This window comes from Pristis pectinata, chromosome 4 (assembly GCF_009764475.1).
Source record: "Pristis pectinata isolate sPriPec2 chromosome 4, sPriPec2.1.pri, whole genome shotgun sequence".
NCBI lineage: Eukaryota > Metazoa > Chordata > Chondrichthyes > Rhinopristiformes > Pristidae > Pristis > Pristis pectinata.
Genome location: NC_067408.1, coordinates 20534356 through 20678534, shown reverse-complemented (window position 1 = coordinate 20678534; position 144179 = coordinate 20534356). Strand labels below are relative to the sequence as shown.

Genomic DNA, 144179 nt, shown 5'->3' with positions numbered 1-144179 from the left:
AGTGGCTGCCATTTGGAGTGAGTTCTGCACCTGGGATTTTCCAGTGCCTTATTGATAAGTTAGTGAAGGATATTCTTCACTCTGTGCTTACATTGATGATATTTTAGTAACCGGTACATCGGTGTCCCATTATATTGAGACATAAGGCAGAGTGCTTTCCTGTTTAGACGAAGGCAGCTTTACTCTAAAGAAGGAGAAATGCATGTTTTTGCCCAACTCAGTCGATTACCTGGGCTTCAAAGTCGACAACACAGGTCTCTATCCACAGGAGCACAAAACTGAAGCCTCGAAAGAGGCTCCGTGTCCACGAAACGTGACGCAGTTACGCACATTCCTGGGACTAGTCACGCATTACAACCAGTTTTTAAATCAATCAGCTACAGTGTTAAAGGCCCTATACCGACTACTCCAGAAGGACCAACACCGGGAATGAACAAGAATTGAGCAACAGGCATTGGAACAAATAAACACCACCCCCAGTTCTCCGTCCATATTGGTGCATTATGATCCTGAAAAGCCGATAGTCATGAAATGTGATGCCTCACCATGTGGGGTCGGGGCTGTCCTACACTGAATGCCTTGTGGAACAGAGATGTCTATTGCTTTCGCTTCAAGGACAATGCCTCAGGCAGAGACGAATTATTCACAGCTTGATCAAGAAGCCCTAGCTATTATGTTTGGCATCAAGCACTTCCATTTGTACGTATTTGGGTGGCCTCTCGAAATCCAAACAGATCATAAGCGTCTGCTAGGCTTAATGGGAGAGACACGAGGTATCTAACAAATGTCATCAATGGGAATGCAACGATGGGCATTGACCTTTTCCACTTACTCCTACACAATGAAGTATACACCCGGAAACGAAAATGTTGTTGATGACGCCTTAAGCAGCTTACCAGTTGTTGAAGGCACAGCATCCAGCACCCCTCCATTCGAGGTTGTTCACCTGTTACAAAGCCTAGATGAAACACCAATCAAAAGTCACCTCATTAGGCAGTGGACAGCCCGTGATCCACTCCTATCACAGGTAAAAAGAGCACGACAGGTTGGTTGGTCCCCCCAGCCCTTCACCTGAATTTCAACCATTTACAAATCGCCAACATGAACTGAGGCTACAGGATGGTGCAGATTATGGGGCAGTCAAGTAGTGGTTCCCCCTTAAGGCCACAAGCGCATCCTCCGCAATCTGCACAACACACGCCCTGGGTGGTCAGAATGAAGGCACTTGTGAGAAGCTAAGTGTGGTAGCCAAAAATTGACACCGATATTTAGAACATGGTGTACATCAGAAGACACAAAAAGCATCACCAAGACCCCCTTAAACCATGGGCCTGGCCCGATTCTCCATGGAAGCACATTCATGTCAACTATTTTGGATCATTCTGGGTTCACGGATTTCTGGTTATTGTGGATGCCCATTGGGAGTGGATGGAGGCGTTGCCTGCTTATACACCATGTTCCTCGACAACTACTGTAACTAAACTACCGTCTGTCTTTGCTACATTTGGTATTCCAGAAATGATCGTATCCAACAATGGCCTGGCTTCCACGAGTGCAGAACTTAAGGAGTTTGTAGAGAAGAATGGTATTAGACACCTGACAGCAGCCCCATATAACGCAGCTTCAAATGTCCTGGCTGAGCGAGCAGTGAAAACAGTGAAACGGGGCCTTTCTAAGGAAACACAGGGTGATTTGATGATGAAATGAAGCTGTTTCCTTTTCCATTACCGAATCACTACAAATGAACTAATGGGCACCTCCCCCACTGAATTAATGTTCAAACACACATTACGCACCAGATTGGATCTCCTGCTGCTGGCTGTCCAAGAACAAATTTATAGCAAACGGGAGGCCATAAGACAAAACTATGATACCCACACTAAGCCGCAAACATTTGGTGCCGATGACAAGGTCTACACTCGACTCACGCACGAAGAAAACTGGCAACCGGCCGTCGTCCAACAGAACTTGAACTGCCAGACAGACAAATTGTCAGGCGATATTTGGATCCCATACGCCAGCAAACCGACGGAGGACCCAGTGAAGCCACAGAAGTGTCCCCTGCCAATGAAGCTACCATTCAAGTAGATGAACCAGCGGACACTTCGTTAAGAGGGGAGGACCTTCACAGCCCATCGACCTCAGCATTGACACCAAGAGAGAAGCCATCCCCTGCGATGGCCCACGAGGGTATATTGGCTGGTCGACCAATACCAAGTAGAACAGTGGGGGAAAAACCTTCTCAATGTTTGCCTATGTTCACCTAACCAATTTTCTTCCACTGCAGTTCCCTCCTATGAGGGCAGGGGTGAACGGTACAAACTGTACGGAGAATGCGGCAAATGCGCATGTGCGCACCTGTGTGCATGCCGGTCAGTCGATCATCCAGCGGATCGATGGCACAAACGTGGCAGTACGCATGTGGCACTGGCCGGTTGATTGCTCGGCGGAGCAACGATGCCCTCTAACACATGCAACTTCACTTTTGGCGCGGGACTTCAGGAACTTGCAAGCTTTTGGGTCTCCACAGACCTTCTCGTGGATCTACAGCTGTAAGTTGCTCAGTTTCTATGTTTTTATTAATATGAATCAGTAAAGACATTTATTCTACTGCACCATTGTCATTCTTGCTCTGTGCATACATAACATATAGGAGGGCCTATTTTTACTTAGAGTAGTCAGGTAATTGGTTAGGCACTTGAAAGAATAACTTGCAGAGCTATAGGGAAAGAGCATGGTAATGGGGCTGACAGGATTGTTCTACTAGGATACAGCATAGACTAGATGGGTTGAATGGCCTCCTCTTTACTGTAACACTTATGTAATGCCATAATTTTGAGAGTTCTGGCATCTTGCTGAGAGCCCTTTCCTTCCTCCTTCCCTTCACTCGTCCTGCTCTGTATGCCCCCTGCTTATTTTCTAGTCATGCTACACCTCATAGGGAATCTCTACTAATTTTCTCATGTCTGGGAGCAACTGGTTTGTGCAGAAGCCTTGAAGACAGCAAAAACTCCTTCAGCAATTGGTGCACCACTGCTTATAGACATTAGCAATTTTAAATAATTCTGAAATGTACCAAACACATGTAAAATTGGAGTAACAACGACCAGAAATCAATAAGCAACTAACCTGTGAGGAGTTTAAAGCAACCTTTAAAAAACACTGCTGTGGGCCCTGCCTGTGCAAGATTAAGAGTCTGTCAGCTGGAGTATTGAGCTTCAAAATAGCAGTGTTACTGTTAACCCAGTGTTAATTGAGGTCATGGTCTGTCAGCTCCACATACTTCTGGCCAATGTTAGCTGCACACACAATGATGACCTCATCAGGGTGGCATCACTGTGCTTGGAAGCAGAAGTGACTTCTATAACACCAAAACAATGACTATGGAAGAATGCTGTACATGACTTCAATGTAGATATTCCCAATTAAAGAAGTTATACTTATTTGATTATTGAATTTACAATAATTTCTCTCAAAATTGAAATCAGCCATTTACTTATTTGTTTCCTTTCATGAGAATTATTTTTAGAAAGCCCAAACCCCAAAGCAATAATCAGCCTTCAATTTTAACCATACAGCACAAAACAGGCCCTTCGGCCCATTTTCCTTTTCTTTATCTATTTAGAAGCACTACTGATATAACTGAGATTATATACTTCATATCAATATCTGGGGCATATTTGAAGCTTAATCTTGTAGGATATATGAGTTTGAATTTCTTCATTTTAGCATTTGAGTTGCATTCAAAGTCCATTTGAACATAGATATACATCGATGAAGAAATGACACGTCTTTTAAATCTGAAAGAATTCAAATGATGGTTCAAGTTCTGTAGAGAATTTATTTTCCCTTGATAGATTTTATATCACAGGGAGAGATGTATATAAACAATAATTTAGATTTATACAGCACAATCCCAGTGCAAACATTGAAAGGAGCTGCACAGGTGATTCGAGAGGAGAATGTAGGGACTGAAAGTGAGAACTTGCAAGTGATATTTAAAGACTTAAAAGTGAATTGTTTGTTATGGCCCCTGAAAGAACTGGTAATGCTGTGTTCTAGGAGTGGACTTGCAGTGCTGGTGATCCTGTTATAAAATGTTAAATACAAATAGTGAAGAAGCGAAAATAGCCAGCCACAGTGAAATCAGAGTTGGTAGAATTAAAGTTGTATGGACTTGGAGAAGGTTCCACAAGGAGAAGTGAAGCAACAAAGTGACTGCAAAATGATGGCAAGGATATTAACATCGATGGATTATGGTACAAGAAGCTAACAGAAGCTAGTGAGGTCAGAATTGATAACTGTGCAGGACTTGATGAGGAAAGTATTAGAAATAACAGAATTGTAGGACCAGAGCTATTGTAGGGTGGAAGGATATGTCCCTTTAATTGGATTCAATGGTTTTGTGAGAATCCATGAACTCACATTTTATAGCAGTCCTGATTTGTTGCTGAGAAAATATTATTATACAATGAACATTTTTTCAATTTATATTCCACATTTAAAAGATTTTATCTTCTAGATATATAATATGCCTTCATTGACCCAGTCTGGTTCAAATCAAAATTCTGGTTGACAACCAAACCCTGAAATGCCAGTCTGGCATTAAGTACAATGAAGCAGATACAGAAATGATGTGTGAAGTCTTATTACGTTTTGTTAGAGCAAAGAGTGCAGTGAATTTTAATTTAAGATAAATCATCTTGCTCTGCTTCTTGCCCTTCCCCAGGGCATCAGTGTGTTCGCTTATAACATTAATTTATTCTGCAGCACCAGATGAAAGTCAGCAGATATTTATACAATTCATGTTAAATTCATTTCTGCTGTACCTTATTCCTCTTTCCCTGCAATGGTGCTGAATTAATGGAGAACAGACAAAAATCACATTCAACAGAAGTCCATTATAATTGGGGGCTGCAGGATGAAGCTTGTGCCCCCTCGTTTGCAATGATGTTAGTTTTAGTCAAGCAGGCCCGAGGCCTGTTCAGAATTTGTGTTGTGATGTCTTCTAAATAACCCAAGAAAGACTTCAGCAACCGTCGCACTTCCATGGGAAACTCATCCTTGTGTTGATTGGAATTTCAAGCTGATGACTTTGGTAGCACCCAGCACCGATCGTCCAGTAGATGTCAGGGGTAATGGGCGGAAAGTGGAATGAGGACCAATTACTGCAGAGCAACATCCTGCTGGAGGCAGGAGGGCAACCACTGCTCCTCCTGGCTCTGCACTGAAGAAGGACAACAGGATCAGACCTGACACATCCATAGTCATCATAGACTAGCAAAGGCAAGGAAGCCAAAAGCAGGTGTTAGACACCTTTACCACCCAGAGGGAAAAGCACAGCAGTTACACAGGAACACCATCACCTGCAGGTTTCCCTCCAAGGTGCCCAATATCTGAAGACACAAGAAACTGCAGGTGTTGAAATCTGGAGCAAAGACACAAACTGTTGGATGAACTCAGCAGGTCAAGCAGCACCTGTGGAGGCAAGGAATGGTCGACATTTTGGATCGAGGCCCTGTATCAGGACGGAGAGTGTAGAGAGAAGGTAGCCGGTGTAAAGAGGTGAGAGGAAGGGGATAAGGCTGGGACTGGTAGGTGATGGGTGGAACCAGATGATGGGCAGAACCAGATGATGGGCAGATAGAGCCTGGTGAGGGAGAGGGAGGGGGGAGTGTGGAGACAGTGGCTCGTGGGTAATAGATGGAAGCAGATTGGGGAACAAAAAATGGGCAGGTAGATCCATGTGGTGGTGGGGAGGGGAAGGTAGAGTCTATTTTCCTATTTCCAACTGCCCAGCACCCACACACCTGGGTTTATTTTCCCCCATCTGGTTCCAACTGCCCTTCATCCCTCCCTTATCTCTTTCTACCTATCACCTTCTAGCCCCTGTCTAACCCTTCCCTCTCACCTCCTTATTTCACCTCTGACCCAAAACATCGACCACCCCTTTGCTTCCACAATTGCTGCTAGGTCCACTGAGTTCCTCCAGTAGTTGTTTTCTTGCCCAATATCCTGATGTGGCACAACAGTTAAGTTACTACTCCAGTAATCCAGAGACCAGCATTAACAATTCAGCGAGCTGAGTTCAACTCCCACCATGACAGCTGTGGGACTTAAATTCAGTTAAAGATCTGGAACCACTGAACTGTCATAAAAAGAACACAAAAAACAGGAGCAGGCCAACTGACCCTTGAGCCTGCTCTGCAAATTAAAAAGATTATGGCTGATCCAACCTTGGCCTCAGGACCACTTCTCTGCTCTCGCCTCATCTCATTTGACTTCTTCACTGTTCAAAGTCAGTTAATCTCCAACTTGGATGTATTCAATGACTCTGTCTCCACAGCTCTCTAGGGTAAAACATTCCAAAAATGCTCTGATAGAAGAAATTCATCTCTGTCTAAAACAGACAACCTCTTAGTCTGTAACTATGACCCTTAGGATAGGTTGCTTTAAGTTCTTCCTTCTCTATATCTCCTTGTCTACTATTACTGCAATGTTTTAGTGCCTTCTACTATGATGACTGATCCAAAATAATTATTTAGGATCTCTTCCAGTCTCTATTTCCAAATTATTAAGTCCTGTTTCACCCTCTAAGGGACTAATATTTACTTTCATATTTTTTCAACCTTTGGAAGTTTTTACTATTTTATTTTATTTTACATGATTTGTTTGTTTACTTTCGATATTCCCCCTCGTGATAACTGTTTTAGTCATACTTTGCAGGTTTCTGAAGATTTCCCAAACCTCAAGCTGACCACCAATCTTCACAATATAATAGCTTTTCTTTCAACTTGATGCCATCCTGAACTTTTAACTTTGCCACGGATAGTGCATCCTTCTTACAGAGCTTTTCTTTATCACAAGAATATGCCTTTGCTGAAATATCTTTTTTTAAATGTCTGCCACAGCTGATCTACCTTTTAATCCTTCTCCCAGTCCAAAGCTACCTTCAGACCATTGTAAGTGCCTATATTTAAATTTATTAGAGGAGGAGGAAATCTGCTGTCCTTACCTACTCTAGTCTACTTGTAACACCAAATGCACAGCAATATGGTTGACTCCGAAGGGCCTAGCCCACCATCAGGGGCAATTAGGAATGAGAGAGTAATGCCATATCTTGAAGATCAATACATTTTAATAGAAAATATCTAGATTTCAGTCTATCCCAGCCAGTCGTGAACCAGAGGCATTCCTAAAGGAGCAATCATTACTCTCCTGCCCACCTCGATGTCCAGTCTGACCACTGAAGTCCCAATTCCTTCACCACTTATGCGCCCCACACACCCCCACCTTACAGCATTCTTTCTACTGTGAACTTCCACACCAATCACCACCTACTCCAATAAGACTCGTTCTGTGACCCATGACCAATGTAACCTCAGGTAGGTGTATTTATGTTCCTTGTTGAGCTATGGGTCTCCCTCAAACCCCCGACTCCATATTGTGGCCCATTCGTGACCCCAAACCCTCACTACTTAACTCTGTAACTATGTGGAAATATGAGACTCCCATGCAACATACGTGAAGGTGGAACTGCCAGTCTTCCACACAGCTGACCACTGCTGCCAATCTGACCACCTCCTCATGTGTTCAACTCCTCACTGAGCACTAACTATCACATTTTCCAGCAGCAATGGTGGGAAATCTGCCTGCTGAACCTGGCTGCGTCCTCAGCCCTCTACTCTACTCCCCATAAACTCATAACTGTGTGGCAAGATTCTGCTCTAACTCCATCTACAAGTTTGCAGATGATACCACCATTGTAGGCCGTATCTCAAACAGCAATGAGGCAGAGTACAGGAAGGAGATACAGAGCTTAGTGGAATGGTGTCATGACAACAACCTTTCCCTCAATGTCAACAAAACAAAAGAGCTGGTCATGGACTTCAGGAAAGGGGGCGGTGTACATGCACCTGTCTACATCAATGGTGCTGAGGTCGAGAGGGTTGGGAGCTTCAAGTTCCTGGGAGTGAACATCACCAACAGCCTGTCCTGGTCAAATCACGTAGATGCCACAGCCAAGAAAGCTCACCAGCACCTCTACTTCCTCAGGAGGCTAAAGAAATTTGGTTTGTCCCCTTTGATTCTCACCAACTTTTACCGATGCACCATAGAAAGCATCCTATCTGGATGTAGCATGGCTGGGTACGGCAACTGCTCTGCCCAGGACCGCAAGAAACAGTAGAGAGTTGTGGACACAGCCCAGCGCATCACGGACACCAGCCTCCCCTCCTTGGACTCTGTCTTCACCTCTCTTTGTCTTGGTGAAGCAGCCAGCATTATCAAAGACCCCACGCACCCAGGACATTCTCTCTTCTCTCCTCTTCCATCAAGTAGAAGATACAGGTGCCTGAGGGCATGTACCACCAGACTGAAGGACAGCTTCTACCCCACCATGATAAGACTATTGAATGGTTCCCTTATACAATAAGGTGGACTATGACTTCACAATCTACCTTGTTGTGACCTTGCACCTTATTGCACTGCACTTTCTCTGCAGCTGTGACACCTTACTCTGTACTGTTATTGTTTTTACCTGTACTGCATCAATGCACTCTGTACTAAATGTAACTGCACTGTGCAATGAATTGACCTGTATGATCGGTATGCAAGACAAGTTTTCCACTGTACCTCAGTACAAGTAACAATAATAAACCAATACCAATGTGCAGGTTCAGTTACTCCAATGGCTATGACACAGGAAAGTAGGTACATTTCTTCCAGTCTACTTGTTTTTAATCTAATTAAGTTATTGTATTTCTTTGTATGCATTTCTGGTGTTTAAAAAGCTTTTAATTATTTTCTATTTTAATACATCTAATATTTTTTTAAATAATGTTAATCTTAATGGGTGTTCAATATTTGTGAATGTCAACAACCTAAAGATTCGTGTGCACAAATCTTAACAAGTGGCACTGCAAGCCAATGAGGTTGTTTAGAAAAATATTGAGGTTTTATTAACAGAGGGAAAAAACAAAGGTGGAAACTAGGTAAAGTCTTTCTGAAATGGTAGATGAGCCTTGGCATTCAACCCTGGCCACCATAATCTACAACCAATGTCAAATATTATACTTAACAACAAAGATGGAGACCATTTTGCCCATTGGGTCCATGCCAAACACCAGAGGAACAATCGTTAGTCCCTTCCCCGCTCTCCTCATTTTCCTACGCCCCTGAAACTTATTTTCTCCCACACATACCCATCATCTGCTCTTCGATTGTTTTTCACTATTAGCCTACTTTAAAGGTTAATTTACAGTTGCCAATTAGCCTCCCCAGCACAGCTTTGAGATGTGGGAGGAAACCCAGAGCACAAGGTGGAAACCCACACAGTTACAGGGGGAATATGCAAACTCCACACCCAAGATCAGATGGAACCCGACTCCCTGGAGCTGTGAGGCAGCAGCACTAACTACCATCATGGGGAGGGACTGGAAATACCTCAGTTATTCTCTTTGATTTCAGGGGGCCAAGGGGAGATTTGATAGAGATGATCAAAATTGTCAATAGATTTGGTGAAGTAAATGTTAACTTCTTCCAGAGATGGAAAGGAATCAATTTACAGACGCCGTGAATTGATTGGCCAAAGAAACAGAGGAAAGGTGAGGACTTCTTCTTATGCGATGTATCTGGTGATCCGAAATGAGCCATCTGGAGGGCTGGTGGAAGCAGATGCAATGTCACCCACCAAGTAGCAATTGAAGGGAGCAAATCTGCAGGGTTAGATGAAAGGGCAACAGAATGAGATATTGAAGCACAAATGACCTCCTTCTGTGTAAGTTTATGTTGGTCAAGCCATACTAGGAGCACTGCGTACAATTCTGATTGCCACACTACAGGAAGGATGTGGTAGCATAAGAGTGCAGAAGAGATTCACAAGTTCACTGGTGAATGGAGGATTTTACTTACAAGGAGAGATCAGATAAGTTAGGTTTATTATCTCTGGAACATAGGAAGCTGCGGCTGAGAAGTGACCTTATGGAGGTTTATACAGTCAGAGACTTTTTCCCAGGGCAACAATGGCTAACACGAGGGGACATAATTTTAAGGTGACTGGAGGAAGGTATAAAGGGGATGTCAGGGGTAAGTTTTTTTTTCACAGAGAGGATGTATGGAATGCACTGCCGGCAGAGGTTGTGGGGGCAAATACATTAGGGACATTTAAGACACTCTTAGATAGACACATGAATTATAGAGAAATGGAGGGCGATGTGGGAGGGAAGGATTGGCTAGATCTTAGAGCAGGATAAAATGTTGGCACAACATTGTGGGCCGAAGGGCCTGTACTGTGCTGTAATGTTCTATGAGGGCATAGATAGGGTAGATAGTCTGAGTCTTTTTACAAGGGTAGGGGAGTCTAAAACTGGAGAGCATAGGTTTAAAGTAAGAGGCGAGAAATTTAAAGGAGATCTGAGGGGTATGTTTTCCATACAAGTGGTGAATACCTGGAACAAGCTGCCAGAGGAAGTAGTAGAGGCAGTTACAATTACGGCGTTTAAAAGATATTTGCTCAGGTACTTGAATAGGAAAAAAGAGTAAAGGGATGTGGGCCTAATGCAGGCAAATGGGATTAGTGCAGATAGGCATCTCAATTGGGATGGATGTTGGGCCGAAGAGCCTGTTTCCATGCTGTACAACTCTATGACTGTCTGATTCCCAAAGTGAGGATTGTGTCAGTACAAAAGGAGCAACCTAATAAGGATCAGTTTGAGACTTCTCCAAATTATTACAGGCAACAGGACAAGAGCCTTCAGTCTGGGCAACCACATTCTGATGACAGAGAGAAGACAATAATACAATCGATTGTGCCCTGGTGACCTCTTTTTAAAATCTTACTCGACATCATAAAAAAATACTTTAAGCCCCAGATGTATGTCAAGAAGTGCTCCAGTTCATAGTTTTGCTGTGAATTTTATTTTCTATTTGGATTCCCAGTCTCCAGCCCACAAGTGTGACCTCCTCCCACAAAACACTTGATACATGGCTGCATGCAATTGCAGTAATCTTCACACAGCACTTCAAATATCAAAGCGCCATAACAGAAGTAATAGTTATATTGGCCTCCCAACAGGCACAGCCATGTCCTGACATAACACTTTATCATCTAAGGAACTGCACACAGACCTTACATTGTGAAATTATTGCACAAAGGAATTGCCTTAACTAATTTTAAACACAGAAACCGTTGTTTAGGGGCAAGACAATTGTCTTTGTACAGTTCCTAAGGGAACTGGAGTTGCCATTGTCTGAGAATATTTTATGACTGCACACCTTTCAACTTGAACTGAGACTGTTATTTAACATTGCTGCAATTTGTTTCTACATATGGAAATTACTTTTGATGATCAAAGAATCAGTGAAACCTGCAGCACAAATTGAGACCATTTGCCTTCTCAGAGAGCCTGTGCATGATCCTTCACATCCACATCTGCCCATGTCAAATAAGATCCTTACAAAGAGTTTTTTATATCAGGATTCATTGAGTGTGGAAACAGGACCTTCAGCTCAGAGTCCAAGCCAACCATTTTTTCTCCCCCCAATTCCCATCATTTTAGGATTCCTGGTTTTCACCCACGCGGCCCAGGTTCGACTCCCGGTATGGGAATTGTAACTTTTAGGGCAGGCACGGTAGTGTAGCAGTTAGCATAACGCTTTACAGCGCAAGCGACCTGGGTTCAACTCCAGCCGCTGTCTGTAAGGAGTTTGTACGTTCTCCCCATGTCTGCGTGGGTTTCCTCCAGGTGGTTTCCTCCCACATTCCAAAGACGTACAGGTTAGGAAGTTGTGGGCATGCTATGTTGGCGCCAGAAGCATGGCGACACTTGCGGGCTACCCCCAGAACACTACACAAAAAGATGTATTTCACTGTATGTTTCGATGTATATGTGCCTAATAAAGGTATCTTATCTTATCTTCCCCTCCCCATGCCCTCCTCTGCTAGATTCTACCACTTACCTACACACTCAGGCAACTTACAGTGGGCAATTAACCTATCAACCCATGAGTATTTGGGATGTGGGAGGAAATTAAAGAGGAGATACAATTTTTCCCAGAGACCACATGTAAAGTCCACAAAGTCAGGGCCAAAGGCCAGGATTGAACCTGGATCACTGGAGATGTGAGGCAGCAGCTCTATTGTGCTACCAATATATTTTTTCTTTGTTTACTCCATTCTCTCCTTTTATTTCCTTTGCTCTCCTTCTGTTCTGTTTTTTTTTCTCCAGCTATTCCATCTCTTCCGTTCTTCCCCTCACTTTGAGTTTTTCCTCTCTCAATCTCTCTCTCTTTCCCCCCTTCTATTCTTTTCCCAGCCTTATCTTCAAGTACCCATTCAACATCCTTTCAAAAATGGAATTTGGAATCATCTTCAACCACTTTTTCGAGCAATGTTTTCCAGATCCCCACACATCTTTGAGTAGAAACTTTGCTGATTTTATATCTATGTCCTCACCCACGGGACAGCAAGTTAGCTTCATCAAAAAGGGAACGAAACAATGCAAATCTGCTGAAGCAAGAACCTTGTTTTCTTGTCAAATGGAAGCAAATGTTTTGTAATTTACAGTTTGCCTATTTTAACTTATTCAAAATTTCACACATTATTTTTAGATACAATCTTCCTGACATTTATATACATAGTACAACAAAGTTTACCCACTGTACCTTAACGGTCAGTGTAACGCTATTACAGCACCAGCGATCCGGGTTCAATTCCAGCCACTGTAAGGAGTTTGTACGTTCTCCTCGTGTCTGCGTGGGTTTCCTCCGGGTGCTCCGGTATCCTTCCATATTCCAAAGACGTACAGGTTAGGGCGTTGTGGGAATGCTATGTTGGCGCTGGAAGTGTGGCGACACTCGCGGGCTGCCCCCAGAACACTCTACGCAAAAGATGCATTTCACTGTGTGTTTTGATGTACATGACATAAAGAGATCTTATCTTATATTAACCTAAGCAATAATTTCCCCACTTCTCATCTCCAAGAGAAAATAGTTTTTAAAAAAATCACCTTGCTTTTCATGAATTTTCATGAACCCCTCTTTATAGCACTGTTATCCTTCTTGCCTGGCCTCTGGGTGCGTAATTAGGAAAGATTAGTAGGGGGTAGATTTATTGAAAAAGGGAACAGGGATAGGCCACTCAGCCTTTCCTGGCTGATCCTCTATCTCAATACCATATTCCTGTTTTCTCCCCATGCCCTATAATGCCTTTTTGTATCTAGAAATCTATTTACCCTCTTCTTAAATATATTCAGCATCTTGGCCTCCACTGACTTCAGTGGTAGAAAACTCCACAGGTTCACCACCTTCTGGTTGAAGAAATTTCTCACATTTCAAAATGTTTTACCCTGTATCCTCAGACCGTGGATTCTAGAACCTGCTGCCAGGAGAAACATGCTCTCTGCATCCAGAGTATCAGGCCCCCTCAGAATTTTGTAAGTGGTCCAAGAAAGACCCTCACCATCTCCATGTGGCAAAATGAAACAGTGTTAACTCAGTGTGCCTCCGCACTTTTCTCCTGCACCAGCCTCATCTCTTCCGGGATCATCTCAAGGACCTACTGAAGTGATGCCCCAGGCTTTGACCCAGGACAGGACTCAGGTCCCACTGATCTCCTTGGCCAAGAAATTCACATCATTCACAAGTTAGCACCATTCTCCCTTCTGTGGAGATGTGATTTCCCCAGTAATCTGCAATTTAACACCTCCCACAGTAAAGATGATGTCAAGTTTCTAAACCGGAGGTCACAACAATTCCACAAGTAATTTCCATTACAAGATTTTAACTTGGTGAACAACACTTTACCCTGAGGGGTTGCTCAAAATGTCTGATTTCCTTTGTCCAAGAAGTGATGAAGTGGAAGTTTTTGTATGAAAAAACAATTTCTAGATGGATTGCAGTGACCAGCATAACAAAGAAAATGTAATATTGCCTTCAGACAGACTGCACAAAGAGGCAACAAAATGTCTGATATTTGTCCTGGAGAAATAATATTTGAGTTAGAAATTTCTCAAACATCATGATCTCTGCAAAAGCTTTTAACTCCTGTTTAAACAATACTGTAGAAAAAGAAAAAGATTGAAATGTAATTAAGATTTGATTTATAAAAGAAACATTTATCTCAAACAGGAAAAACAAAAGATTCTGATAAGAAAATCCATCCAGCTCTACAACATGATACTGGATTTATTTTTTAATCAATATATAACAGATTGATCCACCATGGCATTAAATATCAAGTGCAGTATGTAAAGGATGGCCAATCCTAAAGAAACATTTATATCCCAACTTCTATTTACAAAGCACCTGGAAAAATTACTCAGTTCAGGAATGGTAGAAAAGAAATGGACATTGAACCAAGAAGAGGTGACCAAATACTTCGTCAATTAAATAGGTTTTGAAAGAAGGCGACCGTGACACAAAGGACTGCTCAGAGAGGGTGTTTTGGAGAGCAAGGCCCAAGCAGCTGAAGTCACACCTACTAAAAGTAGAACAAAGGAACAGAGGATGACCAAGCATCAGAGATCAGGGTGTGTGAGTAGGCAGGCTGTAGATCTGGTGCAGGTCGTGAAAGGACATTCGAGTTTTGAAACCAAGTGAAGGAGGTCCAAAAGGACAACAGTGATTTGACATGTTTATAGGAGTCTTGGTCAAGATGGAAGTTATTGTCGGTGAGTAATGGTATGAAAGGCTGTGAGAAAGTCTGACTGTGGGGCAGTATAGCAGTGCTGCTGCTGCAGAACAACAAAATCCCAGGTGCAATTCTGAAATCCCTGTTGCTGTCTGTGCAGGGTTTGCACATTCCCCTCGTGATCGCGTGGGTTACCCCTCGACCATGACCTTTCCTCCCACACCCCACAGGACCGTAAATCACCCCTAGTACAGGTGGGTAGCTCCAGAATCAAGTTGATGGATATGTGGGAGAGAATAGATTATAGAGAAATAAGTGGGAGAATGAGTCTGACAGGAATGTTCTGAGAGCTAGAATAGCCTCTGTGGACCAGAAGTCCTCCTCCTATGGCATAAAAGCATATGAAATATAAAATCAAAGACTTGGAGATGAAGATATAAAAATGTTGTTGAAGTGGGAGTGACCAGCCATTCTGATGAAGTAAATATAAGATCAGAAATGTATCTCTACATTGAACCCTGTTTTGGCCAGGATAATGGCATCCTGGAATGCATCTCACCTTAATACATCAGTCTCCACTTTAATTAGGAAAACCCATCAGAAACTGCACGAGGAAGTGGATGCTTTCCCTCCACAACTGTGTGGAAAAGCCATCATTTTGCAATAGCGCATCAGAATTAAAATTGGCCTGACCTTATGTTGATAATATCAGCAGGGGAAGTGGGGAGCTATGCCCTCCCTGTAAGATCAGAATCTTTATCAAACACTTATTATTCCAATTTGGGAGTAAAAGTGCATTAATAAAACTATTGGAACATCCATCTCCTTTATACCAATTGTTTGTGTTCCTTTTGAAGTTTATTTTAGTGTTACTATTTGAAAATTGAAGATTTGCAAAACTGGATAGCCAGTAAATCTGGACTCATTGCAAAGAATAATTCAGTCTATCCATTTATTCATCTTTGATGAAATTTATTGCAATCAAAACAAATCAATGGAAGAGAGAAAGGGGAAATCATAAATATTTCAGAGAGGGAGGTGGGGGAAATACAAGGAGCACCCTGGCCAATATCCAGCTGGCATCATTAATTTACTTTGCCTTCAGGTAAATGGAATAAAATCATTTTTAATCATGTTTGAGGTAAGAACTTCTTGGAACTAGAAAGTCCAAATTGCACTTCGTTTCAATATGACAAAAAAAAAAATTCCTAGAAAAGAATCTCCACTGTTATAAACACACTGAAGACTTCCTTTGTAATGCCCCAGTGACCATTTCAAGCATGGGCCCACCAAAGCAAACTTCAGTTGCTCCCAAGCCCTTGAGTACAACTGATCATATGTTGCATACCTTCCATAGTAGTCTATGGAGCATGTGAAGGAAAATGTAGTGAGTCCAGGTTCAGGGCTGGCTTGAGGTGGGGGAGAGAGAGCTGTTGGTCAGGACCCACCTGGAGTTTTGTGGTGGGAGATGACCATTGTAAAATGGTCCTGATAAGCCTTGTTGTGGGATCCTCTCAAAACTCACTTCCACAATTTATTTGCTTGCTATCAAGTTTTCTCTTTTGACTAACCAGTGTGATTTCCAGCTTCCTCAATATCTTCTACGTCCTGCATCTAATTCCCACCCTTTTCATTTTGACAGCTATTTTATAAACTAAGACTGAGTGTTAAAATACCCCAAGCTTCCAAATTAGGCCAGCATCAGCTTTGTTTAACTGGATCATATACACTCAAACCACTTGCAAAGTTTTTTTTTCTATATGACATCTTGAGAAAGCAGACATATTGTTAGAAGTACAGCAATCGAGTAAGTAAAATTAGAAAATGCTTTATGGGGATGTTCTTTGAATTGTTCCAATGTAATATTTTGCTTTGATGAATGATAATGGAATGTTCTAACTTTCTAACTAAACTTGCATATTATTATTGAAGCTCGTTTTAAGTCACTGGGAATGCATATATTTTAGCATTTGAACATCTTTGATCTTTTAACACCAATCTTTGAGCAATAGCCTTTCTAGATCAAACATTCTGCACAGTTATAAAGTCTAAATCATCTATTCAAGTTTCCAAAGCTTTTTGACATCTTAAACATTGTCTTTGATCACACTGACACTTAGGTCTGTACTTAGGAGTGAAAAGAATGTATAATTCAGCTGTTATTTTGCAAAAAATAAATGCATGAAAAATATTCCCTTAAAATGATGTGTCATTTTGATTTCAAAAAGTCAAGTGTATTTGCTTTCCATCATAATTTGAAGCAATGACCACAAATAATAGCACAAGGTTAGCTCAGCTGGTCATGGCATGACCATGTGGCTGGTTGGCTGGGATGACAATGTTCCCTGCCACCTGTGAAGTTCACTGTCTTTGTTGTTGGCAGGTAGCTGTCAGTTAGTTGTGTTATTATAGGATTAATCACTATGTTTAAGTATCTGCTCATGTCTGACAGGTCTTCTCACCTTTACGTGGTTTGCAGCCAAACTAGCCTCACCTTCATCTCTTCCAGCTCTATAAAAGTAGAGTGTATGGGACTTCAGGACAGAAAGGCAAGGAACAGGGTCTCAGAGTGAAGGGTCCTTGACCTAAAACATTTATTCTGTTTCTCTCCAGACTGATGCAGCTTGGACTGCAAAGTGCTTCCAGTATTTTCTGTTTCGTTTCAGATTTGCTGCATCTGCAGTTTTTTTTTGCTCCAGTTGGTAATCTTGTTTTCAGCCAATGGACTCTCCAGCCTATGCTAGTAATGGCTTTGGCTCCATGAACTCCCACAAAGGTGGAGTTTGGAAGAACCCCTTTTCTATGCCTTTCTGTACTGAGTTCCCCTAAACACTACATTTATAGTCCAGCAATCACCCTTTTTTTTAAAAAAGCAAACTCACAACAATGAGAAATAAAATCATCCTCTGAAAATTATTCCTAAAAATATTTGTCAAAATAAATCAAAGATGAGGAAAAAATTATGAACAGTTAATTTAAAAGATTTTAAAGCATTCACCCCTTCAAATTTCCATCCTAAATGAATCTTTTCTTGCATATGTACAGAATAAACTTGGAAGCAAAATTCATAACTGTATAGTAAAAAAAATTTGGTTAATCTTGACATGATTTGATGGCTGTCCCTTTAAATTAAGCCAAAAGGCAAAAAACATTCAAAGATAGGTGAAGTACAAAGCAAGTTTTGTTTTGAACTACAAAACAAAACAATGTTGCAAGGCTTATCAAACCAACTCTTGAACTGGAGACCTTTGGGAGCCAAGCCAGTTGTGATTGGTTCAGTTAAATATTTAAATACAGCCATTGGAAGGACCCAAGGGATCCATTCATGAAATAGGTCAGAAGAAGTGATGAAGCCATTTGAAATCATTGTACAAAAACTTAGGGAGACAAGTTTGGAGCTACAGTCTCAAAACATTACCAGGAAGGGAAAGTCAATGGCCATTTTCTCCTTCCCCCCCCCCCCCCCCCCCCAAGGTATCTGTTTCTCGTCAGCAGGATTTGTGGTAGAGGAGTAAAGGAACAAATTTGTACCCACACATATAAAGCTATTTATTAAATAATAGCTTATAATGGCATTCCAATTCCTCTATTGGGATTGTTCTTCCAGTTTGAGATGTCAGTGAATAGACATTCAATTATGAATAACAGTTATGTTATATTTAGATGAATTCATTGTTAATCATTTACTAAATTAATGTTAGATTTAAACTGAGTCCTAGAATAATAATTCCTGAAATTTCCAAGATCATTTCCAAAAACTGCTGGTAAAACCCAATGATAGCATAGGAGCCAACTACAGCAGCTTACAAGTTTGTTTTCCGCTTCATCATTTCAAGCTTGTTAGTTTACTGAGATCACAAGATCAAGGAAGGATTCATGAGAATGATCTAAATATGACAGTAGTTTAAATAAGGATAAATAAAGGTCCTGATTAAATAACTCCCAAGTCAAGCTCAGAAACTGCATTCATCATTTTCACAGCCAGATTCTTTCCCAATTCCCATTTTTGGTACCACTGTCCTCAAATTGTCTTATTGTTTCAAAGCAATCTTATTACACCAATATATTGGGATTAAAAGGCAAAGAATTTAACTATAAACAGCTACAACTGACCACATTATGTCAATACATGGTTTAACTAAATCTGCCTCACATTTATTTTTAAATACAAAGCAGCTTCAATTTACAGAACCATAGAGAGTCATTGGAGATTAATCACTCAGATGCCATTACAACAGTCCCCTGATTGACTTTTAATTTACTCTTTCAAGTGATGTTGGTGTTATTGGCAAAGGCAGTATTTATTGCCCATCCTTAATTGCTTTTGAACCAAGTGGTTTTTTGTGTTGATGTCATTTTGGATGGCAGTTAAGAACCTTAATACATGGGTCTAGAGTCACATCGAGGCAGCCAGGGAACAAACCAGATGGGCTCTTATCAATCCAGTAGTTTCACCATTACAATTATTGATTTTAGATTTTTAATTTATGTAAATAACTGAACCTAAAGTTCCCCACTGCCATGGTGGTGGTTAGATTTGAATATATCTCTGGTTTATTAGTCCAGGCCTCTGGATGCCCAGTCCAATAACTTAGGCACTCTGCCACCATAATTGCCTTAGTACATCAGGGTCAATCTACATTGCAGGTTAGGCCCAACTATATTGCATCCTTCTGATCAGAAAAGTGTATGGCACAAATGAGACCATTAAGCCCATCATGACCATGCCTGCCAAAGGAAGACATTAAGTTAATCCCATATCCCAAACACTCCTCCATTTTCTTATGGTTTATGGCTCTTCAAGTGTCTATTCAGGAACTTCTCCCAAATGGGAGAGTGTTTCTGTTCCCACCATCTTTCAGGCAGCTAGGTCCAGATTCCTGCCACTGCTGTGTGATATAGTTTTCCTTCAACTCCTTTCTATTCTTTCTAGAAGTTAATTAAATCTATAACAATTAGTTACCATCCTCTCTGCTCAAGGAAATAGATGCTTATGCTGCTGAGGCCTCTCAGTTTTACACACCTCAATTAAATCTCCTCCCAGTCTTTGTTCAAAGGCAAATAACCCCAGCCTAGACAGATAGCCTCTCCTTATAACTTTAAATCTCCAGCCCTGGCAAGGTCCTTAATTAAAAGGAAAAGTCACCAGAACATACACTCAAGACACATCCTTCCTCTAGTACAGTGGCCAGAACTTCACACTGTACTCTAGTTGCAGCCTGACCAACATTAAGTTGCAGCAATAACCTTCCTAGTCATATACTCTTTGCCTTGATCCAAGGACACAAGTATCCCACCTTATTTACCCATACTTCTGCCTTCAAATATTTATTGACACACACTCCATTCTCTCTGTTCTTCTATACTTATCAGTATCCTACCATGTATTATCTATTCTCTCACTTCAGTCTTCCATAATTCATTAGCTCATACTCCCCATCTTGAATCCTACTTGCCATTTTTGTGCCCACCAAATCAGTCCATTGATATCTTCCAGTAGCCTGAGACTTTCTTCTTCACTACCAACCAGACTGCTAAATTTGGTATGATCAGCAAATTTCTTAATTGCAACCCCCTACGTTTAAGTCCAAATTATTTATCTATGCCATGAATTTCCTTGCTTAGCCAATCACTTTTCTATGATCTATTTATGCTACATTAAGGCTCCTTGTTACTTCCTCAAAAAATTCAATTAAATTAATCAGTTACAATCTTCCCTTAACCAATCCATGCTGACTGTCCTTAAGTAATTGTGCTTCTTTAATTGCTAATTTATGCAGCCTCTCATTTTTGTTTCCAATGGTTTTCTCACTGCAGATGTCAGACTGACAGGCCTGTAGATACTCAGTCTCTCTTTTTTGTTCTGACCTCTCTCTATCTCCTCTGTGAATGTCTCCCACTGATTTGACATTGACTTACCTTCAATTATCTGCTTCCGATCCACTTTTGACAAATTGTAGTAAAATTTGACCCAATTTAGAACTTTTATTCCCTTTTCCATGACAGTTGTCAAGCATTTTATGAGGAAAGAAAAGGCTAATCAATACTGAGCAGGTATTTAGACATTTCACTGTTTAAAGGTGAACCTTTGGTTGAGTGAAATACCCATGTCTGATTCACTGTTGCAGTGATTGATCCACTCGAGACAAACTTGGCACACGGAAATGGAAGATCAGAGTTTCTGTTCTGAACTTCAGATTGATACCTTGCAAGGTTCCTGGCTCCCATTGGGTGTCACTAGTCTCTATCATCATATGAGTTGTGGGAACCGAGAAGTCTGCATCCACTCAGCACTGGACAATTCAGAATCGGAATTGGTTGGAATTAGTTTATTATTATCACTTGTACTGAGGTACAGTGAAGAACTTGTCTTTCATACCGTTCATACAGATCAATTCAATACACAGTGCATTGAGGCAGTATAAGCTACAGAATGCAGAGTCACAGCTACAGAGAAAGTGCAGTGCAGGTAGACATTAAGGTGCAAGGTCATAACGAGGTAGATTGTGAGGTCAAGAGTCCATCTTATTGTACTAGGGAACCATTCAATAGTCTTATAACAGCTGGATGGAAGCTTTCCTTGGCCTGGTGGTACATGCTTTCAGGCTTTTGTATCTTCTGACCAATGGGAGAGGAGAGAAGAGAGAATGTCCAGGGTGGGTGGGGCCTTTGATTATGCTGGCTACTTTATCAAGGCAGCAAGAGGTATAGACAGAGTCCATGGAGGGGAGGCTGGTTTCCATGATGTGCTGATCTGTGTTCACAACTCTCTGCAGTATCTTGCAGTCCGAGGCAGACCAGCTGCCATACCAAGCCATGATGCATCCAGATAGGATGCTTTCTATGATGCATCAATAAAAACTGGTGAGTGTCAAAGGGTCATGTAAAATTTGTTTAGCCTTCTGAGGAAGTAGAGGCGCTGGTGAGCTTTCTTGGCCGTGGCGTCTATGTGTTTGGACCAGGACAGGCTATTGGTAATGTTCACTCCGAGCAGCTTGAAGCTTTCAACCCTTTTGACCTCAGCACTGTTGATATAGACAGGAGCATGTGCACTGCCCTCCTTCATGAAGTCAATAACAAGTTCTTTTGTTTTGCTGACGTTGAGGGAAAGGTTGTTGTCATGACACCATGTCACTAAGCTCTCGATATCCTTCCTGTACTCCAACTCATCATCATTTGAGATACGGCCCACTACAGTGGTATTATCTGCAAACTTGTAGATGGAGTTAGAGCAGAATCTGGCCACACGATCATCAGTGTATAGGGAGTAAAGTAGAGGGTGGAGGATGCAGTCTTGTGGGGCACCAGTGTTGAGAATAATCATGCTGGAGATGCTGCTGCCTATCTTTACTGATTGCGGTCTGTTGGTCAGGAAGTCAAGGATCCACTTGCAAAGGGAGGTGTTGAGTCCCATGTCTTGGAGTTTGGTGATGAGTTTGCTTAGAATTATAGTATTAAAGGCGGAGCTGTAGTCAACAAACAATAGTCTAACGTAGGTGCCTTTACTGTCTAGATGCTCCAGAGATGAGTGTAGGCCCTGGGAGATGGCATGCACCGTAGACCTGTTTCGGTGGTAGGCAAATTGAAGTGTGTTGAGATTTTCTGGGAGGCTGGAATTAATGCGTGCCATGACCAGCCTTTCAAAGCACTTCATGATGGTGGATGTCAGAGCCACCGAGGGGGGGTGTAGTCATTAAGGCGTGTTACCTTGTTTTTCTTCAGTACTGGGATGATAGTGGTCTTCTATTTTTGGCTGGTATGATGATGGTAAAGCCATGAAAGAGCATTCACATCATGCCCTGTCAGGCTGATTATCAGCTTGCAAATCCTTCCACAAAATTTCACTATTTTTTTTACAAAGAGTTAAAGAAACAAAAGCAACAACCATTTAAGGATTGCCATTGCTTAGATGTTGGATTGTGCACAATCACTCCTCTTCCATTTCTCTTTGGGCCCCAACTGATCTCTCTCCTTCTCATTAGACACAATAACAGGCTCTGTCTCTGAAGAACCTGCATTTCTTTTAAAGCAAAAGAATCTTCTGTACAGATAAAAACAGAGGATTTATGGAATATATAATAAATTCCATTTTAATTGCCTTTAGTTTTACTTTTAAATATATTGCAATAAAATATTATTTTATACCTTTAATTTTACAATATTCTGTCCTATGAATGAAAGAGAACTGAAATCCTGCTCCTAGCAAAGGCTTCTTTTTATTGATGTACATTGGGAATACGGTCACAAACTCATTCCCAGGTTTAATTTTAATGGTTCGGAGATCGGAGAAAGACATTCACCTGTATCCCTCGCCTGTGCTCTGTCGATGAGGATCTAGGTCAGATGTTCAAGTTGCAAATTACCTGGAACATATTGAAGCAGGCCTTCTGGGCCATTGTTCAGTGAAAGTCATCTCTGAAGTTAATAGAGCCAAATATTAGTTGGGGAGGCAACAGAGAGAGTGGTAGAGAGAGGATATACAACTTGCGGCTTTTTTTGTAGCACTTATAGCACTGGTGACCATTGAATGTATAATTATATGTATAATTATACATATATACACACATATATCTGTGTGTGTGTGTGTGTGTCTTGATCTTTTATCCAGGGTCTTTATAGATTTCTTTATTTCCGTGGGCTTTTCTTCTCAGTTTAATTTGATGATTTAGTCTTTTCTATTTTTGTGCAGCATTTCTTATTTTGTATCTGTTTAGTTTAATATGGTTAACTTAGTCTCATCTGATTTTTTTTTTCTCTGTTGAAAGGCAACTTCAGAATGGGGAATGGGGGGATGGGAGCAGATAGGGAAGGCACAACAAGAGTCAAGAAACTAGGCAGAGCAGAGCAGAACTTTCCCAATACTGAGCATAGCAGGGCAGTTATAATTGGCACCCAGCAAGGATGAATGGAGAGAGCTGGTACTAGACAGTTTGAAGAAGTCAATGCAGAAAATAAATAAAAATTAGCATGGCATATGCAAAAGGGGAAAAATCAGATAAATCAGAATAACTAATATAAACAAAATCATAAAAGGAAGAGTAACAAAAGAGATCCAAATTGGGAAAAATATAAGTGCTCAAAGTACTTAACAAAAATGATTTTATTGACCTGTGCACAGAGGACTTAGAAGCATGTTAAACCGTGTTTGCTTCTATCTTGGGGAAGCAAATGCAATCATGAGTTTCTGAGAAAACTTTCAATCACCATTTCTTTAGTCTTCAGGTATTTTTATATTGCAGAAGTTTAAAATTTAATAGGGCAGAATTCTACACACATTTCATATTTATACATTAATTACTTTTTTTTTATTTTGATATAGTACCATCAGGGGTAAAATAATGGACTAACACCCATTGTCACAATTCACCCAAAGAAAACAGCCACTCAAGTGATAAAGGTGCCATCCATTCCCCGAAACTGTCCTTCAGTCTGAGTCAGTGACTCCAAGGGACTGAGAAAGAAAACTAAAGCAGAGTTAAGGAAAGAGCATGTGAGCAAATGACTGTGTGAGATCAAAGAAAATCCCTACCACCTTGATCTATAACAGATGTTGGACAGCCAGAAGGCTGGTTGGAGGTCTATCCTATGGAATCCATGCTGTGATAAATTGTACATGACACATGTACATCTTAAGGTCAACAGAACTGACCTGGACCTTTGTCTATGAGGGTGATCTAGATTTTCTGGTAATGGCAAGGTTGACAAATGCTCTTAATAAAATTACCTGTCTTGTGAACTGATCACGTGGATAACCTTTTCAAAATGTCCTTATTTCTAATTTCTGACCCCACAATCATTGCAGTTGATTTGGCAGAATAATATATCAAAGGGCTCGGGTAACAATCTAGAGACACCAGTTCAAATCTCATCAAAGAAGTAGTTTTGTAGTCATCATTACAAATGACCAGTTGCTTAAATTCCAGCTGCAGGTTATTTTTGATGGGATGGATGAGGCCATAGTGTAATGAACACATAAACCATACATCTATGCCGATTAAATAAGATAAGATATCTTTATTAGTCACATGTACATCAAAACACAGTGAAATGCATCTTTTGCATAGAGTGTTCTGGGGGCAGCCCGCAAGTGTCACCACACTTCCGGCGCCAACATAGCATGTCCACAACTTCCTAACCTGTACGTCTTTGGAATATGGGAGGAAACCGGAGCACCCGGAGGAAACCCACGCAGACACATGGAGAGAACGTACCAACTCCTTACAGACAGCGCGGGGAATAGAGGCATGGTCATGGCACTCACTGCTCATAACTCTACAATAATTACATTAAATCAGCAAACTTACATAAAGATGACTGGTGTGGGAAATGGAAATGTCACACAAGCACTTTTCTGAGCACTTCCCTGATGATGTTTGTTGAACCTTACTGCATAACCTACTCCAGATTTACTCCAATTTACATGTGATTTGTGCAAAGGAAATGACTGCTAATAAGTGTCTGACTGAGTGAATGTATGGGAACTTTTAAAGAATGACCTTTTCACTCAGTGCTTTCATATTTCCGTTCAGGATGAAGTAGCTACATGGATTGCCATTGAAAACCTATCTTGTTTATTAATGTTCTTCAAAGGAAGAAATCTGCCATCCTTACCTGGTCTGCCCTGCATGTGATTCCAGACCAATCAATGTAACTGACTCTAAATTTCCCTCAGAAGTGCTCTAGCAAACCATTCAGTTCATAACCGGTACTTTAAAGCAAAAAAAAAGGATAAAAGCAGGCTGATCACCAGGCATCAACCCAAGCAACAAATATGAACCTGTCCAATCAACCTCACAAGATCCTCTTCCTAAGTACCTTGGGGCTGGTATCCAAATAGAAAGAGCACTGACTAGTCAAGAAACAGGACAGACCAACCAGAGGAGGCAGTACAGTGGTGTACAGTTAGAAGGGAATAGCCTGGTAGTCCTCAAAGTTGATTCTAGAGCCCAAGAAACCTCAGAGCATCAGGTCAAACAAGGGCAAGGAATCATCCTTCTGATTACCGCCTCCTGTCCTCCATTAGCTGATGAATCATTGCTTCTCCACATGCTGGTAGAAGTCACAGATTTGTGAAGTCTGGTGGAGTACCCAAAACAGGTAGCTGGAGTGCTGTTTATCGATGGTCACACAGCAGCCTCTGTAAGTCAGTGGAGGAGAAATGAACATTCAGTTTGGTGAATTCAATGCCAGTCGTGTGGGCTGCTTTGTCTTCAATGGAAATACGAAACCACTGAGAGAGTAAAGCCCATTCCTTCCATTCACTCAGTCTGGATTCATTATTGCTTATAACTTATGCACATATTACATGTAAATTGATGTAAACCTGGAGTAGTATGCATAGTAAGAATCAGCTCACAGCAACAGGGAATTGCTCAGCACAGCATCAATGTGACACTTCCATTTCCCACACCTCCCATCCTTGTGTAAGTTGCCGATTTAATGTAATTATTATTGAATTATGAGCAGTTAGTGCTGTGAACAAGAATGCAGAACATGCCTCTGTTTAATCAGCATGGATATATGGTTCATGCTGTTCATTACACTATGTTCTTACCCATTCTATTTCTGCAGCAATTACTTAACTAACTGCATCTGTCACAAAACAGGGAGACTCAAAAAGGTCACAGTGTGCATAATGAAAATTACACACTGCAGTTGTGGGGGAGGGTTAAAGAGCTTTGCCAGGGCCAGTAGAAGCTCTAGCCTGTATCTAACCTCTGCTATGCCTTGTTTGTGGTGTTTGATGTCTTATTGGGTGTAAAATATTTATTCCCTAGCACTGAAGTCCCTCGTCCTGAAGGGGCATCGAAAGAAAATCACAAACACTTTTAAAAGGACATTCAAAAAATAACAGATGTTCAAAGGCTATTATCATTAACTTATGAATAAATTGTGCAAATGTTCTCTTATAAAGAGCTAAACAGGACAGTTAATTTTGAGCAGGTATATGCTGGGGATTGGATTTTCGGGACTGCATGATGAAGTAAAAATGCATCAGCATCCAATCAGGCATGAAGACGGGTGGTCGGGGTCAAAAAACTAGTCCATATATAAATATATAAACACATTAATTATCTGATAACAAGGTAATCATCACATTAGTTATGCATAATCATGGAATCTTTCATGCAATCAACGCCAAAGACACGATAAACGTCAGAGATTATGTCTGTATTGCAGATGGGCAGAGTGAATGTGTTTCACTGTTAATGAGTCAAGCTGTAAAGATTAAACAATCATGTTGCAATAGTGCCATCTACTGACAAACGAGAATGTTGCAATGACAGTTGAATCACAGAGAAAGCTGCCCAAAAATCAAATCCATTAGGCTCTCATTTTTTACGTGCAAATCACACATAGCAGTCATTTTACCTGGGTCATATCACCCTACTGATCATTCCCAGGTGATATATCTCCCGTTGGAAAATTGGCCAAGCATGTCTGTGTACATTTCACCTGAGGACATCTGATAGTTTCCCCTGTCAAGTGCACACCAGAATCAGAATCAGGTTTATTACCACTGACTTAAATGTTGTGAAATTTGTTGTTTTGCAGCAGCAGTACAGTGCAAAGACATGAAATTACTATAAATTACTAAATAAATAAATAGTGCTGTGGGGGAAGGAATAACAAACTAGTTTTCCTGGGTTCACGGACTGTTCAGAAATCTAATGCCACTTGTAGTTATACAAACAGACGTTTCAGAGTGCAGTGCTGTCACACTTCTTCTGGGAGGCATTTTCTCTGATGCGCTGCATTGTGCTGAGCCACAGTAGCCAAGGACAGCTCCTTAAAGTAATCCTCCAGCCTTTACTCCACTTCCACTCAGTCACAGTGCTTTAACCCATTACCCCCTCTGAACTCCTTCTACACCAACTTTCTCCCGTGAAGCATAATCCTCGAAACCCATCCCTTTCCCTGAAATCCCCACTTCCTAAATCATTTCCTAATCCACAAGCCTTGCGTGTCAGGAAAAGTGCCTCGCAGGTGAAGAACTCAGCAGCGCTGCACTCTTAGACATCTCTTCATATGTCCTTGGAGAGGGAGAGGGTGTGGCAAAGGAGGGTCCTGGCTGTGACTGCCACCCAATCAATGTGGTGATGTCATATCCAAATTTTATTGCCTCACAGTATTGAGTGACTAAAAATAAAAACTGACAAAGTGTCTTGTTTCTTTTGCACAAACTTTGTCCATCCCCACAATCTAATGTTGGCATTAGCATATAAATAATGGTGGTGGGTCACTCTGTCATCACCAATAAAATGGCTCAACATGAGAGAAAATTACCCCATTTGAATGCATCTCTGCTTATAACATGGGATTCAATGGGAAAAGGGGGTTCACGTTACAGGGAATCATAATCCAGATGGTTTTCTAGGAACACAGCCCCTCCAGAACATAGGTTGTCGGTATTTCACTATCTACCCTGCTCATAATTTCATATATCTGTCAGGTTCCCCCTCAGCCTCCTCTGCTCCAAGGACGCCACTACTTTTATGACCAGCCTGCAGTGGGACATCATCAGATGTCTTACTAAAATTCATGTACACTGCATCCAATCCACTGCCCTCACTGAGCCTCCTTGTTACCTCCTCAAAGAATTCAGTTAGTCAGCCATGGCTTTCCCTTAACAAACCCATGCTGACTGATCTGATTAATCCTTGCCTAGGAATGGATTCAAACATTTCTCTACCACTGAAGTTAAATCAACTGGCCTGTAATTACTTGGTACAATTCCTTTTTCCCTTTTTAATCAACAATACAACGTTAGCAGTCCTTCAATCTTCTGGAACTGCTCCTGTAGACAGAGCAGATTGAAAAACTGCAGACAGAGCCTCAGCAATTTCCTCCCTTGCTTCTTTTAACAGCCTAGGACATATTTCATTTAAGCCTGGAGATATATCTATTTTCAAAGATGATAAATCTTTTAATACTTTCTCTTTTATAGTTTATCCCATCCAAGGATGTGATTAAGCTAGAGGGGGTGCAGAAAAGTTTCACAAAAATGTTGCTGAGATTGGAGGGCTTGAGTTATGAGTTATTGGATAGATTGGGGCTGTTTCCCTGGAGCTCAGGAGGCTGAGGGATGACCTTAGAGGGATTTATAAAATCATGAGGGGCATAGATAAGGTGGATGGTCACAGACTTTTTCCCAGGGTAGTGGAGTCTAAGAGAGGACAGGTTTAAGATGAGAGGGGAAAGATTTTAAGAGGCAAGTTTTTCACACAGGGTGGTGCATATGTGGAATGAGCTGCCAGAGGAACTGTTCGAGGAAAGTACAATTACAATGTTTAAAAGACATTTGGACAGGTATATGGATAGGAAAAGTTTAGAGGGATATGAGCCAAATGCAGGCAAATGGGACTCGCTCAGGAAGGCATCTTGGTCAGCGTGAATGAGTTGGGCCAAAGGGCCATTTTCCATGCTGTATAACTCTATGACTCTAATATTTCAAACTTATTCAGCTTATTTATAATAGGCATCATCAAGCCACTCTTTTGCGAAGACAGTGGCAAAATATACCTTGAGAATCTTTTTCAAATCCTCCTTTGTTACCTATGCATTACATATTTTGACAGGCCTACTTTTTCCTTACATATTCAGTGACTCTTTACGTTTGTATAAATCATCATTAAATTTTCTTTAAATTTACTTGCCAGTGTTCTTTCACACTCTTCCTTTGCCTTCCTACTTTACCATTTATTTTCACGCCTAACATTCAAGGCCTGGTGTACAAGATGATAAGAGGCATTTATCGAGTGGACAGTCAGAGGGGGCATAATTTTAAGGTGATTGGGGGAAGAAATAGGGGGCACGTCAGAGGTAAGTTTTTTACACAGAGAGTGGTGGGTGCGTGGAACGCACTGCCGGCAGAGGTTGTGGGGGCAGATACATTAAGAACATTTAAGAGACTCTTAGATAGCCACATGAATGATAGAAAAATGGAGGGCTACGGATGAGGGAAAGGTTTGATAGATATAGAGCAGGGTAAAATATCGGCACAACATCATGGGCCGAAGGGCCTGTACTGTGCTGTAATGTTCTATGTCTATGTGGACCTAACCTTAGCTGGATCTAACCTTAGGGAATGTGGCCAGGCAAGTTGTTGAAGTATCATTGAGAGAGCATTTTGGAGATAGTAATTTTAACTTTGTAAGTTTCAAGGTAGTTAATGAAAGGGTTGGGTGTTGTGGATATTAAGGTCCCAAATTGAGGGAAGGTTGATTTTAATAGCATAACACAGAGTCTGGCAAATGTAGACTAGGGGCAGCTACTTGTAGGGTGGACTACATCGGACAAGAAACAGTCATTCAAAAGTAAGGTAATGAGAGTTCAGGGCCAGCATGTTCCCAAAAGAGTGAAAGGTATAGGCAGCAATTCCAAGGAACCCTGGATGTCAAGGGATGTTGAGGGACAGAGATGAGATCAAACTGCTTTTCCCGGGGAGTAGTGAATCTGTGGAATTTTCTGGCCAGGGAAGCAGTAGAGGCTACCTCATTAAATATATTTAAGACACATTTAGATAGATTTTTGCATAGGAGGAGAATTAAGAGTTATGGGGAAAAGGCAGGTAGGTGGATCTGAATCCACGGACAGATCAGCCATGATCTTATTGAATGGCGGAGCAGGCTTGACGGGCCAGATGGCCTAGTCCTGCTCCTGTTTCTTATGTTCTTATGATGGATTAACAAAAAGGAAGCATATTGCAGCTATAGAGAACTGAAAACAGGGAACGCCATCGGGTGTACAGCAAGTATCGGGAGGTACTTAATTAGAAGGGCAATGAGGGAGCACAAAATATCACTGGCGAACAAGATAAAGGAAAATGCTAAAGCACTGTATAAGTATACTGAGGACAAGCGGGTAACCAGAGAATAAGGCCCACTAGAGATCAAACAAGCAACTTGTGCATGGAGCCAAAGGACAGAGGTGAATCCCCAAATTCAGGGAGGCAAGTGACAAAATTCTAGAACATGCTATCGTTGAAAAAGGAAGGATTAATCAAAGCTGGCATGGTTTTGTCGTGGGAGATCAATTCGGACACATTTGCTGAATTTTTGAGGGGGTAACAAACCCTATTGATGAGGGCAATGCGGTTGATGTAGTGTACGTGGAACTCACTAAGGCCTATGATAATGTCTCACATGGGATACTGGTCCAACAGGTTACAAATAGATAAGATGATGAAGAAGACATATGGGATACTTACCTTCATTAGCGGGGACATAGAAGATAATAGCAGCTATGGTACAACTTCATAAAACATTGGTAAGGTCAAAGCTGGAGTATTGTGTACTGTTCTGGTTGAAAGCTATTACAGTTTTGTTTTTAAAATGCTTTATCTTACAATAAAATTGTGCTGATGTTTAGAAAATTAAATACACACTGGATATCAACTCAATTAACATGCGAATCAAATCAATATATTTTAGAACAAAAGCAAAATACAGCAAATGCAGAAAATCTAAAATAAAAATAAAAAGTATTCAGCTGGTCAGGAAGCATCTGTAGAGAGAGAAGCAGTTCTGTTTCAGGTCAATGACCTTTCATCAAAACTGGGAAAAACTAGAAATAAGATGAGTTTTAAATAAGACAAGTTTAAGTTGCCAAGAAAGAGGGGAGAGGCACAGAGAAGAGGTCTGTGACAGGGCAGAGACAAGAAGAGTCTGACATACACAGGTGCAGGCTAAGAGAGGGCTCATGAGTATCAGAAAGAATGTCTGGAAGAGGTGTTAATAAGAGGACATGAATGAAAACTAAAATACCAGAAGAGGAAAGAGAGAAAAGAGAACAAATAAATGTAGCACACGTGAGATACCTTCTTGATAATTCTAATCCTAATGAAAGTTAGAATGTACTGAATTACTTGCAGAGACTCCAGAGCATTTTTTTTAATTTCAAGACTTAAAAAATAAATAAATAAACATTTAAGCGGCATTTCAGTGAACTGAAAGTATGAAAGGACTACATAATAACCCTTTTCACTTTTATTTCTACGTAGTGACCTTCAGCCTCCCTCTGCTCCTTATTCTCCAGCTACTGATTGAATGTGCACTTGCACTAATTAAGCAGTTTCAGATATTCAGTCATTCCAATCTTGTGCCTCACATTCATAGCATTCATTGTTTTGCTCTCTCCTCTTCAGGTAATTTCAGATCTCATTCGCCTTTTTCAATTTGCATTTCTGCCCCAGGCGCACATTTTGTAATTCACTATCCTTTACCACTCTCTTTCAGCTGGCACCACCCCTACAAACTCTCCTGGTTTCCACCCTAACGTAGACCTTCTCTTTTGTTCTCTCTGCCTTCCCATCACCCCATCATTCCCCCATCCTCTCCCCAGTTTCCTGCAATTTCTAACATTTCCTAGTCCAATGAAAGATCATTGACCTGAAGTGGAATATCTGCAAAAGTCTGTGCTCAGGTTAAATGACTAGACTAAGTGAAGTGCAGATTGCAAACATGTTGGCAGTAAGGAAGGCAAGTGTCATATATGTTCTTGTGTTCCAGTTAGTATGGGTGTAGAGATAGAGATAGAATCCTTGGCAAGGATTGAACATGATGATGTAAGATTCTTGTTGGCTCGTTTAACCTCAAATTTCAATTTGCACTGCTGCTCCTCACATTTCTGAAGGAATATTCATCTGCATCATTGTATGAGGTTTTAGCCTCGATCTCACTTTTTACAGCATAGCAACAGGGACTGCAGTTCCAAGCAAAATATTTTGCAAATAGGATGCTACAAAAATGCAAAGGCTTACAATCATTTCAGTCTGTACTTCACTCCTGGTAATCCGCTCTTGAATATAACAAGGTAATAGTGATCAATAATTTAAGCTGAACTCCATTATGTCAAATGATTTCCTATTAACCGTTGATTCACAACTCTCTTTGCAAATTAATTAAATATTAATTAGGGATTAAATACCACAGTTTGATGACTTCAATAAAATACTAGAAAGTAGTTTTAGAACACAGAACATTGAACAATATAACACGGGAACAGGTTCTTCGGCCCATGATGTCTGTTCCGAACATGATGCCACATTAAACTAAAACCATTCTACCTGTACATGATCCATATCCCTCCATTCCCTGCGTATTCATGTGTCTACCTAACAGCCTCTTAAATGCCACAATCTTATCTGTTTCCACCACTACCCCTGGCAGGGCAGCCCATTCCAGGCACCTACCACTTCCTGTGTTAAAAAATTTCCCTGGACACCTCCTTTAAACCTTATCTCTCTCACTTTGAAGGCATGCCCTCTGCCACTTGACATTTCTACCCTGGGAAAAAGATTCTGACCATCCATTTTGTTTAAGGCTTTCATACCCTACCTGTTCCTAATGCTTATAATATAACCTACCTTGTTGTTCCTCTTTTGCACTATTTATTTATTTTTGTAACTTACAGTAATTTTTATGTCTTGCACTGTACTGCTGCCGCAAAACAACAAACTTCATGACATATGTCACTGATAATAAACCTGATTCTGATTCTGATTCATACCTACCAGAAAGCAAGGATAATATTTAGTCAGAACCAACAGAGTATTCATGACCACACCCTTAATATGCCAAAAAAGAACATGTAATAAACACACAACCGACACTAAAATTCACCAATCAACTTTATGCAATGCACATTGATTTTGTCACAGAATCCAAATTTATCTTATTTTAATTAAATATTTATCTTGAATATTTCAGTTTCCTAAATTATCCACTGTCAGGGGATAATAAATTTGATTCATGATTATTGTATAATTGTTACCACTGTATTTGCAAATCTATTTGTTATTCATCTACCTTCTGCTACCTTTTACATTTACCAACATTAGCTGCCTGTGTGTCATAAAACCTTTGTCTAAAATTGCTCTTTTAATCCAAATGAAGGCATCAATTATGGCATCATTTTATGGGTATGCAAGAGAGAAATATGTCTTTTCTCTTTTACATCTTCTTTCAAAGTAACTTTATTATTGTCCTTCACTATTACAATTGTCCTTACAATTCTAAAATGCTTTATTAGCTTCAGTGCTCTTTGGATCTCTTGAAGCCGTGTAAACTAGTTTATAAATATGAGTTTTCCTTTTCATCCTTTTTTTTGGCATCTGCAGAGGTAGAGTGCACTGTGCCACTGTGCTTCATGTCTTCCTTCATCCACTCAACGGCTTAATGATGTCTTCCACTTACAGCAGTGCATCTCTCAGTGCTGGCTTCAGTGAATCACAGCTGTTTGTTTATCTGTCCTGTTGACTTGGCTGGCTATTAGAACAGAGCCAAAGTGAATAAGGCAAGATTATTGCACTCACAACTGCATCTATATCACAGACATGAAATTATTCATAATAATGTAACCCATCTGTCTCCACTTCATCCCTGAGCACTGCCAGCATTCACCGTAGTGAATCCATTACCTGGACTTCTGTTCCAGCTGCTGTCTTGGAGACAACAATGAGAAAAGGAATGTGCAAGTACACTTAGTATTTGTTTTGTATATTCTTGCATATTTTTCCTTCCTCCAAAGTCTACTGTTCCTGTCCAGCCCTAGAGTTGACATGTTTTATTCTCCTGATGTATTTGCATGAACCGGAATCCCTCCTATTCCAGGACCACCTCTCAAATCTATAAAATGGACAAAAATATGAAATGCAATAACGTTTCTGAAGCCTGCAATTATATGTCATACTTGAGATATCAGGAACTCAATGGATCTTCAACACCCTGGAGTAGGGTTGTTGGGGGTGGGATTCAAATGTTTATAAGAACCTTAGAATAGCTCCATTGATGTATATGAGCAGACAAAGTTGACCAGATGTTGAGAGGAGCAGAGACTGCTACAGAACCATTTTGCTTCAGATTTTGTGAAGAAGCCAGTAACAATGTTTGTCCCATCAGAGTTTCTTGGTGGCAAAAGAAAAAAAGAAAAAGAGTTCTCTTGTTTCCCTTTCTCTTAAAGCATTTTCTTTAAAGAAAATATACAATTACATTCCATGTTCAGTTTCTATTGTGTCTGATAGATGTTCATTGCTTTTGGCACTGTGGGGTCACCACTTGTAGCAAGATACTAAGAACAGTATGGAATTATTAGTACTTAGTTTCAGTCATAACAGAAATACAACTAATGCACAATACACTGTAAAAAATGCAGTATTTCATTTCTTCCTTGTAAAAGATAACTGTGTTTATATCAGGAGAAAGAAAATCCTGATTAAAATTAGAACTATTGAAATCTATTGAAAATTTCAGACTCAATTTCATTCACTAACATTTTATTTGTTTCAGAGAGCAGAAGTCTGAAGTATGAAGTTTGCATTAATTGCACACAGTCACTACATAATTTTTAAGAGTAACATTTTTTACTTTTGCTCATGTTAATATAATGGCAATGGTAAATAATCAAATGTAAACATATTACCACCTCAAACATTTTAAATGCTGTAAAAAGAGATACTTTCCCCTTATGTATTTTCTGCATTGTTGTGTGCTGTTCTGGTTGCCGCATTACAGGAAGGAGGTGGAGGTTTGAAGAGGGTGTAGAAGAGGTTCACCAACATGTTGCCTGGATTAGACAGCATTGGCTATAAGGAGAGGTTGGACAAACTTGGATTGCTTACTCTGGAGCGTCGGAGGTTGAGGGGTGACCTGATAGAGGTTTATAAAATTATGAGAGGCATAGATAGGGTAGGTCAGAAGCATAGATAGGGTAGGTCAGAGTCTTTTACCCAGGGTGAAAATGTCAAATACTATAGGGCATAGCTTCAAAGTGAGTAGGTGCCTGGAACACACTGCCAGGGGAAGCAGATACGATCGTAACATTTAAAAGGCATTCAGACAAGCACATGAATAGGCAGGGAATGGAGGGATATGGAGCATCTGCAGACAGATCAGATTAGTTTAAAGTGGCATCATGTTCAGCACAGACACTGTGGGCCGAAGGGCTTGTTCCTGTGCTGTACTGTTCTATGTTCTATGTTATGAATGCATGTTCTAGGGAAGGTAAGCAAAAGAACAGGGGAATATAGAGTTTGGCTGATGTGTGTACAATCTGAATTTTGAACATGAACACCAAAATTTGCACAAACAGGCAGAAATGAAACTGTATTTGCACAGCACATTCAGATACTTAGATATGACCATTATAATCTTACACCAAATGTACATTTACTAATCTTGACAATATAATCATTGACACAAAGGCAATGTCATTTTCCTCAGGACCTTCCTTGCTCAGCAAAGCAGGCAAGATTCCCAAACAGAGCAAAGCAGGCACCTGATGCAGAAAACACCATTTGTTAGCAGTCTCCACTGCCAATTTTCTTTCAGAAGGATTGACAGAATCCCATTCAACTGCACCAATGCCGAGTTGTTTACTTTGATGGATCGATCCAATTGTACTCTTGCCGTGAACACAGCTCTATTGTATTGATAGGACATGAGTCTGCAGAGAAGTTTTAGTTTCTGAATTCTGTGGTGTTTACAAATTCAAGTCTACTTTTGAGTGGAAATTTTAAGTGGAAGATTCCAAACAAGTCAATCTCATCAAAGTCTTCAGCATTTGATTTTGATGGTTTTGGAGCAATATTGGAGGAGATCCCGAAACAGATTCCCCATTAACACATGGCTAGGGAAATGGAGATGTAGGACCACATGATGATTGTGCCAGGTCATATCAAAAGAGCTGATAATTTTTGGTTAAAGGCATTATTGGCTGTTAGTCTTGCTAACATCTCTTATTTATTCCTTCCATTCCTCTACTAGACCCTTGTTTCTCTGGTATTTCTAATAGTTTTTTTGTGTCTCCTTCCATCTGCTATACTGTTCTATGTTCTATGTTTAAGACAGATATAAAGCACTTGCTTAATTCCTCTGCTGTTTCCTTATTCCCTAGCCATTTCCTTATCTTCCAATATAATTCCTCCTGCCTCAGTCAGTAAGGGACCCACGTTTACCTTTGCCAGTCTTCTTTTTACATACCTATGGAAAGTCGTAGAGTCTGGGTTTTTTAATGCTTCTTGCCACTTTACTCTCAAATGTCATTTTACCTTTCTTTATCAATTAATTTGCCACACTGTGAGAATGCACCACTCATCACTACCACCCCGCTGTTTTCCCTCATCTCCATGGCAGCCTTGTACTACCGTACTGTGGCTGCCTAGAGAGCACATTTTAAGGCAATGACCCACTTTCCAACAGTAGGTGATGAACTGATGCGGCAGCTGCAAGCTCTGCATCTTATTGCTGTCAGGAAGTGTAAGGCAGCACATTAACAAAGTAAAAGGGGTGCAGACTTGCCTATGTTGTTTCAAACATAAATTTCACAAGTTTTGCTGGTTTTTGCAATTCGCCTAATTGGGCGTTAGAATTAAAGGCAGCATCCATTTAATGCACCAAAAAGGGGTGAAAAAGGTCTGCAGAGAGAAATACTCGTTAAAATAAGTGGGCAAGAAGGTGGCAGCTGAAGGACAAGGATGATGGGAGCATTAATTATATTGAAAGAACAGATACAGAATACCTTTTAAATGACAAGAAACAACTAACACTCCCTACCCCTCATAACCCATCAATCTTCATCCACCTCCCAGTCCCCCTCCACCTCTCACAACAGTGGTCAAATGGCAACCTTCGACACCAAATGAGTTGTGGGTGGAGCTTGTCATAGATGAAGATTGTAGAAGGCAAGACTTTGCATCATAGAAAATTTATCATACAGAAGGAGGACATTTGGCCCATCATGCTTGTGTTGGTCAACAAAGAGCTACCCAAACTATTCCCTTTGTCTGGCACTAACTATGTAGCTCTGCATGCCATGGCTCTTCAGGTACACATCCAATAATTTTTCAACGTTTTTGCCTTGACTACCCTTTCAGGTAGTGAGTTCCAGATCCCCACTACTCTCTGGATGAAAAATATTTCCTTATATTCCTTCTATCTTTCTGCCAATTACATCAAATGTATGTCCCCCTTGGCCAGGAAGATTCATCTCATTGATTCCTAGAATCACTTTGAAGCAATTAATATTTGAAGTCACTGATGAGCCAGCTCCCTTACTGAACACAAAATCTTGGGTCAATGTTTCTTTCCTGCACCAGGACTCAACTTGTGTAGGCTAGGTGCATGAGTGCAGAAAATCCAACAAGGAATATGATACCCTGCACTGATCTTGTAGAGGCCAATTTTCCATTTAACTATTGTATGTGCTGTTCAAAGGGGATCATTGGCAACTTCAGGTCACCACTTCCTGAACTAAATGAATATATGAATTAGGATCAAGAGTAGACCACTCAGGCCCTGAGCCTATTTCACAGATAAGACCTTGGCTGACCTAACCATAAGCCCAACTCCACATTCCTGCCAACCACCAGTAACCTTTCACTCCCTCACTCCTTTCTTTAACCCTCTGGTCATTTAATTTCTCCTGTTTTTCACCCAAGTACAGACCATCCCTCTTTGTCCTTCTCCTTCCCCCACCCTGCTTTCTCCTGATTTTAAAACCTGTTTAACTCCAACTTTTCCTGATTTTGATAAAAAGTCATTGACCTGATATGTTAACACTTCTTGCTCTACGAATGCTGTCTGACCCGTTGCCTAGTTCCAGAATTTTCTATTTTCCTTTCAGAGTTTGAGTTTCTGCAGTATTTTGTTTTTGTTTCTCCAATATATAACTCTACACAAAAGGTAATTTTCTATCAGTGTATATCTATCTTCAATCAGCCTCTGTAAAACTCTTCCTTAAGTTAGTTAGCATTATCACAAGTAAGTTTAGCTTTCAGAAAGATAATCAGCAGCATCTCCTGATACCTGAAAACTCCCAAATAACAGAAACTTTAATGAACACTTCAACTTGGAAATGGCACAAGCTATTGCCACGGTTGTCAAAAGATAACACTTAAATGTATTAGAAGCCCTGGGTAATATCATATTCTACTTAGCCAAGCACTAAGTTGAGACAGGAACTGGATATTTATCTACTTTCATACATTTTAAGACGTCCAACACCTCCTCTGCTGTAATGCGGACTATCCCCAAGACATCCCCATCATCTATCTCAAGTTCCGAAGTCTTCACATCTTTCTCCACAGTAAGAACAGAGGAGACTTGTTCATTGAGGACCTCACCCACCTCCTGTGGCCTCACGCATGTCCACTTTGGTCTTTGAGGTGTCCTGTTTTCTCCCTAGTTACTCTTTGGCCTTAATACTCTTATAAAATCTCTTTGGATTCTCCTCAATCTTCTCTGCCAAAGCTATCTCATGCCCCCTTTTTGTCTTTTTAATTTCCTTAAGAATACTCCTGCATCCCTTATACTCCTGCAGGGATTCACTTGATCCCAGCTGCCTGTACCTGACCCATACCTCCTTCTTTTTCCTGACCAGAGTCTCAATATCCCTATCATCCAGTATTCTCTACTGCTGCCAGCCTTGCCTTTCTCTCCAGCAGGAACATGCAAACCTTGAACTCTCTGTTATCTCACTTTTAAAAGCCTCCCTTTGTCCCTTTGTCCACAAGCAACCTATTCCAATCAACTTTTGCAATGCATTGAATCAAACACTGGCAGATTTTTTTTATGATTAAAGCATTAAGGTACTGATCTTTGGAGCACAATACACAGTTTCACCTTCCTGAACCTCATTTTATGGCTCATTGTAGTACTTTTCCTCATGTTATTCAAAGGAAGCTGAAGCTTGAACTGATTTTCAGGACAAGACTGCCATCTAGTGTTCAAGGCACATATTTCTGCAAACATGTTCAACTTGGTGTCGTAGTCATAGAGCACTGCAGCACAGAAACAGGCCCTTCGGCCCATCTAGTCCATGCTGCCTGATCTTCTGCCCAGTCCCATCTACCTGCACCCGGACCATAGCCCTCCAAACCCCTCCCATCCATCTACCTATCCAAACTTCTCTCAGATGTTACAATTGAACCAGCATCTACCACTTCTGCTGGCAGCTCGTTCCACACTCGCACCACCCTTTGAATGAAGAAGTTTCACCTTTCACCCTGAACCTATGTCCTCTAGTTCTAGTCTCACTCAACCTGAGGGGAAAAAGCCTGCATGCGTTCACCCCATCTATACTCCTCATAATTTTGTATAACTCGATAAGATCTCCCCTCATTCTCCTGCGCTCCAGGGAATAATGTCCTAATCTATTCAACATTTCCCTATAACTCAGGTCCTCAAGTCCCAGAAACATGTAAATTTTCTCTGCACTCTTATCAAGCTTATTGATATCTTTCCTGTAGGTAGGTGACCAGAACTGCACACAATACTCCAAATTTGGACTCACCAACGCCTTGTACAACTTCAACATAACATCCCAACTCCCGTACTCAGTGCCCTGATATATGAAGGCCAAAGTGCCAAAAGCTCTCTTTATGACCCTATCTACTTGTGATGCCACTTTCAGGGAACTATGGATCTGTATTCCAAGGTCCCTTTGTTCTACCACACACATCAGAGCCCTGCCATTCACTGTGTAAATCTTACCTTGGTTTGTCCTCCCAAAGTGCAACACTTCACACTTGTCTGCATTAAATTCCATCTGCCATTTTTCAGCCCATTTTCCATGCTGGTCAAGATCACGCTGCAAGCTTTGATAGCCTTCTTCACTGTCCACTATGCCCCCAATCTTGGATTCAGCCACAAATTTGCTGATCCAGTTTACAACGTTATTATCTAAATCATTAATATAGATGATAAACAACAACAGATCCAGCACCAATCCCTGCGGCACACCACTAGACACCGGCCTCCAGTCAGAGAGACAACCATCTACTACCACTCTCTGACTTCTCCCGCTAAGCCAGTGTTGAATCCAATTGACTACTTCATCCTGAATTCCAAGCGACTTAACTTTCTGGACCAGCCTCCCGTGCAGGATTTTGCCAAAGGCCTTGATAAAGTCCATGTGGACAACATCCACTGCCTTTTTCTCATCGACCTTCTTGGTAACCTCCTCAAAAAACTCTATGAGATTGGTTAGGCATGACCTACCATGCACAAAGCCATGTTGACTATATCTAATCAGGCCCTGTCTATCCAAATACTTACAGTATATATCCTGTCCCTTAGAATATCTTCCAATAGTTTACACAGGACTGATGTCAGGTTCACCAGCCTGTAATTTCCCTACTTATTCTTAGAACCTTTCTTGAACAATGGAACAACATTAGCTATCCTCCAGTCCTCTGGCACCTTGCCTGTGGCTAAAGACATTCTAAATATCTTTGCTAGGGCCCCTGCAATTTCTGCACTAGCCTCCCACAAGGTCCGAGGGGATACTTTGTCAGGCCCTGGAGATTTATGCACCTTAATGGAGAGTCTAGGACCAGAGAGCATAGCCTCAGAATAGAAGAGAGTCCCTTTAGAATAGAGATGAGGAGGAATTTCTTTAGCCAGAGGGTGGTGAATCTGTGGAATTCATTGCCACAGACGGCTGTGGAGGGCAAGTCATTGAGTATATTTAATGTAGAGGTTGATAGGTTGTTGATTAGTAAGGATGTTAAAGGTTATGGGGAGAAGGCAGGATAATGGTCTTGAGAGGGAAAATATAAATCAGCCATGACTGAATAGCGGAGCAGACTCGATGGGCCAAGTGGCCTAATTATGCTCCTATGTCTTATGGTCTTTTGATCTTAATTCACCTCAAGACAGCCACCACCTCCTCTTCTGTAAACCAGATACTGTCCTCACTACTCATTTGCCTCAGTTCCATAGTCTCTGTGTCTGTCTCCAGAGTAAATATGGATGTAGAAAATTCATTTAAGATCTCCTCCATCTCTTTTGGCTCCATGCATAGATGATTATGCTGATCTTCAAGAGGACCAATTTTGTCCCTCACTCCCCTTCTGCTGTTAATATAGCTATAGAAACTCTTGGGATTCTCTTTCACCTTGTCTGCCAGAGCAACCTCATGTCCTCTTTTTGCCCTCCTGATTTCTCTCTTAAGTGTTCTCTTGCATTTCTTATACTCCTCAAGTGCCTCATTTGATTCTAACTGCCTATACCTGATATGTGCCACCTTCTTTTTCTTTACCAGGGTCTCAATATTCCTCAATAACCAAGGTTCCCTAAACCTGTTAGCCTTGCCTTTTATTCTCACAGGAACATACAGATTCTGTACTCTCAATATTCCACTTTTGAAAGCTTCCCACTTACCAAGCATCTCTCTGCCAGAAAACAGCTTATCTGAAACCATGCCTGCCAGATCTCTTCTGATGCCATCAAAATTGACCATACTCGAATCTAGAATCTCAACCCGAGGACCGGTCCTATCCTTCTCCATAATTATTTTGAAACTAATGGAATTATGATCACTAGATCCAAAGTGTTCCCCTACACACACTTCCGTTACCTGCCCTGTCTCGTTCCCTAAGAGGAGATCCAGTATCGCGTTCTCTGTAGTTGGGACCTCTACATGTTGATTAAGGAAACTTCCCTGAACATATTTGACAAACTCTATCCCATCCAATCCCTTTACAGTATGGGAGTCCCAGTCAGTATGTGGAAAGTTAAAATCACCTACTATCACAACCTTATTTTTCTTGCAACTGTCTGCTATCTCTCTACAAATTTGTTGCTCTAAATCCCGCTGACTATTGGGAGGTCTATAATATAGTCCCAAACTTCTATACAAGCTGGAATTATTTATCCAAAAACACAAGAGACAGCAGATGCTGGAATCTGGAACAACAAACAATCTGCTGGAGGAACTCAGCAGGTCGAGCAGCATCTATGGGAGGAAAGGAATTGTCAATGTTTTGGGTCGAAACCCTCCACTCTCAGTCCCTCCAGCAGAGTTCCTCCAGCAGATTGCTTGTTGCTTGGAATTATTTCTCTTTGCATTTCTAATATTATTGCGTCACTAACCGTTCCGTATATTTGAATTATCGGCACAGCAGTTCTAGAATTTAGTATAAGCAATGAGCGAAAAATTTAAAAATTCCTTTTTAATTAGTCTTAAAACTAAAGGTGGCCCATAACACTTCTGTATATTGTGATAAAGAACATTCTTAAATTGGTCATTTCCTTTAGATTCTGAGATCCCAATTTCCATGAGTTCGTGCTAAATCCACTCTCTTTAGACAGACTTACACGCAGCTTATGTCATAAACCAGACATGATGGTTACTCCCTGTGATGTAAATAAAATTTTTGTTCACATAGTAACAATTCACAATTCATATATTCAAAGATTGATTCCAAACTTTATTTGTCCTCTACCATTCTGCAAATGGTTCATACCAGGCTGTGGTTCCACAAGTGCCCTGTTGCTCTGCAGCTCACCATTTTTCACATATCATCCTGGATGTGAAGTAGGGACAGGATGTTCAGGCAGACTGGTAGTTGGCAGCAGAAAGGGAAAGAATTTTAATCCATCAGTTTCTACACTGATATCACAGGTTCACTGAAGCAAGGGTTGTGGGTGATTTCTCCCATGAACTCAAATAAATGTTTACTCAGTTTTTCCAGCAGTTTTAATGAATCCAGTAAGTTCACACTGAGATTGATGGCCAATGTGAATTGGTGATTGGTTTTTTATTGTCACATGTACCGAGGTACAGGGAAAAACTTTGTTTTACATGCTATCCATACAGATCATTTCATTACAACAGTGCATTGAGGTAGTACAAGGAAAAAGCAATAACAGAATGCAGAATATAGTGTTACAAATATTGAGAAAGTGTGGTGCAGACAAGCCGCAAGGCCACAATCAGGTAGATTGTGAGGTCAAGAATCCACCTTATCATACAAGAGATCCGTTCAATAGTTTTATAACGGCGGGACAGAAGCTGTTCTTGAGCCTGCTGGTACATGCTTTCAGGCTTTTGTATCTTCTGCCCGATGGGGGGGTGGGGAAATGAGAGGATGTCTGGAGTGGGTGGGGTCTTTGATTATATTGGCTGCTTTACCGAGGCAGCAAAAAATGTAGACTGATTCCACGGAAGGGAGGCTGGTTTCTGTGATGTGCTGAGCTGTGTCCACAACTCTCTGCAGTTTCTTGCAGTCTTGGGCAGAGCAGGAGCCACACCAAGCCGTCATGCATCCAGATAGGATGCTTTCTATGATGCATCTATAAAACCCTCATGCCAGGAAACAATGCCTCAACCCATCACTTTGTCTCAATGGCAACACCTCCATCACAAAGTCATGAGTTCTGCAGAGGTGCTTGACATTTAATTTTGGTTTGTGGTTCTGGCCATACTGACAAGGCCATTGTTTTTTTTTATCAATTCCTAGTTACCCACATGAGCCAGCACTTGAACCATTGCAATCCTTGTGTTAGTTCAGGAAATCCAGGATTTTGCCTCTGCAATAAAAAAAAGATTAATATTTCCAAGCCAGGATGGTGTGTCAGTGTGAGGGGAATGTGGAAGCATTCTTGTACACCCATCACAATGCAGTGCTGGGGTAATGCAGTGCTTCGTCAAAAATGCCTTGTTTCTAAAAAGGTAATCCTCTCAGTTGGATTCAATGATCCTCAATTTTGTCCAGTGTCCTGAGAAAAAGTTGCTCTCAATACGAAAGAGAAATGGATCATCCACCATTACCTCACTGCTATTTGTGGAAGTTTGCTACTGCTTTTCAAACTTAACGTTCAGTAATCTTTTTGGGAGAAATGTTATATACATGCAGTTCTTTCCTTCTGAACACTGCAAACCTGTGAGCATTAGCACATTAGGAACATATGTTCACTTGTTCATGCTCTTTCATAATTGTAAAATATGGATTAATCTTCAGAAGAGCCCAATATCTAGCTTGGAAGAGGAACTGAACCCAGTCTGCAGCTTACAGAGATGAGAGCCTATCCTTAAAAAATGGCATTGGGATGGGGGATGCTTTGGTAGAAATTTGTCCTCCATCACATGTGGTGAAAGCACAGTTATTGTAGTCTATGAGGGTTGGACACTGCTTAAATTCAGGTAATAAAAATGCTGGGGAAACTCAGCAGATCAAACAGCATCTATGGAGAGAGGTCAACAAACAGTTCACCAAAACTGTTAAAAGGTCATCGACCTCAAATGTGAACTCTGTTGGTTAATACACAGTCACCCCTGTTTAATCCAATAATTTTATTCAGAATTATCACCCAGCAATTGCTCACTGGATTTGTTCACCACATGCTTTCAAACCCTGTGGGATATGTCAGGGTTTCTTGCTACACTTCCTTCTCAAGTGAATCATCAAACCCAACTTCAAGCTAATCCAAGCGATCTGGCATCAAGCAAGCACTCTTGAACATGCACAGTGAGTAACTCTACTTGTATTGTTCCCAGGTGTCTGGTACCTGAAGTAGCAGAGTGGTTGCGAACTTGGATGAGAATGTATGTGTCTCTTAAATGTAATCAATCACATGACCCCATTGCATCGCAAGAGTCCTACCAATCCATCTCATGGTGGTTCAACCCAGATCAAGGTCGCGTGTCCAGTGAGGGAGCTGCAGCAGGCAGGCAGTGCTGACCACAAATTCTGGGCACAGATTTACCATCAAGTTTGAAAGCATTTGTGCAGCAGCATAATTTGCCTTTAAGCCCACTCAACCAAGCTTCCTCTAAAGTCACCCCCTGCCCTAACCCTGAACTCATTTCTATCTCCCCAAATTCTCTCTCCAAGACCCAGCTGCTCCTCCGTCAGCCATGTTCCCAGCAGCTTACCACCCAACTTGCCTTCCTGGTTTGCTTGGCCATTGTTGTTGAGGGCTCCCTTTTCACAGGCTGTATCACTGATCTTCAAAATCTGCTTTTATCATCTCCATTGTAAATCAACCCTTGATTCCTCCATCCCTGTAAACCTTCCTCTCCAAAGTCTTTGAGCATGCTGCCACCTCCAAAATCAACTTTCCTGTAACACAATTGAATACCTACAAATCAGCTTTCCACCTATCTGGAGCCCAGACAGCTCTCACTGTCACAATTAGCAGCCTAGAACAACCTAAACAGAAAATCTCCTTTCCCTTTGTGGCCTGTCTGCACCTTGGCGAACCATCCCCCTCCCATACTTTCTCTTGGTTCAAGTGGGACAGCCCTCACTTGCCTTCAGCCTTACCAACCATGAGCCATAGAATCACTTGCAACACTTTCCACCCCCTATCCTCCTCCCTTATATATTTCACATCCATATGCTGTACCTCACTACTACCTCTCAAACTATCTGGTCTGATTTGTCACACCCACTTCTACCTCGGTAACAGCACATCTCCACTGCAGCCTGAGTTCACCTCCTGCCAAAGAAAGACTCATCCATGCTTTTATTGGTTACATCTAGACATGACCGCCAAAAATGTTATCCACATCAGCCCCCATCTTCCAGCCTGGAGGTTTTCACTGTATCAGATACAGATCATAAAATCTGTGCTTTCAAATCCCTCCATTGCTTCACCTCCCCCCACCCACCCCCCCCCCCCCCCCCCCCCCCAAGTCCCTCTTGCAGCGCCTACTCCACATTCCCAAACTTAGCCAAACTACTATTGGAGGTTAAACTTCAAATGCCTAGGCACCAAGCTCTGGAATTGTATCCCCAAGCTCCTTTCTCCTCCACTCCTTAAAACCTACCTTTCTCATTCCACGATATCTGATGTGGGTTTTACATTTTGTAAGATGATGCTTCTGCTACATTTTATTACATTCTAGTCACTGCAGTTGTTGTTATTGTTGCATCATCTTCCTGTCACATCTGGATCCCGATTTCTTTCAAATTTGCATTGGAGCCTGAATGCCGAGTAATTGGTTTATAAAATATGGTCAGGCTGAATTACAAAGTTGTAACTGCTTTCAAATGGTGAATAACAATGAAATCCAAAGCATTATCCTATTAAATTAGCCACTAACTGAAGTAACTGGAATACATTGAGTTCAGCTTCATAAAATGGGATAGAAAGAGACACCATTGATAGAACAATTGAGAAAAACTGGTTATACTGAATGAATGACTGTAGAAAACAACAGGCCTTCGTGTGTTAGAAAGCAACATCTTTATTGTTCTTCAAAAGAAAATTAGAAAGTCGACAATATGACAGATGACAATGTGGCTTACTTTGATTAATTCTGCCTGCAGAGACTTCCTTTAATTGATTTCATAAAATAGCCCAACATATACTTTTTTTTGTATTCATCAGCCTTCAGACACACATAGCATCTACTTTAACTATCCCTGAAATAAACATGCTGGACTAGTAACCAGTGCATAACAGCGCAACACAATCCCTTAATACATTTCAAACTCCAGGGAAAAAAAAAGTGGAGAGTAGAAGCTTCTACATTTCACTGAACAGTCCTTTGCAAATTCCTTTCTATTGTGATCTGACACAGGAAACATTTGGCATAAAAGCAAATGCAAACAACAAAGCGTTATGCATGTAGGTCTGTGCAATCACTGCATCCACAGAAACTGGTGGTTATGTGGAATAGTGTTCAGGGAAACTGAAGAGAAATGTAGCAAATGTATGATAGGTGATTAGCTATTTGGCAGAAATGGCAATTGAGAGATAAAGCAGAGTTTAGTGGTTTTCAAACATCAGCACTGGCTGGATAAACTGCAGAAATCTCTTAAGTCCTGTTCATTAAATACACCATATGCAAAAGTTATCAAAAAGCAAGGGTCAATTCTGTTACGTTTGAAGGTGACTTTCAATGAGAAATTGAAATCTACTGACTAAACGTGATGACTATATTACAAGTAGACTCAATGTAGAGTAAAAGAGACAATGATACTAATCAGCAGAGTGTTGGGAGGTGCTGAGTACTTTACAATGACCTCTGTGCAAGATCATTTTCAATAAAAATCCAATTATTATGGCTTTGTCCTATTTAGTAGGCATATTTTCAACTTTACATTGCAGAATTAATAGTTTTTCAAATATTTCTAACTGGTTCAAAAGAAATATTTCAAAATTGAGATCCAGCAGATCCAAGCTGCAAATTGCACATTTCATAAATATAAATCTTTGAATAGGTCAGGAACACAATCCTCATCACTTCTGCTTTTCACAAAAAGCTTATGGGTCAGTCACCGGAGTTCAGATGAACAGGTCTCAGCTCTCAAGCCATAATCAGACTTAAAGATACATTCCATTATTGTCCTCAACACAAAAATCAGAAGTTTTGATTGATAACACGAGAAGCACAAAGATCATCCATCTTAAGATTTCACAGCCTCTCAGACTAGATTTCCTTCAGTTACTCTTGCAGAAGAACTGCTTTCTGTGGAAGGTCCTGCAGATCGATGGTCTTCATTAAAAATAACAAGCTGCTTCCTTAACTGCACCATTTTGCTTCATACTATACAATGGCTCTACAAGCTTATTGTGAACATGCAACAAACCTGGGAAAAGTATAGAAACAAAATAAAATGCAGCATAATAGCAATATTCAACATTGATAATGTTTACAGTAAAACTACGTTAATCCAACACACTCAGGACCTTGGTGGTGCTGGAGTAGCAGATTTTCCAAACTATCAGAATTCACTTTTAATTCACTTCTTTAAGAACATGTTACACACTAACATGTCACTGAACCCAGTAAGTTTAAAAGTAGCAGGAAAGAGAAGCAGATAAGCTTAAAGAGAGTGCAGGGTCTGGGGTCCCAGCGAGTGGATGATGAGCCACATGCCAAACCATTGGGATTAACCAGTGAATTTTTGGAACTTTGCTGTATGTAGCACCTTTAACATAGCGCACAGGAGGGCTATCAAAGAACACTGAACTGCATGCCACACCAGAATACATTGCATGCATACCATGAGCCTAACGTCAGTGCAGGGAAATTATTGGAAAAAAATTCTGAGGGACTGGATTAATCAAGGAATTAATCAAAGATTGTCAGCATTGTTTTGTTAGGGAGAGATCCTGTCTATCAATTTGATTGCATTTTTTTTGAAGAGGTAACAAAATAAGATTGTGTAGTTGACATAGTCAACATGGACATGGAAAGCCAGTCCTAAAAGTTAGGACCCTTTGGCTCCAAGACAAGTTGGCAAATTGGATCCCAAACTGTCTTGGAAATAGGAGACAGAGGGTGATCTGAATGTTTGCTTATTGTGATTGGAGGCCTGTGACCAGTGGTGTACGACAGAAATTGGTTCATGCCCCTTACCGTTTGTTACATAAATTAGAAGTCTGGATATGAATTTAGAAGGTACGATTAGCAAGTTTGCAGATGACATGAAAACAGGTTATGTTGTCAATGGCAAGGATGATAGCTGTAGGCAACAGGATGCTATAGATCAGTATTGGGCAGAACAATGGCAGATGGAATTTAGTTCTGCTAAGTACAAGGTGATGTACTTAGCAAGGAATTTGCAAGGGTAGGACATAAACGATTAATGGTAGAGCCCTAGGGAGACTGAGGGACAGAGGGGCATTGGCGTACAAATCCAAGAATCCCTGAAGGTGTTAGCAGAGTTAAAGAAGGCATAGGAGATACTTGCCTTCATTAGTAATGACATAGGATACAAGAGCAGGGAGGTTCTGGTACTATTTTATAAAACATTAGTGATCGACAGCTGGGAGTACTGTGTATAGTTCTGGTCACCACACTGGAGAAAGGACTTTATTGCACTGAAGAGGCTGCAGAGGAAATTTACGAGGAATTTACCATGGATGGGTACTTCACTAATGAGAGACTGGATAGGCTGGGTTTTCCTTAGAGCAGGGGAGAAAGATATACAAAATCATGAGAGGCACAGATAGAGCAGATGGTGGGAAACCTTTCCCCACAGTACATGTGCCTAACACTAGGTGGCTAAGTTTGAGGTAAGGGGTAGGAGGTTTAGGGGAAAATCTGAGGAAGAACTTTCTCTACCTAAAGAGTAATTGGATTCTGGAACGCATTGCTTGTGTGGATGATGGAAGCAGGTACTCCCACAGCATCCAATAAGTATCTAACAAGCACTTGAATCGCCAAGGCATAAAAGGTTATATGGACCAAGTGGTGGTAGGCGGGATTAGAATAGATGGGCATTTGATGGTCAACATGGACAAGATGGACTGAAGGGCTCATTCCTCTGCTATATGGCTCCATGACATTAGGATAGACAACCAATATCTTGCTCAAGTAGGCAGGCATTAAAGAGCAGCTTAAAACAAGAGACGCAAGAGGCAGAAACATTTGGGGGAGTTCCAAAGCTTAGGCTGCAGATGGCTGCGGAGTGTTGAAAATCATGAAAGCACAAGAAGCAGGTGAGCAAAGGGATTTAGAGATTGAAGAGCAGGAAGTGGTTTCAGAGATCAGAAGGGGGTGAGTCCACAACGTGATTAGAGAACAAGGGCAAGGATTTTAAATTGGGGGAATTACTGAATTGCTGGGATGATGAATGAACAAGATATAGACAGAGGTCTAAGCCAAGGTCAAATTCACAGTAGGGGTGTAAAGTGGGAGGTCAGTTAGAAGAGGTCTACAATATTTGAGTCTTGAGTTAACAAAGGGACCTACAGTTACAACCACACAGAAAGCAACCGGTATTTAATTATGACAAACTACAACTGAAAAAATAAAATTATGACTTAATTATAAAATGCTGCTACTCCAGATGTAAAATGTAATTTTAACTATGATTTAACTTTGATATTCCTTTCTATAAGTAAGCTATTTACATATGATTAATTTAACATTTCATTGCTGATATTGTCACATGGTTAAGTCAAACAAAACTCTCCTAGGCCTCAGGACTATCCCACTGTGATAAGACTATTGAACAGTTCCCTTATACAATGAGATGGACTATAACCTCACAATCTACCTTGTGACCTCACAACTTATTGCACTGCACTTTCTCTGTAGCTGTGACACTTTACTCTGTACTGTTATTGTTTTTACCTGTACTACATCAATGTGTGTAATGAACTGACCTGTATGATTGGTTTGTAAGACAAACTTTTCACTGTACCTCGGTACAAGTGACAATAATAAACCAATACAGCTCTTTCACTTCAACTTAAGGTCACTGATTAAAAATGAATACATCCAATCCTTAAAAAGGAATCCAATTTCGCAGCCCTAAGCCGTCCAATACTAGATTAACCTCAAAATAGTATTTACAGTCAATACAATTTAATGACTGGAAGGAATCAGTAGCCAATGTGTAGAAGTGAACACTAGGAAGCAAAAACTGAAGAACCCACACATCTGATTCGACAAGAAATCCTGTCCAAAGGACAGCAATCAAAGAGGAACCAAATTACGAAAGCTGAAGTTTCAGGCAGCACCAACTGACAATTCACATCAACCAAAATACCCTATCTTAAGGAAAGCAACAGAAACGTGTTGATAAGAGGAAACAAACTGAAAACTTGAACTACAACAGAAATGTGGAAACAACAGAAATGTGGAAACAACAGGGAATGAATTCTTGAAAGAATCGCAAGCAAATGTACAGATTTGGCACTTACATGACATATCAGTATGGAACAGCCACAAGCTAAACAAACAGAATGCTTAATCTTATTCCTCATTTCAGTTTGGCATCAGTTGCAGAAGATACCTGCCTAGAATTTTATCCATGCTAAATATAACAGCTCTGGCCGAAGGCTGTTCTCCATTTCCCAGATTCCTTTACATCCAGGATGAAGGAGCCCACTTAAATGGCACCCCATCGATCATCCTAAATATTCATTCCCTGCAGCACCAAAACACAGTGACTGCAGTGCATCATCTACAAAATGCACCACAGTTTCTCACCCAGACTAGTCCATCAGCACCTCCAATGCCCCTGGCCTCCACTACAGACAGCAAATGAATGTTTCCCTCTATATTGGACACCATCCCGACTTGGAAATACATCACCCGTCCTTCATCATGGCTGGGTCCAAAGCCTGAAACTCCTTCCCTAACCGCAATTTCACCAGAGGGATTGCAATAGTTTCACCACTATCTTTCAGGGGAATTAGGGATGGCCAATAAATACTGGCCAGCAATGCCCATATTAAGAAAATGGGGGGAAAAGAAACAAAATTCAGAAATCGAGTACAACATCCTGCTACAACTATCCAGTAGGTTTAGCACTGCCAATCAGGGATGGATTTCTAAACAACTGTGCTACATCTGAACTTTGTCCAGGTCAGACAACACCTTGAGCACAGTTTTCGTATCCGAAGTACAAAGGAAACATTCAGGTTCCAAAAGCAGTGCAGCATAGAGCCCAGTGATTAACCCTGGCTTCAAGAGGTTGATTAACATGAAAAGCCAAGACTTTTATGATGGCTTTTTAAAAGAAAGTATTTCACAAGTCAAGGTTAACAGTTGGAACCAACTTCCAAGCAGGCAGCAGAAGGAAAATCTTCCAACTATTTCAAGATTACTTCAAACACTAGAGGGCATGCATTTAAGGTGAGAGGGAGAAAGATTAAAGGAGATGTGTGGGCAAGTTCTTTCTTTCCCCCCAACACAGTGAATGGTAGGTGCCTGGAATGGGCTGCTAGGTGTAGTGAGATACAACAGTGGTGTTTAAGAGGCTTTTAAACAGGTCCATGAATATGCAGGGGGAATGGAGGATAGGGATCATGTGCAGGCATAAGAGATTTAGTTTAATTTGACATCGTGTTCGGCACAGACACTGTGGGCCAAAGAACCTCTTCCTGTGCTGTACTGTTCAATATTCTAAGAGACAGAAAGAATGAAGGAAAATTCCGGTTTGTTTTAAAAGGATGATTACTCCAAGGTAAACCACAGCATTCCCTTATTTAGATCTACTTGCGATCTTAGCAAATACCCCCCATCTAAGATTGATTAATCTTAAATGGCATGGAAAATCTTAGAAAAATTCAAAGCTGCTTCAACGATTGTGAAAAGAAATCAATGCCAATATGCATCCAATGAAGACAATGTCTCAGACCAAATGGCCTCTAAAGTAAATAAACAACAAGGGGGTTAGCAAATGTGACTGAACACAGGATTTTGGATCAAGAACATTAGTGAGAATTAACTACCTTTAAAATACTGGACTGTTTTTACACGGAGTTCCAATGTGGCATCTTCATCACATACAAATAGCGTTTTGGGGTGCTGCTGAAGAGCAGAGACAGTCCACATATGGTTTACACCATCTTCTATTGCTTTATACAGAGCCAAGGACTTGTGAGCTCCTGTGATAAGAATCAACACCTGCAAAGATAAAAGGAAACACTTAAGGTTTGTTTTTGTGTTGCAACTGAATGAGAAAGTGAAAAGGCAGGTGTTGAAAAAGTCCATTGATAATGTTGCACCCAAGGTTCAAAACAATCTCTCTATATCACAGTTACCAAACTGACCAACTTCTTCTCATAAACATACCTATACAACTCCAATTCCATGTATAATACCTTCGTGAATCCACTCCTGCCTCCTCTCTTACTGAAACCCTCACCTGCACTTTAACTATCTTAGAGTTTCACTGTTCCCATTCACTCCTGGCCAAACTCCGACGTTATATTTTCAGAAACTTGAGGGAATCTAAAATTCTCATGTCCTTATGTTACGTGTAAGCAGATCCTATTCACCTTTGCCTCCTAACCGTCACTGGCTCCTGGTTAAGCAGTGACTCAAGATTAAAATTCACATCTTTCTTTCCAAAATCCTCCTCATCTCTCTTATCACCTCCAACTGTAAAAGCCTCTGAGATAGCTGCACTCTTTCAATTCAGGCCTTCTTATCACCTGGAATTAAATCATCCAGCCAAAGCACTGAACTCCAGAATTCCCTCCCTAAAACAATACTTTTCTATCCTCCCTTAAAATCCTTAAAATACTCTTTAAAAAAAAAACTTCTTTGACTGAGGTTTTGGTCATTTCCCAATCATCCTTTTTATGTCTGGGCTTCAATTTACATTTGATAATATGCCAATGAAGCATCTTTGGAGCATTTTACTATATTAAGCATGGTCCATAAATACAGATCGTTGCTGAGGTTGTAAAAATTCATGTGAACAAGAACCAGAGGGGAGAGGAAACTTTTCTGAATAAATGAAGGCAGCTGTTATGATCTAGAATGCATTGAAATGACAGTGAAATTCTATGGATATACTCGAAAATATGAATGATTTGCAGGGTCTAAGAAATAGAGGAATGGGACTGATTGCTCTTTGAAAGAGTACAATGAGCTAAACAGCCTCCTCTTCTGCTGGATTCTATGATTCAAAAATAAAAATCGAGTTCTGTATTGGTATCACATCTGCGAAACTGCAGTACAAACTCTCTAAAGAGATAGGATAAAGGCTAATATATAGAATATTCAAAATAGATGACACAAGGCAAATTAGATACCTTAAATGTGCTATGCCATGAGCTTCTTCCAAAATAAAGAAAGATTTCCATTTCTTTACCTCTCTGGCATCCATTATGGTACCCACTCCAACAGTCAAAGCCATAGTAGGGACTTTAGTCAAATCTCCATTGAAGAATCTAGCATTGGCCAATATTGTATCCATTGCCAAAGTCTTCACTCTGGTGCGAGATACAAGGCTGGATCCTGGTTCATTGAATGCAATATGACCATCTGGGCCAATACCTACAACAAAACCAAACAAAAAACAATTTTTAATAGAGAATGTTCAGCGTCAGTATCACTCAAAGGCAATCCTAAGCATCGCTAAACCTAGCTTCAAACTGCTCACGATATACCATAGATTAAATTTGGCTTCCTTCAAAGGCGAGTCCACAAAGATATCTGGTGCTGGGTCATAATGCTGACATTAAGATATAATTTTGGGCCAAAATAATTCTGCATTCAGCTCACACTGTCTCCAATTTAGTATCTGCTGATTAAAGCAGATCACTTGACCCAATCAGTGTCCTCCAGGGTTTATGCACCCCCGAGCCTCTTCATGTCTTTCCAAACCTAACTATCAGCACAAACTGTATTCTATTCTTTTCACATGCTTATCTAGCTTCAGGTTAAAAGGTACCTTAACTAGTCTCCTCAATGACCCCTTAGGGTAATGAATTCCACATTCTCACCACTCTCTGGGGAAATGTTTTTTCTGAATTTCCCACTTGTATCTTGATCACTATTGCATCTTTATGGCCTCTTTTCATTTCCTGATAAACTGAAACACACCACATCCAATCCAATAAAACCTTTCGTAATTTTTAAGATCCAAATTAAATATCCATTTTTCAAATATGAAAACCAAACTCTGTTTTCTTGTGATTGTCAATAGATTATATTTATGGCACTCAATTGTAAAACTTTAATTTTGACATCCTTTCCAGTGCGTCTTCATCCCTCCTTCAATAACGGTGACTTGGACAGTGCTTGTTACCTCCAGTATGGTCTAACTAAGGTTTCAATCATACTTAGCACAACTTCTTTACTTTCCAATTCCAGAAATAAACCAGAATTCTTGTCTGCTTTTTTTTTAAATGGCCTTAATACCCCTGAATTTGTATTTACAGGCCAAGATGCTTTGGTATTGGTATTGGTTTATTATTGTCACTTGTACTGAGGTACAGTGAAAAACTTGTCTTGCAAACCGATCGTACAGGTCAATTCTTTACACAGTGCAGTTACATTGAGTTAGTACAGAGTGCATTGATGTAGTACAGGTAAAAACAATTACAGTACAGAGTAAAGTGTCAAAGCTACAAAGAAAGTACAGTGCAATAAGGTGCAAGGTCACACCAAGGTAGATCGTGAGGTCATAGTCCATTCATTGTAGAAGGGAACTGTTCAACAGTCTTATCACAGTGGGTAGAAGCTGTCCTCAAGTCTGGTGGTACGTGCCCTCAGGCACCTGTATCTTCTACGCGATGGAAGAGGAGAGGAGAGAGTATGTCCCGGGTGGGAGGGGTCTTTGACTACGTTGGCTGCTTCACCAAGGCAACGAGAGTCCAAGGAGGGGAGGCTAGTGTCCGTGATGTGCTGCGCTGTATCCACAACTCTCTGCAGCTTCTTGCGGTCCTGGGCAGAGCAGTTGCCGTACCAAGCTGTGATACATCCAGATAGGATGCTTTCTATGGTGCATCGGTAAAAGTTGGTGAGAGTCAAAGGGGATAAACAAAATTTCTTTAGCCTCCTGAGGAAAAAGAGGTGCTGGTGAGCTTTCTTGGCTGTGGCATCTACGTGAATTGACCAGGACAGGCTGTTGGTGATGTTCACTCCCAGGAACTTGAAGCTCTCAACCCTCTCGACCTCACCACCATTGATGTAGACAGGTGCACGTACACCACCCCTTTCCTGAAGTCAATGACCAGCTCTTTTGTTTCATTGACATTGAGGGAAAGGTTGTTTTCATGACACCATTCCACTAAGTTCTCTATCTCCTTCCTGTACTCCGACTCATCGCTGTTTGAGATACGGCCTACTACGGTGGTATCATCTGTAAGCTTGTAGATGGAGTTAGAGCAGAATCTGGCCACACAGTCATGAGTGTATAGGGAGTAGAGGGCTGAGGACGCAGCCTTGTGGGGCACCAGTGTTGAGAATAATCGTGCCAGAGGTATTGCTGCCTACCCTCACTGATTGCGGTCTGTTTGTTTGTACTCCTCTACTCCATTTAAGTTACCAGAAATCTGTGACCTCCTTACTTTTCCCTTAACAAAATATAACCCCTCCAATGTTAGAACTGCATTGACAATTACATGCTAAATAATACAAGTTTAACAGCGTGTAATTTGTCAGTCTTTCTCAGAACTGACTACTCTCCCCCACCCCAACAATCTGACATCAAAATTTGGAAATGGTGTTTTTGATTCCAAAGTCTAAATCAAACTTCCTACAACCTATTTTGAAATGAACTGGTCTATAATTCCTTGCATGGTTTCTATCTCCTTTCTTAAACATAGAGAAATTAACTTTGTTATCTACCAGTTTTTTGCATTTCATCATTTTCTAATGTTTACATAGCATACCAATCAGTGGGATAATGTGGAATTTGACCATTGTAGCCATTCTCTCTTTGATCATCACAAGAACACCTCCAAACAGCCATCAGTTATTTAAGTACACAAGCCACAGGATACATGTATCAGTTCTGTTTAGTTCACTGTACAGTACCGCCAAAAAACAGATCAATTCCTCCTGCCGCCTTAATTTTCTCTTCAAAAGCGTTGCACTCAGCCTCCAGATCTGGAGCATTTCCATCCAGAATATGTGTATTTTCAGCCAGGATATCTACGTGTTTAAAGAAATTGTTCCACATGAAAGAATGAAAGCTTTCAGGATGGTCCTTTGGAAGGCCTGCAAAGGAAGCAACATAGAAGTCACTGAACATAACCGCTGACAGAAAACACTAGCCTCAAATTGTAATGGTAATGAATGTGATCATCCCATTATGTACATTTTTAGCAAACAGGTCTTACTTAATGAAAACAAACGAAACAAGGGCAATAGGTTATGTGACGGTTGGATAAGTGGATATTCATCCATGATCTTACAACTGGTGAAGCATGTTCAAAGGACTATATGGTTTACTCCTGCTTTCATTTGGTACATTTTGTAAAGATGAGGCATTGCAGGATAATTCCGAGCCACAGGTTTCCAGGAAACAGGTAACCTACGATTGGAGTCAATGTCAACAATTCCTCCCTCCAACCCACCCATTCCCCTACCCACAAAGCATGCTGCTCAACCCACTGAGTTCCTCCAGCAGATTATTTGTTGACCTACAGATGGGATTTACTAACTATACACACCCATAATCATGGAAGCCATTCAAGCAAATGAGCATGAAGAAATCTACACAAGAGTAGCAGACAGCGACATTTCATCACTATATAACAGATACTTATCTGGCCTACTGCAAACTATACAAGGTGGACAAATTTATGATTGATTTAGACAAGGTAGACAAAGAAAAGCTACTCTTATTAGTTTATGGTACAATAATACGGGGCACAAATTTAAGGTTTTGGACAAGAGATATGGGAGGAGTGGGGGGGAAAGAGACTTTTTTTTAAAAAAAGCAGTAAGTGGTAATAACCTAGAACTCGTTGTCTAAAAAGGTGCTGGAAGCAGAGATGATCAGTGATTTCAAAAAAGAAAATGGAAAGGAATGAAATAAACCTATAGGACTTTGGAAATAGCATGGAGGAATAGGACAGATTGGATGGATCTACAGGAGAGCCAACATGGACGCAATGGTCCAAATGGTTTCTTTCTGCGATATAATGATTCCACAACTCAACAATATTAACGCAGTATTCATCACAAGACCTAGTTTCCGAATACTGGATCTGAACCAGCCTGCTGAAAATGGTAAAACTTCTGGGACTCACTAGGTCTTCCTGGCACTTCGTAGCTACTAGGAAGACTTTATAAGTTCAGAGACAAGAATCCAGTAGCACTGGCAGAAAAATCAAACCACTCTTCATTCTCTTCACCATCTAATTTAGTCTTCAGTGAGTTTTAGCAAGCAGTATGCAGGAAAAGAACTGTAGATAGACATATTGCTGGGTTAGTGAATGGGTAACAGGGTGGCAAATGAAATGAGAAGTTGTTTATTTTGAAAGGAAGAACAACTAAGTGGAGAGAAACTGCAGAAAGCTGCAGCATAGTGGGATTTGGGAGTTGTTATGCATAAAACATGCAAGCTAGTACTCAAATGCAGCAGGTAATAGAGAAGGCTAATGACCATCATTTCAAGGGGGATGGAGTATAAATGTAAGGAAGTCTTACCACAACTGTACAAGGCACTAGAGAGACCACATCCAGAGTATTGTGAACAATTTTGGTCCCACTAATAAAGGAAACATATTAGTTCATTGGAGGTGGTTCAGAGAAGGTTCACCATGATAACCCCAGATATGGAGGGATTATCCCACAAGGAAAGGTTAAACAGGTTGTGATACCTAGTCACTACAATTTAAAAGAATGAGGTGGAATGCCAATGAACCATGCAAGACCTTTAGGGGGCTAGACAGGGTAAACGCCTCTCATGGGAGAATCTAGGCCCTCAGGGCATGACCTCAGAATAAGGGGCACCCATTTAAGACTGGGATGAGGAAGACTTTCTTCTCTCCAAGACTTGAGAGTCTTTGGAACCCCTTGCCACAAGGAGCTCTGGGAAGAGAGTCCTTGGATACATTTAAGGCTGAGATAGATTTCTAATCAGTAAGAGTATTAAGCGTTATGTGTAAAGGACAGGAAACTGGACTAGAGGAACGTCAGGTCAGCCATGATCCTACTGAATGGCCAAGTCTGCTGAATGGCCTCCTCCTGTTTCTCCTTCCTGTGGTATTATTTCTAAAATGAATGACTCAAGACAACGCCATGTAATTTTTGAAATAAAACCAGAACAGATGACTCACTGATATTAAAATTCCTTTCTAAATTCATTGCATCAGTGCACTGAGATATGCAAAACAAATTCAATGTGCTTGGTCACTCAATCAAGGCCAGATACTACAGAAAATAACTTACAATTCAGATCAGTCATAACCTGTTTCATATACAAAAGTAAGAAGTTGTACGGCAGCACACTTACCCACATATTCATCCATGTTGAATGTTTTCACATATCTGAAGGATAAATCTCCGTTCTTATAATATTCAATTAGCTTTTTATAGCTTCCCAATGGAGTGCTTCCTGCAGAAAGATATTAAAGATGGCTGCATGCAAATTTTATTGCGTTAGACAGCGTTAAAAATAAATTCAGTATAACCCATATTTATTTTCTGCCATCCTGCTTAATGAAACCACCAACGCTTATCCCCAATTAAGTGTAATTAATCAGAGATGATGGTTTTGAAAGGAGCAGTTCTTATTGGCAACAATATTGATCTAGTCAGCTGTAGACTTTGTAAAACATATGTTCCCCCTTCAACATTAAGCTTTATTTACTTTTTGTTTTCTGAAGTATATTGCAACACTAGTTGACAATCCAGCAGGAGTAGTTTTAGCTCCGGAAGAACATTAGTGCGCTAACAAGAAACTTCTTAGTTTCATAAACACCATTCCAATAAGAAGACACTAAATTTTTTTCCTCAACTCTCAACTTCTGTCCTGGCTTAAGCTATCCATTTGAAAAATTCTCATTGGGCTCAACAGGGTAGATGCAGGCCTAAACTAGGAGGCTTTCTCAAAATAAAGAATCTACCTTTCAAGATAGAAGGGATAAAATTTCTTCACTCACTGGCCAGTGACTCTTCGAAATTCTTTACTCAAGAGAGTGGTGGATGCTCAGTCACTAAGCACTTTCAAGATAGTGGTTGATAGATTTTCAGATATTAAGGGAATTGAGGAACATGGAGTTACTGCAGGAAAGTGGTGCTGAGGGAAAAGATCAGCCATGATCTTATTGAATTGCACAGCAGGTTTGAATAGCTTACTCCTGTTTCTATATCTTATCTTCTATTGATTTTAAGCTGCAACACTAGTTTTCCCATCTAAACATCTGCTCACATCACTGAGTTGCTTCACAGACTGAACAGAGTAGTGAATCATCAGTTCAAATAAACTTTTAGACTGAATAGTATAGGGGCCCATACGGTCGAGATTAGCACTGTTTCTTCCAGCATCACTTTAGGATGGAAAACTCCCTTCAAGCATGACAGAATCCTAACAACTACGAAAAAAATTATAAACATTATAGTCATTAACTCAATTTATTTTTGCACATTAATATTTCCAGCATCTTCTATTCTTATTTCAAGTGCTGGAGAGATAGGGAACAGAAGGCTGAGGAAAACAATCAAAATATAGTATTATTACATTCATGAGAATGTTGTGTGTCTATGTGTCTTCTGCCCAAAATATCATTTGTTGATATTTGATTGAGGAGCAATGATGGAAAATGTATTTTTCGATGTAACTGGCAATGGATTATTAACACCTCAACTTTTACCTAGTTTAAACAAAGAAACCAGCACGGTAGGCCCTGTTCTGCCATTCAACATGATCATGACTGATCAGCCCCATCAGTACCCTGTTCCCACCTCCCTGTATTCTTTGATTCCCGTACATAGAACATTACAGCACAGTACAGGCCCTTTGGCCCACCAATGTTGTGCTGACATTTTATCCTGCTCTAATATCTATCTAACCCTTCCCTCCCAAATGGCCCTCCATTTCTCTATCATTCATGTGGCTAAGAGTCTCTTAAATGTCCCTAATATATCTGCCCCCACAACGTCTGCCGGCAGTGCATTCCACACAGTCACCACTCTGTGTGAAAAACCTACCTCTGACATCCCCCTTATACCTTCCTCCAATCACCTTAAAATTATGCCCCCTCATGTTAGCCACTTTTGCACTGGGAAAAAGTCTCTGACTGTCCACTTGATCTATGCCTCTTATCATCTTGTAGACCTCGATCAAGTCTGGTCTCCTCCCACATACCAAAGATGTATGGGTTAGGAAGTTGTGGGCATGCTATGTTGGCACCGGAAGTGTGGCGACACTTGCGGGCTGTCCCCAGAACACTACGCAAAAGATGCATTTCACTGTGTGTTTTGATGTACATGTGACTAATAAAGATATCTTAAGTAGCATTAAGAAATATATTTATTTCCTTCTTGAATACATTTAATGATTTGGCCTCCATTGCCATGTGTGGTAGAAGAGAACACTACAGCACAGTACACGCCCTTTGGCCCACAATGTTGTGCCGACATTTTATCCTGCTCTAAGATTTATCTAACCCTTCCCTCCCACATAGCCCCCTATTTTTCTATCATTCATGTGTCTATCTAAGAGTCTCTTAAATGTCCCTAATGTATCTGCCCCCACAACCTCTGCCGGCAGTGCGTTCCATGCACTCACCACTCTCTGTGTAAAAAACTTACCCCTGACGTCCCCCTTATACCTTCCTCCAATCACCTTAAAATTATGTCCCCTCGTGTTAGCCATTGTCGCACTGGGAAAAAGTCTCTGACTGTTCACTCGACAGTCCCTTATGCCCCTTATCATCTTGTACAACTCTCATCCTCCATTTCTCCAAAGAAAAAAGCCCTAGCTCACTCAACCTATCCTCATAAAACATGCTCTCCAATCCAGGCAACATCCTGGTAAATCTCCTCTGCTCCCTCTCTAAAGCTTCCATATCCTTTCTATAATGAGACGACCAGAACTGAACACAATACTCCAAGTGTGGTCAAAACAGATTTCTATAGAGCTGCAACATCACCTCCTGGCTCTTGAACTCAATACCCCGACTAATGAAGGCCAACACTCCATATGCCTTCTTAACAACCCTATCAACCTGCATGGCAACCTTGAGGGGTCTATGGACGTGGACCCCAAGATACCTCTGTTCCTCCACACTGCTAAGAGTCCTGCCATTAACCTTGTATTCTGTCTTCAAATTCGAATTCCCGAAGTGTATCACTTCACACTTATCCAGGTTGAACTCCATCTGCCACTTCACAGCCCAGCTCTGCATTCTATCAATATCATGTTGTAATCTACAGCAACCTTCTACACTATCCACAACACCACCAACCTTTGTATCATCAGCAAACTTACTAACCCACCCTTCCACATCCTCATCCAAGTCATTTATAAAAATCACAAAGAGCAGGTGTCCCAGAACAGAAGTCCCTAGCTTCAAAACCATCTAGGATTTGCTGAACACAAAGGTACTACATGGTGCAACATGTTATAATGTAACCAGGACACCACAGAAATGCCCATAATCCAACATTAAGTTGTCAGCATTGAGAAAAGACTGTTTATACTTTAATCTGGGGCATGTTAAGGGGTATTTTTGAACACTTGAAATGAGAACACAAAATACAGGAAATACCCAGCTGTACGGGCAACATCTGTGAAGGGGAAAACACAGTAAATAATTCAGGTTGACGACTTTGCATCAGAACTGGGAAAAGCTGGAAGTTGCAGAGAAGGGGGAGGGATGGGGTGGAGTCCAAGAAAGATAAGGACAAACAGTGGTTGTGCCAACAAGAGAGAATGGCAAGTAACAAACTTCCCCCACTCGCCCTCAGCTAGCACCGCTGATGTCATTCAGCCTCACTTGATCTCCTCCCCAGCACAAGTACTCCCTTTGTTCTCTCTCCCCTTTGCCCTGCTCAAAACAGTTTGATTTCTAACTTTTCCAGGCTTTTATAAACCATCTGTTTCTCTCTCCACAGATGCTGTCTGGCCTGTTGAATATTTCCATGGTTCTGATTTTATTTCATATTTCCAGCAGTTTCGCGCTTCTCTACTGTTGAACATTTACCCTAGCATCCAATTCAAATCCTGAATAATTTAAAAGAATTAGAAAACAAACAGTACAAACTCCATTCATATTAAATTTCTTCCTACTTACCAGTAGGCAACCCCAGAGTGAAGTATCTGCCAGGACCTGGGTTGAATTGAACGATCTGATTCCGGATATATTTTGCAGCCCATTCACTGGCTTTGGTGTGGTCCTCCAATATAACCAATTTCATTGTTGGTTTTCTTGAAAAATTGAGAAGCGGCAAAGATCAAATCACCTTCTGCCTGAAAGCAACATTCAAGGGTAGTCAGTAAGTTGACAGGAGGCAGGTGTCAATAAATGCATGTTTTTGTGTAAACTGTAAATCAGGCAGTGTCTAAGCCAGTCTTTTCAAATTCAGAAATCTGGCTACCTTTCAAGATATTGTCAAAAAACCAGGCAGCACAGTGGCACAGCTAATATAACCACTCCCTCACAGCGCCAGAGACCCAGATTCAGTCCTGACCTCAGGTGCTGGCTGTGTGGAGTTTGCATGTGGTTTTCCCCGGGTGCTCCAGTATCCTCCCATATCCCAGAATGTGCAGGTTGGTAGGTCAATTGACCACTGTGCATAGGTAAGTGATGGATTTGGGGGACGCGAACATAGGGAGAATAAAAAAATTAGATTCGTGAAGGATTTGCGTAAATGGGTGGTTGATGGCAGCACATTCTTGGTAGGTAAAAGGGCCTGTTTTCTGTGCTGTATCTCTCTATATTTCTAGAAACCTGTTCAGCATTGTGAGTGTTCAAAATGGAAGAAAAATATAACAAAAATGAGCAGTTTTTCCTCAAGATTAGGACAAGCCCCTGACATTTGACTCAAGAAAACTGGATAGATCTGAAAAACAGTACAGAGGGACTACAAAATGCTTAGAACTGCTTTTAAACAATTCAAAAGAAACCAAATACTGGCCCTTCTGTACAATTAAGCAAAGAATTGCTGCTGGCAACAGATCTAAATAGACTAAATGAGAAAGTATGCCACTGGTGGTGATCACCAATAGTCTGTCCTGGTCCAACCACATTGACGCCACGGTCAAGAAAGCTCACCAGAGCCTCTACTTCCTCAGGAGACGAAAGAGATTCGGCATGTCCCCCTTGACACTCACCAACTTTTATCGATGTGCCATAGAAAGTATCCTATCTGGATACATCACAGCTTAGTATGGCAACTGCTCTGCCCGGGGCTGCAGCCTCCCCTCCATGGACTCTGACTATACCTCTCGCTGCCTCGGTGAAGCAGCCAGCCAGCATAATCAAAGACCCCACCCACCCCTGACATTCTCTCCTCTCCCCTCTCCTGTTGGGCAGAAGATACAAAAGCCTGAAAGCACATACCACCAAGCTCAAGGATAGCTTCTATCTCGCTGTTATAAGACTATTGAACGGTTCCCTAGTACGATAAAATGAACTCTTGACCTCACAATCTACCTCATTATGACCTTGCAATTTATTGTCTACCTGCACTACACTTTCTCTGTAGCTGTGATACTTTACTCTGCATTCTGTATTGCTTTACCTTACAGTACCTCAATGTACTGTGTAATGAATTGATCTGTATGAACGGTATGCAAGACAAGTTTTTTCACTGTACCTCGGTACATGTGGCAATAATAAACCAATTCCAATTCCAACTCAAGGATAAACAGACTAAAATAAAAAAGACTGGATTGCACATTCTTGGATGCGGGTATCATTGGAGATCAACACTATCAGCTCTGCATTGCTTTTGCTACAGGAATTAAAACTGTGCGCTGCTAAACCATACTTAAAAACACAGTACAGTTCCACTAAGAAGTGATAGAGGATTGTTAGTATTAGTAAAAATATGGTTCATCTTTGTAAATATGTAAGCCACTGGTAATCAATGAGACCAGGCATGGATCCCATCACAGGGCATGCGGGTCAGTTGCTTACTACTGTTTTTTTTCCGGTTTGTTCCATGTAAATTTTCCGGGTTGTGGAGTTTAAGGTTGATGCCTGGTCCTGTTAATCTGAGATAAAAGGAAGGAGGGCGTTAAATAGTGTAATAACTTTAATTAACACATCATGAGTTACCTAACACGAAGGTACAAAGCCAGTATTCCAATTGAGCACCTAGAAATATTTAAAACTTTGCAACACGGCTACGGCTGCTGGTTTGACGTTAAAACAAGCGGAGACAAATGGAGCATTCGTACTTTGCAAGTTCCAGACCAATTGGGAGAAGTAGCGTGTTTCCTATCAGCTCCAAAGGTAGACCAGGCCGCTCTCTGAACTTATTTTTAAAGAGCGGGCATTTTGTGTGTGGTGTTATCTACGCCACCATTTGATTCCCCACCCCCGCCATACCCACCCAATCATTTTGCTCCTTCGGCGCAATGCAAAATGTGTGCAACACCACGTTCCGCTCACTTGACGACCCACTACCCTACCTTAACAGCAGGCAGCAAGTGCATGACTCACGCTGTTGCATCTGCATCCTCACCTGTCCCACATCTGAGGATAAACCAGCACTCCGCGGGTATACTCGCACCCCAAGGCAGACACTGCAGTCACACTGCACAGAGGCAACACTGAAGCGCTTTGCACCAATGCAGAATCTGCAACTCAGGCGCTGCATGAAACGGACCGTGCAATGAATTGCAATAATCCAAGTTTAACAGATGGCAAAGTATCCCCTAAACGTCAGTGGGCACCATAAAGAAAAACAACCAGGATGATCAAGCGAAACAATCTTCCTCTCAGCAGCCGTCCACAGCCACAAAAAAATCATTATCACATTTTCCGCGTAATATTGAACGCTAAATGTTTGTGCGCAGCAGGTAAAAACGCCTATTGCTAGACACGCCTGATAACAGCTAATCACAATGTTAAGCGGATCTGACATATTCCTGCATAACTCGATGCATGAAAAATATATTTTACAGTGCAAACTAAACCATTAAATCACTGCATTCAGAAACACCGATAACGCGGTGGAGTTTGATCACAAGCGGTGAGTGAATCGACCCAATGGAATCAAAACAACCCAGTGAAACACCAAGCGAAAGGAGCTTGGGAGACCACAGCAATGAAATTGCAACTGATTTTATAGTTACATCGAAGCAACATTCGCTCAAACAAGATCTGGACAGTGCACCGCCATCCTCCCCGGGACTTTCAGCAACCAATCCCTCATCGTGCAACTGTTACCCAAAACTGAATAGTGCACGTCGGCCCAAACTTCAGTTTGTATTTTTAGTAGGTCATGATATTTGTACAAAAATCACCGTCAGAATCAGTTAACATCTTACCCCCTTAAGCGACAGTCTCTTTATTTCTTATGGTTTCCTTCTCCATTATTACGCTGGAGAAAACAGTCAGATGACGTTATTGCCGGTCAGATGATCGGTGGGGAAAAGTGAAGGAAATCAAAGCTTTCAAATGTTTGCTAGTTTCCTTTGGAAAACCACTAACCCTTCGTACTGAAGTTCAACGCAATTAATAAAATATATTTCAAATCTCCGCACAGTAAATGAACAGTACTCCAAATCTGCCCCACAGAACTATCATAGATTTGTTTTTATTTAAGAAATATATGTTAGCTATTGAATTTTGTGTTTGTCTCCTTGCAAAATAGATTGATTTGCAATCCACCTTGTGGTTTTCGCGTTTCCAAATATCCTTCGGAATTACCATGTGATCTGAATGTAAGATTGCTCTTTACTAAAACAGTACAGCACATGAACAGGCCCTTCGGCCCTTAATGTTGTGCCAAACTAATTAAAACTAGTAATTAAATGCCTAACTAAACTAATCCCTTCTGCCTACACAACGTCCGTATCCCTCCATTCTCTGCACATTCATGTGCCTACCCAAGAGTCTCTTAAACACTTCTATAGTATTTGCCTCTACCACCACCCCAGGCAGTGCATTCCAGGCACCCACTGCTCTCTGTGTAAAATAAACTTGAAACCAGCCTCACCTCCATACTTCTCACTGCCTCGGTAAAGCAGCCAGCATAATCGAAGACCCACCCACCTGGGACATTCTCTCTCTTTTCCATCAGGCAGAAGATACAAATGCCTGAAAGCACATACCACCAGCCTCAAGGTCAGCTTCTATTCCGCTGTTATAAGACTATTGAATGGTTCCCTAGTACAATAAAATGGACTCTAGACCTCACAATCTACCTCGTTATGACCTTGCACATTATTGTTTGCCTGCACTGCACTTTCTCTTAGCACTTTACATTCTGTATTGTTTTACCCTCTACTACCTCAATGCACCGTGTAATGAATTGATCCGTTCGAATGATATGCAAGACAAGTTTTTCACTGTACCTCGGTACAAGTGACAATAATAAACCAATTTCAATTCCAACCTGCCCTGCACATCTCCTTTGAATTTACCCCTTTGTTATGGATTAGGTTATATTTGGTGAATGTCCCTTTAACACATAGTACAGTAGTGTGTGTGTATGTGGGGGGGGGGGGTGTTATTACGACAACACAGGAGATAACAGCATGCTGACGTTTTGGTAGTCAGAAGGAGAGAGAGGAGGAGAGAGACACTGTCTGCTGGTCTCTGTATCGATGGATGAAAAACAATAACTGTGTCTATCACTACAGTCCACAGACGGATTTTTGGAATAATCCAGTGGAGTCCACTTTGTCGTTAACCTGTAGAAGGAAACAGGTATTTATGTGGACGGCCACGTCTCAAATGCCTTTCGGGGTGGCAGATACTTCGGAACAAAGCAGTGGAGATCATCAGTGACTGAGGTGTCGTATGCGTTCCATCATGGAACATTTGGATTTTGTAATTTTTCTCTATCCTCTCTCTACATTTTCTCTTCAGTCAACAGTGGTTTTGCAAAAGCCTTTGCTCAAGTTTCACCTTATGGCTTGCTGAACTGAACTTTGAGAACTATTCCTGGACTTGGAGTTTGGGAATTTGCCACACACACACACTTCGAGTTGAGTTTTGGGGGTTAAGGTTTAATATCTAACATTTTTACTTTTAACATTCTAACATCTTTACTTTTATTTTTTTCTTATTGTCATAAGTAGTTATTAATAAAGTAGTTTCTAACACTTATGCATGACTCGGTGTGTTTCTTTTGTTGCTGGTACATAACACCTTCTCAACTTAAATGCAAGCCCTCTAGTATTAGATATTTCGATCCTGGGAGAAAAATACTGGCTGTCTACTATCTCTGCCTCCCATAATCTTATAAACTTCTTTCAGGTCTCCCTTCAGCCTCCAGAGAAAACAACCCAAATTTGTCACACCTCTCCTAGTAGCACATTCCCTCTAATCCAGGTACCATATTATTGGATTCTTCCATTCCGTAAAGCAGGAGAGTCAATCATTGAAATTGCTGGTGCATGGTTATAGAATGTACCGTGGTATTGTGCCCAACTGAGAAATTTCAAATGACATATTAATTGCAGTCCATATAAATACGTTTGACATGTATTTGATCATGTGTTTACCATTGAGCACATGCCCAAGAACTTTGAAAAAACCAGGCTGGTCTTTTAGAACACTATTTCCATGCATTGTATGTTAATACAGTAAGAACCCAAAATAATACAGATACTAATCGAAAAGTAGAAATCAAAAAGTAGCAAGTGTATATGTTGGAAATCAGAAGTATAAACAGAAGATGCTAGAAAATACTTAATAGCAACTGATGAAAGGTCATCAACCTGAAATATGAACTCTTATTTTTCTCTATAGGTGCTGTCTGACCAGCTAGGTATTTACAGCAGTTTTTTGTTAATTTCAGAGTACAAACAACAGACTGGCAACAAGAAGAGGATGAAAAAAAAATTGAAATTGCCCATGGCAATGATGTCCTTCAAGGCATCTAGGAATTGTATATATCCAAGTAATGACTTGATGAGTCATGGTAAATTCAATCTCCTAATTAGGTGTGATGGGATTTTAGTTATTGTCTAGCTTAGAATAGTGAGAATGATGGAAGATGGCAGCTCAGACTCGACCTCATCAAAAACCTTGGCAACTACAAAAAGCTTGGAGGTCTTGGGTTCTTACATGGAGCAAATGGAAATGTTTTTTTAAGAGCACTGGTGAAATTGAAGGTGAGGGCAAAATGGTAGTTGGTCAAAATGAGGTCAATTGAGAATTCAAGAAAGCAAACTTACAGATAAAGATGGGCTGAGTTACATGTGCTATTTTAGCAGATCTTCCAATAATATGCAGGATCAAAGGTGTCTTATTTAATGAACCAATATATTATTTGCAGAATCACCACTGGAGATAGCAGTTAAAATTTGAACCAGAACCAAATGTCAGGTATAATTATTATGATTATACAGTGGCTTTAATAAATTTGTTACAATATTCTAATGCTGGCACCTTTCTTAATTCAGCATTGAAAAGTAAGTTCATATATGAATTAACAAATTCGATGTAAATTGTTGAATATCCTAGACAATACTTGAGTATGTTTGTAAAGTCACCACACAAATGCAGATAGTTTCTAAACAAAGACATCAGTTTTACAGCTAGTGCACCACATGAGGGTTAATGGGATGTATGTATGCAACAAAACTGGGGCTCCAAAACTAAGCCCATGGCACATTAGCAAGTTTGGTGTCTAAAGCAAGACATGAGGAAAAACTATTACTGATGTAACAGTGATCATCCATCACAAAAATGCTGGTTTAGAGCATCAATGATGGCAAGAAAAGAAGCCCTATTGCCTCCGTGTGTAAGGCCAAGACCTAGGTCAGCCACCCTGATTAATGTCAGTGAAATATTTCTTAGTGTAAGGGAAACACTGGTAAAACTGAGCCACAAAGGAGAGGCTTGAATGACACTGAAGCTGATGAACAGCCTTAAGAAAGAGTAAATATTGCCACCAACAGCAAAATGGACAATACAGCAATTTAAAATGATCAGTATATCTGAATGAACATCATTAAAATTGGGGACAGAGATATATAAGTTAAATGGATCAGCAGTGTTAGTGAAACGTATACTGCTTCTGAAGGCATATTCTGGTGAGACATGGATCAGATGCAATTTGTAGTTTCTCATAATGGCTAGAAAGTAATGTTATCAATTATAGCCAATTACACACAGAGACACCACGAAAATCAAAAAACTGCAGATGCTGGAAATCAGAAATGAAAATAAATAATGCTGCACTCAGCAGGCCAAGCAGCATCTGTGAAAGGAGAAGTAGGGGTGACATTTAAGGTTGAAAACCTTTTGTTAACTGCTTTTTCTACAGGTGCTGCCTGACCTTTTGAGTACTTCCAGCATTTTCTGATTTTATTTCACAGAAGGCCAAGTAGATTGGAAAAATGAATTTCGTGTGAGCACTTAACAACCATCTCTAGATAGGCTTTGAGAGCAATAGGCAGATCTGTTCAAAGATCTGTGCAATGATATCAAGGGGCATAGTGATGTCATTGAGAAGATTGGCCTCGAATTAACACAATCATCATCCTTTTAACTGGAATGCCAGAGGAGAGTTTCACCCCCACCACCAATTTCCATGAGTGCTGAGCTGCTAAGCCTTGTGGCTATTCTGCAAGAGACTGTTCCACATACAGCATTTGGTATACAGTATTCTTCTTTATTAATGTTGGAAGTTGAGTGTTAACTGGCTATAATACCACAGAAGGATCACAGCTAATGCTGGTTTTATATGTCCACTATAAGCAGTGGCCATTGAACAGTTTTGACAAGAGAAGTTTTGTAATTTTCTAATCTGGATAGCACCCCGGGCAATGTTAACCAAACTCTTAAATACTTGTATTGGTCAGCGATTTACTGAATTGGGGGAAGCCATCAAGTTTTTTTTTAAGCTAAAGTGTTATATAATTTTCTCTCCTTATAATCAGAAAGAGGTTAATAAGAAGTTTACATTTCTGTCCTGATGCAGGGTTTTGACCCAGAATTTTAATAATTCCTCCCCCCAACCCACTGAGTTCCTCCAGCAAATTGTTTGTTATTCCAGATTCCAGCATCTGCAGTCTCTTGTGTCTCTTGCACTTTTGTCCCTTTACCCTCTGCAAATAAACATCCATCAGATTTAGCCTTACCCTCTGTAAGGATTCGAAGATTAAGACAGCAGCTATGTATGACTCATTGTAAATGAACCTCAAGGACATTCTACTGGTAACAGTCAGCAAGCTGCAGAATTAAGTTTAACTGAATGGAGGGGTGGAGCCCAAGATTTGGCTGGCATGGCGGGAAGGTGATTGAGCTGAGAACTAAGAAATGCAGGCTTCCCTGGTCTGAATGCTTAGCTGGGAAATGGCAAGTGACAAAAGGTTCCTGAGAACGATGGGGTTGCAGTCCTCCAAAGCCACATTGATTGACTTTAAGATACCAGGTGGAGATTATGATGCTCCCTTCACCAACTCTCCCCCCCCCCCCCCCAATTGCTCCAACATTACTGTCAGTGGCACTATATTGCTCCTTAGAGTAGATTTTTCTACCATTCCAAAACTGCTCAAACTAATAAATTACTTATGGTAATATTCCGATAAACTAGCATTCAGTTGTTCAGAAATACATTTGATATGGCATCTGGCTCACTCTTTAGTCCAGAATATGAGCCAAGGTTCCAGAGTGGGATGTGTGACCTGAGCCAAGATCTGGAATGTAGCAGGGCCAGTGTCTGGATGGTGGAATGCTGTGCTGCTGGTTCTGGAGTTGGAGTCTGGAACACCAAGGGTCAGGAGAGTGGGTAGATTTGTGGCCGGAGTCAGGGTCTAGATTGCTTGTGTATTTCCTGCTCCTTTCAAACTCACTGAGTTTGCTGGAAAATTTATTTACTACCGTGTAACATGTAAAATAAAGGTGTGTTTGGTTATTAATAGAAGTAACATCCAATATTTCAGAAAATCTGCTAGCCTGACATTATCAAAGTCCCAGGGGTGAGAGGTTATCAGAGTTTTACTGTATATTGTTATAAATTAGGTGTGGCAGTAGTACAAGACATTGGTAATTAGCATATTCCATAATATAAGTGCTAAGTGAAGTTTAAACTAGCATATCCCAAAAACAGAAATGAAAAACAAAAAGAATTAACAAAGCTGGAATCTGAAATAAAGAAACAACAAAATTGGAATCTGAAATAAAAACAGAAAATGCTGTAAATATTCATCTAGTCAGGCAACATCTGTAGAGAATGGTTACCAACCAGTTACATTAACTCCATTTCTCTTTTTCTATTTATGCTGCCTCATCTGCTGAGTTTTTCTGTTTAATATCAGACTGCCGGTATCTGCAGTTTTGTATCCCTCAATGCTCCATGGCTTTTCCCCCTTGTCTTTGTTTTCATTCATCTTCACCTGACTGATCAGCTGTGGTTAACAAGTTTTCACCAACCACTCTCAGTCATAACTACTACCATTTGTATCCTGCAATCTCTCTTGATCTCCACCAATCACAGGCATTCCCTTTGTTTTCTGCACCTCTCTCCCTTTCTGTAACCTAAAACAAGTTTGATTTCTAACTTTTCCTAGTGCTGATGGCAGGTCACTGACCTGATATGTTAGCTCTATTGCACTCTCCACAAATGCAGGGTATTTCTAGCATTTTCTGCTTCTATTTAAGCTGAAAATAGGCATCATCTCTCATTAGAGGGAGGTATTTAGAAAATGGTACAATTGCAAAATTTGAGGTGGACCAGGAAGATGCTTGGCTTCATAGCTACAATAATCTGTGTTGTAGGGTAAAGACTGGAAGAAAATTCCATCTTTATGATTCAGTCTCCTAGAATAGATAGTGTGCGCACCACAGAAACAGGCTATTTGGCCCGACCAACCAGTCAAGTATTCATGTTCTATCCAAGGCCTTCAAATCTTTCCACAGCTAATTCTACCATTGTAACCTATTCTGTTTTCTCCCATATGCTTGTCCAGCCCCTCCTCAAATACATCTATAGAATTCACTTCCTGCTAATATATAAACTCAAACAACAAAGTTTCTAACAAGAATGAGGTGCAACTCGGAAATGATATTTCAGACACATAAGTTAAGAGCTGATTCAGTGCATGTCATCCAGTGGATTTGATAACATAACCTGTCCTTATTGGCTTCTTGTTTATTCAGAAGTCACTTCAAATTCTAAAGGGGTGAGCTTCACAACCTAACGAATTCATAAGTTTTTCATTTAGTCACAAATTCATCCTGTTCGCTTCCCAGCCACTCAAAAATGCTTGAGTAATAAATGCTGGCCTTATCAGTGATGCATCCTTTCCTAAGTAAACAAAGATACGTTGAATTGGTTTGTGTTATTATTCCATTTCATACTTACCAAGTGTTAGTATTTAAGAACTGGGCACACATTTCCAACTGTGTGAGTGGTTAGGTTTGGGAAGCACTACTGGGGGATAGTAATGGAGGCAGATTCAATTGTAACATGTAAAACAAAGCTAGGTAAGTATCTTAAAAGTAAGAATTTGCAGGATTGTGGGGGGCAGGGGCTGGGGCATGGGATTAGTTGGATTGCTCCAGCATGAAGCTAATCTGGACTTGATTGGCTGAGTGGCCTCCTTCTATGATTCTATGATCTAGCTAACAATTTTGTGACTCTATGGCCCTTCCTGCTGCTACTGCCATGATCTCAGAGAGCGCCTATTCTATACTTGAAAACATGGGCACTCCTTAGCTCGCCAGCATGGTCTCAGGTATTCTCTCACCTTCTAAATGATCAGATGTTAACAGGCAACCACAAATCTAAGAGCCCAGTTTAGGGAATGATATTAGAGTCATAGTTCACCAAGAGACATGTCACCAAGCTTACACAGACATTCCAGCTATTTCCCAAATGATCATGAGCCTCGTTTTCCTTACTTCCAGTTTTTAAGTAAGGTCCACATCACATACACTCCAATGATTTATCATTTACTTTCTCCTGGCACCAAACCTCTCACGCTATGCCAACATGTGTACCCTATCCAAGATCATGCTTGACCCACAAAAATGTCAGTACCTTTGTGACATACTCTTTCTTTCCTTATCTCAGTACCCACTTCCAACCCATATACATTGCTCATCAATTTGATGCATTCTTGTTACGGACTAGGTTACTATTGGTGAATGTCCCTTTAAGATAGAGCATAGTGGTGTGTGTGTGTGTGTGTGTGTGTGTTGGCGTGATGACGACAACAGAAGATAAGGACGTTTTTGGAGGAGTCAGAGGAGGAGAGAGAGAGACACCAGCCTGCTAGTTTCTCTATCGATGGATGAGAAACAGTAACTGTGTCTGTCACTACAATCCACATATGGATTTTTGGAATAATCCAGTGGAGTCCACTTTGTCGTTAACCTGTAGAGGGAAACAGGTATTTGTGTGGATGGCCACATCTCGGATGCTTTTCGGGGTGGCAGATACTTCGGAACTAAGCAGTGGAGTTCACTTTGTTGTTGACCTGTAGAAGGAAACAGGTATTTGTGTGGATGGCCACATCTCGGATGCTTTTCGGGGTGGCAGATACTTCGGAACAAAGCAGTGGAGTTCACTTTGTTGTTGACCTGTAGAAGGAAACAGGTATTTGTGTGGACGGCCACATTTCAGATGCTTTTCGGGGTGGCAGATACTTCGGAACAAAGCAGTGGAGTTCACTTTGTTGTTGACCTGTAGAAGGAAACAGGTATTTGTGTGGATGATTCGAGTGCCTTTCAGGGTGAGGAAGATGCGGTGGAGTGGTCACTGCTGAGTAAACACTGAGGTGTCGTTTGGGTTTCAAAGTGGAACATTTGGATTTTGTAACTACTCTCTATTTTCTCTCTACATCTACGTTTTGTCTTCAGTCAACGGTGGTTGTTGAAGAAGCCTTTGCTCACGTTTCACCTTATGGCTTGCTGAACTGAACTTCAAGAACCATTCCTGGACTTGGAGTTTGGGAATTTGCCACACACACACTTCGAGTTTAGTTTCTGGGGTTAATGTTTAAGATTTAACATTTTTACTTCTAACTACTTTTTACTTTTATTTTTCTTATTATCATAAGTAGTTATTAATAAAGTAGTTTTTAACACTGATACATGACTCGGTATGTTTCTTTTGTTGCTGGTTCGTAACATTCTCAAATGGATATTGGCTCCATTGTAAGAATGTATAGGATTGCTATGCAGAATGGAAGGCATTCTAACGAAAAATATATCAAATGAAATCAACATACAGCAAGAATGAGAAGAATTGTAGTATCAAAAAGATAAACATCATGAAGAGAAAGGTGTCTGGAAATTGTACAAAGTGAGAGAGGGAAAAACAGCATCAGAGAAGTGTGGTGGATAATTACTAGAAACTGGAGCATAAACAGGAATTTAAATTTGACCACTTTTGGAGGGCACATTAAACATGCAAGCATTAAGTACGTGCACATAATCATAAAACACATTAATGACAGTGCTTATGGATGGGGTTTCTGCCCCTACTAGCTAACTTCACATTATGCATGACCCTAATAGGACCACTGGGACAGATGGAGATTGTGTTGTTTCACTTTTCCTTCATGACCAATGGTACTTTAGATTATCTGTGTCACATAACAATACACTGTGTATTATGCTCCTCTGCTCAAAATATAAATCTGCCAAATGATTGAATATATCATGGGAGATTCATTAGTGATAATAAAAATGACAGTACTTAGCAAGTGTAGTGAAGATTGATCGCCTCCAAAACCAAACTGTGTTGTATGAAAATTAACAAGTTGAATTAACAAGTTGAACCTCATCTATACCCAGTCTTGATAAGAAGGACACTTAAATATATTTAATGAAAGTAAACTCAGGTTGCGTGAAGTTTTTTCAAGTCAGGAGTAAAGTAACAATGATTTTATCATCTGTTGAAGTAACCTCTCAAAGTAAGGATCCCTCTTTCAAGTATTAATGAAATAGTTATACCACACCCTCTTGATATTGATTACACAAACTGGATTACCCTCCATTCTGAAGACTGGAGTGGGAATGCCCTATGGAACAAATTCCATCATAAAACATAACAGTTTTATCTTTCACAATTAATACTAAAAAACAGCAGATATTGAATTAAAAGATGATTGTTCTACACAGATTCTATCACAAAATAGGAAAGATATTTAATATAATCTTTGAAGAGTAAGCACATAACTTCCACCAGATTGGAAAGGAAGGTTTAGTCTTTTAAGGTAAATATCAACGTTTAAAGTATGGCAATGGAGGTGAGACCATTCTCTTACCAAGCAATTCACTAAATAGCAAGTCAGAAGAGTTTAAAATGATAATTCACCAGCTACTTCAAGGCTGCAATTCCCCATAGAGAAGTTCATGGATGCTTCATTAAGGGCTCCCACAGGAAAATGAGTCCACAGGAAAGGAGGCTTGCAGCACAGGATAATTACAGCTAGGTGTGTTTTGTATATTCATACTTTTAACCTGTATCTTCTGATCCTGGTGCACAGTTTTACTATTGGCAGGAAATCAAGGCATAAAAGCAGGATTATTACTTGACATCAGCCTTAATGGTAAAAACTTCTGTCTTTAACAGACGAATTTTAAATCAGATACAGTATTTTTGATGATTCTCTCAACAAAGGAAACTAGAAAGAATTCATCCATATGCTTTCTTAAATAACTTTTCATTTGTAGTTCTTTTTTATTATTATTGCTTAAATGAATACAAATTCATTCATGTTCATCATTAGGTTGAATGTTTTCCATTTATGCCTTTGGAAAATCCTCCAAAAATTAGTACTAATGTTTTAGCAAGTGAGTCAATCTGTAGTACAACGTCCTTTTCTAGTGATCTGATTAGTTGGTGCCAATTATATGCCCTTTTCCACCATGTAGCAGCAGCTACACCAAGACTGACAAGGTTGAAAAGCATAAATTGCATTTTATGGGTGTTTTCTTTTAACTAGTTTAAGAACAAGCCTATTAATTTTATTGGTCTTTTAAATTATGTTAATAATTTCTCATTTTAATTATGCTTATATATTTCTAATCATCTCCTCAGTAATTTTTCAGTAGTTGAAAGGTAGGTGCAGCTCTGGAGTTCATGTTCTGTTTGACTATTTTTGTCCATATCAATTTTTTCTTCTGCAATTTCCCCAGTGAAATTTAACACCTTGCTCTGTTACATCAGGCTCATATATCAGCATTTCTGACTCTAGAGCATTAACGTTTTTCTTTTAAATTAATTTAAACTTTAATTTTATTTTGTATATTCTGGAGCTGCAGTGCATTCTCAACATTTGTGCAAGGACACAAATGTTTTCAAAAGTAAAATCTGTTGCCATTGCTAGCTCATTTATTACAAGTAGGTTTGAGTAGAAGAAATATATTGCTCTAATCATATAGAACCCTGGTGAAGATGCATCTGGAATATTGTGTACGGGTCTGGTTTTCTTGAGGAAAGATGTAAAAGAGGAAGTACAGTAAATGTTCACCAGGTTGATTGCTAGGATGATAAGTTTGTTGCATGAGGAGACATTAAGCAGACTAGGCCTGTACCTTCTTGAGTTTAGAAAACTGAATGGTGATCCCCTTGAAATGTACAAAATTCTGATAGGGCTTGACAAGGTAATATGAAGGGCTGATGTTTCCCTTGACTGGACTATCAAGAATCACAGTCGGAAAATAAGAGGTTGATCATTTCTTCATCCAGGGGTTGGTGAATCTTTGGAATTCATTACCCAGGACACCCACGGAAGCTCAGTTGCGGAGTATATTCAAGAAAGACATGGATAGATTTTGAGATATTATGGGAATCGAGGGAATATAAGAAAGTGTCACTGATTTAGATCAGCCATGATCTTACTAGATGGTGGAGCAGCTACCAAAGGTTGAAGTCTACACCTGCTTCTATTTCTTACGTTAAAAAAAACCTTTTCATTGCTGTCCAATTTTGTTCTGTGTAGAAATGCTGGAAAAGTCTGACTAAACCTTGGTCAGTATTGCTGTCAGTGGCTGTAAAGTACAAAGTTGGCAGGTTGATACTATTTACCCACTCAATAGGTCTCACCAGCTTTCACTACCAGTTTTTAGAGATGTTTTATTAACTTGGTATTTAAGACAATTAACTGAAATGTGTCACAAATAAGTTTGCAAGCAAATTACTGTGCAGGGGAGGAATGTATGAGTGGTAGGATCCTGCTTTATACTGCAAGTTAGTGAGCCAGAAGGATTATAACAGAATCTTTCCTCTACATTTACAAGGTTTTAGAATAAAAGATTTCTCTAGAATGGATCTGAAAAACTCTGGCCAGGTGCTTTCAACAGCTTTTCAAACTTTTAAACCACTTTCTCAGGATTGCCTAGCATATGCCTTCTTTCTATTACAAAACCATGTTTTCAAAAGCAGGAGCTAGGAGAAGACAAGCAAGTCTTTGGTATAGAACCACACCCCTTTATTGATAGAAGGATGTGATTACAGAACATTATAAATTGGCATTATGAATGAAAATATTTCCCTGAACCATTAAAAATGAATTTGGCTATCCCCTGTGCAGTATAGTCCCAGACTTCTCATATACAATGCCACAAGAAATCTATGCAACATTGAAATTCTTGAGATACTCTGCAGACTTTTAATACTTATACTTCAGTTCTTTATGGCATTTGATATGGGAAATCAAAATTAAGTTTATCCTTCAAGTGAAGCAGTATATAAAATATAAGTGAACCCTCCTAATGATTGGCAACACTGCAACTGTCCAAGTGGTGGAGACTAAGGTTTAATTAGTTTACATAGATGTTATAATTATAGTGAGATCATGAAAATCTTATGAAACCTTTTCCAATCTTCTGCTACAAATAAGAAAAACAAAAAGACTAAAGAAACAAGCCTCAGGCCAATGACTCCATTAATTTTTTTTATTCAGTAGAACAGCTACCCTTCAAATTCTTTTATACAAGGAAATTCAATTTTAAGCATCTGATATATATATTACTTCACAGCTGTTTTAAAAAAAAATCACTTCACAACCAAAACTCTAAAGTTAACTTTCTCTGAAAGATGATATTGTTTTAAAAAGATCACCAGTCCTGAAACTATATCCATCTGAATTATCTTAGTTAAAACTACGTACCTCTGTAAGAAAACAAAATAGCCAGGTGTCAGCCCATTCAGTTGCCCTGTTATGAAATACAGCATACTATGTGAAAAGGAGAGCTACATGAATATTTTAAACAGATGATTGAGATAGGAGATAAGGAAAGGCAAGAGCAATTAAAAATGTCTACATAAGTCAAAAGGTCCAGGGCACTAATAAGTCCCAAGATAAATCAGGGTAGTAAAGTTTGTCCATGGTGCTTGAGGATGAACTTCATAAACCTGTCAGCAAGAAAATTTCTACATAAATCCAGAATGAGCATTAAATCATGGTAAGGGCATTAAAGGGAAAGTGGGTCACATTAGTACATTGCTCCATTAAGCATAGCCCACACAAGTTGGAGCTTTCTGCAAGTTGTCTTTTTCCAAAAAGTATCAAACTCAAAACTGGTAACAGCAACATTATTTAAAAAATAATTCCTTTAATCAAAGAGTAATTTGGAGCTCTATGGACATTTCCTTTATTAGAAGAAAATCCTTAAAGTAAAACCTCAAATCATATCTGGAATATTAACCAAATCCAAAAAGAAAACTAGTACACACCATATTTATCAACGACAATTAACTGAGATTTAAACACAGTGAAAGAAAACAGAGGAAAAAAAAACTGTTCAGTGGTTAACCACAAGGATATATACAATTTATTTAGCATTGCTAAGACATGATTACCAGATCATTAAAATATTTTTGTCCCATTATTTCTTGAACTCCACAGATTTATTTTTCATGATATTTGAATATGTTTTACTCTATAGGAATGTACTGATATAACAGACTATGACTGGGCAGCTTCATTGACTGAAATGCCTTTCTTGCATTCAAAGCTGATATTGTAACTTTATGCAGGTATATCAAGGTATACAATAGGCAACACAGGCTTATGCATATACAGTATATGATATCTAAATATTGCAAGACTAGGTGATTTCAGTCTAATTACACAAATTTTAAATCTTTTTATAAATGAACATTTTATTGCTTCTTTCTACCACCAATCTGTCCAATAACTGGACTAGCTGACTTGATCCTAGATCCTAAATCCATGTCACTTGAGCCAGCTACCACCATTGCCTTCAATGAAAACTTACGGGCTAAAGGAGTGCTTTGTTCTACCAATGATGCTGAGTTACTCCAAAAGTAAAATGATTTGCAATGCTGAGAAAAAAAAATGAATCTTTGTTAATGGGAAAAGGAGTGAAAAAGAGAAGAAAAATTAACAAAAATATTAATTTCTTCTTGTATAATATGCAGTGAATTGTGGCTCAGGTCAGCTTGTAGAAGACCAGCTGCCAAACAGCTAAATATTGAGAGTTGCTATGTTTTGCAATAGGTGATGAGCATTGGCTCAGGCACTGAAGGAAATATGGACGGAGGACAACTTTTTTTTCTTATAAGTAATCAGGCATTTTATTTCATGGTACAAATACAAGGTTTTATTTACTGTTTCTTTCTCCTCAACTCTCTACAAACCATCACACTGACATTGCTATAAGTGAGACATAAAAACATCAGGACTGGTTTAAATTCTATGCTGCTCCAAAATCAAAACTGAATACGTACAAATGAAAGGCCCCACACAATTTGTTTTGCAACTTGAACTCCATTTCAAAACACATTTCCTAGCCAAGGTTAGCTTGAAAAGCTTCATGATTAAGCTCCTCATCAAGATAATGTTTTGACATCAATGTCCTAGCCAATAAACCAAGCACCACAAAAACAGGTCACAAAAGCAAGTTGGCAATCTGGGTGTTAAGGAAAGATTCCAGATTTTGCGGGGGGGGGGAGGAGGGGGGTAGTGGCATTGGTGCAGTGGTAAACCAAGCTTTTTTTATTTAAATTGAATAGTGAACTTATTATTTTTCTACAGTTAATTAGCTTTGAAGATGGCTCCCAATGACAATAGTTTTCAACTCCACCATTTTCCTCTGAATGCTGTCCAAAGTGAAACGTGATTTACACCTCAAATTTGCGGCCCCTTCTCCCCGAATTTCTTCTTGGCAAGTATACATGTTTGAAAGCTGAAAATAAATCTGAAATAATTTAATCTGTGAGCCAGAAGTTTCATTGTGGTCTAAAGCAAGTGTTAATATGAGGGATATTTTGACCATAATTGAATAGGCTGGAAGTAAAAGCAACTTGCCAGTTTCAAATGCTTATCAAATCAGCTTTGTGGAATGATAAATCATTGGCAACTTCAGAAAACAGCTAAAAAATGTCATCATCATCATCTTCGTCACTCAGGAGTTCGTCTTCAACCTCAATACCTTGGAAAAGCCTACAAAATAAAAAAAAGTTGTATAAAACAAAATGCCCACTCGAGACCTAACACACATGCGATCAATTGGTATCAGTTGTGGATCAGTAGGTAGATTTCACTCCAAAGGGCTAAAGGGTTGGGAGTGTCATACAACACCAGGGTGTGAAGCTGAAAAATTAGATTGGCACTCCAATAAAGTACCAAAGTAGTTGGAAGAAGTGTGAGTTAGAAAGAGACCTTTCTGTGCTCTCAGGTGGCTGTAAAAGTTTCTATCTTGAAGAGAGAGGGAGTGTTCTACTTATCCTTCAAGAAACATGATTAAAACTAGTTACCTGGTCACAATCTCATTGCTGTTTGTGGGAGTTTGCTCTGTGCAAACTGGCTGCTGCATTTCTTATCTTACTAAAGTACTTCTTTGTTGCAATGCACTTTCAGATTCCTGAAGTTGTGAAAGATGCTACATCAATACATTTTTTAAATATATAGTTTAAATACACTGGAGCCCAAACTGTAGGATTTATGTAGTGGGCAAGAACATACACAGGTTAAATTTTTTAGAACATGGCTAGGATATGCACTTAGGTGCCATACAGATAATTGCAAGTTACCTTGACGGTGAAGTGGACAATTTTTAATCATGTTTCAACATGAAACGAAGTTGGAGGAGATAACTGATGATACAAGGCAATTTGTCTGGAGTGTTTTGTCCATAGAGGGGAATGTATAGGCATGTTTTGACTCAGCTGTAGGTACAAACTATGACTGGTTTCTAAAAAATTACATCAGATCAAAATACACCAACACCTAATCATTTCCAAATATGCCTTATGGAAAATTTTCAATTCTTCACAAGTCTTCATCCATTCAGTCATGGATCTTCAATCTTTTATCTAGCTTTAGCTCCTATCATTTCTTAGCCACCCATATATACATCATAATCCAAGATTGGGAAGATTTCCTAGGCAATAACTGCTCCTTGTTCTCATCTATGTAATACAATGTGTTAATCCCTCATGTCCAGTGCACATGGAATAAAAAGGAATATCAAAACTGCATTTTTTTTGGTAATAGATTTAAAGATTTTCGCTTCTGCTTTCACAACTGAAGGCTGGTTTTCTGTTAAACTGTGTTGAACTTTGTTTTAAACCAAAAATCTTGCAAGTTTTTATCCTTATTGTGGCTTCCTTGGTCAATATGATATCATTTGTCCTGTCCCTCTCACTGAGTGCTTCTGAGCCCACCTCTTCTTCAGTTTGAAATGCCATAAAATATTCTTCGGCATACAAAAGTTGCTAAATTACTGCATTTAAATATTGTTGAAAAAGCTATCACTGTCCTGGTTGGTCTATTTATAGCAAGTCAATCAACACCAATTTATTCTTCTCCTCTTCGCATGCTCCTTTTATACATGACTTCCTATACCCCAATGCTGTCAAAGCCTGTTCCAAGCCTCATGTTCTTAAATTCCAAGTTCAATCATATTCTAATTTCAGATCACTATCCATGCTCACACCTTATCCTCCCAAAATATTTCCACCACCTTAGAATAATTAACATCCCTACCTAACCAAATGCAATCGCTTTCCTAAAGAGTATCCTTGAATTTTCCTTGATTACTGCTACAAATATTCCAAAATACAACATATTAAAACTGTCATAGCATATTGCTATTAGAAAAAACATCTATCTCCAAAGGCACAATTTTTTTTAAAAAATTAAAATTTCTCACAAAATGTGAGACAAATATAACAATAACAAGGCATGCAACTACATATGGAACATGTTACAATCACCAATTTGTTTCTACATATTTTTCATACCAGCACATATACAGTAGACTTATAGGACTTGGAGTTTGCAGGATTTTGTGATCAACATAAATGTGCACCATCTAAACAATTCAGCCAATAATTAATACTGCAAGTTACCAGAGTAGACCTGAAAGCCTTATGAACTATTATTAGTAAAGAAAGAAACTCACCCATTGAAACATGGTGAGGAGGAATCTCTGAAATGTCCATATGGATCTACTCTTGATAGTGGGCATGTGCAAAGCCAACAGAAGTTGTGCTTACAGCCAATGCAAGTCATCTTATTACATCCATTCATCTTCTGGAGAGACACACAAAACACATTTTACTGCAACATCCCAAGGACAACCCAAGCACAATAAAAATTCTATATTGGCAATGATGAGTTCTTGATTGGAGATTTAAATTTTAAGCAAATGTTTTGTAGTTGTTAGGACACATAGCACCAGTGTCTAATGTCATGAAGCTCTAATAATATGAAGTTTATTGAAGCAGGGTTGCTTACAAACTTCGAGCAGGAAGTTGCATTTAGTTGGTATCCCAGGATGTCACTGAACTTTTCAGGCATTAAAGTACTTTCGAAGTGCTGTCACTGCTACAATGCAGAAAACTTTGTTCTAAATGGACCGCTAACTAATGATGCAAGACGGGCTTCACCATCTGGCAGGTTTCCAATTTCAACTTCAAGTCAGACATTTCTCCAGAGGAATGAAAAATAAATTCTTGGGATATTCCCACATTCTTTTGAATAGCTAAAGCCAAAGAACGAGCATCAAGCTTACAGGGCATGTAAATGTGTCTCTGTTAGGAATACATTTTTAGAATTTTCCCCGAAGACCAAAAATTATTCAACTTAAAATAGGGCAAAAAAAAACTCATGAAATGTGACTGTTCAGAGAAGTCAACAAAAGCTAATACATTTTCACATTGATGAACTTTCATCAAAAAGATCTTAAAGTTAAATGAAAAAAAACTATCTTAATTCTAAATAATGAACTCATGAAATGGAAAATTAAAATTAAACCATTGGATTTTCCGATGCAAATATGGCGCTATAACAAATAAAAACTGCAATAACCATTAACACGCCAATTCTTTAAAAGACTAAGGCTTGTTTAAGATCCTGAAAAATGCTATTAAAATTCAAAAGGACAAACAAAATTCCAGTAATGTAACTCCCTCTGTATGTAACAAGAAAATCCAGTATGTGTATTTAGGCTGATCAACCAACCTGTATGTTTGTACCACAGCGGGGACATGGCTTAGAGTTTTTCCCAAGCCATTCCTGGCTGCACAACTCCTCTACTGCTTTTTCAATCATTCGGCGACCGTAAGTCTTTTCTAGTAGTTTTTTCCCAGATTCATCCGCTCCTAAATACTCATCCCGCAATTCAGAAAGTTTCTCTGAGAAAGAAAATCCCAAAAATAGACTAAGAAACAAAGAACTTAAAGATAGTGTTTTTTTCCTTGCATACCTCAATAGTCCGACAAATGTGAATGAGAGTGGGATTCAATTTCTACATCGTTTTAGTCCATTCTTTATTGATTCTGGTGTTGGATTCAGATGGTAGCACTTAGTGATCCTGCTGTTGATGTGATTTTCCTACTGCTAATGCTTTTGCTGCATTAAAAGTAGACTGTAGTTGCAAGGAACAAAGTATTTACATGCTTACATGCTATTTGCTCAAAATGACCAAACCACTGAAGAGGAAGTTTAAGAGCAAGTTACGATCTTACGAAAGCTCGCTGATATGAAATTTGCTATGCATTTCTAGCACATTATTTGCAGTTCAGATTTTCAACATAGTTTAAAATTGAATACTCAATAGTGAACCAGACATACATAATCGGTATTTTCCATGATATTGATAAACTCATTTTAACCATAAAACCACTAGGTTGCTACTCTTAAGTAGATCCAGGAATACTTCCTCATTCTAATTAAAAACAAAAATTCTAAAACAGTGCCCAATTGAACAGCTCATGGAAAATACCGACTATGTAATTGAGTTTGGGCAGAAGCATGAAAAATAATAGTTCAGAAAATTAGGGCAATTCCAAGCATAGTTTGTGAACTGATTACTAACTGCTTTCAAAACTGAAACAATGACTGACCATTTATACTCTTGATAGATATTTATGTAGGAATGCAAATATTTATGTCTTCCAGTGCCATGAAATAAATACTCTTCTGTGACAAATCTGACCCCTGTAACTACAAAGAACAGCTTCTGAAGCATAAATAAAGTTGTGTTGCAGGTGAATACAGCAACCAATTTGCTGTCTAGGGAATATGGATGTGTGCATTGAGATAAATGATAGAGATGCAGATTTTGGAGATATTGATCATTCGCACTGGACATGATGTTCCTTAAAAGCTTTCAATAAGAGCTTCTCTATTCCTTGGACAAAATATATGCAAGATACATTTATATAGGTTCATACGGACAATCATAAATAATAAAAGCTCCAAATAAAAAATACCACGTGTTTTCTGGAGATTGCAATTTTCAGTGACCAAATTGAAGTCTAGAAAACCTTTCTACCCCTAAAAAAACTGAAATTTGAGTCAACTATTTCCCTAATATAAATTCCATTATCCATAGTTGACAGAAATTCTTCATGCTACAATTGCAAAACTTGATCACCGAAGGGCTTTTTGTAATGTTCTCAATTATCTGGTAATTTTCAAGTCTATTTAATTTTAGATTTTACTCTTTATGTCACTAAGTAAGCCCTGTAATCTTCTGCACCCACTATAACCAATTTTACCCACTGAAATTTCTCTTCCTGTGAAATAAGGTAAAGCACAACATCGGAGGATGAGGGGGGACCTGATAGAGGTGTATAAGATGATGAGAGGTACTGATCGGGTAGACAGTCAGAGGCTTTTCCCTAGGGCTGAAATGGTGACCACAAGAGGACATGGGTTTAAGGTGCTGGGGAGTAGACATAGAGGAAATGTCAGGGGTAAATTTTTTTACTCAGAGAGTGGTGAGTGCATGGAATGGGCTGCCGGAAACGGTGGTGGAGGCAAATACGATAGGGTCTTTCAAGAGACTGATAGGTACATGGAGCTGAGTAAAATAGAGGGCTACGGGTAAGCCTAGTAACTTCTACGGTAGGGACATGTTCGGCACAGCTTTGTGGGCCAAAGGGCCTGAATTGTGCTGTAGTTTTTCTATATTTCTATGTTTCTATGAAACAGGAGAAAAAAGGAAAAGCACGCAGGGATGCAGACTCAAGGCCACACCCTTTCTCTAGCTGACAGCAACCAGTATACACTTCGAAATATTACACCACCTACCTATGAAAATGTTTCAAAAATCAGTACCTGGCTGCATAGGAACAAATATGTAAATATAACTATTCTTTAAAAAAGCTAAATGAGAATATTTTCTTACCTGCTTTTAATTTACAGGGAGAAATTCCATGATAAGCCATTTCACATAGTGCACAAAAGGCATAATGACATCCAGGACACACACCCATGGTATTCTCAGGTTCAAGCAATACGACTGACTGACAAACGCTACGAGGGCAATACACCACATCTGCCATGAGGTCTAATGAAGACTTGAGGAGAAGGTGATCATACCGAGCAAACATCTCCTCCTCAACAAGATCTTTGACCTATAAAGATGCAATATTTCTTATAAACTCAAATTTTTGTATCATCTTAACAAACATGGCTTGTAAAATTTAACATGCCAAAAAAAAAACCCAGAATATTGGAATTTTGAAAGATAAATGAATGAAATCATTCTCTTTCTCACCCTGCATTAGAGAGAGCAAGAGAGCGATGGCCAGAGTTGATTGGAAGAGGACTCTAGCAGGGAAGATGGTGGAGCAGCAATGGAAGAAGTTTCTGGGAGTAATTTGGGGGAGACAGCAGAATTTAATCCCAAGGAAGAAGATGACAAGGCAAACCATGGCTGACAACGTAAGTTGGGGACAGCATAAAAGCAAAAGGGAAGGCATACAATGCGGCAAAGATTAGTGGGAAGCCAGAGGACTGGGCAGCCTTTAAAAGCCAACAGAGGAAACCAAATAAAGCTGTAAGAGAGGACAAGATGAAATACTAGAGTAAACCAGCCAAGAATATTAAAGAAAATTCCAAAACTTTTTTTTAAAAAGATGCAAAAATGTTACGAGAGGCAAGAATGGACATTGGACCGCTTGAAGATGATGCTAGAGAGGTGGTAATGGGGAAAAGGAAAATGGTGCAGGAGCTAAATAAGTACTTTGCATCAGTTTTCACAGTGGAAGACACCAGTAACATGCCACAAATTCAAGAAAGTTGGGGGCATGTAGTGGCCATTACCAAGGAGAAGGTGCTGGGAAAGCTGAAAGACCTGAAGGTGGATAAATCACCTGGACCTGATGGACTATACCCCAGAACTCTTAAAGAGGTAGCTGAAGAGATTGTGGAGGCATTAGTAGTGATCTGTCAAGAATCACTGGAGTGAGGAAGGGTCCTAGAGGACTGGAAAATTGCAAATTCCCTCCCAGTGGGTGGCAAAAGGCAGGAAATTATAGGCCAGTTAGGCTAACCTCAGAGTTGGTACGATTTTAGAGTCCATTATTAAGGATGAAATTTTGGAGTACTTGGAAGTATATATGCGAACATAGGATGAAGTCAGCAGGGTTTTGTTCAGGGGAGATTATGCCTAACGAATCTGTTAGAATTCTTTGAGGTAACAAGCAGGTTAGACAAAAGGTAGTTGGTGGGTGTTATTTACTTGGATTTTCAGAACACCTCTGACAAGGTGCTGCACACGAGTCTGCTAAATAAGAGCCCAAAGCTGTTAGAGGCAATGTTTTAGCATGGAGAGAAGATTGACTGACTGGCAGATGTCAGAGAGTAGGGATATGGGGGTCCTTTTCAGGGTGGCTGTCGGTGACGAGTGGAGTTCCACAGGGGTCAGAGTTGGGATCATAACTAATGATCCAGATGAAGGAACTGTTGGCATTGTGGCTAAATTTGCAGATGATACCAAGATAGGTGGAGGAACAGGTAGTGTTGCAGAGGCAGGGAATCGGCAGAAGGACTTGGACAGGTTGGGAGAGTGGGCAAAGAAGTGGCAGATGGAATACAGCATAGGGAAGTGTGGGGTTATGCACTTTGGTAGGAAGAATAAAAGGTGTAGACTATTTTCTAAATGGGGAGATTTTCTAGAGTATAAAAGCAAGGATGTACTGCTAAGGCTTTGTGAGGTGTTGGTCAGACTGTATTTGGAATATTGTGAGCAATTTTGAGGATCCATATATAAGAAAAGATGTGCTGGCCCTGGAGAGGGTCCAGATGAGCTTCACAAGAATGATCCTGGGAATGAAAGGCTTAATGAATGAGGAGTGTCTTATGGCTCTCGACCTGTACTCGATGGAGTTCAGAAGGATGTTTGGGGGGGAATCTCATTGAAACCTACCAAATACTGAAAGGCCTGGATAGAGTGGATATTGAGAGGATGTTTTCTTTAGTAGGAGAGTCCAGGATCCAAAGGCATAGCCTTAGAATAAAGGGACATCCCTTTAAAACTGAGATGAAGAGGAATTACTGACAGCCCGGCACTACAGTGTCAACCTTGAATATAGAGTCTGCTGACTTGCAGCTGAGACTGTCACCAATTAAGCCTCAGCTGTCACTATAGATACAGGAAGAGAGGGAGATTTTAGGGAGAGTGGAAGGCAAGGGAAATGAAACAACAAAGGAATGGAAATGCACGACCAAAAAAAAACAGATGGGAATGGGAGAACAGAGAAACAAAAGATGCACCCTAGGAGGTGCAAGTGAAAACAGTGGAATTTTTATCTGAAACTGCTAAACACAATTTGAGACCAGAAAGCTAAAAGCTGTCTCACAGAAAAATGTAAATTTGTTTCTTACACTATTGTGAGCTTTACTGTATATATTGTCAAGAGATGAGAGTGGGAAAGGGATGGAGAATTAAAGTGGCAGATAACTAGAAGTTCAAGGCCATCCTTCCAGATAGAATAAAGATATTTTCAAAGCTATTACCTGTGTGTGTCTCCCCAATGTATGGCCATATTGCAAGCAGAGAACATGGGATCCCAAATTGAAAAGAGCATTAGGAAATTGCAGTTTCACCTGGAAAATGCGTTTAGTGTCCTGGTTGGTGGGATAGTAGTAAAACAGCAATTGTTAACCTGTCCTTGTACTGCAAGGTGCTGTAGAGAGGGAGAGGTTGAATGTGGTCAAGAATTGCACCAGGGTGTCATGCAGGAATTGGACCCTTCAGAATACCAAAAGAGCGGTGGAAGATGTGGTCGGTGGTGACATTGTGCAACAGCTGTTGTAAATAGTGCAAACGACCCAATGAAAGGAGGTGGTTAATGGGGTGGAAGAAGAGGACAGGGAGAACTCTTGTCATAGGGCTGGGATGGAGGGGAACTGAGGTGAGCAAGCAATGAGATGATTAAGGTGTGGGGACTTATTACGCACAGTGGAGAGGATTGTTCCCCATGGTTAAGAACAAGGACGTATGTCAAATGCTAGGGAAAATGGCATCATCAGAACAAATGTGGGAGAAACAGGAAAACTAGGAGAATGGAATAGAATCCTCACAGGAAGTGTACTCAAGCTGGTAGTGGGAATCAGTGGACTTATTTAGAATACTTTGAGGGAAAATGGCCTATTTTGTGCTGTATGGTTCTATGGTTAAGATAAACTTTGCTAGAGATGCACTGTGTAGAAAAGAGGGAACCTACATTGAAAGGAACTTTCACAAAATTGAACTTCAGAGAAAAAGGTGATGGTGTGCTCAACCGTGCAAAATATTGATAGATATAGAGAAAACAAATCAGGGGAACTCAACATAGGAGGCCATTTGACTATCACGACCATACTAACCAAAAAAGAGCTATTTAGCCTGATCCCACTTCATAGTTCTCTAACGGTGGCCTTGCGGGTTCTAGCACTTCAAGTGTTCATCCAGGTTGTTTTTAAAAGAATGGCAAGGGTTTCTGCTCACCAAGCTTTCAGTCAGTAAATTTCAGTTACTCATTATCCTTGAGGTGAAAATATTTTTTCAACATTCCTCTAACCCTTAAATCTATACTCCTTGTTATTGACCTCTCTACTGAGGGAAATGCATGCTTCCTATTTACTTTCTCTCTCTCCGCTCAGCCTCCTTTATTCCAAAGACATCCCAGCTAGGTTAATCTTTCCTCACAATGGTCTGGCATTGTCTTTTATAAACCACACCGTGTAATATGACCAGGACAGTATACAATACAGCAGCTGTGACTTAATTGGTATTTTATACAGTTCAAACATGACAATTCTCATTCTTTAGATTCTATGATTTGGTTAATAAAGGCAACTATCATAAATTTGTCCTGCCAATTTCAGAGATCTATGGACATGCATTGAAAGATTTCCCTAGTCATCTGCACTTAGCATCCTATTACTTGTTGTGTACTCCTTTGTCTGGTTTGTACTGCTTAATACTACCTCATCCTTCTCCAGATTAGATTTTATTTGCCACTTTTTTTAAACCCACCTGACTAATCTACTGAGAGCTTTCTACAGATCTTAGCTTTCTTCCTCACTACCATAGTGACCAATTTTTGTATCATCTGTAAACCAATTAATCATTCCTTAAATAGTTAAATCTCATTAATCATTCTTCCTACACTTAAATCTCAATAATTATGGCTTCTGCATCCAAGTCTAACATACTGGGACACAGTCACAATGAATCAATGAATGTCATTTTTGAATAATGCCACAGCACTTAGTGCTGTAAGCAGGGCAAAAACTAATTTGAAGTGATTTCAACCAGTAGTCTTGAGGTGTGCAACACTGGGAAGTTAAAAATATATTGAAATAACCAGGAGAGAAAAAGGTTGGGGGGGAGGTGGGAAATCATAGATGGAAACGAACACACAATAAAATTCTTAGTAATTTTAAATAAGCTGATTATGGTCCTACTTAGCTTGCTTAATATTGAAAGCATCATAAAACAGAAGGAGGATTCCAGAAGGTGAGTGCACAGAGCTAAGAGTTATGTTTCACTTTGGAATTACTGATAAAATAAGTTTTAGATATTACTGGCAGATTAAGAAATGAGGCATCAGAATGAATAATAAGATCACAAAGGATGATAACCAGACGATTGTATTCCATGCCATGGACAAATTAAGGAGAAAATTAGCAAGGTCAATGCAAGGCTGCAGAGCTGAGCCAAGGGAAGGTTGATATTGTTACGGCTTTGAAGAGGTTTTCAAAAGAAAGCTGTACTTAAATTATTACTGTCATCTAAAATGAGGAGTTAGATAGCATAATGAGAGGAGGTTTAAACTAATATGGCAGAAGGTCAAAAGAAGGAGAAAATGATTAATAAGGGACTTTTTAAATAAGAAACTTTAAAAATTTGAATACCAAATGAAAAGAAAAACAGAATTGGAGTCTTAGCCATAAGTATGTGAATGCAAGGACTGTTTACAAGATCATAATGTTGCTTATCCAACAAGAAATGCTGCTGGTCTTCATTCTGGGAAATCAAATGCATAAAAAAGCTCTCAACAATCTCTGCCTACCACCCTATGAGCACTGGCAGACTAACATTTTCCACACCCCGGCACAGCATCACTGTTGCTCTCATACTTCTAAAGACAGAATTTGAAGCAATCATTTGCAACTGTTACATAGAAGGGAATAATAATAGCTGAGGTGTTATAGAAAAAGTATGATGCCTGAAGTACCATAGGAGGGACTGTGTATGTGATAGATACATATGTGCAATATGAATTTCAAAATGGGATGAGATCATTCAGTTTCTGTCTCACATGATAATTTCTTTAAATTAAGGGAATGACAATTATATCACTTCCATTTTACTGCTGTTAATATACAAAATAAGTGTTAAGATAAAATTAAGGATAATGTTTAAAAGATCTTACTTGGGCTGGTATAGCAATAGAAGTACACTTTGGTTCTGGACAGTTAAGGCACTGAACATTTCCATCACGGATCTGAATCTCAAAATATTCTTTCAAACAAGCTTTACAGTACACATGTTGACACTCCTTAAAGTACATGCAGTCAGTGCCCAACTTTTCAGAAAAGCACACACCACAGGTGAACATCTTGCTATTGAAGGCTTGCTGTTGCTGCTTCTGATCAAAATCCAAGATTTCACGTAAAACACTAGCCCATGATGCCACATCCTGGATAGCTCTTGGGTCAAGGGGAGACTCTGCTTTGTCCAGCAATCCAAGCTCTTTTTTCTTATTAGTAGACAAAACACAGTCAGATGTTCCTTTGATATTTCTTTGGATTTCTAAAGGTGACTCAATTCGTAAAAAGGAGAGGGTCTCTTCTTTTAAAAATTGCATCCATGAAAATAGCACCACACAATTGCCACTGTCCTTCCAAATTTTATCCAAGTAAGTACAAAGTGCAGAGAGCTGTTGGGAGACAAGCAGTCAAGTTATTTAATAACACAGAATGAAGTACAGAACTAGCAGAGCTACAATGAAGCACAGCAAAATTTGTCTCTACATTTGACTCCAAAATGCTACAAGGAGAATGGATACATTATAAAAATAGTCTGTGACATGTCAGCCTGCCTATGGGGTTCTGCACATTACCTGGAAACTACAACAGAAAACAGCTGTTTGGCCTGGTAATTTCTTGCAAAGTCTATCCTGGTGATTGTTATCTCACAATTCCATAATACTCCCATATCCACATAGTGCCCTTTCAATCAATAATCCAACCTATTCTCGAGAAATGATTTGAACATCTGCGTTCCTTGTTATGACCAGTACTGGGCTTGTACCTTGGATTCAACAAGTAGTTATTATTTATGGCACAGATCATTTACCAATAATTTTGCTAATCATTGCAACTTAAACATTAAACTGTTGTTTTCCACTTATTTTTACAATTTTTTTTCTCCCTCAGAGTTATTGATTCTTAATTGGGCTAAATTGAACAGCTTAATTCAGCTGAACATTTCACACTTATCCCTAATGGAGAGGAAAATCTTCAAGAAATTATTACACAATTCCATAATTATTGAAGTCTGACAGAAATGACTAAACACAAATCAGGAGAAGAAACCAATGCTGATATTTGCCTCCATTCCTGGGGATTAAGGCGACAATTGTAACAACTCAACGTGACCCTAAGATCAAAAAAAAATCGATAGGTATTGAAAGTGAACTTTGAACCATCTTAATCTCCATGGCTTCAGTGATTATTTAATTATGAACATGTCCAAAAGGGAAGCATCAATGCCTTTCTACCAATCAAAACTAAAAGCAATGTTTTGTTGATAGAACATATAATGAAAGTATATTATCGATTTATTACCAATGGAGTTTCTACAAAGAACAAATTAAGAAACATGTTTATAGAAAATATTTTCATGTTGCATCTACCCAATCCACATGCAAATCATTTTTTTCAGTTATGTCATAGATTATTTCTCAAACCTGTCGATTATATCAATTTCATCATCCCACAGAAGAAAATAATTCACACAACATAAACCATATAATTTTGGGGGAAAAACTCAGACACAAAAACCATTATAAAATTTATAACCTTAAAACGTTTGAAAGTAAAATACCTGAAGATTCTTCCAAAAAAAAGTTTTCCCCCCCCACAGTGCTTAAAAAGCTAATGGGAACAAAAAGAAAAAAAACTGCAGATCCTACAAAACAGAAATAGAACCAAAATGCTGGAAACATTCAACAACTCAGGCAGCATCTTTTATCGACCCGAAACGTTATCTCTGTTTCTCACTAGATACCCTGCCTACTAGTTCCAACATGTTATGTCTTTTTAGTTTAATGTGAATGTGCCTAATGTAAATATCAATGTGTAAGCCACTGTCTGATTATAAGTTAGTTGTACATGAAAAATTAAGGAAAAAAATGGAAATTTGAACATTTTTTACTTCAAAGAATTAGTGACTTATACCTCTCACTCCAATCAGCAGAGGAATGCAGCTGAGCTTTCGTAAAGAGGATATTAACCAAGATCTCTGACCATGGACCTTTCTACCAGATAAAATGAAGTTAAGTTACATTACTTTCCAAATTATGTTTTCGAATTTTTATGATTGGTACTTCATTAGAAAGAAATGTTAACTCATTTTGGTGGTTGCATAAATTTAAGGCTCAACGTAACCAAATGCAATGGCAATGAAAATATAATTTTAGCATCACTGGAACATATTTCCTGAAAATCTGGTGGATGGCGGGTACTCTCACAAAAATTAAAAAGCATCTAAACTGAATTGCACTCGAATTGCCAAGGCATAGTAGGCTCTGAACTAAGTGCTGGAAACAAGAAGGTTAGCTGAATGACCTGTTTCTGTGCTACACGACTCTATTAGTACCTAACAAAAGTGTCGGAATACACTTTTTGAGACTTGTTTTAAAGAGTTGCTCTTTCAACTGTATATTTCACAAAATTTGTATTAAATAAAAAATATAATATTTGAGGAAAGAAGAATGAGCCACGAACCTGAGCTTGGAAAAGCCACTTGCAGCTCAAGGTATATTTAGGAGGTGAACACGATGGATAATCTGGTGGAAGTTCAAAGTTCAACACAAGAGGGGGCAGAAAGGAAACTATATATTCAATCAGATCCTTCTTATTCTGCTTTTCATCACCTGGGTTAGGAAATAAAATGTTAATGGATGACTGTTTGTTATAATTTTGGTAATCCACCTTGTAAGAGCATAAGAAATTGAACGGATAGATCATTCAACGCTTCATGCCTACTATCAATTCGATGTTAGCTGATCTTTTACCTCAGTGCCACTTTCCTACACTGACCACAAATCCCTTGACCCTGTTAATGTCTAAAATTCTATTGATCTGTTGTGAATATATTCAGTGATTGAGCCTCTACTTTCAAAGATTCACCACCCTCTGGATGATGACGTTTCTTCTCATTCCTGACCTGAATGGCTGCTTCCCAGACACCACAGCCAGAAAAGAAAATCAACCCAGTGAACTTCCATAAGTATTTTGTCAATGTGATCACATTTCATTCTCGTAAACTCAAGGGAGAAAAGGGCCCATCTGCTTAATTTTTCCTCGTACAACAAACGTGCCATCCCAGGAATAAAGCTGTTGAGCATTTGCTGCACTTCCTCTACCTGTGCTTCCTGCAGATTTTTAAGACATTAACCTACTGTTCAACTTACCATAAAAAAGTATTTTGAAGTTTGGTGGCAATTCCAAACAGATGTTTATTTCTCCACCCTGAGAAGATTCTGCACGTTTAAATTCATCCTCGTCATAAATGCTGGCAAGGGCCAGCAGCTCATCTTCTTGTTCTTCATCATCTCTGGAGGACATCTAGATTCTGGGAAATTAGACAAGTTTTAAAAGAATCCGCTGATATTAAATGGCAAATCATGAGTTGCAAACAGCCATCTTAAATCTGATTTTCTATCCATTCTCACTTTAATTTCAAATGGAATATTTAGCCTAAAAGATAAAAAGCTTTTGGTGAGTGAGTTAACGAGAAACTCCCTGGGAGCACACTAATATTCATATGAGAAACAGTGCATGTGAAAAACCCTTTTAGTGAAATGACATCACAATGATAAAAATTGTTGCCCCCCCCCACCCCCCCCCCCCCCCGCCAAAACAAAATCACTAAGGATCACTCTTTTTTTTAAAAATCAATCAATCAATTGTGAAGATATGGTTTGTTTTGTTTTGTTGTTTCTAATGCTGCAATACAAAGTAAAGCACTATGGTAATCATGGGTATATAATACTGCATTGTAATAAGTTAAACAATGCAACCACTGCTTTCATATGAGGATAACCAAAACCTAGAAACTGAAAGTAATATTGCAACAAAGATGAAGAGCTAACAATCAAATGTAATAATACTATCTCAAAATTATTAAAGCTTTATCCCAGTGGTTTATGATGAACCACTTTAATAATAACCAATTTTAATGATGAATAAAAGAGTGGCTAACTAACTTAGAATCATCAATTATTTTATGCTGGCTCCAACTTTGAATTCCACTGCATTAGAAGTTGGATTTTCAAGGTATTTGATATCCTGGATTCTTCCTTTGGATGTGGATCAGAACACTCGTGCTATTTTTCTTTTGAAAGAACGTTTCAAACTTTTACTTTAAATTAAACAGACTCTGCCAACTCTTCCAAATTAATTTCAAACAATTATTGCAATTTTCTGCCAACTTACAATTCAACAGATCATTTAAAAAAAACAGAAGAAATTTGTCAACAACATTAAAGCTTTTATTAAGGTCTCCTGAGGAAAAATTTCCAAACAGATCTTTCATAGCATTCAGTAAGCATTTCAATCAAAAATAAGGAATGATTTCAGTGATTTTACACTTAATTATTGAGCTAATGCCGACTCAGCAATCCAACAGAGTGGATGGCAATGAGGCCAACTTTAGAATTCTATTCAATGGGAAGGATAAGAAATTTCATAATGCAGCATGATCAGCTCACTGTTCCTTAAAGTGTTTTCCAGTAATAAATGTAACAGAAAGGAACTTTGACAATCTCAACCTGGATTCTGGTAGGGATCAGTAGACATATTAGTAACAATTTTAATTGTACATTTGACGTGCAATGCCTGCTGTTCAAGTGTTCTATGTTTATTTTATTCCTGACATACCTGATCTGAGCTGACTTCCAAAAGATTCAGCAGAACTAAAATATCATGTATACACTGAGCAACCCACCATTTCACTACCAGGGTGCTAGTGAGATGCTACAATTGTCCTTGATACCCATAGCAGCAAGAGAATAGTAAAAGCGCCAATCCAGGTTTCCTGCTCTTCACCTGCATCCAACAACCATATAAGGGAAGATTGTGGGCTGTCTGGCTGAGAAGAAGAAATGAGTTCATTTTTATGTCTGGCTGGATTCTTCCCAAACCCACTAACATGTAGCCAAGCCAAGATAACATATATCTTGGACAATGGGTAAGAGTTAAATTGTTATCAGAATAAGAAATGGCATACCAAAGTACAACAATGTTCCACTATAGACTCTCTGCTCCAGAGACCACATGGTTTGTAAATAGACAGCTGGGAAGATTAAGTTTCTGATGAAATTCTGAGTAAATCAGAAAGGCATTTAATTCACTATTTTTTTTGGCTCAAATGCACATTTATCTAGCATGTGCCAGTCATCAAGTTGGACCACATTTTAATGGACAAATATACACTGGCACAATTCTCACTGAACCAATCACCACGTGTATTTAGAATCTATTAAAGCAGTTTCATCAAATTGGTACTTGCACCTCTCCAAACTGACCAATGCCAGTTAAAAACCCATTCTAGATGAGAAAGAATAGAAATGATTTTCACTAAATGAGTTATGGCTAAACATTTGAATATGCTGACTAGTAATATCATACTGGAGCTAGGTTGTTGCTTGCCTGCCTGAATGTAAAGCTGCCAATGTCAAAAGCATTAAGGGTGACTTTACAGATATATTAAAATACAAGTATATAATTCAATTCATTCTTTGGAATTATGTATTACAAAATAGGTTTTTTTTAACTGAGTAACTGATGCTCCCAATAATGGACTCTTGACAGGTTTGCAAATAGTATAAAATAATAAGTATATTACAGATGGATTATATACAAAATTGAGATTCTGTTACCACTGGAATTGTATATATTGTAAGGACTTTTGAAGCTAGAAATTCACATAATTTTAAGGGCACAAAATTAAAACCAAGATTTTATTTAAATATTTACTTTTCTTGTGGAGTCTTGTATCTATAAGACATGGCCTGGTGTTGATATGTTTTGAAACAGGAAGGGCAAACAATATGGCAAGGTATTACAATCAAGGAGAAATTATGTCAGAATAGCTCATTTTATCCAGGTCACTCATCAGAATCATTAGTTCAAACCTCTGGATTGCTACTCCAGTGATTTAAACATCACACTACACTTCACAATGGAAAAGCTCTTTGTATATTAAATGAGGCCTATTTGAAATAAATCTTTCAGAAATCAATCTCCAGTTCATTTAAAAGGCTTTTGGAATAAGCAAATAAACTCAAAGTTTAAGGGGACCAACAATTCTATTCTTTAACATTTGTTGATACACACAAGGTATTTGTTTCGCATGCTCAAGATGCAGATAACAAGTTTGTGCAACTTCTCAAAAATTTAAAAGTTTCCTGTACAAACCAAAAGACTGTGACACAGGCTGATGTCTTGATAATAAAACTTAAAGGCAAAACAGAATTTAATGGATTGTTTGGCAATTTACTGTGAAAAAAATTAGACGGATATTTGATTAAAATGATGCATTCAGTTGCTGAAGAATACAAATATAATTTGATGAACAGTGATAATTTGAATAGTTCAACGATTATAAACAACTGCTTACAATGGTAATTTCCATTCTAAGTGTTTTCAAAAGCTGCCTTCACCACTAAGTGATGACATAACAGTGTAACCCGATTCCTAATAATGCAGGAGAAATCCAGGCACCTACGCCCAACAAAGTAACTAATAATCGTGGTCCACTTTGTTCTTGCTTTTGAAAACAAGACAACCCTGGGGCGATGAATGCAATAGCCCAAGCTCAAGAATATCACATATTAAAACGTGGTCACTCATAAAAATCAATTTGCCCTTCACACTCGCCATAGCAACGTCGACAAGACCAAACGCGGACGCTGACCACGGGTACGCCTCTGGACGTTTAATGTCCTTTCGGGCAGCCTTTCCCTCCCCAAGTGTCCCAGGCCACCCGCATGGCTTCAGCCAAGGCTAAAGTTCAAACCACTACCCAGGTGCCCCTGCAAGAAGTCGCAGACCGTCTAAGTCACACAGCCTTCAGCCACATGCTTACTTATTTTATATTCAACAATTACAATATATGATTACCGATGAATCCGCCGCCGAACTGGTGCTCTCTCCTGCTGTCTCACTCCCCCCCCCTCCCTAATTGCAAACCAACAAGACCTTTCAACGCCACCACTCTACGTTGACACCAATGGCATCCCAGTCCACCGCCGCACTACGTCACACGCCAAAATCCCGAGCGGTTCCGAACATTACCGAAGTTCGCCGGTGACGGGTGAAGGGGGTGGGACAGGAGGTGAATTCTCGCGATACTGGAGCCGGCGGCCGTCGGTGGTGCACGAGTGAACGAGAGACGGCGTCCAGCGGCGGCCGTTCCTGTTCTTCATGTAAAGCCGGAGGGGAGGCTGGAAAAAAGGATTAAACGTGCCGGCGTTCGTTAGATTGCTGTCAAGGAGAGAGGGTCTTGTTATTCGCTGCAAGCTGTCCGAGGCCTTTGAAAAAGAAACAACAACAAAATCAAGCTAGCCCGGAGATGTCAGTGGTCGGCTTCGATGTCGGTTTCCAGAACTGTTATGTGGCTGTGGCGAGAGGCGGCGGCATCGAGACGGCCGCTAACGAATGCAGCGAGAGGAGCACCCCGTAGGTATCCGGCTGCAGAGGGAGGGGGGTTGGGGGGCCGGTCCACGGCTCTGGCCGGGGGCCGCGAACAGCGAGCGTGCGGGGTTGCGGGTTGCCGGTTGCTGTTGAGGCCTAGTCACTGCCACCTTGCCCACGGGCGGCTGTGCGGCGCCGGTGGCGGTGTTGACTGACTGACTGACTGACTGCAGCACTGGAATTGAGCATCTTACTCACTGCCCCATGCCCTTCGCCTTCTAGATTTTTCTTCTCAACTTGATCGTATGCTTTTTACCCGTCAGGACGTGCCCATTTTAATTTTAACTAGCATGGTTATGTTTCAAGTCAGCAACATTTGTATTTTTTAATACTTAGAAGATACTTCACAGTGTTAAAGTTATTATGTTATCTCCCCTTCATTCCAAGGGTTTTGGGGGAGATATGTTTTTCTTCGCGTAATTTATTTCTTATTTGCGTAGAAATCTGATGGATATACTAATTGCAATGTCTGCGAGGTAGAAAGGCAATACGGATTGATTAGTTTCAACAGGATTTGGGAGATCCTGTATTGCAATTCCTTAATTCTTTCAGTAACTGGGAGTTATGATTTGGCGTCTCTCCCACGCCTAATTTGCACACGTCCGGTCTGTTGTACCTCGTTCACACCCGACCTTTTTCTGCTTTGGTATCCACTCCCTGAAAAGCATGTTAGAACCTGGAAGCAGGATTAGATCATGTGGCCCTTCAAACCTGCTCCTTCATTCAATAAGATCGTAGCTGATCTGGTACTTCATCCACTTTTCTGTCTGACCTCCATGTCCCTCAATTCCCACAGCTTCCAAAAATATATTTATTTCGGAGAGAGACTATTTTTTACCCTTGAATGTACTCAGTCATATAATATGCATAGCCCCCATGGGTAGAGAATTCCAAAGGTTTGCAATCTTCTGAGTATAGATTATTTTTCTTTATGGCAATTCTCGACAGCTGAGCACTTGAACTTCTTTGACTTGAAGAGAACCATAGCACAGTGATTAAATTACTAGATTAATAACCCTGAGGCCTAGACTAATAACCCATATAAATTCCAATCTCACCATGGCAACAGGCCTTTTAAATTTGGTTAATTAAATAACCAAGTGGGGAGGGGAGTGGGAAATGATCTCAATAACAGATATAAAATTTATAACAAAAAAACCAGAAAATGTTCGAAATAGTCATCAGATCAGCCTGTATCTCTGGGAAGAGAAACAAGAGTTGATGTTTCAGGACGGAGTCACACACACAAAATGCTGGAGGAACTCTGTAGGTCAGGCAGTGTCTATGGAGGGAAATAAACAGTCAACATTTCGGGTCGAGACCCTTCTTCAGGACTGAAGGAAGAGTGCAGAAACCAGAATGAGATCCAGAGTGGGCAGAAGGCCAGGATGAGGTGTCCAAGAGGAGGAAGAGGGCTTAAGGAGGGAGAAGGGGTCATCAGTGGGGGGTGGGGAATCTTTGCCAAAGCAGTAGGCCCGGAGATGGAGGCAACAGAAGAAGGCCTCTTCCTTTACAGTCCTGATGAAGGGTGTTGACCCGAAACGTCGACTATTTATTTCCCTCCATAGGTGCTGCCTGACCTGCTAAGTTCCTCCAGCATTTGTGCTCCAGATTCCAGCATCTGCAGAATCTCTTGTCTTCATCAGTCAATTTTGTTTTTTCAACTCTAGTTCCACAGCAATACGGTTTATTTAACTGACCTCTGAAATGACTGAAGGATGACTTGTCAATATGTGGGCAATACATGCTGGTTTTGTCAATAATGCCCACGTCCACTAAATGAATAAAATCCTGTTCACCAGATATTTTGATTGGATGTAGAGCATTATGCTGTTCAACGCACAAACTTTTACTTTTTAATTTAAATTTAAATTTTATTTACAGCGTGGTAACAGGCCCTTCCGGCCCAATGAGTCTGCACCGCCCATTTTAAACCCCAAATTAACCTACCTGTACGTCTTTAGAATGTGGGAGGAAACCGGAGCACCCGGCAGAAACCCACACAGACATGGGAGAACGTACAAACTCCTTACAGACAGCGATGGGAATCAAACCCTGATCACTGGCGCTGTAATAGCGTCGCGCTAACCGCTATGCTACCGTGCCGCCCAGTACGGGCCTGCAACACAGTAAATTCCTTTTCCTTTAACTATTAGTAATTTGACTTGCATGTTGCACCACAGTTTTACTACTCTTCACGTTAGTGAGCTTGTCTCCAATACTCTTCCTCTTGCTAATTCAAACCTCGTCGTTGTTTGCTTTTTTTGACATATGAGGAAATTTTTATAAAATCGTATAAACTACAATAAAAGCAGAAAATGCCACAGATTATCATTATCTATGGAGAGGGAAAAAGTGTTAACATTTTGGGGGTCTCTTCACAGATGCTACCTGACCTGAGTACTTCCAGCTTTTCTGTTTTAATTTTAGATTTCCAATGTTTACAGTTTTTGTTTCCCAGTCATTTTTTTCATATGCATCGGAGACAATGGATGTGTTGGTGAGGGTAGTGTGGTTGATGTAGTCTGCATGGACTTCAGTTAGGCCTTTGACAAAGTCCTATATGGAAGACGAGTCCAAAAGGTAAGAACCCATGGCAAGCTGGATCTGAAACTGGCCTGGTGATTGAAGGCAGAGGGTAATGGTGTAGGGTTGTTTTTGGAATTGGAAGACTGTTACCAGTGGTGCACCACGGTGTTCCTCCAATGATTTTTGCAGAGGAAAATGAAAGTATTGATGTTACTAGGATACCTGTGTTCTAGTTGTGGATTGCCTTCTCGTATGGTTAATCCACAGGTCTGGTAACCTGGGGATGTCCAAGGACAACAGGTACATTTTGAAAGCAGTAATGATTGGCCTCTGCTGCAATTTGACCTGCAGCCAAACACCATCATAAGGATGGCATTGCCAATTGCATGAAAGTTACTATAATGCTGTACTTTTGTCCCTCAGACAACATTCATATTGTGATGTGGGCATAATTTTATTCAGAAAAACTGGGTGCATTAAGTAAGCTACTGTAGCCTTATTAAACATTTGAAGAAAAACTCATAATATATTTTCTCTGCATCACTGTGCTCCCTCGGGTGTACAATATTGTTGATGCATGTATACTCAATTGCCAACCTAGGTCCTCGCAGATTGCTGTGACCTTTGAACCGTAAGAACTTTCACTCTATTGGTGTGTAGATGTTGGTACCCAGAAACACAGGTGAATGCTTTTTTCCAAGGTTGCAATTATGATTACATTTTACTTTGCTACTTTTTGAAAAGAATAAGCCAAGGTAATAACTTGGAGTACCTCAGAGCTTAAAATTTAAATGCATTTTTCAATTTCCCAACATGTATCATGATATTTGAGAAGTATGCATTAAGGGTCTACACTGCTGGTAACTAATAAGACCTTCGAAGAAGCAATGGCATCCAGATTTAAGGCTGGATAGAAACGTTTCATGCATTTAGTTGAACAAAATGCTGTAACTAGAATGGCCTTGGGATTCGGCCAGATTTAATATAGATCATCTCGTCATTAGTTGAGCAGGTCATAAGCCCGCTTGTCTGTGGGATGTTCTATGATTCAGTAAGCATGCATGTTTAAAATCTAATCTTACTTTGAAACTGTTAAGCTTTACTATATTAAAAAGTTAATGTATTTTATGTAGCTTGGATATGCTATTGCTAGTAACTGCACCTTTAAAGGGCATTTATGTCTTTGATCTCTATTGATATATCCAGTAGAAGTGAATTGTTTAAAAAGAAATCACTTAAGTGATTAAAATTTACTTTGTACAATTGCTACAAACTGGGAACATTCGGAGTAATGAGGGTGTGAAAGGGCGGTGGAGGCAGAAGTCCTCATCATATTTAAAACATACCTTAATGTGCACTCAGCTATAACCTACAAGGCTCCAGGCCAAAAGCTGCAAAGTGGGATTAATTTAAATCAGCTGTTTATGGTCCCCATTGGTACAATGGGCTGAATGGCCATCAGTGCTGTAAATCACAATGATTCTATGATAATGTTTCCAGTGGACTTCATCTGCTGGCCCCATTTTCCTGAGGTCATGGCAATATTAGAGTTGAAGTAACACCATAAAGTTGCTAAAGTCCTCGAAAGCAGCTATTACACAAAAAGTTCTGCAAAAGATTGTTTTAAATTGATTGATAGTTGCCCAAACATACAGTCCAATGATTTTTGGTCACTTGGTATAATCTGGGAAGCAGATTGAACTGGGATAATTCTCAATTTGACATTTTCTTAATGGAGTGTTTACTGACTGAATTTTTTTTTAAAAGCAAAACACCATTTTGGTTGAGATTACTGTAAGTAGGTTTACTATTCATGTTGGGAGCGTTTGAAGGCTGTCACAGCTCTGGTTTGTCTGCTGATTGAATCTGCATAGAACATTGTTATTACCTCTGTCTTTTTCTTTTAGGTCCTAGATACCAGCACCTGAAATTCCTGTATGCAAAAATGTATATAAACTGAACCATAATTTATTAACAGGCTTTTGATGCAGCATTCATTAAGCTGTTGGAAAATCTCCAACTCCCTTTTATTGATAGTGGGCCTGCATATCAGCTATTGAGATAACAGACCCAGATTTATCAGGAAAAATGTCAGAATCTGGAACCTAGAATCCAACACGAGAACATTAATATAAAAGCAGCTTCTGGTTTGCCATGACAGTTTATGACCTGTTTACTATCTGACCACTGGAGACAAACATTAGAGATGTAATACTAAATATATAATTAAAAGAAAGTATAAAATGGGATCTTGGAATATTTAAGCTGTATTTTGAACTTTCAGATCTTTTGTGTCCTTGGGACCCAGAAATCGTACAGTTGGAGCTGCGGCCAAAAATCAGGTAAGAAGAATTCAGTGTTTCCTCCTTTAAAGAATGTTGCAGGAACAGATGTTATGAGACAGAGTTGACTTGTATGTTAGCAGGTTGCAGGCTGTCAGACCGTAGCAAGCTAACAGAGGACAAATGAAATAAAAGCACAAAACACTGCAAAAGCTCTACAAGTTATGCAGAATTTGTGGCAAGATAAACCGAATTGGCACTCAAGGTTGATAACCATTTCATTTAGTAATTCTGATTTACTTTATTTATACAGCAAGGTGACAGGCTCTTCTGGCCCAATGAGCCCACACCACCCAATTACACCCATGTGACCCTACTAACCCATACGTCTTTCTTTTCTTGTGAATGCTGCTTATGTTATGTGCCTGTGGTGCTGCTGCAAGTAAGCCTTTCTTTGCACCTGTGCATACATGTACTTGTGCATATGACAGTAAACTCGACTTTGACATTGAAAAGTTGTCAACTTAAAATGTTAATTCTACCCGCTATGCCTCATATTTACAACATTTTCAGAATTCATTTCAGACTTTGAGCATCCAGTTTTTATTCCCATTTCAACAAGCCAATATTAAGTGTTTTAAGCAAAAATTTTGATGAAATTAGAGTTGGATAAGAATTGAAAATTGTACCTTGCATAAAATGAACTAAAATTTCATGCAAGAACTTTGAAAGTAGAAATAATTGGGCCAAAAATTTCTGGGAAATGCCAGCAATTCTACATGGAACCGCTGACCTTTATCCTTGTTGGCAAATATGGCTGATGGCAAAACCATAGTTCCAGCTTTATCATGTGTCAAAGGTATTCTCAGCAGATTTGAGAGAAGGACTTGTTCTGGCTCTGAAGTGACACAGTTATGTCCTAACACCCCATAATGCTCTAGCACACAGAGGGTCAAAGGTGCTCTTGACCAGCAAGTTCTTCAGGGATACACAATAAGTTCCATAGAGAGACAGGAGAGACTACAGATACTGGAATCTGGAGAAACAAACAATCTGTTGGAAGAAGTCAGCAGGTTGAGCACAGCAGGGTCTCAACCCGAAACATCGACAATTCCTTTCCTCCCACAGAAACTGCTTGACCTGCTAAGTCCTAAGTCAGATTGTTTGTTGCTACGAGTTCCACAGAGTTGCATCTCAGTGATGACAGGTCTTGCTTATCAACATCCAGTGCATTGTTTAGATATTGACTATTAAGTTTTAATATTTGTTTTGCAGATGCTGTCAAATGTCAAAAATACTCTACAAGGATTTAAAAGGCTTCATGGGCGAGCTTTTACAGACCCGTTTGTAAGAACTGAACAATCCAAGCTTGCATATGACCTTGTTCAGATGTCAAATGGTGCTACAGGTGTTAAGGTTAGTGACACTGTACTCCATTATCAAAATCTGCTTCTAAAAATGCATGCTTTGTTACTAGGACGGAAGTGAGGAACTTGTGTCACCTACTACATATACTGCTTTATGTTCTCATTATTACTGAAATTTGAGAATCCTATCAGAAAAGAGGCCTTTTTATTCATTTTATTTTGCCTTGTCTTAACTTTTTGGTATCTAATTGAAATGCTTCTGTACAACTGGTTAAGTGACCAGGTGTCAGAGTTATTTCAAGTGAAAGTTGAACACTAATAAATTTTGGTAAACTGCTTACTCAGGATCCATAACTGCATGTGAACATGGTGGTAAATACATTAGAATATATTCACTCATCAGTTGCTAATTGCCTCATTTTAGTGGAATATTGTGGATTTTTGTAATTGGTGAAATAGTTCTTAACTAGTGCAAGCAATAACGTTTTAAAGTCCCTGGTGCTCTTAGGTACACATGATCATCCAAACCATCTGGTCAGTGAAACCCCAAACCCCAGATAAGCAGCTTCCGATTGTCAGCTTCCTTCAGTTTGTCATTAGAGCATCATTAGAATGAAAAGGTGTGTAGGCTAAGTGTTCTCTATTGCCACCCGAAATGATGAGTGTTAACAAAAGTAGCCTTGTAATTCCACTAACTAATGATTTTGTTTTGAGATTGTAAACTTGACATGTCGTCTTAAGTTTCTCCATGACCAGTTCCATTTTCAGGAAAAGGACTGGGAAAATTCCAACTTCAGCTACAGTATATTCTGCTAACTGATTTTAGGCAAGAGCCCTGCAGGAATACTCTTGATGGCCTTAAAGGATATAGAATTGTTTGTTCTTGGGTCAGCCCTGGAGAAAATGAATAGTCAGATAGTTCAGGATTCAGCTAGATTATAATATCCCCACGGCTAAATAATTTGCACAAATAACATGATTTGGCTTCTGTTCACCAAGTCGTCATTATCTGCATATTTGCGAGGTGTATTACTAGAATTGTGGGCCAGGTATGTGGCCGGGACTGGGGTTGAGTGCTTGTTTGACTAGCTGAAACATACGAGCTGAAAGTAATCTGGGCCCAGTTTCCTGCTCCCTTAAAACTCGTGTTAATTGGAAAATTTATTAAACTACTGTATAAAGTGAGGGGGAAAGAACCTGAAAATAAAGTATATTGAGATATTTCTAGTAACATCCCATAGTCTGGAAAATCTGCAAGTCCAGTACCACCAAGTTCCCAAGGATGTTGGATAATCAGGTTTACTGGATTGATTTTTTTAAAAAAAAGTATATAGCTGGCTGTGCAATGAAGTTGGTATGTACTGAGCTTGTGACTGGCACTGTACAAGTAGAAGTCCTTTCCTCCTTGATGCCACTTATTTTTCTCTGCCATGAAGATTTTAATAAATGGCTTTGTGATCGACAAATGCTTTGATTTGGGATATATTTTTACAAATAAGAGGATTTTAATGCAGTGTTTTTTGCTTACAATTTTTTGGAAGGTTTCGTACATGGAAGAAGAAAGAAATTTTAGTGTAGAACAGGTTACAGGAATGTTAATGACTAAACTGAAAGAAACAGCTGAAGCTGCACTAAAGAAACCAGTCATGGATTGCGTGATATCAGTAAGTAGTTAAAGTATTGCTGATTTTATACAATTATGTGTAATTTTAAGAAATTGAGCTTTTTAACTTCATCTCGTTGGCCATGGGCTTTCCATTCATTAGTGTGCTATTTTGTACAGGTCCCATGTTTCTATACAGATGCTGAGAGGAGGTCAGTAATGGATGCTGCACAGATTGCAGGACTCAACTGTTTGCGGCTCATTAACGAAACCACTTCAGGTAATGACTACTATTTATCGAATGTAACAGTCAAGTTTATTGTGTAAGCCTATTAGTTTTTGTATTTTATCAGCTAATTTTTGTACTAGTATAAATATATTGTTGCACTTTAAGAGGAAAGCTGAAAATGTACTGTTCTATTTTGGTATGGATAAGAAGTGTTAGCCTGATCAGCACAATGAATATTAACCCATTGTAACCTGCACACATAATAATGAATATCCAGGAAGTTATACAGCAGTAATCTAAATTTTGTTAAAACTTATATATGTAATACTTTGAACATGAAGCATTTGATGATGCTCAATTAATTAATTTTTGAAAGGTTGTGACTACAGGCAATCCCCACGTTAATTTGAGGAGGGCAGGTGTTGCATTCCTAGAAAATGTTCTGTACCAGAATTTTCTGTTAGTGCAAAAACATGTCATCTGTGCAAGTGTCAAGAAACACAAGTTGGGGGAAAAAATAATTTTGTTATTTGTTTCACAAATTCCATAAGAGTGAATTTTATACCTTGTCTCAAATTTTTGGGTAGTGATTTGTCAATTCTGTAAGGGTGAATTTCTGTTACCTGAACAGCTATACTGCAGGGGTTGCCTGCATTGTAGGTTACAGTAATTGTTTATAATACAACAAAGAATGAGAATTATTTAATGTTCTTGGTTAAAAAGAATGCTACTCAGGGCACTTGTATAGCTCTCTCTTAACGGTGGTTTGGATGTTTGATGTTGGTTGTTGAAATAACATCGCATCTGTGGGGCAACATGTTTGACAATCCAGCATGGCCCAAGAACCACATTGGAGTGGTAGTCTCAATTGTGTGTTCTGGATATGCCAATGTCCCCATGAGCATTGGGAACCAAATAATATGTAATGTGCATTTGAATTCTAATTGGATATTTAACATTCAGTTAGGTGTACGCATCTTAATTCTATACCATTGGTACCTTGCTGGGTTTTTTGTGATTTTTTTTTTTTTATTTTGGTGTTTGCGGGTGAGTTGATCCTTGTTATTTTTTAAAAAATGATTATCCATAGCTTTCGTCTTTGTATTGCTATGGAGAAACAATATTCATGTAGGTTAATGGATGCATGGAATTGTTTCAGTTCAGTGAAACAATGGGGGCTCAAAGGCAACAGCACCTTTGCTGATGATATCATGTAACCATTTATTAAAATGCACGGCTGAATGGACTTATTTTTCATCCTTCCTGGGAATGAGAGAATAACCTACAAGATCATGAGGAGGAACAGTTGTAGCTCGTCAAGTCTACTTTCCTGCCCTTTTCCCATAAGCTTTGATTCCCTTTTTGTGCTTCATGAAGCCAGTGCTGACTCTACTTTACCAATTTCCAAATGCACTGTTTCCTTTCAATTCTAACAAGAGATGCTAGGCCAATCGGCCAGTAGTTACGCATTTTTTTACCTCCCTTTTTTTAGGTTTATACATTACATTGGCAGCTTTCCAATCCTCTGCTACTGCAGAATCTAAAGACTTGTGGAAGATAACCAATTCCTCCACTTTCTCAGTAGTAACTTCTTTCTGAATCCTAGTATGCAGGCTGTTCAGGCCTCATTTGTGCTGTGTCTGCCTTATCTTAATGCATGAAACCCTTCTTCCATTTTTATTAATCTTTTTGTTGTATCATGGCTTTACTTGTACCTCACCCTTCTATTCTATTGTTTCATTTCTGTCCTTGTTTCACTCTCCTTTGTCTCTTATGTAAATTTTTCCAAATGTAAATTTGGAAAAGAGTACAAATTGGCAAACAAAATTACTTGAATGGGGTGAACTTTTGTTCGAGAATAAAGGTCGACGAATCGAATTTTACAAGAATGATTCACTTGAAAGGTGTGGACTCATGCTGAGATACCCATCAGTTTTCCATAGTATCCATATGTGAATGCTGTTTCTAGAAAGGCTCATTAATCCATACATTGGGGATTCTTTTCTTCTTCCTTGGCTTGATGGTATTATGTCTGGGGCAGTATTGGTCTAAATCCCCTTGCTTTAGGCATAAAATAGGAAAAGGGTAAAGGGTAAACCCTAATCCTTCAGTTAAATACTTCTGGATTTTCACTATTTTTGTCCCAATTGTGTTGATCTCTCCTAATGTTAATTAAAATTGGTTCTCTGGAGCATTTTGTAGTTACGCCTATTGATTTATTTGCAGTTGCACTCGCATATGGGATATATAAACAAGATCTACCAGGCCCCGAAGAGAAGCCAAGGAATGTGGTTTTTGTTGATTTGGGGCATTCGGCATTTCAGGTTTCTGTTTGTGCATTCAATAAAGGTAAACTGAAGGTAAGGTTAAGCAGTAATCATTCACGTGTGTGGTCTAATTTCTTAATGTTGTATGAGCGATGTAAATGCTTACAAACTTGATAAGGAATCGAATGTCGGTAATGGAAAAACCAGTGCTGATTCACTTTGTGTTTGGTCTCAGAAATAATCAGTGACTTTTAATGTGAATCTGGCTGAATTTAGTTCTTGGTTTAAATTGCAAATGTGTTAATGTATTATATAAACAATCTTTTTTTCTCCAGAAACTGCAGTTTTTACTTTTTGATCATTGCTTCTTGTTCCACTCACAATAATACCTTAATGCATGAAGCCTTATTCTCACTTTTAATAATCTTTTTGTTGTACTATGGCTATATTTGTACTTTGCCTTTCATTATACTGTTCTTTTTTTCATTTCTGTCCTTGTTTCTCTCTCCCTAGTCACTCTATTTGGGATCCCATTCTCTTGCCATTCTAATTGAAACCCTTTCCAATAGCATTAGCAAATGCTCCTGTGTGGACATCTGTTCTGGTTCTGCCTGGGTGTAAGTTGCCCTTCTTGCACCATTTCCATATTCCCCAGTACCAGTTCCAATATCCATCTAAATCTGAGGAGCGGAAAAAGTTGTATAGTTGAGAAATGCCTCTGTTTTGTGTCTCGTATGAAGATTTGAAATAGGAACAGGAGACATGTAGCCATTTAAATTGAAGGTGATGTTTGATCTTCAACCCAAACTCCAGTTTATCACTCTCCAAATTCTTTGTTTCCCTTGGTCTCTGAAGATGTATCTCCACCAATCTGTTTTGAATATATCTGTGAGTAGATAAATCCTTGAGGACAGATTGCCAAAAATTTACAACGGTCAAAGATGGAATTTCTGTTTATCTTAATTCTAAACTTCTGACCCTTTGACCCAAGATAATGGGTGCAAAATTTGGTGCCATAGAACATTTCTTTGGTTGCCACCAGTGGCAAATTCCTTCCAGAATTGCATTCAATGCATATGTTCACTGGTTGTATGAGTCAAATGCTATTTGTGGGAGCATTGAACAGCTAATGCTGGTAAATAGTTTGCAGTATTTGACATCAATCAACATGTACTGATTTGAAATGATGCTGTCATTTTGGGGCTCCAGGCTGCAACTAATGTACTCTATTAACCTTTGTCAGCTAAGCAAATTGTTCAGTGGCAAGGAGGAATCCAGCAACTTTCAGGATAGTTGGAGATTAATTTTACTGGTTGTAGAAATGATTCTTAGCACAGTGGTACTACTTGTATTTAGTAAAAATATAGATAGTGTTGTGGTAGTACAACAATGGCTTCTCCACAAGTAGTTCCTCCCAAGTCTGGGTGCATGTTAGTAGAAATTGCCCTTGGAAAATGGAATACAGCCTGACTAAAGACAGAACCAAGGGTAAGTAAGGCAGACCACACTTTTGGAAGGAGGAGTAGAAGAAGCTGTATATTTTCAGAGTACTAGGAGCACTTCTATAGCCTGAACCTTGACAAAAAACTGATTTTTTTTTGTTGTAATCCTAGAAATGGTAGCTCCCCCATTCAATATGATCATGGCCGATTATCCAGATTCATTACCCTGTTCTTGGTTTCTCTCTGTATCCCTTGATCTCTTTAGCCCCAAGAACCAGAATAGAATATGAATAGAATAGAACACTGCAGCACGGTACAGGCCCTTCGGCCCACAGTGTTGTGCCGACATCTTATCCTGCTCTAAGATCTATCTAACCCTTTCCTCCACATAGCCCCCTATTTTTCTATCATTCATGTGTCTAAGAACCTCTTAAATGTCCCTAATGTATCTGCCCCCACAACCTCTGCCGGCAGTGCATTCCATGCGCCCACCACTCTGTGTGTGTGTTTGTGTGTGTGTGTGTGTAAAAAAAAAACTTACCCCTGACATCCCCCTTATACCTTCCTCCAATCACCTTAAAATTATGTCTCCTCTTGTTAGCCATTGTTGCACTGGGGAGAAAGGTCCACTCGACAGTCCCTTATGCCCCTTATCATCTTGTACACCTCTGTCAAGTCACCTCTCATCCTTCTCTCCAAAGAGAAATGGCTCACTTAACCTATCCTCATAAGACATGCTGTCCAATCCGGGCAACATCCTGGTAAATCTCCTCCGCATCCTCTCTAAAGCTTCCACGTCCTTTCTATAATAAGGCAAGGTCTGACAGTTCTATAGAGCTGCAACATCACCTCGTGGCTCTTGAACTCAATACCCTGGCTAATGAAGGCTAACGCTCCATATTCCTTCTTAACAACCCTTATTGACCTGCGTGGCAACCTTGAGGGATCTATGGACGTGGACCCCAACATTCCTCTGTTCCTCCACACTGCTAAGAGTCCTACCATTAACCTTGTATTCTGTCTTCAAATTTGATCTCCTGAAGTGTATCACTTCACACTTATCAGGATTGAACTCCATCTGCCACTTCTCAGCCCAGCTCTGCGTTCTATCAATATCCTGTTGTAATCTACTGCAACCTTCTACACTATCCACAACACCACCAACCTTTGTATCATCAGCAAACTTATTAACCCACCCTTCCACATCCTCATCCAAGTCATTTCTGAAAATCACAAAGAGCAGGGGTCCCAGAACAGAAGTCCCTAGCTTCAAATATCTAACTTTCTGAATATATTTAATGATTTGGGCTCAACTATTTTCTGTGGTAGAAAATTCCACTGGTACCTCTTTTTGGCTGAAGATGTCTCATCTCTGGTCCTATAGCTTATCCCTTAGACTGTGGCCCGTCGTCTTGGACTCTACCCACCCCCAAATCAGGAACATCTTCCTGCGCCTAGTCTGTCCAGACCTCCTAGAATTTTGTAGGTTTCTGTGAGGTTACACTCTCTTCCTTCCAAACTTTAGGGAATACAAGCCTAATCAACCCAGTCTCTTTGTCAACCTGATCAAATCACTCTGGACTCTGTCTGTAACTTGGATGTAATATGTTTAATTACCTCATCAAGACCATTGATGTACATTGACCAGCTGGGTCCAAACACTGAATCCCGCAGTCACAATCTGTCACTTGGAAAAGGACCTATTTTTTCCTACTGTTTCCTGTCTGCCAACCAATTCTCTATCCACATCAGTATCTTACCACCCCCCCCCCCCCCCCCCGCATCCCATGTGCTTTAATTTTGCACAGTAATCTGTTATGTGGGACCTTGCCAAAAACCTTATGAAAGTCCAAATATACCATATCCACTGTTTTTCCCTTCATCTATTGTGCTAGTTACGTCATCAAAATGCGTGATTCCCCTTTCATAAGTCTATGTTGACTTTGTCCAATCCTGTCAGATGTTTTCCAAATGTTCTGCCATTACATTCTTTATATGAACTCTTAATATTTTTCACGGTACCAGTATCAGACTAACTGATCTATAACTCCCTTGATTCTCTAATTTTTAAATAATGGGGTTACATTAGCTGCCATCCAATCTGTTAGAACTGTTCCAGGGTCATTAGAACTCTGGAAAATGACCAAGGATGCAAGTTATTTCTAGGGCCTCTTTGTTTAGGATATCCTCAATGAAATCTTTCAGTTGGGAAACTGAATGCTGTTGTCCTGAAAGAGCGCTGTAGATTTGAGCTTCTCTGAACTGCTCTGACTCCCCTGGGGTGCTATCGTAATAATTCCAGCAGATTACTGGACTGCTGAGAGATTCTTGAATGTATCTTGGACATATGCTGCCTTGTTGAGCTTTTAATATTATCCATTCAGCACTCTCCTACTATTTACTGTATGCCCAGTCCAATCTCTGTCATGTTGACTTTCTGGTGTTGTTTAAATATTTCTTCTGTGCTGCTCCTCACTAAAATCATTGTCCATCGGAGTCTTCTGTAGCCATTCTCACATGCAACTTTAGTGTATTGAGAGCTGGCTCTAATGCTGCATATTCTCTCTCCCTGGTACTGGCTTGCCCTAAATGCCAGTTTCTCCCACCTGTGATTTGTATTCTTAATTGCATACTGTTCTATTTTTATTTCATTAAAGTTACGGGCATTGCTACATTTACTGCCCCTCCCTAGTAATAGTGTCAGCATCTGATCTAATGGCCGAGCGTAAAACTGAATGACTGTTTCTTCATAATCATACAGCAGGAAACAGACGATCAAGCACCTATTTACACTAATGCTATTTTATTCTTTCCACATTCCCATCAACTCCCGTCTGAGAGTTGAGTTTTCTGTTTTCTACTGCTTCCTGGCCCAGTTGAAGTTCAAAGCTATCAGAGTAGAGAGCCACTGTGTTTGGTGGAGATTGCTCATAACGTCAGCTTTAAAACCAAAGGTATTTTAGGATGAAGGGCAAGTGAGATGAGCAGTAGAGGATTAGTCGTGAGAGTAGTGTAGTATTCAATCATTTTCAGCCCCACAGCAGGGTTTGACCTTGACAATGCAAGTCCTGAGTGTGAACATTGTCTCCTGGCAGTAAAGTGATACAGCTGTGCTTGTATCTCTGCCCACTGCTTAGCTGCAGCTTCCTTCAACTATGTGCCAACTTGCATTACAGAGAAAAGAGGAAGTGTCAGTTTGTATTTGCGTGATATCATGGGTGAATAGGTGGTAATGTGGAGAAAGCTGGATGAGGGTCCAGGGTGTGGAGAAAAGCTGGTTGGTTTTAACGATGGTCAAGTGACCACGTGTTCTGATAGAGATCATGGGCAGGTCGGTGGTGGGGTATGATGTGATGTATTGTGAAGTGTCTGAGAGCAGTGATGTACTTGGTGGATAATGGCATTTGAAGATATTTGCTGAACCTGCCTACTTCTAAGGTTTATGAATTGGTTGTGGCGTGTATCCAGTTCTTAGGATTCTATTTTGAGGATTGATTGAGGATTGACTGAGAGCATGTCTGATGGCCCCCAGCCTTAAAGGATGGACTGTGCACCAATTCTCCTGCTGCACTTCCCACATCAAAATGGAATGAAATCTAAAATTGGCTTTGTGGCACTAACTAAACAACTTTTTGCCCAAAGCAGAGGGGATTAGCCACTCAAAACCACAATTTGTGCTGGCTGCATGCAGCAGCCATGTAAATTATCAAGCAGCTCAAACTTGTCATGACTCCTGAGTCAGAAATGAGAACCCCAAATTATTTATGTGCCACGATTCCCCCAAGCTTGTTTTTTCTGGCTCTTAACTCTCTGGCCAAGAGAGAGGTCATCTGAGCATCTACCCTATTGAGTACTTGAAGTATGTTTTGGTGATATCACCTCTTCATTCTTCTAAGCTCTAGACAATATGGGCCCATTCCATTCTCTTTCCTAAGCACAGCCCTTTCATCCCAGGAGTGTATCTTTGTTGCATTGCCTCCTTAGGCAACTGTCATTCATTGGATAAGGAAGCAAAATTGTTCACAATAATCTAGACTTCCTTGCTCTTCGATTCCCACCTTGCATTATAAACTAATGTATCATTTGTTTCTCTAATTGCTTGCTGTATCTATGGGTTAACTCTGATTTGTGTATGGGATATCAAAATTCCTTTGAATATTAAGCTTTACAGCTTAATATTCTTTCCTGTTCTTCCTCCGAAAGTGGGCAACTTCAGATTTCCTCATTCTCGATGTGCTGTGTTCTTGCCCACTCACAGTAGCTACCTTTTATTGCTTTGCATCTTGTTTTCTCAAGTTGGTTTGTATAGTTAGCATGCTTAGAAAAATTGTAGTGTCTCTCTCTGTCATTGAATTAAAATGTAGAGAGCAAAAATCTCATGCATTTCAAAAGCCTAATTTACAATATGCATTTCAACATTGGACTCATATGGCAGCTAGAGCAAGAAGCAGTGATCCCTTAAGTAATGTTTTTGTAAACAAAAAGATGTAATTTTGAATAATGACTAGACTTGATCTAGAACATTTTTTACAATGCGAAGCTCGGGTGAGGTAAGCTGTGAGGACGTATTTCCTTTAGCAGGATAGTGAAATATCTTGTGTCATAGATTAAAAGTAATTGGAAAAGCTGTTTTTCCCCTAGAGCATGCATAGGGCCTGGAATCCTTACCCTGAAAGGGTGATGGAGATTTTAAAAACCATCATCACATTTAAATAGTATTTGATAGTGCACTTGAAGAACAGTGTCCAGCTTGGCAGTGGATCAAGTGCTCCAAGGTAGAATTAAGCTGGGTAGCTCTTAACAAATGCATTGGGCCAAATTGCTTCCTTCTGTGTTAATAACCAGAGGGCAGAGCATTAAAGTGAGAGGGGGAGAAGTTTAAAGCAGATTTATGAAGCAGTTTATGAAGTAAATGCCTGGAACTTGCTGCCAGGGCAAATGGTGGAAGCAGATACGATTACAATATTTAAGGGGCATTTAGACAGGTAGATAAACAGGTGGGAAGTGGAGGGATATAGACCACGTACAGGCAGATGGGATTAGCTTAAATTGGGATCATGGCACAGACATTGTGGGCAGAAGGGCTCTGTTCCTGTTCTGTACTGTTCAATGTTCTCAAAACCATTAGTTTCAGTTATATTTTGGTATTTGCATATCAAAATTGATACATTAAAGAATGGCAGCAGAGGTAAAGAAGTTCATTTGTAGCTGGTGTAGACAAAATTATATACTGTACACATTTGTCAGCATGCCATTACCACGCTAACTTTTTAGAGTATTCGTATACTGTTGGTTAGTGAGCGTCTATATATTTAAAAAATGTGATAAATGAGGATACACCACACATTATTGTAACTTGCTTTTATTTTGGAATTTGTTGCTTTTGTTGCTTTTGTTCCCTTGCCATTTAACGTAGGTTTATGTTGTCCTAGGTCCTTGCTACTGCTTTTGACCCCTACTTGGGTGGAAGAAACTTTGATGAGATTTTAGTAAATCACTTCTGTGAAGAATTCAGTAAAAAATACAAACTAGATGTTAAATCAAAGATTCGAGCTCTAATCCGGCTTTCCCAGGAATGCGAAAAGCTGAAGAAACTAATGAGTGCCAATGCATCGGACTTACCATTGAATATTGAGTGTTTCATGAATGACATTGATGTTTCTGGAGTATTAAACAGGTACAAAATAATGTTGATTTCAGGATTCTCATTTTTTAGAGTTTATAATACCTACAGTTATTTGGATGAACACACTGCAGTGCAGAACAAGGTGGACCACAAACAGCATTGCTGCGCGTTTAAAATGTACTGAAAGCAATAATGCCATAGCAGTGAATTGTGTGCATCAAAATACACTACTAGGTACCTCACTGTGCCAGAAGATCTATAAAATTTGAACTTAAATTCAGTGTGATAAGCAGGAAGAGGGAACAAGCCATTTTATCTTTTGAAACTGATTGTGCAGCTGAGGTATAGTGACCTAGAATTGCTGCTGGTTCTGGGTGACCCAAAGGTTTTCATATGACATAACCCAAATGTGAAAGGATAGCACAGACTCCTTTTAATGTTCTATTCATTTTTAAAGGAACGTTTGTTTAACAAAAGTTTTAGAACATCTAAAAGCCTGATGTAAAGTTTTTGCAAAGCCTGGAATTAAGTAGAGGAAGAACTATTTATTTTCCCTTAACTACCTGAATGTCAACATTTTTTTTTCTTGCCTTTTTTATTGAGTAAATTTTCTTTCTATCTTTGGGAGAAGTAGATGGAATATGTGTTTGGTATTGAATGTTTAAAATTTGATTACTGCATGCTAAATATCTCCGCTTTCCCCTGACTTGCTTTCTTCCAAATTGGAGAGAGTTCACAAGACCAATCATTATTGCAGTCCAGGTCTTTTGGTGTTGGACAAAGTCATGTAGTTAACAAATTTAATGCTGCAACAAAATTGTGCTGATTGGTGATAAGTCAGAGCTTTAAGATGTATGTTTTTAGACTGGGACTATATGCAGTGAATACTGTGCACATTTGGAAGACCATAACAGATAATACAGTCATGACAGCAGCTGTGTAAGACTCAAAATAGGAAGTGAATCAGCAGCTTGGCTTAGCTGGCAGCTGTCCCATTTCTCCCTGCTTTTCAAAAGATACTGCTTCAAAATGTCAGAGTTTCCGTAGAACCTAGGTACTCCCTTAAGGCCATAGGACAGCCATAAGGTCTGGTTTGAAGGGTGAACTATCTCCCATATTTTAAAATGTATGCACTTGTGAAACTAATCTCTCTCTTGGTTTATTATACCATATGGTACAAGGAATCAGAAAGTGCTTTGGTTTTCCCAAACTGCTGATAAATAGATTTTTTTTAATTGTATTATTGATCTACATTACCATCATAGAAAGACAAACTGAGTTTACTGTCACTATTTGCCATAATATTTAATGCTGAATTCTAATGTTTATATCATTCTTTGAGATCTGGGGATTGTTGGCAAGGCCGACATCTATTGCCCATTGCTGGTAGCCTATGAGAAGGTGATAATGTACCCCAGTAGTCCATGTGAAAGTATTTCCACAATGTTGTGTCTGGGGTTCCACGGCAAAGGATTAGGAATACATTTGGGTATTTGGGAAGTTGTGACGTTTCACATTTGTCCTTTGAACTTGGGTTCAGTGTCAAAAAAGCAGATTTTTACATTGAAGTGTAGAGCTGAATTGATTTATAATTGGGGATTTATCAGTTTTAATAACTGCTTACTCAATTTTTCTGCTTCATTGAACATTTAATATTAGGGTGTTTCATTAGAGAAACAGTCTGAAAAATGCAATTTATATGGCTATAGATTTAAAAAAATCAAAGTATATTTTAGACAATTTTAAAAAAAAAATTTGGTGGATAGACATCTTGCATTTCAGACCAAAGTTTCAAACACTTCTTGTTTTCTGTTTTGAAATATTTAAAGGGGTCAGTTTGAAGAGATGTGCAGTTCGCTTTTGTCCAGGGTGGAGTCCCCTCTTCGTAGTCTTATGGAGCAAACCAGTGAGTGTCAATTCTTAATTGTTTTATCTTTGGTTGTCTATATTTTAATTTTGTTTCAAGTTATAGAATCAGAGTATCACAGCACATGAACTGAATGGTCTCCTTATTACAGCATTCTTCAAATCTGATCCCAATTCCCTGATCTGTTCCAGTTGTTTTTATATTCTTGTTAGACCCCATTCTGAGTGCTGCATATAGTTTTGACATGATCAAGTCGTGCTCTGAGATTTACCAGAATGATGAGCTAGAAACTGGCAATGGCAGTTCAGTTAGATCACGGCAAATTTGTACCTCAACTCCATTTACTCAAGTTTGCTCTTTGTCTCTTGCTATACTTAGTGCATGTAAGGGTTAAATTGTGGGGATAAATGGTATAAACTTGACTTGAATATTCATAGTTAAGAGGGTAAACTGACTAAGTTGAAAGTACTTGATTTTTTTAGACAAAGCTATTTCTTCATGGGAATTGTGAGGAAATTATCTCAAGTTTCAGATGGGCTATCCAAGAAGCACTTTTTAAAGTATAGGAAAAATATTAATATCTTTGTAAATGTAGTCTCTTAATATCCACCAGTACAAAATAATTAATGTTCTTTAAAAGTATGGAAAATATAGTTTCTAATTTTTTGGAACTTAATAACCGTTGGCATTGCTTTTCTTGATGGCTGCTTTCAATAAAGCAGTCGTCAAAACCAAGTAAGTCCCAATCTGATCAGCAGTCTGAGCTGATTTTCTTAACCTTATCCAAGATGGTGGTAGGTTTTGAACTGGTGTTAGTACATCTGGAATAGGTAGGACAAAGTAAACCAATATTTCTGTTGGTTATGCTTGGATATAAACTTTAAATTAACCTGTGATTAAACTCTGTAATATCCCCGCAATGAAATAACCTGATTTTTGTAATAGGTCACATGTAAGGCATATTTCCTTAACAGTTATTAGACAGAGGAAGATGGAATTATTAGATTGAGGAAGATGGAAATCTTTTCATCAGACACCTTTTTGATTTTTTTAATCACTTTCTTCTGGGATCCTTTCATGTTCTTGATAGGTAATGAAGTCTGACTTAAAAACCATGCCTTGAAGTTATTCACCAAAAATGTCTGCATAATAAAAACATTAGTTTAAATAAAAGGAGACTCAAAGTAATAGAGCAGTTTCCCTTCTGTGATTTTCAGAATAATGCACATATAATTTTAGAAACTAGTCTTGAAAATGTGAATTCTGAAATTTCATGGTACTTTTTAGAAAGGATTACAGCACTTTAGTTTTAGCGTTAAGTGATCTTAAAAAAAAATTCTTTCATGATGGAACATGCCTTTCTCCCTTGTATATTCCAATCTCGTATACTCCCGACAGTATAAAGCTGCTACCATAATCCTTCAGTAACAAATATTTCTCCTACCTGTAGAGCTTAAACGAGAGGATATTTATGCTGTTGAGATTGTGGGTGGAGCAACTCGTATCCCTGCCATTAAAGAGAGAATTAGTAAATTCTTTGGGAAAGCCCTCAGTACAACTTTAAATGCAGATGAAGCTGTAGCTCGTGGTTGTGCTTTGCAGGTAAGAAGTTTATACTGCATGTCTTCTAAAACATGGTGTATAGTTCACCATTCTCCCTTGATCAAGGCCATCACGTTATTTTGCCATGGAAAAATCATCAATTAAATTAAACTCTGGTTTTAGACTCGTGTATGATGTATCACTGCATAAATTTTTAAATTAGAATTATAATTAATGTTTCTTTTGGCTCTATTAATTGAAAGGAGAGAACTAGAAAGCCAAAGAAGTTTACATTCTGTTACATAATAACAATCTGTAGATGGTCTAGTGTCTAATACATTAACTGGCAGCAGGATTAATGCTTATGCCTGTGATGCCCTTCATGTATGCATGATCTTGGAGTTGGGTGTTTTTTCTTAACCCCATCTCTCCTCCACCCCCACTCCTCCCCACTGTCTTTTGATTGCAAATCTTTAATGAACTTATTTTAGCAGCAGAGACAGTAGAGGTGATGCCCCATTTCAGTTGCCTTAATGGGGAGAGGCTGATATGTATTTTCAAAGAAAAAACTTTTTTTTTGTGGTTATGTTCTATTCCACTTGTTTGTAGCTTTCCCAGTAAGTTTAATGAGACCAGCCAAAGGGGAAAGAAATTTATTGGTATGACTTGTGTAGCACAATTGCTTGAGCTTTGAACTGATCAAATCTGTAAAATTTAAGAAAATTCAACAAGCCACAAGCTGCTTCCTACATAGCATTGCAGAGGTTTGATTTTGTAAATCTGGTGCCCCATGGTGCCATGGGAAAATGTTCAAGGTAACCTTCCTAGACAAATACAAAAATTGCCTGCATAGAAGTTTATTGAGTGTGATTTTTAATACACTGTTTTGTATTCTCATCACTGGCATTTACCTAAACAAACAAGATATCTGAGATTGGCCCATGAAAATGCAATCTGAAAACGTTTGATGCGGAACTACACTTGCTACTCTCTGACCAAAGAGCCATCTTGTCCTCTGATTCAGGTGCTATTCTCTGAACCCTGAATTTAAACCTACTGTTGGGTTTTGCTTCTCAGTATGCTTTATTGATATACAAACCACTGACTTGTGTCCCCGGCACTTAAGATAACTGAATTGACTCACTTATTCACCAAAATTGTCTGAGGCAACATGTTTAAAAATTTTTCTTTTCCAGTGTGCCATTCTTTCACCTGCTTTCAAAGTGAGGGAATTCTCTATCACTGACTTGGTTCCATTCCCAATATCCATGAGATGGAATTCACCTGCTGAAGAAGGTCTTGGGTGAGCATTTATTTCAAATTTCTAAATCATAAACAATTTGGATCACATAGATCAAAGCAGTTGGAGATGGAGTCTATTTGCTTTCCCTTTGCAATTTTTAAGAATCATGATATGGCATTCAAAGATTGGAGTGAGAGTGGGTGCGCAGTAGTGCAGGTAAAACAATAATTGCATGTTAGGATTAAGATTGCTTGTTTGCTTGCTTTGGAGTAAATGTGCTCGTAACACTGGGTCAAATGTTAATACTGCCATGGTTCTTTCATCACCATCCAGGTACATCTAATAGAAATGATGCAAGGCTTGGCTGTGATGGCAACTGAACCCAATTGAGCCTTATTGTGAAGGCTCAATTATTAGGAGACTCTCATCAATTTTGGAGTCACATCTTAGCTCCTGAATTCCAGGGGACAAAAGTGGAGTGGGGAGGATGTCGGGTTGTAGGGGAAGTTCAAATGGTGGCAGAACAGCAAAGGAACCTGCATTTGTGCATTTTTCTTTTTACATGGTTGTTTTTGCTTTAATTGAGTTAAAGGATTTCTGTACAAACACCATCTGTCCTTCCTCCTGTGCCAAAACAATTTTGCTTCTAGGATCATTCCTGAATGCAAAGATAACTCCCAGCTACGCAAGTTTCTCTCCAGCACCACTAGTCTTCGGCCTGTCCCCAATCATTCTTTTATCAACAGTAGCTTGTATCATCAAAATTAGGAAGGTTTGTTCAGCTGCCTTTTTTCCTTCTCCCACAATGTTAGCCTTCTACCGAACCCACATTATCGTCTAGTTCCTCTCCTACTAGCCATAACAATATCTTGTGCAAGCTCATCTTGTCAATAAGACCCATGTTTTCCCCGTGTGTCTGCGTGGGTTTCCTCTGGGTGCTCCAGTTTCCTCCCACATTCCAAAGACATACAGGATAGGAAATTGTGGGCGTGCTATGTTGGCACCGGAAGCGTAGTGACACTTGCTGGCTACCCCAGAACGCTCTACGCAAAAGATGCATTTCACTGTGTGTTTCGATGTACATGTGACTAATAAAGATATCTTTATCGTATTCATCCTCTAACCATGTTTGTGGTGAACAGCTCAGTATCTTGGGCCTTCTGCTAGTGTCTTGCAAATTGTTGCATCTCCTCAGATATTGTGCCTTTCACATTCAAAGTCATTATTATCACCCAAATGCTCCAACCATCTCTTTTAATTCTAATAAATTACTACCCCTCTCCAAAGCCCTTGAACGTGTGGTAGTTTCTCAAATCGGTACTCTTTCTTGGAATTACATATTTTGAATGTCTCTAGTTGTATTTCTGTATCTGCCACAGCAACAAATTGGCCATACTCAAAAGTATTAATTCTGTGAATCTGATGTATTCATTATCTTTCTTCCACTTCACTGAAGTCTTAGACATGGTCAATTGCCTTTCCTCTGTTTGTGGGCTACCCTTAGCTTGTTCTGCTCTTGTCTAGTGAGTTGCATTTTTCCACACAGCATCATTTCCTCTGGAACTGCTTAAGAAGCTCTCTTTGGCCAGTTCATCTGCCTCAATTGTCTGCTACCCCATTCCAGCAACATTTTGAAGATGTGTCAGGTTCCATATATAGGCCATTTTGCCTGTTGTCCAACTCTCTCAATCCCAGAGTTGCATCTTGTACTGTCAGTCTATTTGCTCAATATCCAATTATGGTTGAGTTGAAGTTCCTTCCAGTTAAGTACCAGCAAGCCAAAAGCTATCATCTTCAGAGCTGCCACAATTCTCTTGCCACCGATTCCAATCCTTTTCCTGGTCACTTTCGGGATGAATTGGATTGTTAACAATACTGTCATCTCGGTTCCTCTCAATTTGAACTTTCTTTAACTAACCTTGGACAGGAAAGAGTAATGAATGAAACAACTACGTTTTCTAGATTTAGAATGCATTTGTGTATGTTGCTGTGGTAGCAAATGGGTCTGTTGCTGGACTATATTGAACACCTGAACTAATCATGATTTCAAATTGTACCATCAGTTAACTAATCAGTTAGCTAATTATTTAACAGATCTAGTATTAATAATGGTATAATGGTGACCTTTAAAGTTTGGGGGGTGGAGGAATCTCTGTCCTTGCCCAGTCTGATCCATATGATTCCAGACCAATGGAGACATCTAACTGTTCTCTGAATAGCCATTCAAGTTTGCATAAAAGCATTTAGCAGTTTGAAATGCTTAAAGGACACTTAAAGAAGAGCTCTGTTAATGGTGATCTCAGAAGAAATTTTGTATATACCCTGGAATGGTGACACATAGCTTGCCTCTAGTTATTGACGTGTGGAGAATGATTTGTGTAGTTTTTGGTATGTTTACAGTAGGATCATACAGATTTTTGTTTTAATTTCTCTTCAGTGATTGTGAAGTGTTTCCCAAGAACCATGCAGCACCGTTCTCCAAAGTTCTCACTTTCTACAGGAAAGAATCCTTTGACCTTGAAGCAATTTACAGTTGTCCCAAGGAGTTACCTTACCCAGATCCTAAAATTGGTGAGATGCAGTAATTTCGTGTGTTTTCCCTGCATGCTCTTTCATATCGGAAAAGAATGTTTGTGCCATTTGAATGGATTTCTTCCTGTAGCTTTGAGTATAATGGGTGTCTTCACTATGAAGCTCAAAAACAGTTGGTCTACGACAATTTCTTCCTACATTCTTGTAATAGAATTGATTTTGGAACATAGTGTTGATAATTTCCAGTTGTTCCAGGACATCCCAAGTGTTTTACAGCCAATGAAGTTAACTTAAAATTGTTGTTATGGTTGAAATGTAAGAAACACATCAGACAACTTGTGCACTCCTACAAACAGTATTGTAATACTCAGCTTTAGTGATGTTGAATCCCCAGAATTCGTAAATATCCAGAATTTACTTGCTGTTCTTTGAAATAATGCCATGTGATCTTTGACTTTCACCTGAGAGAACTGACAGTCTTGGTTTAAAGTCACAATGGAGAGATTGCACTGTTTAGCTCTCCTTTTGTACTGCACTGGATTTTTGAGCTGGAGTCTCTGAGATGGGATTTGAATCACATCCTCAGACTTGGATAAGAGTGGTATTAACCAAGTCCTAGCTTGCACATAGATCAGTGGGCCTGTCTTTTGAATAAATAGATTCATTGCATTGTAGGGGTTAGATGTCCAGAAAATGTAGCAGGCTTAATGGCTAGTTCACAGGCCAACTCCTGGAGAATAAAGCAGCATGGGATCCCTCTACCAAACATCTTGAACCAGGAGGCCTTAAGAATGATGAGGCACATGACTGAAGTTTTGAAGTTTAATATTTGCTTAAAAACTAGTGAGCCTTGGCTCATTCCACCTAAAGGAAGCTTTCCAGTTCCAAAGTAATCTTGGGCTCATTAACTGATGAAAGCTGTTTGAAATTGAAGTGTTCTTGGGCAGCTAATCAAACTGGTGTTCTATACTTTTATTAGAAGATACGGAATTTACAAGGTACAGAGGTCAGATCTGCTGTAAAAGTACAGAGTTCATTTCCTTTCTCAAAAACAAATGGTTTTGGTTTCAACTTGAAGAAACTGCTCATCAGTCCATCTTTAAAAATTGAAGTGCATGCAAGGACAATTATGGAAATCCTAGCCAATTTGTGCAATGAGTATATTTGCTGTTATTCAATCCCTGATTATGTTGTCATACATCTAAACATTGAAAGTAAACCTGATTGTGACGGAGATGCATTCTAGAAACTGATGATTCAAACTAAATAAAATATTGAATGCTGATCTGAAATTTGTTTTCAAAAAAAAACCATTCAGTGAATTCCATTAATTTGAAGTTTTGAGAGGACAATGTTGTTCACATTTTTAAAGAATATTTTCATTTACTACTTAGGTCGCTTTACTATTCAGAAAGTGGTCCCTCAAACCGATGGGTCCAGTTCTAGGGTGAAAGTGAAGGTGCGAGTTAACATTCATGGGGTCTTCAGTGTATCCAGTGCCTCGTTGGTGGAAGTGCAGAAGTGTGAAGAAGCAGATGATGTTCCAATGGAAACAGATCAGCAATCCCAGGCAAATCTAAAAGAGGAGGAGGTATATTTTTCTTGCATTGTCTTGCTCCTGGTGGGTTATTTTGTATGTATACTAAAATTTATGACTCGTGCTTCTTTAGATTCTTGTACAATTACGCCACTGGAAAATGGAGCCAGTTAGCAAAGTATTCTAATTGTAAAATTAGAACGAATAATTCATCAATGATGTTAGAACCCTAGATTACTTGCCAAAATTAAATGCTGTTTTTTTTCCATTCTCTTCTTGCCCTCTTCCTAACCAAAATCTGCTTGTCCACCAACGCTATTGCATAATTTGCCACTAGAAGGTGATGTTTTTAGTCAATAACATGCTAACTGTTGTGGTGCTATTATTATTGTTATTTATCATTTTTATTACCAGTTCTTTGTACAGCAAAGATTAAAAGGTATAAGCCAACATAATGTTTTTGATTTCCATATTTTGTGAGTATAGATGTCTGCTGTTAACAGGAGAGATCTAAATGATGTACTACATAGGGGAAGGAAAATATGATTAATTTTATTGGGCCAGTCTTCAGCATCTTAGTAAGTTATGAAGGGATGTGTTCACTTCTGCACATTGCTTCATTAACCCTACTGCTCCTACGTCCACATTACAAAGGGTGATGTTGTGACGCATCAGAGCTGCCACCTCACAGCTCTGACCTATTGTGCTGTCTGTGTGGAGTTTGCATTTTACTACTGTGACTGCGTGAGTTTCCTTCCATTGTCCCTGAGATGTGCTGGTTGGTAGGTTAATTGGCCACTCTGAAATGGGGGAATGGGATTGCACTCAGCTGCAGTACACTCTGCATATTATGACACAGGATGCCATTTTACCAATGTGAAAATTCTCCTCTTCTCATAGCCATAAAACATATCTATGTGGTGACACAAGAGACTGCAGATGCTGGGATTTGGAGTAGCAAACTGTCTGCTTGAGGAACTTAGCGGGTGAAGTAGCATCTGTGGGGACTAGATTGGTTGTTTCCGGTCAAGACCAGTTGCAGGGATTTGACCCAAAGCGTTGACAATTCATCACCCTCTCCCCAGATGTCGCTTGATCTGCAGAGTTCCTCCAGCGGATTGTTTGATGTTCCAAATTTATGTGGTATTGTGCTCAATAAATGATGGATTGGTAAACAAACATTCTTAATTTCAGAGCAAGATGCAAATTGATCAGCAGGAAGAAGCAGCGCACGGAGATGGCAATCATCCTCCGGGATCAGCAGAAAATCAGAAAAATGAACTGGATGAAATGGAGGTAATTTTTATGATTAAGCTTCTTTAATTTTTAAATTAACAAAGTTACACCTGAGGGTTATCCTCGATCATTTAAGACTTGAAGACACAAGAGACTGCAGATGCTGGAATCTGGAGCAACAAACAATCTGCTGGAGGAACTCAGTGGGACGAGCAGCATCGGGGTGGGGGGGGGGGGGGGGTGTAAAGGAAATGTCAGCATTTCAATCCAGGGAAGTATGAAGTGATGCACTTTGGAAGAATGAACTTGAAAGCAGAGTACATGGTTAATGGCAGCACTCCTAGCAGTGTGGAGGAATGGAGATCTTGGGGTCCAAGTACATAGATCCCTCAAAGTTGCTGCACAAGTTGAGAAGGCGTATGGTGTGCTGGCCTTCATTAGCCAGGGGATTGAGTTCAAGAGCCGAGAGGTAATGTTGCAGCTCTATAAGACTCTGGTTAGACCACACTTGGAATCTTGTGTTCCGTTCTGGTCACCACGTTATGGGAAGGATGTGGAATCTTTGGAGAGGTTGCAGTGGAGATTTACAAGGATGCTTCCTGGATTGGAGAGCATGTCTCATGAGGAGAGGTTGAGCGAATTAGGGCTTTTCTCTTTGGAGTGTTGGAGGATGAGAGGAGACTTGATAGAGGTGTATAAAATTGAGAGGCATAGATAGAGTGGACAGCCAGCATCTTTTCCTCAGGGTGGTAATGGCCAATACTAGAGGTCACCTGTTTAAGTTGCACGGAGGAAGGTTTTTATACACAGTGGTGGGTGCCTGGAATGCACTGCTGGGGGTGGTGATAGAGGCCAATAAAATAGGGTCATTTAAGAGACTATTAAATAGGCACATGGACGAAAGAAAAATAGAGGGTTATGGGAGGTGAAGTAGAGAGGGGGATAGATTGAATGGGGATAAGGTTTATATAGGTCAGCACAACATCATGGACTGAAGGGCCTGTACTGTGCTGTACCGTTCTATGTTCATTTCATCAGGATATTACTTGCAATTTCCAAGAATTTTCTTTCAAAGATGATCACATTTACCATCATTTTAATTACATTGAGTTGCATGGGATACTTGAATAGTGGAAGAAATGACAGTCTGTTCTGGAACAAATATTTCAAATTAAATACTTATCTATTAAAAACAATGAAATGTAAATTTTGATTTGAATAAGTATTTTTGAATTACTGCTATTAAAGTTTGGGTTTGCTATTTTAAATGTAAATAACTTCAATCATACTAGAACCATCTTATTCAGACATGAATCTTTACCTACCCAGTGTGACATCTTTATTCAAATGCAGTGCAAGAAACTCGGCTGACACTTTCTTTTAAATGCAGAATTAAATGATTTTTACAATTGCCTGCAATCAGGGAGTCTGTTTTCTACTTCCACTCCCTTGCTTTTATTCCTTCCTGTCCTGAATGCCAAGTTCCAAATGGCAAAAACTTGTGCTTATTTAGGATCCTTAATTTAGTAAAATGCTCCAAGGTTTTTGGATTGTGACCAAAAACTTTGTTAGATAAAGTGGATTCTGTGCAAACATTAAAAAGAACGAGATGGTGATTGTCTGGAAAAGTTTATCAGTTCCAGATCTTGGAGATGAGGCAGCTGTAGGTAAAGCTACGAATGATGGATCAAAGGGTATCTGATTTGTTCACAAGTGGAGGTGTGCAGAATTTTTGGTTATGGGGTGAGTTTAGAAAATGTGAAGACTGGGTATTTGAACCCGAGGCTGAGATGTTTGGGTATTACTAGTCTAATACCTCTTCCAATAATACTTCACCTTGTATACAACGAGCTCCCCACTGGAGTATAATTAATTTGCAGGTCAAGCTTGGAACTCTTAACTGTTGTCTCTCTGTCCGAACCAAAATGAAGTTGCAATGTGCAGACAGTGCTTGCAAATGTGCACCCTCTGGATTTGAGGGATGTTGATGACTTATTTATTGAAGCATAAGAGTGGCTGGGCCATCCACTGAGCATCCAGAAGACAAAAGGTGCTTCACCATCCAGCCCCTGCTGCACAACTGCTCCTCACTGATCAATATCTGTGACAATCCTGTCAACATGGATTACTTTCCATGTCTTGGAAGCCACCTCTCAGTGAGGGCAGGCATGGCACCAGGTTCATGATCTACTGAGCAGCAGTGGTTCTTGCCTTCTCTGGACATGGAGGCATGGACAAATGCAATTCATCTCACAAAGCACTGGAGTATCATCACCAATGCTGTCTCCAGATCCACTGGCAGGATAGGCAAGACCACGCTACTATCTTCTCCAGAGCTAACATAGCCAACATGATAATGCAGCATGGAAACAGACCCTTCAGCCCAACTCATCCATGCCAACCAATGTTCCTCCTTGAGTTAGTCCCATTTGGCTTGTATCTCTCTAAACCTTTCCTAACTAAGAACTTGTCCAACTGTCTTTTAAACATTGTAATTGTACCCAGTTCTGGCAGCTCATTCCATATACCTGCCACCCTCTGTGGGGAGGGGGGTAATATTTGCCCTTTCAGTCCCCTTTGACAAGCAATTTCCAAGAGGACATGCAAAATACTTCAAGGATGTCTTCAAGCCTCAAGAATGCAAGATCCTCACCGACTCATGTGAATCCCTGGCCAGAAACTGGCGCAGAAGCATTTAGAAGGGCACCGAGTCTTTCTGGGAACAAGTGCAGGCCAAGCCCAAACAGCAAAAGGAATGTAGAGAATGTAGAACAGCTGTAACAACTGACTGCCACAAGTGGGGCAGGTGGAATTTGATACTTTGTTGACAGAATCTGTAGTCCCAAGTTTTCAAAACAAAAAAGTCCATTTGGCGCCTTGGAACCCAAGAAACTACAGTGGAAGCTAATCATCCATAATCTCAATGGATTACCAAAAAGAAGACATTACCAACTGCAAAAGGAAAACTGAAATAAAAACAGAATGCTGCAACCACTCAGCAGATCTAGCAGCATCCGTGAAAAGAGAAACTGTTAATGTTTCAGGTCTGGGACTCTGTCAGAACTGAAGTGTAATATGTAAAACTTCAAAATGGAAAATGCATCAGTACATTTTAATCCACTGAACCCATTTCACCTGAAGGGATGTTAAGTATTCCCTTCTGTCATCTCATTCTAGATGGATTCATGTGGTGTATAAATGTGACTTTCGTTTCAATGAATCTCTTGATTTTTAAATACAATGCTATGAGATGACATTTTATCTTTGCATTTAACTAGATATAGTAGTAAATTGCTTTATTAATCTTTCTAGACTGGTGAACTGGCTTCAAAGGAAGATAAGAACAGAGATCAGCCTCCACAAGCAAAGAAGGCAAAGGTCAAAACAAAGACAGTAGATCTACCTATAGAGAACCATCTGCAGTGGCAATTGGGTCAGCAACTACTGAATGTATTCATTGAAACTGAGGTAGGAAAAACAGTCCTTACTCAAAGATGTGTAATACCTAGAAACACAAATGATTAGGGAATCTGGATGTCAAATGGTGCAGTTATGCATGAAGAAACAAGGAACAGATGTAATGCTTTTGAATTTTCCAAAACCTTCAGTAAGGTAATGCATGGTAGATTCATGACAAAGATCAGAAAGTATTTCAGAACAGATAGCCAAAAGACAAACAAGAAACACAAGGGCTTAAATGTAGCTACTGGGTTTGGGGAGTGATCTACCTGTAATTGCTAGGATCCCTGTTGAGAATGTATCTTAATGATTTAGGAATGTGACTTGAAAATACAATTTTAAAATTTGTGTGGCACTTAATTGGGTGTATTTTAAATAACAAGGGCAATTTGACAAAATACAGGAAGACATTAATAAATTTGTAGGAAGTTTAACTGGAATATGTAGGTAAATGTGAAGTGGTGCATTTTGGTGATAAAATGAAACCACTTTCTGCTTGGGTAATCTGAAGGGCAAAGCTGTCTCAAAGCATAAATATACAAATCTCAAGATAGACTCGCTCTTTTTGGGGAAAAATGAACCTGAGAAATGAACAAGCAGTTAATTTAAGGGACTGAATTTAAATTTGTTTTAAACCTTGGTTATGACATCATTTGAGTACTGTACACAGTACTGGTCACAGACACTTCTAACATTTGCCCATCCTCATTCCCTAAAATAAGGTCAAGTACAGCTATGCCTCTTTTTTTTCACCCCCCACCCACCCAGTGGGATTCTATATACATATGGCTTTAGAAACCCTTCTTGGAAGCATTTAAAAATGCCATCCCATCTAGGGTCCTTGCACTAAGGCAATCCCAGTCAATATTGGGAAAATTAAAATCACCCACTATGTCAACCCTTTTGCTTTTACATCCTACTGCTATTTGTTTACATATTTGTTCTTCCCAATCCTGCTGACTGGTGCCCGATAATGTAATCCCATCAAGTGATCACCCATTTCTAAATTCAACCCACATTGGCCGATTCCCTCCGGGATATCCTCCCTGAGTACTACTGTAATGCCCTCCCTGATCAGCAATGCAACACCACCTCCCCTTTTGGGGACCTCTCCCTGCCCCCGCCATGCCTGACAGTACTATACCCAGGAATGGTGAGCTGCCATTCCTGCCCTCAGCCATGTTTCAGTGATTTGCCACAATATCACAATCCTGATCCATGCCTTCTGCTCATCCTTCTTATCTGTAGTTAAGCCTACCAGCCCTCTTATACTTCCCCACCCACATATGGCTCCTCTGCTCACCAGACTTGCCTGCTCCATTTATTACATGTGCTTCTCTCTCCCCTCCTGCTAACACTGTCATTTTGGATCCCACCCTCTGAGTCACTGGTTTAAACCATCCCTAATAACACTGGTAAACCGCCCAGCCAGTTAATGCAGATGGGAGTTGATGCCGAGTGTAACTGCCATTTTTTTATTTTTAAGTCTGTTATTAAGAACACTTACGTTTACCCGAGTGTAATAGTTTTCTGTTTACTAAATGAGCCATTGTTCTGGCCTTATTGTGCTCAACCCTGTTGTAATAAAGGCCAACATACCATTTGCTTTCCATGCATTTTTACTTTTTTTGCTTCTCATGAAAACTTAAGTATAACTTTTTTTTTCTGCCGAAGTACATAACTGCACATTTTTCCATCTTGCAATTCATCTCCATTAATGAGAATTCAGGCTACCCTTTGTTCAGTTTTTGTACTTCAGTTCATTTAATTTGACAGTGAATCCAGTTTCAGGCGTACCTTGTATAGGATTATCTATTTCCATATTAGTTTTTGTTGATCTGTTCGTAGATTCGTAGGGCCATACAGCACAGAAGCAGGTCCTTTGGCCCAACTCCTCCATGCTGACCAAGATGCCTGTCTAAGCTAATCACATTTGGCCCATAACTCTCTACATCTTTCCTATCAGTCTACCAGTCCATATGCTAAAATTGTACCTGTCTCTACCACCTCTGGTAGCTTGTTCTATGTACCTTCTGCATGGGAAAATCTTGCCCCTCAGATCCCCTTTAAATCTTTCCCCTCTCACCTTAAACCTATAACCTCTAATTTTAGGACTCCCCTACCGTGGAGGGTGGGGAAGGCTGTGACTATTGTCTGTCTTGCCTCCAAGGCTCCTTTATTATAATTTTATAAACCTCTACAAGGCCACCCCTCTGCTTCCTTTGCTCCAGAGAAGATGGTCCCAGTCTATCCAATCTCCTTGTGACTCAAGACCCTCAATCCAGACAACATCCTTTTCTTCACCCACTCTAGCTTAATCACATCCTTCCTGTAGCATGATGACCAGAACTGCACACAGTACTCCAGTTTCACCAATGTTTTGTGCAACTTTAACATGACTTCCCAGCTCCTGTACTCAGTGCCCTGGCTGATGAAGACAAGCATGCTATTCACTGTGTCTATGGGTGTTGCCACTTTTGGGGAACTATGTACTTGTACCTCTAGATATCTGTATTCTACAACACTGCCCAGGACACTGCTGTTTGTTGTACATGTCCTGCCCTAGTTTAACTTCCTAAAGTGCATCACTTTGCACTTGTCTGTGTTAAATTCCATCTGCTGTTCCCTTGCCCACTTTCCCAGTTGACCAATATCCTGCTACAACATTGGACAAGCTTCTTCACTGTCTACTATGCAACCAATTTTGGTGTCCTCTGCAAATTTGCTAATTATGCCACCTGCATTCTCATCCAAATCATTAATATACATGGCAAACACAACACCAATTTCTGCAGCATGTCACAGGCCTTCAGTCTGAGAAACAACCTTCTACTACCATGTTTTTTAGTCATGAAAAACTTTAGCTGAATAAAGGCCCTGTGAAAAAAACTTTTTAATGTTTTGCAAATTCAATTTAATTTTTTATTTAATGTTAGCAGCTTTTAAATTATTGATGTATTTCATTCTCTTCCATTTAGGGTAAAATGATTATGCAGGATAAACTTGAAAAGGAGAGAAATGATGCAAAGAATGCTTTGGAAGAATATGTGTATGAAAGTAGAGAGAAGCTATGTGGAATCTATGAAAAGTTTGTCAGTAAAGATGTAAGTATTTGATTCAATGTAGTTTGTGTATTTAATGAGGAATATGGATGTAGAAAGTTCAAGTCTGTACCTGGAGTTCTATTTTTTCATTATATTGCTCCTGCTTTGAAGCCAGGACCATAGCAATGAGAAAAGTTGTATTAAAACATGAAAGTGATGATGAATTGCTATGTTTTTACCTGAACTGTTTTGCTTTATGCTAGATTGGTCCTGATGCTCTGAAATCCATTATTCTTTCAAAAAAAAACTTTAATATCAATTTTTAATTTTTTTTTATATTTGGGTTTCTTTTCCCAATTAGAGTTTTTTTTTAAAAAACCAAAAACGTGTTCAGAAAAAGCACTGTTTTCATATACTTTTGAGATCTTATTATCCCCTCCCTCTTTTGTTAACTTGATCGAGCTATTTTGGTTGAAGGCACTTGTAGATCACTGCAATTTTTCTTTGAGCAGGGAATAAGATAGTAGTCGGGTACATCTTTCTCTGTGGTATATTTGGGTTTATTGCCTGAATAGGAGTTGGATGAGCTGGAGAGGGTTCACTAGACTGGCAGAATAGTGTTATTCTCACAAAGCAGAGAGCAAGACTGCTGTTATACAAGGTCATCAGGTCATTCACAGATTGGCAGTTTGGTACCACAGGAATTGGTACTGGGCCCTCGGCTATTCTCAATTTCTGTTGATAGCCTACTTGAAAAGTTAATTTGTATGGTATCCAAGCTTATTGATACATAGCTTGGAGAGAAAGCAAGCTTTTATGAGGATGCAGAGCATTTGCAAAGCAATACAGGTAAGTAGGTAAAAAGATGGCAGTTGAAGTACATGTTGGAAAAGTTTGCAGTCATGCAGTTTGACAGGAAGAACAGGAAAGAAATACTTGGTTTTCATGAGAAGCAAAAACATTAAAGTATGTGGATGACAAATAGTCTGTTGGCCTTTATTGTGAGGAGGTTGCCGGACAGAAAGAATGTGCAGAACTTTGACATCTTGTTTGAAGAACTGTGCAATTTTGGTCCCTATACCTAAAGGCCTTGAGTCAATACAGCATTGGTTCACCAGATTTATTTCTGTAAATGATGGGGTTAACCCCTGACAATTTTAAGTAAGACTGGTCTATGCTCCCTCCATTTTGGAAAAATAAGAAATGGGTTATCCCATTCACAATATTTAATTGGGGAAGGGCAAATTATGAGGCTATAAGGCTAGAACTTGAGAGTGTAAATTGGGATGACATTTTTGAAGGGAAATGTACTATGGAGATGTGGTCGATGTTCAGGGATCTCTTGCAGGATGTTAGGGATGAATTTGTCCCAGTGAGGCAGAGAAAGAATGGCAGGGTGAAGGAACCATGGGTGACAAGAGAGGTGGAGCAACTAGTTAGGAAGAAGAAGGCAGCATAAGGTGTAAGCAGCAAGGATCAGATAGGGCTCATGAGGAATATAGAGTAGAAAGGAAGGAATTTAAGAAGGGGCTGAGGAGAGCAAGAAGGGGGACATGAAAAGGCATTGGCGAGTAGGGTTAAGGAGAATCCTTGAGGAGCGTCTCTTTCCCAGGGCACCAGTGCTCAATACAAGAGGGCATGGCTTTAAAGTAATGGGTGGGAAGTTCAAGGGAGATATCAGGGAGGTTTTCACCCAGAGAGCGGTTGGTGCATGGATTGTGCTGCCTGGGGTGGTGGTGGAGGCAGATACGTTGGTCAAGTTCAAGAGATTGTTAGATAAGCATATGGAGGAATTTAAAATAGGGGGATATGTGGGAGGAAGGGGTTAGATAGTCTTAGGTGTGGTTTAAAGGTTGGCATAACATGGTGGACCGAAGGGCCTGTATTGTTCTATGGTTCTATGTACAAAATTCTAGGAGATTAACAGCATGTTGAAAGTCACCAGCTGAGGAAACTAAATAAACATTCAGTCTCTGGATGACTCAACCTTTTTAGATGGATAAATTGTAATTAAAGGAATAAAAGGATATGGAAATTGTATGAGACAGGACTTGAGAAACAGGATCAGCCACAGTCTTGCTGACAATACACAATAGGTGAAGGAGTTGGCCATTTCCCCCTTCAAGCCTATTCCACCATTCAATAAAATCCTGACTAATTTGACTGTAATTTCAGCTTTACCTCTTGCTCCCTTGTTTATCAAGATTGAGCTAGCCTTGCCTTAAAGACCTTGCTTCCAGCACCCTTTGAGGAAGTGTTTCAAAGACTCATCGTCCTCACAAAACTTTGCCTTATCTGGTTTAAATGGACGGCTTCTTGTTTTTAAACAGAGACCCACAGTTCTAAATTCTCCTACAAGAAGAATCATCCTCTCCACAACCACCCTAACAAGATTCATCAGGAACTTGTATGTTTCAATCAAGTTCCCTCTCTTCTAAACTGCAGGAGACACAAGCCTAGCCTGCCCAACCTTTTCCCATAAGATAACCTGGCCGTTCCAGATATTCATCTAGTAAACTTTTTCTGAATTGTTTCTACAGCATAAATAAACCACTAGAATACAAAGTACTTCCAGATGTGACCCTTGTTAATGCCCTATGAAAACAGGTATAATATCCCTACTAGTAGGGCAGGCTACAAGGACCACATAGCCTACTTTTTTAAGGTTCATAACTTTTGCCAGTAAATGCTGGTTCCTATACAGCTCATTGCTTAAACCAGTTGCTTAAGTCATTTTCAGAAGTCTTTGAAAGAATATGTGCTATCTTTTTTTCCTTAAAATTGAATACTTTGCTCTATTTGGACAAACAATTAGGGGTCCTGTGTTCTTCTCTTGATTAGATGTTCATGTTTAGGATTTTGTGAAGCATGAGCTTGTCAAACTGAAGGGCTGTCAAGAAAGGATCATGTTCTCAAACGTGTCCATTGATTGGTTAACCAAGGATCTAAAACCAACTGAATACAGAAAGTATGGTAACCTTTTCAAATAAAATAGACTTGATCTCTTAGAAAACAACAGATTTATAGTTAAATACAGTTTAAATTTTATTTTTCTGAGCAGGAGGAACTACTTCATGTGCATAATTTAAACTTCTGTGATTGTTCAATTTAAGCAGATGATGCTGGAGATTACATTTGGTTAGAAAAATAATTTTCAGAAAATTTAATTTTTTTGATTCTCAAACTTGAATCTAAAATCAACAATGCCTTGGCAATATTGAGGCATTTGGTACATTGCAGGAACTTAATCTTCAAAATTAGTGCAAGTTAATATTGGCTTTGGGGCCACTGTTTGTAAAAGTGTTTTGCAATGTGTTTTTGTTGAAATATCAGTTTTTCTTTTCCACGAGCATCAAGTAGTCTTCTCTAACAGTGGCATGTATAAACTAAGGAGACAACGCACTTCAGTAAATATTAGCTACTATCTTTGGTGAATGCCTGTCTGTATTAGTGTCTTTGACATTTTTCAGAGAAAACTAAAAGTATAATCTCTTGAAATCTATTTTCTATAGCTTGCAAATATTTGAAAGACTATTAAAGCTGATGTGCTGTATTAGAAGTGTGCATTTTTATGCTTGTAGCTCGGATCAATATACAAGTTTTTCACTTTACACCTAGGAACAAAGCAAACTAAACCTTCTGTTAGAAGACACAGAAAACTGGTTGTATGAAGAAGGCGAGGATCAGGGAAAGCAAGTGTATATAGATAAGTTGACTGAACTAAAGGTAAATATGTGCAATTTATTGAGACTTCATGTGAGCCATACTCATTTATAAAAATGAATAATTATTTCCGTAATGTGTACTGAAACAAAACTTCGACCATAGAAAACTACAGCACAGAAAACAGGCCATTTGGCCCTTCTAGTCTGTGCCGAAACATTATTCTGCTAGTCCCATTTACCTGCCCCCAGCCCATACCCCTCCAGACCTCTCTCGTCCATGTATCTATCCAATTTACTCTTAAAAGTTAAGTGAGCCCGCATTTACCACATCAGATGGCAGCCCATTCCACACTCCCACCACTCTTTGAGTGAAGAAGTTCCCTCTAATGTTCCCCATAAACCTTTCCCCTTTCACCCTAAAGCCATGTCCTCTCGTACTTATCTCTCCTAATCTAGGTGGAAAGAGCCTACTTGCATTAACCCTGTCCATGCCCCTCATCATTTTATAAACCTCTATCATATCTCCCCTCATTCTTCTCCGCTCCAAGGAATAAAGTCCTAACATGCTCCATCTTTCCTTATAACTCAATTCCTGAAGACCCGGCAACATTCTTGTAAATCTCCTCTGCACTCTTTCATTCTTACTGACATCCTTCCTGTAGTTCGGCGACCAGAACTGCACACAATATTCTAAATTTGGTCTCACCAATGACTTATACAACCTCACCAAAACATTCCAACTCCTATACTCAATACTTTGATTTATAAATGCCAGGATGCCAAAAGCCTTTTTTACAACCCTGTCTACCTGTGACTCTACTTTCAAGGAATTATGTATCCGTACTCCCAGATCCTTTTGTTCCTCCGCACTCCTCAGTGCCCTACCATTTACTGTGTATGTCCTCCCTTGATTTGTCCTTCCAAAATGCAACACCTCACACTTGTCTGCATTAAATTCCATCTGCCATTTTCTGGACCATTTTTCCATTTGGTCCAGATCCCTCTGCAAGCTTTGAAAGCCTTCCTCACTGTCCACTACACCTCCAATCTTAGTGTCATCCGCAAACTTACGAATCCAATTTACCACATTATCGTCTAGATCATTGATATATACAACAAACAACAATGGCCCCAGCACAGATCCCTGAGGCACACCACTAGTCACAGGCCTCCAATCTGAGAAACAACCATCCATAACCACTCTCTGTCTTCTCCCACTCAGCCAATTTCGAATCCAGTTTACAACCTTTCCATGGATACCCATTGACTGAACCTTCTGAACTAATCTCCCATGTGGGACCTTGTCAAAGGCCTTACTAAAGTCCACGTAGACAACATCCACAGCCTTACCTTCATCTACTTTCTTAGTGACCTCCTCAAATAAAAACTCCACAAGATTCGTTAAACATGATCTACCACGTACAAAGCCATGCTGACTATCCTTAATCAACCCTTGGCTGTCCAAATACTTGTATATTCGATCTCTCAGAACACCTTCCAATAATTTACCCACTACTGATGTCAGGCTCACTGGCCTGTAATTACCTGGTTTACTCTTCGAGCCTTTCTTAAACAATGGAACAACACGAGCTATCCTCCAGTCCTCTGGCACCGCACCCGTGGCTAAGGACATTTTAAATATATCTGCCAGGGCCCCTGCAATTTCTACACTATTCTTGCCATTCCTGAAGTTGAAATCTTCACATTTTTCGATTTGTTGGAATATATTTCTGTGATTTTTTTTCTTAAAACCTACAATTCATGGTGGTTAATGATGCATATTACTAAAGTGCACCTGAAAAAAGAATACAATCATATTGTATTAGTGTTAAATTGTTTAGACTTTGTCCACTTTAGGTATTGGGCGTCTACCTAGTTAGCAGATCCCTCTGAATTTGTCCTATTGCTTTAATTCCAAAGGCCAGAGTCTACTATTCACCCAGCTCTTCTGTCCCCTCTTTTGTCTTGGTTGTTGGAATAGTGGACAGTGAAGTCCCAGGAAAAATAACAATTTCCTTTTCAGCATAACTGGGATAACCAAAGCCACCAAGAGCAGTACTAGAATTCTTGACTTTTCATTTTCCCATCCCCAATCCCTCAAAGTAAGAGCACCCACTGTAAACTTAATTTACATCTGAGTAGTTTGGGAAATTCAAATTAAATGTTGTGGCTCAATGACCAATGGAAACAAAAATTTGCACTGCACAATTGCTGCAGACTTTGTAGAATTTGGAACAGATGTAGACTTTGGAACAGATGTAGACTTGTGAATATCAAAATGCCTTGTTTCAATGCGCACAGATCCTTCATACTGTCAGGCTGGTATAAATTTGGGGCAAATTGACCAATCTTTGCATTCCTGCTCCTTTTATTTTTTTTTTGTTGCAGGCATGCAGGTTTCAAAGTAATATGCAATCAAATTTATAATCCATTATACTTTCTAGAAACTTGGTCAGCCAATTCGGGATCGCTATCAGGAGTTTGAGGATTGTCCAAGGGCCTTTGATGAGATGGGGAGGCAAGTGCAGCAGTACATGAAGATTATAAACTCCTTCAGAAACAAAGTATGTAAAAACAAAAAGTATATATATTTGTCATCTGAAGTATAACCCAATGAAATGTGATAAATACTGTAATATGCTCATTATTGTATTAATGCTTGATCTGTTAGATTTAGCTGTATAGTACTTAATACTGTGCAAAATGTATTAATTATAATCTGGGATTCAAATGCTGTACGTTGAGGGATGAAACGAGCAATGAAACAATGGTACTTGAGCTTGAAGGTCATCCAATAGCATCATAGTTTTTAAATAAACTTTATGCAACTTCCCATTGTTTAAGGGACGTTGATCGAAACAACAGTGAACCAATCTAATGTGCTTTTTGCATTAGCAGCAATTGCCCACTAGTTCCAAGGGGTTGATAATTCAAACGTCTTTCAAATTTGTCAAGTTCACTTTTCCGGTGACTAGGAAATAGTGCTTTGCATACTATAGATTGCAGCATTAACTCAATAACTAGTACTGGGAAAGTGGGCACAATTGTTTTTATTTTGGAATGTTTAAAAACTTGCTTTTCACACTTTAGATTATTTCTTGCTGTAATTATTGTATTAGCAATAATGGAGCAATACAATAATTTTATATCTCTAAGACTCTTTATGCTTCAAGATCCCCAATGTGCATATTTTACAGCCTGTTTAATTTTTGAGTCAGTGTTTTGTTTCGTGAGCCTTCTGTTAATATCAGATTTAACTGGGAGATCTTAAAATCGTGGCTTCAAAAATGATGTGCCAAATTGCAGATGTTTAAATAATGTGCTTCATTAGAGAACCAATGTAATCTTTTGTGCTAGATTTAGTAATCTGATATATGCATGAGGCAGTATTGGAGGGCACTATTGACAGTTAACCAAGCTAACTAAATGAAATAATAAAATCTGTACTTGTTGGACAGATTCCTGGATTTTGGAGCAAAGAATAAATGGGTTCACCTAGTCCAGAAGTTGAAGTAAATAATTATAATAATTTTTTTAATGGTAAAGATGGTAAGCTGGCTCCAGATGAAGATGAGGTAAACTACAGCAGACTGGGCCTTGTTTTTGTAAAAAAAAATGTAAGAAATGATATGAACAAGGGGTCAACAATAACAAACTACAGGTCCACCCCAGCTTACAAACACCCCACATGTATACAGCCTGTACATACGAGCCAGAATTTGGGAGACAGGCAACATGAATTTGCTAGCTGCTGCAGGCATTTTCTGCCATGTGGGAACTCTGTTTGCAGCTGCATTTCGGACTTGTGAACAGTTTTGGTCATGAGTAGTTCAGAGGAACGAAACCCTGCCGTAATCCAGGGAGGATCACAATTCAGGAGTTAAATATGAGAACTAGAACTAGTTTTTAGCTAATTCAGACACTGATCTCGTCGAGTCATAAATATGATCTGTGCCATAAAATGTGGCTGAACCAAAAATGAAATTGATTTATCACTGTAATAATCATGTATGGCTGGTTCAAAAGAGCTTATTCATATTTGGGAACTTCTGATTTTGTAGTTTGCTTGTTCTCTGCTAGGAAGAACAGTATGATCACTTGGATCCGACAGAGATGGAGAAAGTGGGGAAATATGTTCAAGAAGCAATGGAATGGATGAACAGTAAGATGAATTTGCAAAGTAAACAGTCTCTAACACAAGACCCACTTGTGAAATGTGCAGAAATTCAAGCCAAAGTTAAGGTACATTAAATGAATTTGTCATGAGTTTAACTCGCATCTCTATTGTTGGAGGTTTCTGAGAATTAATTTGCTGAATTAGAATTAGCATTATGCCAGGCCAGCAAAGCCAGGAGAAATGATATTCTTAGTTTTGATAAGAGTGCAGTTGAACATAATGAAGGCTCCAGTCAAAAGTATTTTGAATGATTTGTACTAATTATACAGATTTTCTTGGAATCTATTAAAAACTATATGCAGAGTCCCCAAAATGTCACAATTTGTTGTGGTAAATAAATTTGAAGAAAAGGTTGGATATTTTCTCAGACAAATTATTAAAGGACTTGAGGAGAAATAGAATAGAGAAGAAAGTCTGTTACCTCAGGAATAACAACTTCAACTTCAGCACAGTAAAACAGCCCAGGTTTCTTCGCAGGAAATTTGACAATTGCACAAGGAGGCACAAGGGCCGATGTTAATAGGTTTTATGGAATGATTAAAAGAAGCAAAAAGTTTGGAAGAAAACCCAAATAATGTGAAAGTACATGATAGATGGATAGTAATCTAGCATTGGATTCCAAAGGAAGCCAGGAATCCATCAAGAAGCATGCCAGTTTTGTTGTGTGTCAGCATTTTGTTTATTATAGTGAATCAAGTGAAAATTTCCTTGCTAAAATTGGTGGTTGCCTTACATGATTATCCTCCTTCCTTCTCTGCCCCAATTCAAGTTGGTATCATCATTGTTATATTTTCTCTTCCTTGATCTTAAAATGTTGCTATTAGTTTTTAATAGCTTCCACTTTGCTTCTCAGGAATTGGTCAACCTTTGTAACCCCATTGTTAGCAAGCCAAAGCCTAAAGCAGAGCCTCCAAAAGAAGAAAAAGAGGCAGAACAGAATGGACCAGTTAATGGAGAACAAAACACCAACTCAGAGGGCTCCACACCTGCTACCACTGAGAGTGCCCAGAAAAATGCAGAACAGCACCAACAAACTCTACCAGAAATGGACATTGAGTAAATGTGCAGTAGTCAGCAACACAAACTGTTAGTAAAGTTTCAAGTGGTGGATCCCGCAGGACAGCTTTTTTTCCCCTTTTTTTGTTAATGGTGAATGGAATAACCTGAAACTGATAATCTTGAACCCCTGTCAAATTTTAGTGTTTATTTTTACCCCTTCTTTGCAATGGAACAGGAAATAATTAATACAACTGGAGCTTGACTCAAATGTTTTTGTAATGAAAACTAGTTCTGATTTTGCTTGTGGCTTTCACAAAAAAAATTTGTTTGCTGTTTAGACCCCTCACTGCCACCAGCCTTATTGCGGATGCTGCAGGACTCTTGTGAATTTTCCAAGCAAGCTTTCTCCTACTAATTAGTGTGCTGGATTAAAGTATCTAGCAGCAGTTCAGTAAGTTGCTCACATTCTGCTTCAGTGTTGTGTTCATTTTTTGTTTGATTGATCTGTATTGTTAGTTATTGATAACTATTAGAAAAAGCTATGTTGCCTGCCTTTTTAAAAATATCCAATCTTCAACGATTCCACCTTGTATGTCTTCTTTAGAATGCTGCTGTCAATTACCACCTCAGATGCATGTTGCTTTGCAACAGTCCAGTATTGAAGTCAAAATTAATATAGTTTGGATCATATATGTTAAAGGAAAAATGTTTTCTACTCAGTTTTTCTAACAATCCTTTGTCCAAATATTTGACAACCTTTTGTTTCACATCTGATACCTATTCAGGCTATAAATGTGTATCAGAAAGAGACACTTGCACATGCTGCTGTGCAACCTGTATGCTCTCAATTACGCTTCTTTTGATCTGTGACTTTGGCTTCTTCCTTTGATTTCCATATTATATTTAAAATGTTTGTAGAGAAATGTTCTTATGGTGGTACTAATGCAAAATTTAAGTTTTGGGAGGAGCAGAAAGAGAAAAAAATGCTCTGCAATCATCCAGTGCAATGCACTATTGACTTGGAAGAACAGACTATCACTTTTCAGCTTTGAACTATTGCTATAAGTGGTGTGTAAGTAAACACTACAATCAACTCTAATTCATAGAAGCAAATACCTGCATTCTATTTAATTTGATCTGTTACCTGGAAATGTAAATTCACGGTAAGCAAATTTAGTTTTTTCCCTCACTTGGAGGATAATGGATCTGTTTTATTCAGAGGTAGATAATCTGTATTCAAAGAGCACAGTAGCAATGGTGGTGGTCTTCTTGGCACAGGGAAACTATTATTAATTTTCCTGTGTGCATAGTTTTAGGAAGGATGATGGCTTGATGACCAGTTTTCAAACTCTTGTTGCTGGCCCATTAAATTTTGATTGAGCATGTCCCCTCTTCTGTATTAGCTTTTGGACACGGAGTACCTATGACATTAACGCAAATTCCCCAGAATACAATGCTCTCTCCTGGACATACCCCAAAACAGTAAATTGTTGCAGCTTTGTGCAGCTGTAAATAATTGAAAATGGCACTGAATTAAAAATAAATCTGTTATTGTTTTCCATCTGTTTTTCCTGTGTGGAATGAAGGTTGGTGTTTGCTTTAAGTGTGATTTAAACTGTCAGTTTTTGTAGAGTTGGGACTGGATGTGATAAATTTTGTATGGAAAAGAATGGCCGTGGCAGAAGAAGGAATGTGAGGAGAGTTGTGCTGTGCATATTGAACTGTTGAGAAGATGCTAGTCTTTTAAATATGACCCTTCTCCCATACACTACTTGCATTTCATCCTGCAACAGGCTTGTATGTCACACACAGGTTACTTTAATTATTTGTTAATAACTCCATGTAAAGTACTGTGTATGAAACTTAAAAGACCATTTGCAATATCCCAGTTTGCTGAGAAGTTAGTTAATTCTGTCCAGTATCCAGTTCTTGTTGCTTAATTATTACATACTGGTATTACAGGTGGTAATTCATTATAGTCATCAGAATGTACAATTTCAAGGACAAAGCCTTGCAAAACTGTCAGCTGACATACCACGTTACATGGCTTGAGAGTTGCTATTTCCACTGTATATTTATACTCACTATTTCACTGAAAGGAGTGTGAAATGCAATAAAAAGTTGAATGAAAATTGTGGGGTTTTTTTTAAACCAAAAGTTGGTAAATTGTGGTCTTTGGCTAGTTTCAAACAGGG

At 39.5% G+C, this 144179-nt stretch overlaps 3 protein-coding genes across 12 annotated transcripts; 1 reads left to right on the top strand and 2 right to left on the bottom strand.

Moving 5' to 3' along the window:
• Nucleotides 1–46581: 46581 nt before the first annotated feature.
• Nucleotides 46582–66078, bottom strand: LOC127569357 (glucosamine-6-phosphate isomerase 1-like). 8 transcript variants are annotated; one of them, XM_052013924.1, is made up of 9 exons: nt 66015–66058; nt 64657–64733; nt 62809–62984; nt 59025–59126; nt 58217–58277; nt 56597–56779; nt 53925–54109; nt 52555–52729; nt 46598–47951 (listed from the first exon to the last, which is right to left on the bottom strand). In XM_052013924.1, the coding sequence occupies exons 4-9, from the start codon at nt 59034–59036 to the stop codon at nt 47863–47865; spliced, it is 705 nt and encodes a 234-aa protein (XP_051869884.1). In that variant the 5' UTR covers nt 59037–59126; nt 62809–62984; nt 64657–64733; nt 66015–66058; the 3' UTR covers nt 46598–47862. The 8 variants fall into 8 exon arrangements, with proteins under 8 accessions (XP_051869880.1, XP_051869876.1, XP_051869882.1 ...); XM_052013920.1 differs by lacking the exon at nt 58217–58277 and having other exon boundaries at nt 46582–47951; nt 66015–66078; XM_052013916.1 differs by lacking the exons at nt 58217–58277; nt 66015–66058 and adding an exon at nt 65820–65894 and having other exon boundaries at nt 46583–47951.
• Nucleotides 66079–78558: 12480 nt separating this feature from the next.
• Nucleotides 78559–98909, bottom strand: rnf14 (ring finger protein 14). Of its 3 annotated transcripts, none has more exons than XM_052013856.1 (8): nt 98766–98909; nt 95054–95214; nt 94365–94513; nt 91787–92293; nt 86266–86494; nt 84093–84265; nt 83032–83162; nt 78559–81068 (listed from the first exon to the last, which is right to left on the bottom strand). In XM_052013856.1, exons 2-8 carry the CDS (start codon nt 95205–95207, stop codon nt 80999–81001), a joined length of 1413 nt encoding a protein of 470 aa, XP_051869816.1. In that variant the 5' UTR covers nt 95208–95214; nt 98766–98909; the 3' UTR covers nt 78559–80998. The 3 variants fall into 3 exon arrangements, with proteins under 3 accessions (XP_051869816.1, XP_051869818.1, XP_051869819.1); XM_052013858.1 differs by lacking the exon at nt 98766–98909 and adding an exon at nt 98523–98669; XM_052013859.1 differs by lacking the exons at nt 94365–94513; nt 98766–98909 and having other exon boundaries at nt 95054–95202.
• Nucleotides 98910–98940: 31 nt separating this feature from the next.
• On the top strand, nt 98941–143545 carry LOC127569321 (heat shock 70 kDa protein 4-like). The gene is made up of 19 exons (XM_052013845.1): nt 98941–99323; nt 104152–104209; nt 105425–105565; nt 107058–107180; nt 107300–107399; nt 109575–109708; nt 116490–116734; nt 118513–118589; nt 120001–120152; nt 121289–121395; nt 123773–123906; nt 125262–125458; nt 126599–126700; nt 129953–130108; nt 133078–133203; nt 136762–136869; nt 139253–139372; nt 140889–141050; nt 141839–143545. The coding sequence occupies exons 1-19, from the start codon at nt 99217–99219 to the stop codon at nt 142043–142045; spliced, it is 2556 nt and encodes an 851-aa protein (XP_051869805.1). The 5' UTR covers nt 98941–99216; the 3' UTR covers nt 142046–143545.
• The last annotated feature ends 634 nt before the right edge of the window (nt 143546–144179 follow it).

Coding starts and splice junctions, on each gene's coding strand:
- LOC127569357 (XM_052013920.1), bottom strand. CDS start 62,932: ATGAAATTGGTTATATTGGAGGACCACACCAAAGCCAGTGAATGGGCT. Junction 59,127..62,808: donor CACTCTGGGGTTGCCTACTG/GTAAGTAGGAAG, acceptor ATCTTTCTGCAG/GAAGCACTCCATTGGGAAGC. Junction 54,110..56,596: donor AATTGATCTGTTTTTTGGCG/GTACTGTACAGT, acceptor GTTTTGTTGTAG/GTATTGGCCCAGATGGTCAT.
- rnf14 (XM_052013856.1), bottom strand. CDS start 95,207: ATGTCCTCCAGAGATGATGAAGAACAAGAAGATGAGCTGCTGGCCCTT. Junction 94,514..95,053: donor CTTCAAAATACTTTTTTATG/GTAAGTTGAACA, acceptor TTCCTAACCCAG/GTGATGAAAAGCAGAATAAG. Junction 84,266..86,265: donor TCCCTGTAAATTAAAAGCAG/GTAAGAAAATAT, acceptor TTTCTTTCTCAG/AGAAACTTTCTGAATTGCGG.
- LOC127569321 (XM_052013845.1), top strand. CDS start 99,217: ATGTCAGTGGTCGGCTTCGATGTCGGTTTCCAGAACTGTTATGTGGCT. Junction 125,459..126,598: donor CAAATCTAAAAGAGGAGGAG/GTATATTTTTCT, acceptor TCTTAATTTCAG/AGCAAGATGCAAATTGATCA. Junction 133,204..136,761: donor AAAAGTTTGTCAGTAAAGAT/GTAAGTATTTGA, acceptor CTTTACACCTAG/GAACAAAGCAAACTAAACCT.